This window comes from Hyaena hyaena, unplaced genomic scaffold, assembly GCF_003009895.1.
Source record: "Hyaena hyaena isolate Hyena2069 unplaced genomic scaffold, ASM300989v1 scaffold_1677, whole genome shotgun sequence".
NCBI classification, from domain to species: Eukaryota; Metazoa; Chordata; class Mammalia; order Carnivora; family Hyaenidae; genus Hyaena; species Hyaena hyaena.
This window is the reverse complement of record NW_024082310.1, coordinates 87,343-231,521: the sequence shown is the minus strand read 5'-3', so window position 1 is coordinate 231,521 and position 144,179 is coordinate 87,343. Positions and strand designations below refer to the sequence as shown.

Here is a 144,179-nt window from a genome sequence, read left to right as displayed (position 1 = left end):
GTGAGAAGTATAAGCTTTGGTGCTCTATTATTATTAAAGTAGGTGGCATTTTCCTTAAATCATTTCTTTAGCACCACAGGTTTACAGACCATGAGGTCTGAAGTGCAGAGAAAAAACAGTTTTTGAAGTCATGAGTGTAGCATGAAGACTATCATATGCAATTATTTTGTTTTGTCTCTAAAGCTATCAGATACATGTTGAATGATTTTTTTTTACCTGAGTGTATGACAGGAAAGCAACGTTTAAATCAATATGAGTCAAATTATCTCTATTAGCATTGTTTATCTAGAAGTATTGCATAGGCAACAATAAGAGCAAGGACGGTTAGTCCATACCTTCAAATGTGACTTGATCATCTAACTTATTTGCTGGAAGATATTTTACCAACTCTGTAGACATTACATGCTATTTAATAAAAAATAGAAACAATGAAGTTAATTGTTTTTTCCTCTTCAGTGTTTGCTTTAAGAGAAAAAAATCCTGAAATTGGTAGGGACTTCTTACCAGTCAGAGTGGTTTAGCTCATGGTACTCGGCATATGAACAATTATAATTTGCATTCCAGTTACTGAAGCTGAGAAAGCCTTGCTCAAGCTGAACATACAGTGAGTAGAAGATCTCTTTTTCTAAGAAATAAGATGGAGAGTGTCTTTGGAGATTGGCTTCACTGAATTGGTAAGTTAGCTTTCTCTGGATTTTGGTGATTTCCCTAGTTCTTCCATAATTCTTCAATGCTCTGGCCATTTTCTGGTAAGTCATGGTCTTCTGGTTGCTTTTTTTTTTCCCCAAAGTTGGGCAAATTTTTTTTTGACATAAACTGAAAGATGCCTTTGGTTTTATTTACCCACTGTATACAAGATGTCATCTCAGGATTACACAGGGATTCATGAAGGTATTCGAACAGTGGGAGCTTCTTCCTGCCTTTCCCTTCCTTTCAATGGAGAACAGCAGGTTGTACCAGTTGGTTTTCAGGGATGATGGACAGAGATTGATGAATATTTCCTTCACAATAGAGGACCACATCACTCCTTATTACTGTTCTCCAATTATAGACAGACTCCTCTGTAGGCAGCACACCATAGCAGTTGGAATTTCCTCTGACATGAGAGCAGTGGTTGATGAAAGCCAGGTAATTTTTGTAATCTGGGGAGTACTGAAGATCTCTGATTGGATGTTGCCTCAGGACCTCAAAAGCATCTTCAAAGGCTGGACCCAGCTTGTCTTGTTCAACACAGGCTTAGATACTTCGTTAATAATTTTACAATACTAAATCTAGTAGAGGCTCCAAAACAGTCAGAAACGGCTCATGGGTGGTAATCCAGGACACACTTAAAGCTGCTGATCTGCAGGGAGGTCCAGTTCTCTTATTTAGCTAGGAGTTATATTGGAAATGGATTTTGGTGGCTCTGATGGAAATCATGGGGTGCTCCCTCCACCCATAATGCTTCCTTCCCAGTCCATTCATATGTCCAGTTATCCATTCCATTTTACCTGTCTATCAGAGTCTCAAGATATTACTCATTTTTTAATTAAAAAATTTTAATGTTTATTTATCTTTGAGAGAGAGACAGAGAGATAGATTGTGAGTGGAAAAGAGGCAGAGAGAGAGGGAGACAGAATCCAAAGCAGGCTCCAGCCTCTGAGTTGTCATCCCACAGACCATTATGGGGCTGGAATTCACCAAATGCGAGATTATGACCTGAGCTGAAGTCAGATACTTAACTGAATGAGCCATCCAGGCGCCCCTAAATTTTCTTAAAGTTTATTTATTTTTGAGAGAGAGAGAGGGAGAGAGCACAAGCAGGGGAGGGGTAGAGAGAGAGGGAGACACAGAAGTTAAAGCAGGCTCCAGGCTCTGAGCTGTCATCACAGAGCTCAACATGGGGTTTGAACTCATGAGACTTGAGATCATGACCTGAGCCGAAATCGGACGATTAACCAACTGAACCACCCAGGCACCCCAAGATATTACTCTTTTTTTTATGGCTAATCCTCCATTATGTGTGTGTATCCATTCATATTTGCATGGGCACTTGAAGTACTTCCATTTCTGGGCTACTGTAATTAATGTCCCAATAAACGTAACAATTAACAATAAGCAATAAACAAAGAATAAACATTGTAAATAATGCTGCAAAAATATTTTGTTTTCTATTGGTAACTACCCACTAGTGGAATTACTAGATCGTATGATAATTCTATTTTTAATTTTTTGAGGAATCTCAATACTGTTTTCTACAGTATCTGCACCAATTTACCAACAATGACGAGAGTTACTTTTACTGCATATTCCTATCAACACTTGTTATTTCTTGTGGTTTTGATTTTAGCCATTTTGACAGGTGTAAAGTGATACCTCGTTGTGATTTTAATTTGCTTTTCCCTGATGATTAATAATGCTGAGTACCTTTTCATGTATTTGTTGGCCATCCATATATCCTTAAAATATCTATTCAGGTTCTCTGCCCATTTTTAATCGAAGTATTATTATTATTATTAGTGTTGAGTTGTATAAGTTCTTTATGTATTTTGGATATTAAACACTTATCTGACACATCATTTGCAAATATATTTTTCCATTCACTAGATTTCTTTTTCTTTGGTTTATGGTATCCTTCACTGTGCAAAAGCTTTTTATTTTGGTGTAGTCCCAATAATTTACTTTAATTTCTGTTACCCTTGCCAAAGAATACATTTCTAGAAAAAGATTTCTATGGTTGCTGCCAAAGAAATAGCTGCCCAAGTTTTCCTCTGGGATTTTTATGGTTTCAGATCTCATGTTTAGGCCTTTAACCCATTCTCAGGTGTTTTTTTTGTTTTTGTTTTGTTTTTGTTTTTTTTTTTGTATGGTGTAAGAAAGTGGTTCACTTTCATTCTTTTGAATGTAGCTGCCCAGTTTTCCCAGAACTATTTGTTGAAGAGATTGTCTTTTTCCCATTGTATATTCTTGTCTCTTTTGTCATAGATTAACTGACCATAAAAGCAAGGGTTTATTTATAGGCTATTTATTCTGTTCCAATGACCTGTTTGTCTATTTTATGCCAATATCATATTGTTTTTATTACTACAGCTTTGTGGTATATCTTGAAATCTGGGATTGGGGTACCTTTAGCTTTGTTCAACTTTCTCAAAATTACTTTGGCTTTGAGCTAATTTGTGGTTCTAAAAATTTTTAGAATCATTTTTTCTAGTTCTGTGAAGAATATTGTTGGTATTTTGACAGGAATTTCATTGAGCCTGCAGACTGCTTTGCTAAGGACATTTTAATAGTATTGGTTTTTTGAACACACAAACATGGGACATCTTTCTGTTTGTGTCATCTTCAATTCCATTCATCAGTGTGTTATACTTTTTGTAGAACAATTCATTCACCTCAATTCTTCTTTTTTAAGTTAATTTATTTATTTTGATGAATGGATAAAGATGTCACACACACACACACACACACACACACAATGGAATACAACTTGATGATCAAAAAGAATGAAATAATTGCCTTTTGCAACAACATGGATGAAACTAGAAGATATTATGATGAGTCAGAGAAAGACATGTCATATGATTTTATTCATATGTGGAATTTGAGAAACACAACAGATGAACACAGGGGAATGGAAGGAAAAATAAGATAAAAACAGAGAGGGAGGCAAACCATAAGAGACTCATAAATACAGAGACAAACTGAGGGTTGCTGGAGGGGAGTTGGATGGGGTAAATGGGTGGTAGGTATTAAAGAGGACACTTTTTGGGATGAACACTGAGTGTCATATGTAAGAGATGAATCACTCGGTTCTATTCCTGAAACCAAGATTACACTGTACGTTAACTAACTTAAATTAGGTACATACATACATACATACATTTTATTGGTTAAGCATTCGACTTTGGCTCAGGTCATGATCTTACGGTCCATAAGTTTGAGCCCTATGTTGGGCTCTGTACTCACAATTCAGAGCCTGGATCCTGCTTGGGATTCTGTGTTTCCCTCTCTCTCAGTCTCTCTACCATTCATGCTCTCTTTCTCTTTCAAAAATAAAATAAAAGTATTAAAAAAAAAGATAACACAGCTATTCTATAAAAATAACAGAGTCAGATGCTCAATCAAGCGAGTCACCAGGCTGCCCCACCTAAATTCTTAAGTTTATTCTTAGGTATTTGTTTATTTATTTGTTTGTTTATTAGTTGAAGATTTTATTTAATTCCACTTAGTTAACATAGAGTGTAAGTTTACTATGAGGTATACAATATAGAGATTCAACACTTCCATACATCACCTGGTCTTCATCACAAGTATACTACTTAATTCCAATTGCTTATTTAATACATCCCCCTGCCCCCATCCATGTCCTGTCTGTTAACCGTCAGTTAGTTCTCTATAGAGAACTGTTTATTGGTTTGCCTCTCTCTTTTTTACCTCTTTGGTCATTTTTTATGTTTCTGAGATTCCATGTATGAGTAAAATCATATGGTATTTGTCTTTCTCTGACTTATTTCGTTTAGCACAATATACTCTAGTTCTATCCATGTCATTGCAAATGGCAAGATTTCATTCTGTTTTATGTCTGAGTAATATTCTATGGTAATATTCTATATCACACCTTTTTTATCCATTCATCAGTCGATTGACACTTGAGCTGTTTTAATAAGTTGGCTATTGTAGTTAATGCTTCTATAAACACTTGAGTGCATGTATCCCTTTGAATTAGTATTTTTGTATTAATGAGTAAATATCTAGTAGTACAATTGTTGGATCAGAGGATAGTAATATGTCCAACATACTATTTTCTCTGCTGGCTGTACCAGTTTGCATTCCTACCAACAGTGCAAAAGGGTTACCCTTTTTGTCCATCCTCATCAACACCTGTTATTTCTTGTGTTGATTTTAGCCATTCTGACAGAAGTGAAGTGATATCTCATTGCAGTTTTGATTTTGCATTTCCCTGATGGTGATTGATGTTGAGCATCTTTTCGTGTGTCTGTTGGCCATCTGTATATCTTTGGAGAAATGTATATTTATGCTTTCTGTCATTTTTAAATTAAATTATTTGTTCTTGGAGCATTTGGTTTTACAAGTTATTTATATATTTTAGGTACTAACCCTTTATGCGGTTGTCATTTGCAAATAACTTCTCCCATTGCATATGTTGCTTTTAGATTTTTTGAATAATTTTCTTTGCTATACAGAAGCTTTTTACTTTGATGTTGTCCCAGGAATTACATATGCTGTTGTTTCCTAAGGAGACACATCTAGAAATAAGTTGCTACCGCCTGTGTCAGAGAAGATATTGCATGTGTTCTTTCTAATATTTTTATGGTTTCATGTCTCATATTTAAGTCTTTAATCCATTAAGAATTTATTTTTGTGTATAGTGTAAGAAAGTTGTACAGGGTCATTCTTTTGCATGTTGCTAGCCAGTTTTGTTGAAGAGATTGTCTTTTTTCCATTCAATATTCTTTTCTGCTTCATTGATTCGTTCATCATATAGTTGTGGGCTCATTTTTGAGAGTACTATTCTGTTCTATTGATCTGTTTGTCTAATTTTGTGCCAGTACCATACTGTTTTGATCAATACAGCTTTGTAATATAACTTGAAGTTCAGATTTGTGATGCCTCTTTTGCTTTCCATTTTCAAGGTTGCTTTGGCTATCTGGGGTCTTTTGTGGTTCCATACAAATTTTAAGGTTGTTTGTTCTAGTTCTGTGAAAAATGCTGGTAATATTTTGATAGAGATTGCATTGAATGTGTAGATTATTTTGGATAATATAGACACATTAACAATATTTTTTCTTGCAATCCATGAGCATGAAATGTCTTTCCATTTAGAGTCCTCTTCAATTTCCATCGTAAGTGTTGCATAGTTTTCAGAGTACAGGTCCTTTACCTCTTTGGTTAAGTTTATTTCTAGGTATCTTATGCTTTTCTTGTTGTTGTTTCTTTTTAATATTTTTAAATGTTTTTTTCTTTATTTCTGAAAGAGAGAGAGAGAGAGTCAGCATGAGCAGCGGAGGGTCAGAGAGAGAGGAAGATACAGAATCTGAAGCAGGCTCCAGGCTCTGAGCTAGTAGTCAGCACAGAGCCTGATGCGGGGCTCGAACCCACGAACCGTGTGATCATGACCTGAGCTGAAGTCGGACGCTTAACCGACTGAACCACCCAGGTGCCCCTGCTGTTGCTTCTTGAAACAAGAAAGTTCTTTTTAAAAAATTTTTAGTCTATATTTCTTTTCTTCTAGTTTTATTTAAATTCCAGTTAGTTACCATATGTGTAACATTAGTTTCAGGTGTAGAATCCAGTTATCACTTACATACAATACCCAGTGGTCATCACAAGAGCCCTACTTAATACCTATCACCCATTTAACCTATCCCTCCACCCACTTCCCCTCCAGTAACCCTCAGTTTGTTCTCTATAGTTAAGAGTATCTTTTGCTTTCTTTTCTCCCCAACTTCATCTCTTTTGTTTCTTAAATTCCACAGATGAGTGAAATCATATAGTATTTGTCTTTCTCTGACTTATTTAGCTGAGAATAATACTCTATAGCTCCATCTGCAGTGTTGCAAATGACAAAATTTCATTTTTATTTATGGCTGAAGAATATTCATTATGTATATAGATATAAAACATCTTGCTATCATATATTTGTCAAAGAGTTAGTATCAAAAACTTATAAAGAACTTATAAAACTCAACATCTAAAAAACATATAATCCAGTTTAAAAATTGGCAGAAGTACCTTGGTGATTATAGCTCCATTATTAACAATAGTCAAATTATGGAAAGAGTCCAAATGTCCAAAGATTGATAAGTGGATAAAGAAAAGGTGGTGTATATTTACATATACACAATGGAATGTTAGTCAGTCATCAGAAAAATGAAATCTTGCCATTTGCAATGATGTGGATGGAGCTAAGGAGTATCGTGTTAAGCAAAATAAGTCAGGCGACAAAAGACAAATATCCTATGATTTCACTCACATATGGAATTTGAGACACAAAATAGATTAACATGGAGAAAAATCAGAGAAGACCAAAAAACAGACTCTTATCTATGGAGAACAAACTGAGGGTTACTGGATGGGAAATGGGCAGTGGGGTGGGTTGATGAGTGATGGGTACTCAGGAGGGCATTTGTGATGAGCACTGAGTGTTGTCTGTAAGTAATGAATCACTAGATTCTACACCTGAAACTAATATTACACTTTATGTTAAGTAACTGGAATTTAAATAAAAAGTTGGAAAACATATGTAATGGGATAAAGCAGTACACTTGTGATGAGTACAGGGTGATGTATGGAAGTGCTGAATTGCTATATCGTCCACCTGAAACTAACATAACACAACGTTAACTAATAAGAATTAAAATAACCCCCTAAATATATCTTTTTGTTTCTTTGTGATAAAAAGCCAAAAGTAGATAAACATATATTTAATATTAATGTTTTAGTATTTTATGTTATTTGGAAATGATTTATATATTTAATAAATTTATTTAACTAATCATTTAAACTAACTCAGCAAAACTTTAAGGTTTTAAGTTATCAAAGTATGTTTGAGAAACTATTTATGTAAGCATAAATATTGTTGAAAATTTCATTTATAAACTTTTTAAATCTTATTTATATCTATTTAATTGGCTTGTTCTTAATAATTGTGTTTATATAACTTACAACAACTTTATTAACAGTGGACAAAGTCAGCCATTATCCTAATGATGTGGAGAACAAAGGCAAAAGAAATGTAAATAACATGAAATTTCCTCATAACCTGCATCCTACTGACAAATACTTAAGGCAGGCAGAATATAACATTCTTCCAGAACTCCCAACTTTCTTAATAATAATACTTTTCTAGAGGAAAAAAAAACCCTTAGCTGACAATAGCTAGGCCTCCAAGATCCTGTAAATCTTCTTTAGTATATGAAAATCCTTTTGGAAACTTCCCTTGTCTTTACCTCCCCCAGCTCCAAAGTATATAATCAATTGCTCTTCACAATCCCAGTGCAGCTCTTCCTGCCCCTGCAATCTGTCCCTGTGCTATAACAAAACCACCTTTTTGCACTAAAAATGTCTCCAGAATTCTTTTTTGGCTGTTAGCTCCACACCCCAACATGTTAAATAATTATTTTGGTGCTCAACGTGGGGCCTGAATCTTCTCATCAGAACTATGAGCCTCAGTACCAACTTGATGAGTAATTCCTCTCCTCTCCCTTTATTTTCATTTCAGAGGGTTTTCAAGGAATATGGTCTTATTGGAACACTTTCATGCCAATTGCTAAGGCTGCAATCCTCTAGCCCGTGGGCACTCTGTGGGAAAGTAAAGCGTGCCTTTTGTCTAGAAGTTAGTACTACAGCCACAATGGTAACACAATGCAGAAACTTGATGCCCTTTCTGCATTTCTGTCCTTATTCAATCTTATCTATATTAGGCACAGGACAGCTACCTAATTTGCTAGACTGGCTGCTGATCTTAAGACTCCCATCCATGTGAGGTTTCCTCCTCATTCATCTAATGTGATCCCTTCCATATCCTTGGTATAGCCACTCTGGCCATAAGACCTCCACTTGGAGCTGAAACTAGTACTTGATTGAATTCAAACCCAACTGAGGGCCATTTCCTAGGGAAGTTGGCTGTAAAATACTATATGTGTTGGAATGTTGCTTAGATCATGATGGATTTCTATCTTTACTGTTTTCTATCAATGTCCCCTACTCACTACTGAAATTACAAAAGCGGGTAGTTTCCTCTTGTAAAACATTTCTATTGTTTTCCATGGGTTAAAAATGGCAGGTTTGTGGACATATGGAGGAATCAAGATGGTGTAATAGCAGGGGGACTTCAGGCTTGTCTCGACCCTCGAACATAGCTAGATCAACATCAAATGATTTTGATCACCTAGGAAATCCATTTTAGGATTAAAAGAACAATCTGCTTAATTTGAGGGACAGAATGTGGCAGGTACATGTTGTAGAGAGGGTAATTGGGGGGGGGGAAGAAAAGCCGTGGTGCCAGAGAGTTGGGAGTCCTATTCACAGAGAGATAAAAGAGAGAGGGGGAGAGAGAGCAGTGCATCAGATTTTGCAATAAAAGCATCCTCCCTGAAAGTACCTAAAGAGAAAGAGACAGAAAAGGAGTAAAAAAAAAAAAAAAAAAAAAAAAAAAAAAGTGAAAACATGCACAGGGGACTGCGCAAGAAACTATTCCCCAAAACCTTTGATGGGAACAAGAGGAGGGTTTCAATCCTGCAAGTATTTTATAAACTGCAGAACACTGATTCTGAAGTTTCAGAGATCTGCGCCTGGCAGTACTCTGGCAAGGAGCAGAACAGAGACCTGGGAATGGGCAGTGTGGTCTAAGGATCCCCTGGGTTGCATGGAGAGAAGCAGTCCTCCTGGTTGGAGGAGGTAGATATGGTATGGCTTCTCCATGGAAAAAGATCTGGTGGGTGATGTAGAGCTGCCAGGAACAAAGATGCCAGCTGAGGGCAGCAAACCCTAGTGCCAGCTGTGTGTTGAGATTTACCATAGCTCTGAGCCACTACCACTGCACAGTCACTCGACTGTTTTTCTGGGACAAGCTGGTACTGGACACAACACAGTGAGACCCTTCCTCAGAGGATCAGTGTGGGTCCAAACTATGGGACTCTCTGAAGTTTCGGGTTTTGAAACACAGCTACATCTGAAATAAAGCACAGAGGGCAACACCGTCTGGCAGTCAGACAGCTCAGACACAGATGGGGTGAGGGGAGGGAGCTGACAGAAACCAGAGACACAGGAGGGGTAATTGATTGTGCATCTGTGTGGATGCAAACTGCCCATTCCAGAGACTAGTGAACGGGGTGAAGCCATTTCCACCCACCGGCACTGATTAACCCTAGTGAGCTAAATAGCTCCAGCAAGTGAAGAACAGAGCCATTACAACAAGCCCCACATCTCTGTGCCCTCCAAGCACATCTCAACTAGTGCAAGTCAGCTGAAGAATCAGAGCAGCAGACTCCTCCCCCAACCACAATAGGCCTGCAAAAACCCTTTCTACACATTAAGTCTACTGATCATAGAGTGCTCTAAAGCTTCAGCTCTAGGAGAAACTGGATTCAGGTTCCTTTGGGGCTTTTGTTTGTTTGTTTTGCTTTGCTGTTTTCTTCTTCTTTTTGGATACAGAAGAAGCAAATATTTTATTTTATGTTATTTTTTTAATTTTTAATTTTTTGTCTTTGTTTTTTTCTATCAAGCTTTTATTTTTTAAAAAAATGTTTAATGTTTATTTTATTTTCGAGAGAGACACAGAGTGCAAGTGGGGGAGTGGCAGAGGGAGGGAGACACAGAATCTGAAGCAGGTTCCAGGCTCTGAGCTGTCAGCACAGAACTTGACACAGAGCTCAAACCCATGAACGGGGAGATCATGACCTAAACCTAAGATGGATGCTCAACTGACTGAGTCACCCAGGAGACCCATCTATCAAGCTTTTCTTAACAAGCAGACCAAAACACAACTAGGACTTAGCTTCCTTTATTATTTTTTTAATTTTTAAAGTTTTATTTATTTTTAAAATTTATTTAAAATGTTTATTTATTTATTTTTGAAAGAGAGTGAGCAGAGGAGGGTCAGAGATAGAGGGAGACAGAAAATCTGAAGCAGGCTCCATGCCATTATTGCACAGTCCAACGTGAGGCTCAAATCCATGAACCATGAAATCATGACATGAGCCAAAATCAAGAGCTGGATGCTCAACTGACTGAGCCACCCAGATGCCCCTAAGGTTTTATTTTAATTTAATTTAATTTAATTTAATTTAATTTAATTTAATTTTATTTTATTTTATTTTATTTATTTCCTTCAAAATTACAAGACAGAGGAAATTAACAGAAAAGAAAGAATAGGAAGAAATGACTGCCAGGGATTTAATCACACAGATATAAGTAATATGTCTAAGCTAGAATTTAAAAAAAACAATTGTAAGGATTTAGCCAGGCTTGAAAAAGCTTGGAAGACAATAGAGAGTCCCTTACTGCAGAGATAATGGAGCTAAAATCTAGGCAGGTCAAAATTAAAAATGCTATAACTGAGATGCAAACCCAAATTGTGCATGACAGTGAAAATGGATGAAGCAGAGGAATGAGCTAGTGATTAAGAAGTTCAAATTATGAAAAACAATGAAGCTGAAAAGAAGGTGATGTAACACGAAGATAGACTCTGGGAACTCAGTGGCTTTTTTAAACAATAACATTCATATCATGGGAGTCCCAGAAGATGAAGAGAAAGTAAAAGAGGCAGAAGGTATTTGTGAGCAAATTATATCTGAAAAATTCCCTAATCTGGGTGAGGACACAGACATCATATTCAAAGAAGCACAGAGAACTCTCATTAAATTTAACAAAACCTGGCCATTGCCATGGCATATAATAGTCAAATCCATAAAATACACACACAGGGAAAGAATCCTGAAAGCAGGAAGGGAAAAAAGTCTTTAACCTACTAGGGAAAACAGATCAGGTTCACAGCAGATCTATACACAAAAACTTGGCCCACCAGAAGAGAGTGGCAGGATATTTACAATGTGCTGAATGGGAAAAGTATGCAGCAAAGAATGTTCTATCTAGCAAGGCTGTCATTCAGAATAGAAGGAGAGATAAAGAGTTTGCCAAACAGAAACTAAAGAAGTTAGTGAACACTAAACCAGCCTTGCAAGAAATATTAAGGGAGGAGCCTTCTGAATGGGGGGGGGGAGGAAAGATCAAAAGCAACAAAGACTAGAAGGGAACAGAAGACCTCATCAGAAACACCAATGCTACAGGTGGCACAATGGCACTGAACTTATAGCATTCAATTTCACCCTAAATGTAAATGGATTAAATGCCCTAATCAAAAGACATAGGGTATCAGGATGGATTAAAAAACAAGACTCATCTATATACTGCCCATTAGGAAACTCATTTTGGAACTAAAGCCACCCTCAGATTAAAAATAGGGATGGAAAACATTCTATCATGCTAATGGATGTCAAAGGAAAGCCGGAGTAGTCATATTTATATCAAACAAACCAGATTTTAAACCAAAGACTGTAACAAAAGATGAAGAAGCATATTATATCATAATTAAGGGGTGTATCCATCAAGAAGATCTAACAATTGTAAATATTTATGCCCCCAACTTGATAAACATCCAAATATATAAATCAGTTATTAAGAAACACAGAGAAATTCATTGAGAATAATACAATAATAGAAGGAGATTTTTTAAAACTTTTATTTATTTTTGAGAGAGAAATAGAGACAGTGTGAACAGGGGAGGGTCAGAGAGAGAGGGAGACACAGAATCCAAAACAGGCTACAGGCGCTAAGCTAGCTGTCAGCACAGAGCCCGATGCGGGGCTCGAACCTGAGCTGAAGTTGGACGCTTAACTGACTGAGCCACCCAGGTGCCCCAATAATAGAAGGAGATTTTAACAAACTACTTACATCAATGGACAGATCCTGTAAGCAGAAAATCAGCAAGGAAACAATGGCTTTGAATGACACACTGGACCAGATGGATTTAACACACATTAAGAATATTCCATTCTAAAGCAGCAGAATATACATTCTTTTCAACTGCACACAGAATATTCTCTAGAACACATACTGAGTGAAAATCGTGCCTCAGCATGTACAAAAAGATCGAGATCATGTAATGCATATTTCCAGATCACAAATGAGAGTTGAAGTCAACCACAAGAAAAAAATCTGGAAAGACTACAAATACTTAGAAGTTAAATAGCATCATATGAAAGAATGAATGGGTTAACCAAGAAATTAATGAGGAAATAAAAAATTTTATGGAAGTAAATAAAAATGAAAACACGAGAGACCAAAACCTTTGGGATGCAGCAAAGGCAGTCCTAAGAGAGAAGTATATTGCGATACAGGCTTACCTCAAGAAGCATGAAAGGTATAAAATATTCAACCTAACCTTACAGCTAAAGAGGCTAGAAAAGAAACAGCAAATAAAGCCTAAAGGCAAAAGAAGAGGGAAAAAATAAAGACTAGAGCAGAAATAAATTATATATAAGCAAACAAAAAACCCACAATAGAGCAGATCATGAAACTAAAAGCTGGTTCTTTGTAAGAGTTGATGAAATTGATAAACCCTCTAGCCAGACTTATCAAAAAGTAAAGAGAAAGGACCCACATAAATAAAATCATATATGGAAGAGATGGAATCACAAACAACACCACAGAAATACAAACAATTAAAGAATATTATGAAAAGTTATATGCAAACAAACTGGGCAATCTGGAAAATGAATGAATTCCTAGAAACATACAAACTACCGATACTAGAAGAGGAAGAAATAGAAAGTTTGAGCAGTTCATAACTAGCAAAGAAATTGAGCGAGTAATAAAAAATATCCCAACAAAGTCCAGGGTCAGATGGCTTCCCAGGGGAATTCTATCAGACATTTATTTACGTATTTACTTACTTACTTATTTATTTACTTTAAAAAATTATTTATTGTTTAATTTACCTTCAAGTTAGTTAGCATATGGTGCAACAATGATTTCAGGAGTAGATTCCTTAATGCCCCTTACCCATTTAGCCCATCCTCCCTCCCACAGCCCCTCCAGCAACCTTCTGTTTGTTCTCTATATTTAAGAGACTTTTATGTTTTGTCTTCCTCCATTTTATATTATTTTTGCTTCCCTTCCCTTATGTTCATCTGTTTTGTATCTTAAATTCCTCATATGAATGAAGTCATATGATATTTGTCTTTCTCTGACTAATTTCACATAGCATAATACTCTCCAGTTCTATCCACATAGTTGCAAATGGCAAGATTTCATTCTTTTTTGTTGCTAAGTAATACTCCATTGTATATACATACCACTTCTTCTTTATCCATTCAGTTGTTGATGGACATTTGGGCTCTTTCCATACTTTGGCTATTGTCAACAGTGCTACTATAAAAATCGGGGTACATGTGCCCCTTCAAAACAACACACCTGTATCCCTTGGATAAATAATACCTAGTAGTGCAATTGCTAGGTCGTAGGGTACTTCTATTCTTAATTTTTTGAGGAACCTCCATACTGTTTCCCAGAGTGGCTCCACCAGTTTGCATTCCCAGCAGCAGTGGAAAAGAGATAGTCTTTCTCCGCATCCTTGCCAACATCTGTTGTGGCCTGAGTTATTAAAGTTAGCCATTCTGGCTGGAGTAAGGTGGTTTCTCATTGTGATTTTAATTTATTTTTCCTTGATGAAGAGTGATGTTGAGCATTTTTTCATGCGTTGGTTGGCCATCTGGATGTCTTCTTTGGAGAAGTGTCTATTCATGTCTTTTGGCCATTTCTTCACTGGATTATTTGGGTTTTTTTGGATGTTGAGTTAGATAAGTTATTTATAGATTTTGGATACTAACCCTTTATCTGATATGTCATTTGCAAATATCTTATGCTATTTCATCAGTTGCCTTTTAGTTTTTCTGATTGTTTCCTTCGCTGTGCAGAAGCTTTTAATCTTGAAGAGGTCCCAATAGTTCATTTTTGCTTTTGTTTCCCTTGCCTCTGGAGACGTGTTAAGTAAGAAGTTGTTGCAGCCAACGTCAAAGAGGTTTTTGCCTGCTTTCCCCTCTAGGATTTTGATGGCTTCCTGTCTTACATTTAGGTTCTTAATCCATTTTGAGTTTACTTTTTTATATGGTGCAAGAAAGTGGTCTAGGTTCATTCTTCTGCATGTCTCTGTCCAGTTATCCCAACACCATTTACTGAAGACACTGTCTTTATTCCGTTGGATATTCTTTCCTGCTATGTCAAAGATTAGTTGGCCATCCGTTTGTGCGTTGATTTGTGGATTCTCTATTCTGTTCCATTGATCTGAGTGTGTCTTTGTTCCAAGCACCATACTGTCTTGATGATTACAGCTTTGTAATACATCTTGAAGTCTGGGGTTGTGACACCTCCAGCTTTGGTTTTCTTTGTCAAGTTTGTTCTGGCTATTCAGGGTCTTTTCTTGTTCCATACAAATTTTAGGATTGTTTGTTCTAGCTCTGTAAAGTATGCTGGTGTTATTTTGATAGGTATTGCATTGAATATGTGGATTGCTCTGGATAGTACTGACATTTTTTCCCCTAATGTTTATTTATTGAGGGAGAGAGAGATAGAATGTGAACGTGGAAGGGGCAGAGAGAGGGGGAGACACAGAATCTGAAGCAAGACCTGAGCTGTCAGCACAGAGCCCGGCATGGGACTTGAACTCATGAGCTGCAAGATTATGACCCAATCCGAAGTTGGACGCTCAAGGGACTGACCGACTCAGGTGCTCCTGGATAGTACTAACATTTTAACAATATTTGTTCTTCCAATCCAGGAGCATGGAATATTTCCCCAATTTTGTGTCTTCAATTTCTTTCATAAGCTTTCTGTAGTTTTCAGTGTATAGATTTTTCACCTCTTTGGTTATGTTTATTCCTAGATATTATATTGGTTTTGGTGCAACTGTAAATGTGATCGATTCCTTGATTTCTCTTTCTGCTGCTTCATTATTGGTGTATAGGAATGCAACCAATTTCTGTACGTTGATTTTATATCCTGTGACTTTGCTGAATTCATGGATCAGTTCTAGCAAGTCTTTTTTTTGGTGGAATCTTTTGGGTTTTCCGTATAGAGTATCATGTTATCTGCGAAGAATGAAAGTTTGAATTCCTCCTGGCCAATTTGGATGCCTCTTAATCCTTTGTGTTGTCTGATTGCTGACGCTAAGACATTCAATACTATGTTGTATAACAATGGTGAGAGTGGACATCCCTGTCTTATTCCTGATCTCAGAGGGAAAGCTCTCAGTTTTTCCCCATTAAGGATGATATTAGCAGTGGGTCTTTCATATATGGCTTTTATGTTCTTGAAGTATGATCCTCCTATCCCTACATTTGAGGGTTTTTATTAAGAAAAGAATCTGTATTTTGTCAAATGCTTTCTCTGCATCTATTGAGAAGATCATATAGTTCTTCTTTCTTTTATTGTTGTGATGTATCACATTGATTGTATTACAGATACTGAACCAGCCCTGCATCCCAGGAATAAAACGTGCTTTTTCATGGTGAATAACTCTTTTACTGTATTGTAGGATCTGGTTGGCTAGTATCTTGTTGACAATTTTTAAATTCATGTTCATCAGGGAAATTGGTCTGTAGTTCTCCTTTTAAGTGCCGTCTTTGTCTGGTTTTGCAATCAAGGGAATACTGGCTTCATAGAGAGAGTTTGGAAGTTTTCCTTCCATTTCTATTTTTTGAAACAATTTCAAGAGAATAGGTGAATAAGAGAATAAATTTAACTCTTTAAATGTTGGATAGGATTCCCCTGTAAAATCATCTGGCCCCGAACTCTTGTTTTTTGGGAGATTTTTGGTTACTAATTAGATTCCTTTACTGGTTATGGATATGCTCAAATTTTCTGTTTCTGCTTGTTTTAGTTTTGGTAGTTTATATGTTTCTAGGAATTTGTCCATTTCTTCCAGATTGCCCATTTTATTGGCGTATAATTGCTCATAATATTCTCCTATTATTGTTTGTATTTCTGCAATTTTGGTTGTGATCTTCCTTCTTTAATTCTTAATTTTATTTACTTGGGTCCTTTCCTTTTTGTTTTTGATCAAACTGGCTAGGGGTTTCTCAATTTTGTTAATTCTTTCAAAGAATCATCTCCTGGTTTCATTGATCTGTTCTACTGTTTTTGTTTGTTTCTTTGTTTGTTTTGTTTCAATAGCATTGATCTCTGCTCTAATCTTTATTGTTTCCTGTCTTCTGCTGATTTTGGGTTTATTTGCTCTTCTTTTTCCAGCTCTTTGAGGTGTAAGGTTATGTTGTGTATCTGAGATTTTTCTTCTTTATGAATGCCTGGACTGTTATATACTTCCTTCTTATGACTGCCTTTGTTGCGTCCCAGAGGTTTTGGGTTGTGGTGTTATCATTTTCATTGGCTTCCATGTACTTTTTAATTTCTTCTTTAACTTCTTGGTTAGCCCATTCATTCTTTAGTAGGATGGTCTTTAGTCTTGAAGTATTTATCTTTACACGTTTTTTCTTGTGTTTGATTTTGTGTTTCATAGCATTGTGTCTGAAAATATGTACGGTATGATCCCCATATTTTTGTACCTGTTGAGAGCTGATTTGTGTCACAGTATGTGATCTATTTTGAAGAATATTCCATGTGCACTCGAAAAGAATGTGTATTCTGCTGCTTTAAGATAAAATGTTCTGAATATATCTGTTAAGTCCATCCTGTCCAGTGTGTCATTCAAAGCCATTGTTTCCTTGTTGATTTTCTGTTTAGATGATCTGCCCATTGCTGTAACTGGGGTGTTGAAGTCCCCTACTATTACGGTATTATTATCAATGAGTTTCTTTATGTTTGTGATGAATTGATTTATATATTTGGGTGCACCACATTTGGAGCATAAATGTTTATAATTGTTAGATCTTCTTGGGGGATAGACCCCTTAATTAAGATATACTGTCCTTCTTCGTATCGTATTCCAGTCTTTATTTTAAAGTCTATATTGTCTGATATAAGTATGGCTCTTCTGGGTTTTGTTTTGTTTTGTTTTTTGGTGTCCTTTAGCATGATAGATGGTTCTCTATTGCCTTATTTTCAATCCGAAGGTGAGTCAGAAAACCATCAACATCCAAAGAACAATCCTGTTAAGAAATGGGCAAAAGACATGAATAAACAATTTTCTAAAGAAGCCATCTAGATGGCTAATAGAACATGAAAAGATGCTCAACATCACTCATAATTAGGGAAACTATAAATCTACAATGAGATACTACCTCACACCTGGCAGAATGGCTAAAATTACCAACATAAGAAACAATAGGTGTTGGTGAAGATGCCGAGAAAGGGGAACCCTCTTGCACTGTTAGTGGGAATGCAAACTGGTACAGCCACTCTGGAGAACACTATGGATGTTTCCTAAAAAGTTAAAAAATAGAACTACCTTGTGAGTCAGCAATAGAATTATTAGGTATTTACCCAAGAGACACAAAAATAGAGACTCAAAGGGATACATGCACCCCAATGTCTACAGCAGTATTATTAACAATAACCAAACTATAGAGAGAGCCCAAATGTCCATCGATTGATGAATGGATAAAGAAGATGTAGTGTGTGTGTATATATATATATATATATATATATATATATATATATAATGGAATATTTCTCAGCCACCAAGCAGAATGAAATATTGCCACTTGCATCGACATCATGGAGCTAGAGTGTATAATGCTAAGCAAAATTAGTCAGGCCGAGAAAGACAGATGGCATATGATTTCACTCGTATGTGGAATTTAAGAAACAAAACAGATGAACATTTGGGAGAGAGAAAAAAAGAGAGGTAAAGAAACTATAAGTCTCTTAAAGATGGAGAACAAATTGAGGGTTGATGGGAGTGGGAAAGGGATGTATTAAATCTGTGATGGGTATTAATGAGGGCAATTGTTATCATGAGCACTGGGTGTTGTGTGTAAGTGGTGAATCACTGAATTGTACGCCTGAAACCAGTATTGCACTGTATGTTAACTAACTAGAATTTACTTGAAAATTTGAAAGGAAAAAAAAATTAAAAAGAATAGGAGGAGGTTCTTAATGACCTTCATTGCATGGCCTTTGTGGCAAGGCAAGGCAAGGCACGGTATCTCATTCCATTCACAGGCACCAATTTATAGCCTAGGATATAATGGGTAAGTAAGGGGACATTAGAATATCTCTTAGAGAGCTTTTATGGTGGGACAGTAATCAACAGTTATTTTGTTCAAGGGAATCCTCTGTCTGCTTTTGACACCCAGAACCTCTGACATATCCTCCATGGAACAGCACCTGGGAGTTGTGGTGGATTTTTGGTAATGGATCTCCTCTAGGCTTCTTGTTCAGTTCCTAATGACTCTCCCTTGGAATGTCTTTTAACCCACTGGAAAAAATTCAGGTTACAAAATATAAGAAAGGACTGATCTCCTGTAACACTGCACAGCCTGAGTATGATTTATCAGTTAGATCTCTCCTATAAGAAACTGTGTACATTGATGGAGGTACCCTGGCTTCAGACCTTCATGGCCCTCAATCAGGACACTGATCTAAGAACCTCTTGCAGAATGAATTTGCCCTAATCTGTTTGGCTAGTAAACCCTCTCATGATATATTGGATGATAGTTGTCTAAACAGGCCTTCTCCAAATTTACCTAGGCTTCTAAAGGAAACACAGGACATTCCTGATGAAGGGGATACTGACTCTCTCTCACTATTTCTCCTAATTGACACTTATTCTATAAGTTATTTAGAAGACACAATGAATGATAAAAAAAGAAGAAATTGAGAAAAAGAGATAAACTAATCCAGGAACATAAAAGACTGACACAGGTTACTCTAGCCTAATGTGAGGGTTTCTCCCTTATCCATTTTCCAGGTTAATGGCTGTGATAATTGGAACCAACTGTCTCTGGTTAGTCTACCTTGGCATGGGGACTTTAAGAAAAATTCCCAAGCAGCTATGAAAACTCCCTTTGTTTTGGGGAAGCTCCCTGTCTTCTCAGGCCTGACATAGACTATTTCCACCTCAGTGGAAAGTAAACCTGTGTTTTAATCTGTCAACGTGGATGAGCTTTATGACCGTGAAACCCCTTTCTCTGCCCTCTGGACTTTTATCTGCCTCCAGCCTTCCTGGAAGCACCTCACATTTTCTGCTTCCCCATTCCGCTACTGTTTCTGCATGATCTTGGGTGCAGCTTGCATACTGGCTCCGCTACCATCTGGATGCTTCTGGCACCATTGGCTCTTCCTGCTCCCTTCACTGTCGAGGATCAAAGAGCACCCAGTGGACTTACACAACCCACTTCAGATTTCCCTACCAGTGTCCAGGTGAAAAGTAACAATGGAGAACAAATTGATTTTTATAAGAGGATCCAAATGGAACATATTTTGTTATTTAAACGAATTTAAGTTTGTTGGCTTAATTAAGATAGGCATGCCTTTAGAGTTATCAGCTGTAATGTGAAATTTTTGTTCTTTCTAGGTTTACTGAAGGACAAATAGGCTAATGCTATCTCTGTTGCAGTAGGTCAACAAAATATGACTTAAAATTATCGCTAAATATTTCTGTCTAAAGTTTTCATGGGTAATTTCAAAGTCTTTGGTAACCGGAAACTTTAATGTTTTCTTTGGATAATAAATGGGATTTATTTACTTTCTTAAATAGTTTATTGTCAAGGTGGTTCCAATATAACACCCAGTGCTCATCCTGACAGGTGTCCTCCTCAATGCCCATCATCCCCCCTTCCAATCCCCCCACCCCAATCAGCCCTCAGTTTATTCTCAGCATTCAAGAGTCTCTCATGGTTTACCTCCCCCTCTCCCCCACTAGTTTTACCCTTCTTCTCTCCACAGTCCTCCATTACATTCCTCCTAATCCTATACGTGTAAATATATGGTATCTGCCCTACTCTACCTGACTTATTTTGCTCAGCAAAACACCCTCTAGTTCCATCCATGTTGCTACAAATGGCCAGATTTCATTCTTTCTCATTGCCATGTATCGTATGGAATGGATCAAGAAGATGTGGTTTATCTATAGGATGGAATACTACATGGCAATGAGAAAGTGGGTTGTGTAAGTCCAATGGGTGCTCTTTGATCCTCGACAGTGAAGGGAGCAGGAAGAGCCAATGGTTCCAGAAGCATCCAGATGGTAGCGGAGCCAGTATGCAAGCTGCACCCAAGATCATGCAGAAACAGTAGCGGAATGGGGAAGCAGAAAATGTGAGGTGCTTCCAGGAAGGCTGGAGGCAGATAAAAGTCCAGAGGGCAGAGAAAGGGGTTTCACGGTCATAAAGCTCATCCGTTGATGGATACTTAGGCTCCTTCCATGTTTTCGCTATTGTGGAGAGTGCTGCTATGAACATTGGGGTACACGTGCCCATATGCATCAGCACTCCTGTATCCCTTGGATAAATTCCTAGCAGTATTGCTGGGTCATAGGGGAGTTCTATTGTTAATTTTTTGAGGAACCTCCACACCGTTTTCCAGAGGGGCTGCATTAATTTACATTCACACCAACAGTATAGGAGGGTGCCCATTTCTGCACATCCTCGCCAGCATCGAGAGTCCTCTGATTTGCTCATTTAAGCAACTCTGACCGGCGTGAGGTGGTATCTCAGTGTGGTTTTGATTTGTATTTCCCTGATGATGAGCGACTCTGAGCATCATTTCATGTGTCTGTTGGCCATCTAGATGTCCTCTTGGGAGAAGTGTCTGTTCATATCTTCTGCCCATTTCTTCACTGGATTGTTTGTTTTTCGGGTGTGGCGTTTGGTGAGTTTCTTATAGATTTTGGATACTAGCTCTTTATCTGATATGTCATTTTCAAGTACCTTTTCCCATTCCTTCTGTTGCCTATTAGTTTTATGGATTGTTTCCTTTGCTGTGAAGAAGCTTTTAATCTTGATGAGGTCCCAATAGTTCATTTTTGCTCTTGATTCCCTTGCCTTTGGGGGGGGGTGTCAAGTAAGAAGTTGCTGCGGTAGAGGTCAAGAAGGTTCTTTCCTGCTTTGTTCTCTGGGGTTTTGATGGTTTCCTGTCTCACATTCAGGTCCTTTATCCATTTTGAGTTTATTTTTGTGTATGGTGTGAGAAAATGATCTAGTTTCATTCTTCTGCATATTGCTGTCCATGTCTCCCAGCACCATCTATTAAAGAGGCTGTCTTTTATCCATTGGATACTCTTTCCTGCTTTGTCAAATATTAGTTGGCTGTACATTTTTGGGTCCAATTCTGAGTTCTCTATTCTATTCCATTGTTCTATGTGTCTGTTTTTTGTGCCAATACCATACTGTGTTGATGATGACAGCTTTGTAGTAGAGGCTAAAGTCTGGGATATGATGCCTCCCATTTTGGTTTTCTTCCTCAATATTACTTTGGCTGTTTGGGGTCTTTTCTGGTTCCATACAAATTTTAGGATAGTTTGTTCTAGTTCTGATAAGAATGCTGGTGCAATTTTGATTGGGATTGCATTGAATGTGTAGATTGTTGTGGATAGTAATGACATTTTAACAATCTTTATTCTTCAAATCCATGAGCATGGAATGTTTTTCCATTTTTTGTGTCTTCTTCAATTTCCTTTAGAAGTTTTCTATAGTTTTCCTCATACAGATCTCTTATATCCTCGGTTAGGTTTATTCCTGGGTACTTTATGGTTTTTTGTGCAGTTGTGAATGGGATCAGTTACTTGATTTCTCTTTCTGTTGCTTCATTGTTGGTGTATAAAAATGCAACCAATTTCTGTACATTGATTTTGTATCCTGCAAATTTGATGAATTCAAGAATCGGCTCTAGTAGGCTTCTGGTGGAGTCTGTCGGGTTTTCTATGTAGAGTACCCTGTCGTCTACGAAAAGTGAAAGTTTGACTTCTTCTTTGCCAATTCAGATGCCTTTTCTTTCCTTTTGTTGTCTGATGGCTGATGCTAGGACTTCCAGCACTATGTTAAACAACAGTGGTGAGAGTGGACATCCCTGTCGTGTTCCTGATCTCAGAGGAAAAGCTCTGTTTTTCCCCATTGAGGGTGATGTTAGCTGAGGGCTTCTCNTGGTGAGAGTGGACATCCCTGTCGTGTTCCTGATCTCAGAGGAAAAGCTCTGTTTTTCCCCATTGAGGGTGATGTTAGCTGAGGGCTTCTCATAGATGGCTTTTATGATGTTTAAGTAAGTTCTTTCTATCCCCACTTTCTCAAGGGTCTTTATAACCGAGGGATGCTGTATCTTATCAAATGCTTTTTCTGCATCTATCAATAGGATCATATGGTTTTTATCTTTTCTTTTGTTGATGTGATGTATCACATTGATTGATTTGTGAATATTGAACCAGCCCTGTCACCCAAGAATAAATCCCACTTGATCTGGGTGAATAATTCTTTCTATGTGTTCTTTCACCTCCATGTTTTTGGAGGTTTTCCAGACTTCTTCCTGTGATTGATTTCAATTTTCACAGCATTGTGATCTGAAAGCGCACATGATATGATCTCAATTCTTTTATATTTATTGAGGGCTGCTTTATGTCCCAGTATGTGGTCTATCTTGGAGAATGTGCCATGCGCACTTGAGAAGAAAGTGAATTCCATGGCCTCAGGATGTAGAGTTCTAAATATATCTGTCAATTCCATCTGGTCCAATGTGTCATTCAAGTCCATTGTTTCTTTAGTGATTTTCTGTCTAGTTGCTCTATTATTGCTCTAAGTGGAGTATTAAAGTCCCTTGCTGTTAGCAGATTCTTATTCATAAGATTGTATCTGTTTGTGATTAATTGTTTTATATAGGTGCTTCCATATTTGGTGCACAAATATTTATAATTGTTAATTCTGCCTGATGGATAGACCCTGTAATTATTCTATAATGTCCGTCTTCATCCCTTGTTACTGTTTTAGTTTAAAGTCCAGTTTGTCTGATATAAGTGTAGCTACTCCAGCTTTCTCATGATATATATTTCTCCATCCCCTTACTTTTAATCTGAAGGTAACTTCCAGTCTAAAATGCGTTTCTTCTAGACAGAAAATAGATGGATTTTGTTTTTTTATCCATTCTGCTACCGTATGTCTTTAGATTGGAGCATTCAGCCCATTTACATTCAGTGTTATTATTGAAATGTATGGGTTTAGAGTCATTGTGTCCTTCGTGGGATTCATACTTGTGGTGGTGTCTCTGGTATCTTGCATTCCTTGAAACATTTCCCTGAGAGAGTCCCCCTCTGGATTTACTGTAGGGGTAGTTTAGTGGTGATGAATTCTTTCAATGTTTGTTTATTTGGAAAGACTTTTATCTCTTCTATTCTGAATGATAGGCTTGCTGGATAGACGATTCTTGGCTGCATATTTTTTCTGTTCATCATATTGACGATTTCTTGCCCTTCCTTTCTGGCCTGCCACGTTTCAGTAGATAGGTCTGTCACCACTCTGATAGGTTTCCCTTTGTATGTTAGGGCCGTTTTCTCCCTACCTACTTTCAGAATTCTCTTTTTGTCCTTATATTTTGCCAGTTTCACTATGTTATGTCGTGCAGAAGATCAAATCAAGTTACGTCTGGGGAAGATCTCTGTGCCTCTTGTATTTCATCATCTACTTCCCTCCCAAGGTGGTGAAGTTCTCTGCTACAATTTGTTCTAGGACTCCTCCAGCACCTTTCTCTCTCTCTTCCTCTTCTGGGATTCCTATGTTATAGATATTGTTCTGTTTGACCATATCGCTGAACTCTGGAACTCTTCTTTCATGGTACTGAATAGGTTTATCTCTCTTTTTCTCAGCTTCCACTTTTTCTATAATTGTGTCTTCTAAATCACTCTTTCTCCTTTCTGTCTCTTCAATCCATACATTGGATGCCTCTATTTTATTATGTATTTTATTTATAGCATTTTTTAATTCATCATAACTATTTTTGAGTTCCATCATCTTGTAGCAATAGTTTCTCTGATGTCTTTCAAGCTTTTGTCAAGCCCAAAGATTAATTTTATGACTATTGTTCTAAATTCTTGTTCAGTTATGTTACTTATATCTGTTTTGAGCATTTCTTTAGGTGTCATTTCTTCTTGGAATTTCTTTGGAGGAGAGATCTTCCATTTCGTCATTTTGTTCTGTTTTGTTTTTTTTTCCGTTTCATCATTTTGGTTAGCTTTCTATCTCTTGTTAATTTTAAAAGCTTGCTGTACACTCTGCCCTTGCAAGTTCTGCTGTATTAACCATGGCTCTTTGACTTTTCAGGGCCTTTCCATTCAGGAAGTGTTCTTTCAATGGTATCTCTTTGTTTCTCTGGTTGAGACTTTGGTTATTTTGTTTCCCTCCTTGTAGTGGTATTTGGGACTCTCCAACATGTGTACTTTGGCTTGTTTCTTGAGGTAGCCCTGGAAAAAGAAAACAGACAACCACACAGGGAACAAAGTTACACAGATGCACAGACAAAACCAATAAATATGGAAACTGAAAGGGAAAAAGAAAAAGAAAAAAAAAAGGAGAGGACAAAATATAAAACAATATAAAAAAGAAAAAAAAGAGAATGGCTAGAATATAAATAATAAAAATTAAAATTAATAAAAAATTGAAAAAAGAAGAAAAGAAATAAAATAGAAAAAACCCAAAAGACAAAGGACTTTCTCAGGCATAAAACCAGAATTACAGCTACAAATAAAGAGCCAGGTGTATGCAGTGTTGATGGAAGAGCATATACAAAGAGAGAAATAACAGGGCAGGGAGGAAGTGAAATTGGAAATGAAATGACCAGGCAGAGAGACTAAGAATCACTCAGAGAAACTATGTAGTCTGATTACTCCAGAGAGAGAGAAAAAGGTCGTGGTAGAGGTGTAGAGTGTACATTTAGAGAATGGATTAAATGTGACTGTTTAAACCAACCAGTGACCAGAGTGCCCCAACCAGCAGAGTGGAGGGTTAAGAATGAGAAAAGGGAGATTGTATCAGAATCGAAAGGATTATCTAAGATTAATCATAGCAGTGCATCCATGTTGGTCTTGCCCCAGGCTCAGGTAATACAACAACAACTACAAAACAGCTCTATGGTGGGGATGGGCGTGGCTTGATGTAGACAGGTCTGGCCTCCACTTTCCAGCTGGTCTCTCCCTGAGGCCCAGCCTTGGTGGTTGTGGGGAGAAAAATGGCAGAGCCCAATTCCCTTCTCAACCAAGCGTTGCAAATCACTCCTTTGGGTCCAATCTCCCTGTGCTGAGGACTTGGCCTAGGTGGGCTGAGTTCTATGCCCCATGCCCTGCCTCGTTTCCAGGTCCCAGTCTGTGGTCTTTGTTTATACAGCCCGAAACAGTCAAGAAGGTCGCTGCTTCCCTGCTGCTGGGAGTTGAGTGGGGAGTGGGGGAAGTGTCTCAGCCTCAGATCTCTTGGGATCAAGCACTGATACAACCTGGGATCGGAGGCCTCTGTGCCTTGCGTGCGTGGAACACAGCAGCCTCAGGGCCACAGCATCTGAGCTGCTGCTGCACTGCTGCCACTGGGGATGGTGCTGGGAGTGTTGCAGAGAACTTTTTCCTGGCGCCTTCTGGGACCAGAGGCACCTAGTTCAAAGTCAGCACCCCAGCCAGAACTAAAAAACACTCTCTTTCCAAGCCGAGGTTTTTCTCTTCTCCAGTGATGGTTGTATGAGCAATCGCAGCTTCTCTTTCCTTTCTCCTCCACTCGCTGCAGCTCACCACCACTCGCTGTGGGTCATCACTCACCGCAGCTGTATGCAAGCTGGGTTCCCTCCCCACCCTCAGTATCTCTGGGTCCTGGCCGCTTTTATCTTCCCCAGTTCACACTCACACACTTATGAGGTTTCCTTTCCAGTGTATTCTGTCTCTTTCTCTTCCCAAACTCCTGTGGCTCAGTGTCTTATGACTTCAGGCCTGCTCTGTTTGAGAGATGGGTGTAAGCGAAATGCACGGAGTTCCCTATTTCTCCACCATCTTGCTGACTCCCCCAATAAATGGGATTTAATTCATTGGATATTTAGGATTTTCCCAAATGAGATAAAATACTAAAGCATTGATTACTGAATGTAGGTTTGCACTTTTGGTTTCTAATTGTAGAGAAGCTAAGGATACTGGGGTCTGATAGTAACCCTACTTTGTACATTATTAAAATATTATACTATGGAAAAAGATTTTTATATTATGAAATGTGTTCATAAATTTTCCATCTAAAGAATTCTTGTGTAACAGACAGTTCATAACTGATTGCTACTTAGTTTTCACTGGAGACGGGGCTTTCTAAGACTTAAAATTCTTCTACTAAATGTAATTAAGACTGATAGAAATAAGGGAAGCAACTCTGAATTTAAAAACATTGTAGAAGGTTTATGAATGGAAATCTTTGTAAAGGAACTTTATATGTGGTCAAGACTAAGGTTGAAATGAATGGATTTTAAAGGTACACTGGTATAAAATTGAAATTCTGCTTTTCTCTCTGTTTAAAAGACTAAGCTTTCTTGGATTCTTGGTCTGCTCCTGATAAGAAACTGTAAACAAAGTTTTTTTTTCTCTTTTGTCTGAGCCTCCCCCCTCCCAATAAAAAAACATATTCTGGGTTTTTAAAAAAATGTTTTGTCTTTATCAAGTCTCTAATTACTTAGTTAATACTTCTCAATATTAAAGGAGCTACGTTTTGGTAACAACTGTATAACCCTACATATTTACCTTTGGAATCTCTTATTGTCACTTTGGTTAAGTAATTTAAGTTTTAAGTTTTGTAATGATCTGTAATCCTAATTAGGCAATTGCTTTCAGAACTTTCCAAGATCTTTAAACAAACTTCCCAATGATTTAAATTGTAAAAGAAGTATTTTTGACCAATTAGACTTGTTTATTTGCTGTGTTAAGTTCCTTGGAAAGCACTGTCAAACAAATGATAAGCCTTAAGTTGTATTGGTTGAATAAATGCTTATATACACATAATTCCTGAAGTTTTAATATGTTTTGGTAATAAGGTTGTAACTTTAACATTCTAATTATCGAAGTATTATGTGTCACAGAAATAACTGAATTTCCTGTCAATTGCATTATAGTCTTTTGTCACTTGCAAAATAAGTTTCATCTTCAAAGAGATATATAAAAAGGGGCTTTTGACAAATACAGGCTTTTTATATCATTATAATCCTAACACTAAAGTTTATAAGAATTTCCAGAATTAACTTAAAAGCTGCAAACTGAACCAAGAATTAGTAACATGGGACTAAATGAACTAAGGAAGATGATATGGTTTTTGTGACTCTTGTTTGAAACATTGCTGGTTCTGTAATATTTGTTCTTCCAGATTAAGGAAATTTTCTCTTAAGATATCTGTAACTTACACAAATGTGATAAAATATTCATTTTTGAACAAATTAAAGAACTTAACTTTTCTATCTGAATCCTCTGAAATTCAAAAGTTCTTAGTGAATATTTTTCTTTCACGGGAATTATAGTTATTTACATAGTTCAATAATCTATTCTCCTTATAACAGGACACCTTTGGAAACATTGGTTATTTTACCAAGGTTTTGATTGGAATGTCCTATCTGAGAGACATACATTGGCTCAGATATGACCATTCAGGGATCAAGAAGATGTGGTTTATCTATACCATGGAATACTACATGGCAATGAGAAAGAATGAAATCTGGCCATGTGTAGCAACATGGATGGACCTTGAGGGTGTTATGCTGAGTGAAATAAGTCAGGCAGAGAAGGACAAATATCATATGTTTGCATGTATAGGAGGATTAGGAGGAACTTGACGGAGGAACAAGGGAGAGAAGAAGGGCGGAAAAGGTGGGGGAAAGGGAGAGAGGCAAACCATGAGAGACTCTTGAATGCTGACAAAAACTGAGGACTGATGGGTGGGGGGGGGAGGGGGGATGGGCATGGAGGAGGACACTTGTGGGGATGAGCACTGAGTGTTATGTGGAAACTAATTTGACAATAAACTATTTGTAAAAAAATAAATAAAATAAAATAAAATAAAATTCCCCCCAAAAAATAAAATAAAATAAAATAAAATAAAATATAAAAAAAAATGACCATTCAGATTTAAGAAACTAAGGTTAACTTCATGAAACATGAAGCCAATAGAGCCACTTGGAACTGTTGGCCTGATATCTTGCTTACAGAGTTCCCAGCAGCATTACCTGGTGAGTAAAGAATGTCACATCCTGGCAGGTGCAGGAACATCAAGATATTTGGGGGACCTCACAAAAGAGCAAATTGCCCAAATCTACAGGTATTTCAGGCATGTGTAATTGCAAGTACTTGGCTTGGCTTCTGGTCTAGAGAGGCTACTAAAGATTTAATTGAGATTCCTTATAAAAAATTCCAGCAAAACAAATTTTAAAAGATCTAAATGATCAATCACTATTCTTATTGAGCTTATATAATTAGGCCAAGTTTGTTCAAATTTACTTGTTTTACAAAGGAATTAGCCTTGATTTGGCTTTCAGTATTAATTATAGAGAAAATTTATGTCTTATAATTATAGAGAAAAAATATGTTTCAATCTTTGTAGTTATTGAATGTTTAATGCTATATACTATAAACTAGACTAGATCCTGAATTCTTCAGTTTTCCTCAAATATTTGACTATGGTTCTCCAATTAATGTTTCCAATCTTCCTCCATTCTGTTGACTTAGAGTCTTTAAAAACTAAAACTGCCTTTTTCCTAAAAGCCTTAAAAACTGATGCTGGACAACTTGAGGTAAACTTAAGAGAAATAGGTCATTATGGACAATTTTTTTGTTTGTAATTCTGTGGGTATAATAATAAGACCCCATGGTCATATGATTATTTGTACAACTGGAAAATAGGATGGATTACCCCAATAATTATATGTGAAAAGCTTTTCCTCACTGTACACTTACCAATAGATAAAGTCTCTAGTACCTTATTAAATTATTAACTTGAGGCCAGGCTAATTCATAAATCTCTAAATGAATATACAAACCATATCCTACCTAAGCCTGATCTGACAGTTACTAGCACCCCACCCCAAATAAGCCGAGGAGACATGGCTTATTTAAAGAATTGAAAGCATAATACAGGAGGGAATTTAACTTCAAAATGAAAAAGCTTCTACCGGGTTATATTATGTACTCCAACAGCCATAAAATTAAGACATTCCTCATGGACTCATATATCAAGAATTAAACCTGTACCTTCTTCACAGGGATCCAGTGTACCAGTTAACACACTTAATTCTTGTGAATCTGTGTAAAATCTCAAACTTATCTTCAAACAAAGATAATGGTTGTATCTTCCTTTTTTATTCTCCTTTCCCCAAATGATACTGGCAATTCCTTTTTACAATGGGCCATTCAAAAGGATCACCAGAGACATTTGAATTATAAACCGGAAAAACTCATCTGATTTATGCTGCCTCTTCCCACTCCATCTGAAGATGCTTCAAGCCTGACATCTACTCACTGACAGCACTTGAGACTCACATATTGGGTTCCTAATTTGTTCCAACCATTAACTTATATTCTTCTTTTGTTTCCATAAATGTACCTCTTATAAATTACCTGATTGCTTCCTAAACAAAACAGTATAAAATGGCTAACACTACTTGCTACACACTTAAAGCCATAAGTGACTCTCAAACTGGCATTAGATATTTTAACTTCTGCACAAGGTGGAACACATGCTATCATAACAGAATGTTGGCATATATTCCAGATATCATAAGAATGTGATTGCTAAAAGATATAAATACTCAAACTGGCACTTCAAATTATCTCTCTTTCCGTTAGTGATTGGTTAAACTCCTGGACTGGAGGAAAATTTTGGTCAACTGTTTTTATTGGACTTCTCCTTCTCATAATGATAATAACATTATTTTGTTGTCTTTTCCTGTGTCTCTCTGCCTGGTGCCATGAATTCTTCACTGCCGTAACTTCTAGCTGACAGGTGATCCTTTCAAGTCAAAGAGTAGAGAATTGCTCTTCACAAAACCAGTGCAGCTCTTTCTGCCTCCTGTGTTATATAAAGCCACTTTTTTGCACCAAAAACATCTTGAGAATTCTTTCTTGGCTATTGACTCCAAAACCCAATGATGTGGGAAATTGTTGGGTTCTGAAGCTGATGGCCAAGAAAGAATAATTGATATGTCTTTGTTATGCCCAGATCGCGATCTCCCCAAAATCCCAAGACCACCAAGGAGTCCGAGTCACATATGCAAAAGCAAAGGGCGTTTATTCGGGCTTAAGCTCTGGCTCCCAGACCTCACCAATGCAGTGGATCTGTGCTGAGAGCCCCGAGCAAAGGCAGAGTAGGGTTTTTATGGGGTTTGTGATGGGGGAGTTACAGAAGTTGTGGCAGGGGAACAGTGATCCAACCATAATTATTCAACATTATTGACAGTGGGTTTAACCATACACATTGTCTAGAGTATTCGTTACTTTTGGCGGGATCCAATTACAACATTTTAAATTCAACCAATTACAGAGCCAGCCTAGGGTCTTACTCGGTGACTAACGGGTTAACTTTAACAGTAGGTAACAGGGTCCTATCTATAGTTTCTATCTTTAGGCCTCTCATTCAGTAATGTGGAGGGTGGTGGCTGGCCTTTCCTGATTGGGTGTTCCAAGGGTAGGTTCTCCTGCCCTGGGCAATGTGTAACTGCCTGATAGTTTTGGGGAAGCTGGAACTTAGGCCTTCTAGTTTAGAGGGGAAACTTAAAGCCTGTCATGGAGTCAGTTTCGTTTAGACGTTTAGATTTGTGTCCTTACATCTTCAGTGCAAAAAGGTGCTTTTATTAAAGCATGGTGACAAGACCTGTGGGCAGAAAGAGCTGCCCCGGGATAGTGAGGAGTGGATGATCATATACTTGGGAGTTGCGGGGTGGGGGTGGGGTGGGGGTGGAGTAAAGGCAAGGGGAAATTTCCTAAATGATTTTCATATGCTAAACAAGACTTACAGGATCCTGGTGGCCTAGCTATTGTCAAGCTAATGTTTCTCCCTCTAGCAAAGCATTAACATTAAGACAGTAGGGAGTTCCTGGAGAATTGTTATACTCTGCCTGCCTCAAGTATTTGTCAATGGGCTGCAGGTTATAAGGAATTTAATTTTATCTATGATTTCCTTCTGCCTTTGTTTCCAACATCACTCAACACCAAACCACATCACTAAGCTAGTATGTTTCATTGATAGATCTTGAATTTACAAAATAATTTTTAAAAATTATGTGTAGCAAGTAATAACATAAGCAAAGTAAATAAAAAATAACAAATTTGAGACAATACTTAGAATATATGTTACAAAGAAATGGTTAATATATAAATAGGTTCCAGAAATTAAGTGAACAGAGTGGCAGTGCAATAGAGAAATGAGCAAAAACCAAGAACAGACAATTCTCAGAAATAGTAAAGCAATTTTAATCATGTGTAAAAATGACCAACATTATTGACAATAAGATAATTTAAAAGTAAAACTATTATGAAGATGGTGGAATGGTTAGGGGACCTTATGCTTGCCTTGACTTTGAACACAGCAAGATAATTATCAAATCCTTCTGAATACCTAGGAAATCAGTCTGAGAACTGGAAGAACAAACTGCACAACTAGAGGAAGAAAGGAGACCACACTGTGAAAAGTAAAAGGTGATGTGATTTGGGGTACAAAAGAATCACCAGTGCTGCAGAGAGGAGAGATCCCAGATCATGGAGAAAGGAGAGAGAGAGAAAGAGAGAGAGAAAGAGAAAGAGAGAGAGATAATGAAGCACACAGGAAGAGAGAGATAATGCAACACACAGGGGATTGCACAAGAAAAACTTTCCCAAAACCATTCTCTGGGAAAAAGAGAAAGGCTGATTATCCCAAGTTTTTACAAGCAGTGGAGATGAATGAATGTCTGAACTTAGAAGTCTGTGTCATCACCAGGTTCAACCCTGATGGGTGTTGTGGTGCTCCTCTGGTGAAGGGGGACAGAGACCTGGGAGCAGACAGTGTGCTCTGAGGATCCCCTGGGTTGCACGGGGAAAGACAGTTCCCCTCCTTGGAGTGCATTTGAAGAGGTATCACTGCCTCTCAAGGGATGAAAGTGTGGGCAGATGCCATTGAGCTGCCACATTCATTACATATGAGCATTCTTGCTGAAGGAAGCTACTGTGGATACTGGGTTTTTGATGTGCTTTATCATAAAATCCAAGCACCTGCATGTCATGCAACTGCTTTTCTGGGACAAACCACTACCAGTCACAGTGCGGCAAAACCGTCCTCCAGAGGATCAGTGTGCATCCTCACTGCACCGGATCCTAAAATTTGGACATTTAAAACCAAGCTCCATGGTGATATAAAACATATGAGCATTACACAGCCAAAGAGCAGATGACTCAGACACAGATGGGGTGAAAGCAGGAATCAGACAAGCCTGAGACACAACAAGGGAGATTGTTCACTCTTTTGCGAGGGCTTCATGAAGAGTGGTAGGCATGAACTCCCCTACCCATAGAATAGAGCAGATCGCTGCCAATTTTTTACCCCTACCATCAGCACATAGGGACTTCAGCAAATGGCACATTGGCCCTGGTGGTGGCTGGAGCCTCTTACACCAAGCCCCATCCCCTATGCTCGCAGGTGCCTTTTTCAATAGGGCAAGTGTGATGGAAAGCCAGAGCAAAAGCAGACCCCTATCCCAGAAGGCCAGCACAAATCCCCTGCACCAAGGGTACTGATCATCCAGTGTTTCAAAGCTTCAGCTCTACTGGAAATAAGACCAGGCACAGGGTCTATTAACACACATAAGACAGGGACCTAGACCAAATGACAAGATGGAGGAATTCACCCTAAAAGAAAGAATAAGAAGATGTCACAGCCAGGGACTTAATCAAAATGAATATAAGTAAAACGTCTGAAAAAATTTAAAAACAGCAATCATAAGGATACTACTTGGGCTTGAGAAAATCATAGAAGAAACCAGAGAGACCTTTACCTCAGACAAAAAAAAAAAAAAAAAAAAAAAAAAAAAAAAAAAAAAAAAAAAAAAAAAAAAAAAAAAAAAAAAAAAAAAAAAAAAAAAAAAAAAAAAAANAAAAAAAAAAAAAAAAAAAAAAAAAAAAAAAAAAAAAAAAAAAAAAAAAAAAAAAAAAAAAAAAAAAAAAAAAAAAAAAAAAAAAAAGACCTAAAAACTAGTTGGCCCAAAATAAAAGATGCTATAACTGGCACGTAAAATTGACTGGTTTTAATGACCACAGGAAGGAAGAAAAAGAGGACTGGATAAGTGATACAGAAGATAAAATTCTTGAAAATAAAGAAGCTGAAAAGAAGAGGGAAATAAAAATATTCGATCATGAATGTAGTCTCAGGGAACTCAGTGACTCCATAAAGTGTAATAATATTTGTACTATAGGACTCCTATATGAAATAAAGGAGTAGAAGGTATATATGTGAAAATTATAGCTGAACACTTCCCTAATTTGGGGGATTAAACAGATATCCAAATCAAAGAAGCACAGAGAGCTCCCACCGAAACAAAGCCTGCCAACACCAGGATATATTGTAATAAAATTGGGGAAAATACACAGATAAGGAAAAAGTCTTGAAAGCAATAAGAGAAAAGAAATCCTTTTCTTTTTCTAATTTTTAAAAAATGTTTTATTTATTTCTGAGAGACAGAGAGAGAGACAGCGTGAGCAGGGGAGGGTCAGAGAGAGAGAGGGAGATATAGAATCTGAAACAGGCTCCAGGCTCTGAGCTAGCTGTCAGCACAGAGCCCGACGCAGGGCTCGAACCCACAAACCCACATGAGATCATGACCTGAGCCAAAGTCGGCTGCCCCACTGACTGAGCTACCCAGGCTCCCCAAGAAATCTTTAACCTACAAGAGAAGACAAATAAGATTAACAACAGATATCTCCGCAGAAACCTGGTAGGCTAGAAGGGAGAGGCAGGATATGTTAAATGTGGTGAAAGAAAAATATGCAGCCAAGAATATTTGTCCAGCAAGGCTGTCATTCAGAATAAAAGGAGAGATAAAAGTTTTCTAGACAGGGGTGCCTGAGTGGCTCAGACAGTTAAGCGTTCGACTTTGACTCAGGTCATGAGGAAAAAAAAGTGAGGGGAAGAAGATGTGCCTGGGTGGTTAAGTTCGTTAGGTGTCTCAACAAGGAAACAATTGTTTTGAATGACACACTGGACCGGATGGACTTAACAGACATTTTGAGAACATGTCATCCTAAAGTACAGAATACACATTGTTTTCAAGTACATATGAAATATTCTCCAGGATAGATCACATACTGTTTTACAAATCAGCCCTCAAAATGTGCAAAAAGATTGAGATCATACCATGAATACTTTTAGATCACAATGTGATAAAACTTGAAATGAACCACAAGAAAAAATTTGGAAAGCCCTCAAATATATGGAGTTAAAGAACATTCTACTAAAGAATGGATGGGTTAAATAGGAAAATAATGAGGAAATTTAAAAATTTCTAACTAAAAAGGTAAAATATCTGTACTCTGAAAACTATACAACATTTATGAAAGAAATTCAAGAGGACAAAAAGAAATAGAAAAGTATTCTATGCTCATGGATTGAAAGAACAAACATTGTTAAAATATCTATACTACCCAATGCAATCCACACATTTAATGCAATCTTTATCAAAATACCACCAGCAATTTTCTCAGAGATAGAACATATAATCCTAAAATTTTTATGGAACCACAAAAGATCCCAAAAATCCAAAGAAATCCTGAGAAAGAAAAACAAAAACTGGAGGCATCATGATTCAGGATTTCAAGCGACATTGCAAAGGTGTAGTCATCAACAAAGTGCTCTATTGACACAAAAACAGACACATAGATCAATGGAACAAAAGAGAGAATACAGAAATGGACCTACAAATATATGGTCAACAAATATTTGACAAAGCAAGAAAAAATACACAGTGGAAAAAAGAGTCTCTTCAACAAATGGTGCTGAGAAAACAACAGCGATATGCAAAAGAAGGAAACTGGACCACTTTCACCACACACAAAAATAAATTGAAAATGCATGAAAGAGCTAAATGTGAGACAGGAAACCATCAAAATCCTAGAAGAGAACACAGGTATCATTCTCTTTGACCTTCGCTAGAGCAGCTTCTTTTTGTTAAGGTTTTTTCTTAAAGTTTACCTATCATTCTGAGAGAGAAAGAGGGAGAGCACGTGGGGGAGGGGAAGGGAAAGGGAGAGACAGAATTCCCAGCAGTTTCTGTGCTGTCAGTGCAAAGCCTGATGCAGGTTATGACCTGAGCAAAGATCAAGAGTCAGATGCTTAACCAAATGAGCCACCCATATGTCCAAGAGCAAGTTCTTTACACATGTTGCTGAAGGCAAGGGACACAAAAGCAAACATGAACTATTGGTACTACATGAAGATAAGAAGCTTCTGCACAGCGAAGTAAACAATCAACAAAACTAAAATGCAGCCTACAAAATGGGAGAAAATATTTGCAAATGACATGTGATAAAGGATTAGTATCCAAAGTATTTTAAAAACTTAACAATCTCAGCACCCAAAAAAACAAATAACCCAGTTTATAAATGGGCAGAAGAAATGAATAGACACTTTACCAAAGATGACCTTCAGAGGGCTAAAAGACACATGAAAAGATGACCAACATTCCTCATAATCAGGAGAATATAAATCAAAACTACTTCACACCTGTCACAATGGCTAAAATTAACAGCACAAGAAACAACAGGTTTTGGAAGGGATGTGGATAAAAGGGAACCCTCTTGCACTGTTGAAGGGAATGCAAACTGGTGCAGCCATTCAAAAGAACAGTATGGAGATTTCTCAAGAAACTAAAAATAGAACTATCCTAAAATCCAGTAATTGTACTATTAAGTATTTACCAAAGGAAAAAAAATACAGATTCAAAGGATATATATACTCAGCCATCAAAAAGAATGAAATCTTGCCATTGGCATGATGTGGATGGATCACTTATGCTAAGTGAAATAAGTCACTACTTACAAAAAGTAATGAAAAATTGATTGAAGACTGAAACATAGGAACTCCAACCATAAAATTCTTCGAAGAAAACATCAGGAAAATCCTATTTTACGTTGGTGTTGTCAATTATTTTTTTTTGTATATAGTAACAAAGACACAATCAACAAAAGCAAACCTTAAGTGAGACCACATCAAACTAAAAAAAAAAAAAAAGCTGCTGCACAGCAAAAGTAACTATTGACAAAAAGAACAGGTAACTTATAGAATCAGAGAAAATATTTGCCATTCATATGTGATAAGGTGTTAATATATAAATAACATACAATTTGTTACCGAGAAAGAAAAACCCAATTAAAATGGGCAAAGAAATAAAGTAGACATTTTTTTTGCAAAGAAGACGCACAAAAGAACAACATGAAAATGTGCTCTACGTCACTAATCATCACGAAAATCTAAATCAAACCCACAATGAGATAAACTAAATTCAAACACCACATTATACCTGTTACAACAGAAAAGACAAGCGATAACTAGTGTCAGTGAGATGTGAAGAAAAAAGAAACTTGTGTTCATAATTGATGGCAATATAAATTGGTAAACCAACTATGGAGACCAGTAAGAGGGTTCCTTTAAAAATTAAAAATATTACTTCCCTAGGATTCAGCAATTTCATTTCTGGACATATGTATAAAGGAAATGAAAACATAATCTCAAAGAAATATCTGGACTCCCATGTTAATTACACCATTGTTCACAATAGCCCAGATATGAAAACAACCTAAATGTCACAAATGAGTGGATAAAGATGTGTTATATATGTGTGTGTGTGTTTCCATATATATATATATATATATATATATATATATATATGGAAAATTTTTTTCAGCCATGTGTAAGGATGAAATTCTCCCATTTGCAACAACATGGATAGACTTGGATGATATTATGTTATGTGATATAAGTCGAAGAAAGACAAATACTGAATGATATTACTTACATGTGGGATCCAGAAAAGCCAAACTTATAGGAATAGAAAGTAGAGTGATGGTTACTAGGAAACATGTATTGGGGTAAACTGGGAGAATTTAGTCAAATGATACAAAATTCCAGTTTTAAGATGTATAAGTTCTGAGGAGGGGCAAGATGGTGGAGAAGTAGGGAGCTCCCTACATTGCACTCGCCCCCATATCTCACACGGAAAAGATCTGAAGTCATTCGAAACCTTACAGAACCCAAAAGATTGGGAGAAAAAGGACACAGAATCCACTGAGAAAGCCTTCTAAGGTGAGTAGGAACCGGGGAAGATAAAATCGGGCCAAGATTGGAGGCTCAGAGGGACAGGGGCAATTCCCCTCTGCTTGGAGTGAGAAGGGAAAGAGAGAGTCCGAAATGACTCACACATGGTCCCTGTCGCTGGAAAACAGAAAAACTCCACTCGGGGCACAGAAGGACCATGCGCACCAAATCCCTGCGCGCCAGGTCCCCGTGCACCAACTCGTCCTGGAGGGGCCGCCCGCCAAGGCTCCTTTGTGCTACTGACTGGCTGGATCCCTGGAGGAGCCACGCACGTAATGGGCCTCTGTGCTCCTGGCTTGACTGGACCCCTAGAGGGAAGGTGAAAGTCTTAAAACAGGGAGATTTGCGCACGAGTTCATGTTTCAGGTGGCAAGACACAGAGGGACCCGGTTTCCTGCTCTCTGGTGGACCCAGCGCACCCCCCAGGCAAACCCCCGTACTTGCTCACCAACCCGACCGGGAGGAGAAGGAAGCAGCGATTCTGGATCCATCCCCAGGGCTAGGCGAGAGGCATAGAATTGCCCTGAAGGGATCGCCTGCGAGATTGTGTCTACAGCAATTTCAGTAGGGCGCGCAGACTGGGACATGGAAACTAGGCCTGACCTGTGTTAAACAGCGCAACCCACTTTGGCTACGCCCCTGGCACAGGGAGTTTACACACCCAAAAAAGCGAGGTGCAGCGCTTGGTTCAAGAAGGGACTGGAGCACTGCCACTCTCCTCCCCACAACCGCCAAGGCAGAACTCCCACTGGATCACACCACACCCATCCCTTCTAGAGAGCTGCCCTAGTCCTTGTTTTTTGTTTTTGTTTTTTTTTCTGAACTCTGACCTGATTAACTCTGATCACTGGCTTGCTTAAACAGTCACATTTAGTCCATTCTGTACATGTAAATTCTACACCTACCTACTTTATCATCTCTTTCTCTCAGGAGTAATTAGACTACATAGTTTCTCTGGATAATACCAGCGTCCTTCTCTCATCTATCGAACCATATTCCACCGTTTAGCTCTTTGAAAAAAGCTTCTTATCACTTCTGCCTGTTCATTTTATTTCCAGTTTTGCAGCATCCCCGCCCTGTCTTCTCTCTCTTTCTCTATGCTCTTCAACCAACACTGCAAACACCCAGCTATTTAATTGTAGCTGGGAAATCCAGTTATATACTTTAAACCATTATTTGTCCATCGTTTTTCTCCTTTTTACCTTTTCTTTTCTTCTTTTGGATCTTATAATGTATTTTTTATTTTCTATTATTCGCCTTCCCTCCTCCATCTTTTCTCTTAACTTTTTGTTTTCCCTCTTGGTTTGCATGTTTGTTGGATTTGTCTGCGTTTGTGTGCCTCCCCTCCCTGTGTCTTTGTCTGTCTGTTTGCTTCTCCAGGGCTACCTCAAGAAACAAACCAAAGTACACATGGTGGAGAGTCCCAAATATCACTACGAGTAGGAAAATAAAATAACCAAGGTCTCAACAAGACAGACCAAGAGATACCATTCAAAAAACACTCTCTGAAAGGACACGCCATGGACAGTCAAAGAGTCTTCTTGGGTACAGCAGCGCTCATAGGTACAGAGAGCATAACAAGTCTTTAAAACTAACAAGAGCCAGAAAGCTAATTAAAATGATGAAACAAAAGAGCTCTCCTCCAAAGAAACTCCAAGAAGAAATGACAGCTAGTGAACTGCTCAAAACATATATAAGCAGCATAACTGAACAAGATTTTAGAACAATAATCATAAACTTAATAGCTAGGCTTGAAATAACCATAGGGGACAGCAAAGAAACTATGGCCACAGACAACATGGAGAATAAGAATAGGCATGATGAATTAAAAAATGCGATAAATGAGATACATAATAAATTGGAGGTGTCCAATGCACGGATTGAAGATGCAGAAAGGAGAATAAGTGATCTAGAAGACACCATTATATAAAAAGAGGAAACTGAGAAAAAAGAGACAATTTGATCCAGGAACATGAAAGAAGAGTTCGAGAGCTCAGCGATACGGTCAAATGCAACAATATCCATATCATAAGAATCCCAGAAGAGGAAGAGATAGGGAAAGATACTGAAGGAGTCCTGGAGCAAATTCTGGCAGAGAACTTCCCCTACTTGGGGAAGGAATTAAATTTTGAAATATAATAGTCTCAGAGGTCTCCCCTCAGACTTAATTTGAATCGATTTTCTGCACTACATATCATAGTAAAAATGGCTAAATATAAGGATAAAGAGAGAATTTTGAAAGCAGCTAGGGAGAAAAGGGCCCTAACATACAAAGGGAAACCTATCAGAGTGGTGACAGACCTATCTACTGAAACTTGGCAGGCCAGAAAGAAATGGGAGGAAATATTCAATGTGATGAACAGAAAAAAATATGCAACCAAGAATCCTCTATCCAGCAAGCCTATAATTCAAAATAGAAGGAGAGATAAAAGTTTTTTGAATAAACAGAATTTGAAAGAATTTGTCACCACTAAGCCAGCCCTACAAAAATCCTGAGTGGGATGATCTGAAGGAAATGTTGCAAGGAACAAAGACACCAGAGACACCACCACAAACATGAACTCACAAAGGACACAAAGACTCTATATACACATATTTCAATAATGACACTGAATGTAAGTGGGCTGAATGCTCCAATCAAAAGACATAAGGTAGCAGGATGGATAAGTAAACAAAATCCATCTATATGCTGTCTACAAGAAACTCATTTCAGACTGGAAGATACCTTCAGATTAAAAGTAAGAGGATGGAGAAATATATATCCTGCTACTTGAAATCTAAGGAAAACTGGAGTAGCTATACTTATATCAGACAAACTGGACTTTAAATTAAAAACAATAACAAGAAAGGAAGAAGGGCATTACATAATAATTACAGGGTCTATCCATCAGGAAGAACTAATAATCATTAATGTCTATGCACCGAACATGGGAGCACCTAAATATTTAAAATAATTAATCACAAACAGACACAATCTTATAGATAAGAATGTGCTAATATCAGGGGACTTTAATACTCCACTTACAGCAGTGGATAGGTCAACCAGACAGAAAATCACTAAAGAAATAATGGACTTGAAAGACACATTGGACCAGATGGATCTGATGGATATATTTGGAACTCTACATCCTGAGGCCAGGGAATTCACTCTATTCTCAAGTGCGCATGGCACATTCTCCAAGATGGATCACATACTGGGACATAGAGCAGCCCTCATTAAATATAAAAGCATTGAGATAATACCATGCACACTCTCAGGTCATAATGCTTTGAAATTTGAAATCAATCACAGGAAGAAGTCTGGAAAACCTCCAAAAACATGGAGGTTAAAGGACACCCTACTAAAGAATGAATGGGCCAATCAGGCAATTAGAGAGGAAATTAAAAAATATATGGAAACAAATGAAAATGAAAACACAACAATCCAAACTCTATGGGATGCGGCAAAGGCAGTCCTAAGAGGAAAGTACATTGCATACAGGCCTATTTCAAGAAATTAGAAAAAGCACACATCCAAAATCTAACAGCTCACCTAAAGGAACTAGAGGCAAGGCAATAAGAACCCTCTGAACTCAGTAGAAGAAGAAAAATAGTAAATATCAGAGCAGAAATAAAGAACATAGAGGCCAAAAAACAATTGAACAGATCCACGAAACCAAAAGTTGGTTTTTAGAAAAAAAAATTGACAAACCTCTAGCCAGGCTTCTCAAAAAGGCAAGAGAGAACACCCAAATAGACAAAATCATGAAAGAAAATGGACTTATTACAACCAAACCCTCATAAACACAAGCAATTACCAGGGAATACTATGAAAAATTATATGCCAACAAATTGGACAACTTAGAAGAAATGGACAAATTCCTAAACACACACTCACTACCAAAATTCACACGAGAAGAAATAGAAAACCTGAACAGACCCATAACTAGTGAATAAATGGAATCAGTATTCAAAAATCTCCCAACAAATAAGAGCCCTGGACCTGATGGCTTCCCGGGGGAATTCTACCAGACATTTAAAACAGAATTAATACCCATTCTTCTCAAACTATTCCAAAAAATAGAAATCAAAGGAAAACTCCTGGACTCATTTTATAAAGCCAACATCACACTGTTTCCCAGGCCAGACAGAGATCCAGCAAAAAAAGAGAACTACAGGCCAATATCCTTGATGAATACGGATGCAAAGATCCTCAACAATATCCTTGCAAATCAAATCCACCAACACATAAAAAGAATTATCCACCAAGATCAAGTGGGATTCATTCATGGGTTACAGGGCTGGTTCAACATTCGCAAATCAATCAATGTGATACATCACATCAACAAAAGAAAGATAAAACCATATGATTCTGTTGATAGATGCAGAAGAAGCATCAGACTAGATACAGCATCGTTTCTTAATAAAGACCCTCGATAAAGTAGGGATAAAAGGAACTTACTTAAACATCATAAAAGCCATCTGTGAGAAGCCCTCAGCTAACAGCATCCTCAACGGGGAAAAACTGAGAGCTTTCCCTGAGATCAGGAACACGACAGGGTTGTCCACTCTCACCACTGTTGTTTAACATAGTTTTGGAATTCCTAGTATCATCTATCAGACTACAAAAGGAAATTAAAGTCATCATAATTGGCAAAGATGAAGTCAAACTTTTTCTTTTCGCAGACGACATGATACTCTACATAGAAAACCCGACAGACTCCACCAGAACCCTACCAGAACTGATCCAAGAATTGAGCAAAGTTGCAGGGTACAAAATCAGCGTACAGAAATCGGTTGCATTTTTATACACCAATAACGAAGCAACATAAAGAGAAATCAAGAAACTGATCCCATTCACAATTGCACAAAAAACCATAAAATACCTCGGAATGAACCTAACCAAGGATACAAGTGATCTGCATAATGAAAACTACAGAAAACTTATGAAGGAAATTGAAGAAGACACAAAGAAATGGAAAACATTCCATGCTCCTGGATAGGAAGAATAAATATTGTTAAAATGTCATTACTACCCATAGTAATCTACACATTCAATGCAATTCCAATCAAAATGGCACCAGCGTACTTCTCAAAACTAGAACAAACTATCCTAAAATTTGTATGGAACCACAAAAGACTCCGAATAGCCAAAGTAATACTGAAAAATAATACCAAAACGGGAGGTCTCACCATCCCAGACTTTAGCCTCTACTACAAAGCTGTCATCATCAAGACAGTATGGTATTGGCACAAAAACAGACACATAGACAAATGGAATAGAATTGAGAACTCAGAGCTGGACTGAAAGGTACACAGCCAACTAATCTTTGGCAAAGCAGGAAAGAATATCCAATGGATAAAGCCTCTTTAACAGATGGTGTTGGGAGAACTGGACAGCAACATGCAGAAGAATGAAACTAGATCATTTTCTCATACCATGCACAAAAAGAAACTCAAAATGGATTAAAGACCTGAACTGAGACAGGATACAATCCAAACTCTAGAGGAGAAAGAAGGAAACAACCTCCTTGACCTCCACTGCAGCAACTTCTTACTTGACACATCCCCAAAAGCAAGGGAAACAAGAGCAAAAATAAATGATTGGGACCTCATAAAGATTAAAAGCTTCTGCACAGCAAAGGAAACAATCCACAAAACTAATAGGCAACCAACGGAATGGGAAAAGATAGCTGCAAATAACATATCAGATAAAGGGTTAATATCCAAAATCTATAAGGAGCTTACCACACTCCACACCCTAAAAACAAACAACCCTGTAAAGAAATGGGCAGAAGATATGAACAGACACTTCTCCAAAGAGGACATCCAGATGGCCAACAGACCCATAAAACGATGCTCAGTATCCCTCCTCATCAGGGAAATACACATCAAAACCACACTGAGATACCACCTCACGTCAGTCAGAGTGGCTAAAATGAACAAATCAGGAGATTATAGATGCTGGCGAGGATGTGGAGAAATGGGCACCCTCCTACACTGTTGGTGGGAATGTAAACTGGTGCAGCCCCTCTGGAAAACAGGGTAGAGGTTCCTCAGGAAACTAACAATAGAACTCCCCTATGACCCAGCAATTGCACTGCTAGAAATTTACCCAAGGGATATAGGAATGTTGATGCATAGGAGCACATGTACTCCAATGTTCATATCAGCACTCTCAACAATAGCCAAAATATGGAAAGAGCCTATGTGTCAATCAACGGACGAATGGATCAAGAAGATGTGGTTTATTTATACGATGGAATACTACACGGAAATGAGAAAGAATGAAATCTGGCCTTGTGTAGGAACATGGATGAAACTTGATTGTGTTATGCTGAACGAAATAAGTCAGGCAGAGAAGGACAAATATCATATGTTTGCACTTATAGGAGTATTAGGAGGAACTTAATGGAGGACCATGGGGGACAAGAAGGGGGAAAATGGTGGGGGAAAAGGAGAAAGGCAAATCATGAGAGACTCTTGAATGCTGAGAACTAACTGAGGACTGATGGGTGTGGGGGGGTAGGGGGGAGATGGGCATGGAGGAGGGCACTTGTGGGGATGAGCACTGGGTGTTATGTGGAAACTAATTTGACAATAAACTATTTGTAAAAAAAGTAAATAAAAATAAAAACATTCCAGTCTTTCAAAAAAAAAAAAAAAAGCAATGGTAATTGGGTGACATGATGAGGGTGTTAGTTCATAGTTTGTGGTAATAAGTTTGCAATAAGTAAGTGTATCAAATTAACATACTGTACTTCTTAAACTTATATGAGTTATGTATCATATATATCAATAAAGCAGTAATAAAAATCCAGTGTGGAAATCTATCATTTAATTCACTAAATTAACACAATAAAGTAGGAAAAATATCATCATTTAAGTAAAAATAGTTAATGGCATTTTATATTGTTCAATGCTCAACCTTGATTTAAAAATATCTTTCAACAAAATAAGGATAGTTGAGATTTTTCTGAAGGAAATAGAATATATCATAATTAATCAAGACCTATTAAAACCTTTCTCCTAATTTAAAGAACAAGACAAGGATATTGAAATTATTAATTGTATTTCATAATAAGCTAGAAGCCATGCTCAGTGTAATAATACAGGAAAATAAAATAAAATTTATAGATTGGAAATTGACGAAAACTGCGAATCCTCACAGATTTTTTATGTATGTAGATAATTTAAAAGACTCCACTAAAAAGTGAAATTAATGAGAAATCAAGGGTGTTGCATATGAAGTCAAATAAAAAATATATTAAATATCCATGTAATAGTAATATTTATAAATTTAAATTAGGATGTTTGTCTATATTATCATCAGACAATATAAATCACCTAGGAATTAATCTACGAGAACATTTAGAAGATATTTATGCTGTAAACTAAAATATATTCCCCAGAAAAATGAAAAGAATTTAAATAAAGGAATCTATGCACCTGCTTTTGGATTGAAAGACTTCATATCATTAAGATCCCAAATCTCCCCAAAATTGTCTTTTAATTTAATGTGATCATAGTCTAAATCCCAGCATATTATTTCGTGTAAAAGGAAAATCTCATTATAAAATATACATAAAATCTCAAATGACTTTGAATAGTTGTCATTTAAATAAGCCAAATATGGTGTCTCTATATTGACCTCTTGCTTGTTTACTTCCTCCTAAACCTATTAGCTCAAAAATCTGACCAGTGCAAAAGTCATATTTTTGCACAACCATTGTTATATTTATTTATTTAATTTAAATTTGATTTGTTTAACACACAGTTAACATACAGGAGCAGAATGCAGTGATTCATCACTTACATAAAACGCCCAGTGCTCATCACCCACCTAGTCCACTCCAAGTTGTCTCCCTCCACCAATTCTCAGTTCATTCTCTATCATTTAGAGACTCTTGTGGCTTTTTTCCTTCTCTCCTCTCCTCTCTCCCCCCTCCCCATACATTTATGTGTTTTGTTTCTTAAATTCCACATATGAATGAAATCATGTGGTATTTGTCTTCCTCTTATTGGCTAATTTCACTTAGAATAATACATTCTAGCTCCATCCACGGCATTGCAAATGGTCACGTTTCATTCTTTTTTATGGCTGAGTAATATTCCATCATATATATATATATATATATATATATATAGCACATGCCATGTTAATGGACATTTGGGCTTTCTCCATAGTTTGGCTATTGTTGATAATTATGCTATAAACATTGGGATACATGTACTCTTTTGAATCTGTATTTTTGTATCGTTTGGGTAAATACCTAACAGTGCAATTGCTAGATCATAGGATAGTTTTATTTTCATTTTTTGAGAAATCTCCATACTGTTCTCTAGAGTGGCTGCACCAGTTTGCATTCACACCAAGAATGCAGGAAGGTTCCCCTTTCTCCAGATCCTCACCAACACCTATTGTTTTTTGTGTTAATTTTAGCCATTGTGACAGGTGTGAAGTGGGGTCTCATCAAGATTTTGATTTGTATTTCCCTGATGATGAATGATGTAAAGCATTTTTTCATATGGCTTTTGGCCACGTGGATGTCGTCCTTGGAAAAATATCTACTCATGTCTTCTAACCATTTATGAAGTGAATTATTTATTTTTGGAGTGTTGAGTTTGATAAGTTCTCTGTAGATTTAAAGACTAACTTTTTACCAGATATGTCATTTGCAAATATCATCTCCCATTCTGTAGGTTTTATTGATTGTTTCCTTTCCCTATGCAGAAGTCTTTTTTTCATGAAGTCCAAGAGTTCATTATTGTTTTTGTTTCTCTTCCCTCTGGAGACATGTCTAGTAAAAAGTTGCTGTGGCCAAGGTCAAAGAGATTGTTTCTGCCTGTGTTCTTCTCTAGGATTTTGATGGTTTTTTGTCTCACATTTTAGCTGTTTCATCCATTTTGAATTTATTTTTGTGTATGAAGAAAGAAAATGGTCCAGTTTCCTTCTTGTGCATGTCACTGTCCAGTTTTTCCAATACCATTTGTTGAAGAGACTCTTTTTTCCACTGGATGTGTTTTCCTGCTTTCTCAAAGATTTGTTGACCATATATTTGTGGGTCCATATCTGAGTTCTCTATTTTGTTCCTTTTCTATGTGTCTGTTTTTGTGCCAGTACCAAACTGTCTTGATGACTACAGCTTTGCAATATAGCTTGAAATCTGATATCATGATGCTTCCAGTTTTTCTTCTTCTTTTTCAATATTGCTTTGGCTTTTTGGGCTCTTTTGTGCTTCCATACAAATTTTAGGATTATTTTTTTCTAGTTCTGGGAAAAATGGTGATATTTTGATAGAGATTGCATTAAATGTGATTGCTTTGTGTAATATAGACATTTTCACAATATTTGTTCTTTCAATTCATGAACATGTAGTATTTTTACATCCATTTTTTTTTGTCCTTTCAATTTCTTTCATCAGTGTTCTATCGTTTTCAGAATACAGATATTTTACTTCTTTGGTTAGGCTTATTTTAGGCATCTTATTGTTTTTGGTTCAGATTGCAAATAAGACTCGATTTCTGTTTCTGCTTCTTCAATACTGGTGTATGGAAATGCAACATATTTCTGTACATTGATATTATATCCTGTGATTTTGTTGAATTTCTGTAAAGATCTAGTAATTTTCTGGTGTACTCTTTTGAGTTTTCTACATAGTGTGTCATGTCATCTGTGATTAGTGAGAATTTGATTTCTTCCTTGCTGGTTTGGATGCTTTTATTTTGTTGTTGTTGTCTTATTGTTAACCAATACTATTTTAAATAACAGTGGTGAGAATGGACATCCCTATCTTGTTTCTGGCTGTAGAGGAAAATATCTGTTCCCCCCCACTGAGGATAATATTTGCTGTGGGTCTTTTGTATATGGCCTTTATGATGTAGAGGTAAGTTCCCTCTAAACCTACTTTGTTGAGGGTTTTCATTAAGAATGGAAGCTGTACTTTGTCAAATGCTTTTTCTGCCTCTATTGAGTGGATCATATGGTTATTATCCTTTCTTTAACTAATATGATGTATCATGTTGATTGATTTGTGAATGTTGGACCAGCCCTTCATCCCAGGAATAAATCCCACTTGATTGTGTTGGATAATTGCTTTAATGTATTGTTGGATTTAATTTGTGAATATCTTGTTGAAAAATGTTGCATTCATGTTCATCAGGGATTTTGGCTTCTGATTCTCCTTTTCAGGGGGGTCTTGTCTGATTTTGGAATCATGGTAATGCTGGCCTCATAGAATGACTGGAAATTTTCTTTCCGTTCATTTTTTTTTAAGTTTCAAAAAAATACATATTTATTCTCTTTTACATGTCTGGTAGAATTCCCCTGCAAGGCCATCTGACTCTGTACTCTGTTGGAAGATTTTTATTATTATTTCATTTTCTTTGTTAGTTATTGGTCTGTTCAAGTTTTTATTTTTTTCCTGTTTCAGTTTTGGTAATTTGTATGTTTCTAGGAACTTGTCCATTTCTTCCAGATTTCCCAGTTTGTTGGCATATAATTGTTCATAATAATCTCTCATAATTGTTTGTGTTACTGTAGTGTTGGTTGAGATCTCTCCTCTGGCATTTGTGATTTTATTTTATTTGGGCTCTTTCTCATTTGTTTTTGATAAGACTTTTTATGGGTTTCTCAATTTCATTAATTCTTTCAGAGAAGCAGCTCATCATTTCATTGATGTGTTTGTTCTACTGTGTTTTTTGTTTGGTGTTTCTTACACCATTTATTTCTGCTCAATTTTTTATTATATCCTTTCTTCTGCTGGCTTTATGGTCTTTTTGATGTTCCTTTTCTAGATCCTTTAGATGTATGATTAATATGTGTATTTGAGAGCTTTCTTTCTTACTGAGGTAAGCCTGTATTGCTATATATTTCACTCTTATGATCGCCTTTGCAGCATCCCAAAGTTTCTGGACACAGATAATGAAAAAAATCCTGAGAGCAACAAGGAAAAAAAAGTCCTTAACTTACAAGAAAAAACAAATAAGGCTCCCAGGAGATCTATCCACAGAAAATGTTTTCATTTTAATTTGTTCACATGTATTTTTTTATTTTTTCATTTTAATTTCCTGGTTAACCCATTCCTTCTTTAGTAGGGTATTCTTTTACCTCCATGTACTTGTAACATTTTCCAATTTTTTTCTTGTGATTGACTTTATTTTTTTTAATTTTAATATTTATTATTATTGAGACAGAGAGAAACACAGCATGAGTTGGGGAGGGGCAGAGAGAGAGAGAGGGAGACAGAATCCGAAACAGGCTCCAGGCTCTGACCTGTCAGCATAGAGCCTGATGCGGGGCTCAAACCCACAAACTGTAAGATCATGACCTGAGCCGAAGTCGGACGCTTAACCGACTGAGCCACCCAGGCGCCCCTCCTTGTTGATTTTCTACTTAGACGATCTGCCCATTGCTGTAAGTGGGATGTTAAATCCCCCTACTATTAATGTATTATTATCAATGAGTTTATGTTTGCTATGAATGAATTTACATAATTTGTATCCAAGTTGGGGGCATAAATATTTACAATTGTTAGAACTTGTTGGGTAATCTCCTTAATTATGATATAATGCCCTTCATCTTTTTTAAAGTCTTGGATTTAAAAATCTAGCTTGTCTGATATAAGTATGGCTACTCAGGCTTTCTTTTGACATCGAATTTGCGTGATAGATGGTTCTTCATTCTCTCACTTTCAATCTGTAGGTGTCTTGAAGTCTAAAATGAGTCTCTTTTAGGCAACATATAGATGGGTCTTTTTTTTTTTTTAATCCATTCTGACACCCTATGTCTTTTGATTGGAACATTTAGTCCATATATGTTCAGAATGACAATTGATAGATATAAATGTAGTGCCATTGCATTTCCTGTCAGGTTGTTGTTTCTGGAGATTTTCTCTTTCATTTTTAGACTTTGTTGCCTTTGACCTTTCTTTCCCACTCAAATATCCCCTTTAATATTTCTTTTAGGGCTGGTGTAGTGGTCACAAACTCATTTAGTTTTTGTTTGTCTGGGAAACTTTATCCCTCCTTCTATTCTGAATGATAACCCTGCTGGATAAAGTATACTTAGCTGCATGTTTTTTCCATATATAACATTGAATCTATCATGCCACTTTTTATGGCCTGTCATGTTTCTGTGGAGAGATCTCCTGGGAACCTTATTTGTTTTTTCTTGTAAGTTAAGAACTTTTTTCCCCTGCTACTTTCAGGATTCTTTGACTATATGTGTATTTTGAAAGTTTTACTACAATATGCTTTGGTGTTGGCCTGTTTTTATTGATTTTCATTGGAGTTCTGTATTCCTGTTGTCTACGATATCCATTTCCTTCCCCAGATTAGGGAAGTTTCTAGCTATAATATGCTCAAGTAAACCTGTGGCCTCTTGTCCCTCTTATTCTTCTGGGGCATCTATGATATGAATATTATGCTTTATGGAGTCACCGAGTTCTCTAAGTCTACCTTCATGATCCAAAATTTTTCTTTACCTCTTCTTTTCAGTGTAACTGTTTTCCATAATTTTACTTTCTATATAGTTTGTTCATTCCTTTGCTTCTTCCCTCTTTTTTGTCATTATAACCAGTTGAATTTGCATCTCAGTTATAGCATTTTTTGTTTTGACCTGACTATTTATTCGTTCTTTTTATCTCTGTAGTATGGGACCCTCTAATGTCTTCTATGCTTTTCTCAAGCCCAGCTAGTATTCTTACGATTATTGTTTTAAATTCTGGTTCAAGCATATTACTTATACCTGTTTTAATTAGATCCTTGGCTGTGGCCTCTTCTTGTTCTTTATTTTGGAACTAATTCCTCTGTCTTGTAATTTTATCTAGATCTCTGTCTTCTGTGTGTTAGGAAATCCTGTTACATTTCCTGCTCATGACAGTAATAGCTATATTAAGAAGATGTCATATACTGTCCTTCACTTCAAAACAAGTTTTTGTTTTTGTTTTCGGGGTTTTTTTTGGTGTATATTGTGTGTACTCTGCTGATGTGTTTTGGCTGTTCTTTCCTTCAGATCAGTCCTCTACAGAGTTTCTCCTTGCCTGCAGTGTGGAGTGTTTGGACCTTATTGACTGTGTGGTGAGGTTTATATATATATATATATATATATATATATTTTATTTCTAGGGGAGAGAGAGAGACAACATGAGCAAGGGAGGGCCAGAGAGAGAGGGAGATACAGACTCTGAAATAGGCTACAGGCTCTGAGCTGGCAGTCAGCACAGAGCTCGACGAGGGGCTCGAACCCACGAACCGCGAGATCATGACCCAAGCAAAAGTCGGACGCTTAACCGACTAAGCCACCCAGGCGCCAAGTCCTCAGCACAGGGAGATTGGACCCAAAGGAGTGATTTGCAACTCTTGGTTGAGAAGGGACTTGGGCTCCGCCATTTTTCTCCCCACAACCACCAAGGCGGGGCCTCAGGGAGCGGCCAGTGGGACACAGAGGAGGTGAGACATGCCTACACCAAACAACACCCATTCCCGCCAGAGAACTGAGTTGTTGTTGTTGTTGTTTTTACCTGAGCCAGGGTTTGCGTGTTTATTGGTTTTGTCTTGTGTTTGTGTAACTTTGTTCCCTGTGTGGTTGTCTGTTTTCTTTTTCCAGGGCTATCTCAAGAAAGAAGCCAAAGTACACAAGTTGGAGAGTCCCAAATACCATTTAGAGTAGGGAAACAAAATAACTAAACTCTGAACAAGGAAAACCAAGAGTCACCATTCAAAGAACACTTCCTGAACAGACAGGCCCTGGACAGTCTAAGAGCCCTCTTTAATACAGTAGAAATTGCAGGGAGAGAGTGTACAACAAGCTTTTAAATTAACAAGAGATAGCTAACCAAAATGGGGCGCCTGGGTGGCTTAGTCGGTTAAGCGTCCGGCTTTCGCTTAGGTCATGATCTCGCGGTTCGTGGGTTTGAGCCCCGCTTCGGGCTCTGTGCTGACTGCCAGCTCGGAGCCTGGAGCCTATTTCGGAGTCTGTATCTCCCTCTCTCTCTGACCCTCCCCTGCTCACGCTGTCTCTCTCTCTCTCTCTCCTAGAAATAAATAAAAATATTAAAAAAAAAAGAAAGCTAACCAAAATGACGAAACGGAAGAACTCTCCCCCGAATAAATTCCAGGAAGAAATGACAGCTAAAGAACTGCTTAAAACAGATATAAGCAAAATAACTGAAAAAGAATTTAGAACAACAGTCATAAAATTAATCGCTGGGCTTGAAAAAAAGCATGGAAGACATCAGATGGAGGTCAAAAATAGTTATGATGAATTTAAAAATGCTATAAATGAGATGCATAATAAAATGGAGGCATCCTATGCACGGATTGAAGAGGCAAAATTGGAATAAGTGATTTAGAAGACACAATTATAGTAAAAGAGGAAGCTGTGAAAAAGAGAGATAAACTGAACTAGGAACATGAAAGAAGAGTTCGAGAGCTCAGCGATACAATCAAACGGAACAATATCTATAGGAATCCCAAAAGAGGAAGAGAGAGGAAAAGGTGCTGAAGGAGTCCTTGAACAAATTATAGCAGACAACTTCTACAACCTGGGGAAGGAAGTAGATGCTGAAATTCAAAAGGCACAGAGAACTCCCCTCAGACATAACTTAAATTGGTCTTCTGCACGACATATCATAGTGAAACTGACAAAATATATGGACAAATAGAGAATTCTGAAAGCAGCTAGGTATAAAAGGGCTCTATCGAACAAACGGAAACCTATCAGAGTGGTGACAGACCTATGTGCTGAAATTTGGCAGGCCAGAAAGGAATGGCAGGAAATCGTCAATGTGATGAGCAGAAAAATATGCAGCCAAGAATCTTCTATCCAGCGAGCCTGTCATTCAGAACAGAAGGAGAGATTAAGGTCACCACTAAACCAGCCCTACAAGAAATCCTGAGGGGGTCTCTATGAGGGAAATTTTGCAAGGAACAAAAGGTACCAGTGACACCACAAAAAGCATGAATCCTGCAAACAACACAATGACTCTAAACCCATATTTTTCAATAATAACACTGAATGTAAATGGGCTGAATGCTCCATTCAAAAGATATAGGGTATCAGAATGGATAAAAAACAAAATCCATCTATTTGCTGTCTACAAGAAATGCATTTTAGACTGGAAGACACCTTCAGATTGAAAGTAAGGGATGGAGAAATGTATATCATGCTACTAGAAGTCAAAAGAGAGCTGGAGTAGCTACACTTATATCAGATAAACTGGACTTTAAATTAAAGACAGTAACAAGGGATGAAGAAGAGCATTTTATAATAATTACAGGGTCTATCCATCATGAAGAGTTAACAATTAGAAAAATCTATGCACACAATACAGAAGCACCTAAATACATAAAACAATTAACCACAAACATAAAAAATCTTATGGATAAGAATTTGCTAATAGCAGGGGACTTTAATACTCCACTTACAGCAATGGATAGATCAGCTAGAAAGAAAATCACTAAAAACACAATGGACTTGAATGACACATTGGACCAGATGGACTTGACTGATTTATTTAAAACTCTACATCCAGATGCCATGGAATTCACTTTCTTCTCAAGTGCGCATGACACATTCTCCAAGATAGATCCCCTACTGGGACATAAAGCAGCCCTCAATAAATATGAAAGAAGTGAGATCATACCATACACACTTTCAGATCACAATGGTATGAAACTTGAAATCAATCACAGAAAGAAGTCTGGAAAACCTTCAAAAACATGGAGGTTAAAAAACACCTTACTAAAGAACGTATGGGCCAATTAGGCAATTATAGAAGAAATGAAAAAAATATATGGAAACAAATGAAAATGAAAATACAACAATCCAAACTCTATGGGATGTGGCAAAGGCAGTCCTAAGAGGCAAGCACATTGTACTCCAGGCCTATTTCATGAAATTAGAAAAAATCCAAGTACAACATCTAAGAGCATACCTAAAGGAACTAGAAGGAGAGCAACAAGAGCACCCCAAACCCAGGAGGAGAAGAGAAATAATAAAAAGGAGACAAGAAATAACAATATAGAAACCAAAAAAACAGTTGAACAGATCAATGAAACCAAGAGTTGGTATTTTGAAAAAATAAAAAAAAAATTGAGAAACCTCTAGCCAGGTTTCTCAAAAATAAAAGAAAGAGCAGTCAAATAGACAAAATCATGAATGAAAATGGACTTATTGGGGCACCTGGGTGGCTCAGTCGGTTAAGTGTCCAACTTCAGCTCAGGTCATGATCCCACAGTTCATAGGTTCGAGTCCTGCATCAGACCCTGTGCTGACAGCTAACTCAGAGCCTGGATGCTGCTTCGAATTCTGTATCTCCCTTTCTCTCTGACCTTCCCTTGCTCATGCTCTCTCTCTCTCTATCTTCTCTCTCTCTCTCTCCGACTCTCTCCTAGAAATAAATAAAAACTCTTAAAAAGTAAAAGAAAAAAAAAGAAAGAAAAGAAAAGAAAATGGACTTATTATAACCAACTCCTCAGAAATACAAGCAATTACCAGGGAATACTATCAAAAATTATATGCCAACAAATTGGACAACTTAGAAGAAATGGATAAAATCGTAAACAAACACTCACTACCAAAATTCACACGGGAAAAGATAGAAAATCTGAACAGACCAATAACTAGTGAAGAAATTTAGTCAGTGATCAAAAATCTCCCAACAAATACGAGCCCTGGGCCAGATGGATTCCCTGGGGAATTCTACCAGACATTTAAAAGAGAATTAATACCCATTCTTCTCAAACTATTCAAAAAAACAGAAATCGAAGGAAAACTTCCAGACTCATTTTATGAAGCCAGAATCACTTTGATTCCCATGCCAGACAGAGACCCAGCAAAAATAGAGAACTACAGGCCAATATCCTTGATGAATACAGATGCAAAAATCCTCAACAAGATACTTGCAAATCGAATCCAGCAGCACATAAAAAGAATTATCCACCAAGATCAAGTGGGATTCATTCCTGGGTTACGGGGCTGGTTCAATATTCACAAATCAATCAATGTGATACATCAGGTAAACAAAAGAAAAGATAAAAAATATATGATCCTGTGGATAGATGCAGAAAAAGCATTTGACAAAATTAGCATCCCTTCTTATTAAAGACCCTTGAGAAAGTTGGGATAAAAGGAACTTACTTAAACATCATAAAAGCCATCTGTGAGAAGCCCTCAGCTAACATCATCCTCAATGGGGAAAAACTGAGAGCTTTCCCCGAGTCAGGAACACGACAGGGATGTCCACTCTCACCACTGTTGTTTAACATAGTGCTGGAAGTCCTAGCATCAGCCATCAGACAACAAAAGGAAAGAAAAGGCATCCGAATTGGCAAAGAAGTCAAACTTTCCTTTTTCGTAGACGACATGATACTCTACATGGAAAACTCGACAGACTCCACCAGAAGCCTACTAGAACTGATCCATGAATTCAGCCAAGGCAGGGTACAAAATCAGCGTACAGAAATCGGTTGCATTTTATACACCAACAATGAAGCAACAGAAAGAGAAATCAAGAAACTGATCCCATTCACAAGTGCACAAAAACAAAACAAAACAAAACAAAACAAAAACTAGGAATAAACCTAACCAAAGATATAGGAGATCTGTATGATGAAAACTATAGAAAACTTATGAAGGTAATTGAAGAAGACACATAAAAATGGAAAAACATTCCATGCTCATGGATTGGAAAAATATAGTTAAAATGTCATTACTACCCAAAACAATCTACACATTCAATGAAATCGAAATCAAAATTGCACCAGCATTCTTCTCAAAGCTAGAACAACCTATCCTAAACTTTGTATGGAACCACAAAAGACCCTGAATAGCCCAAGTAGTATTGAAGAAGAAAACCAAAACGGGAGGTATCACCATCCCAGACTTTAGCTTCTACTACAAAGCTGTCATCATCAAGACAGTATGGTATGGGCACGAAAACAGACACATAGACCAATGGAATAGAATAGAGAACTCAGAATTGTACCCACTAACGTATGGACAAGTAATTTTTGACAAAGCAGGGAAGAGTATCCAATGGAAAAAAGACAGCCCCTTTAACAGATAGTGCTCGGAGACCTGGACAGCAACATGCAGAAGAATGAAACTAGATCACTTTCTGATCCCATACACAAAAATAAACTTAAAATGGATGAAGGACCTGAATGTGAGACCGGAAACCATCAAAACCCTAGAGGAGAAAGCAGGAAACAACCTCCTTGACCTCATCTTCAGCAATTTCTTACTCGACACATCTCCAAAGGCAAGGGAATCAAGAGCAAAAATGAACTATTGGGACCTCATCAAGATAAAAAGCTTCTGCATGGCAAGGGAAACAATAAAACTAACAGGCAACTGACAAAATGGGAAAAGATAATTGCAAATGACATATCAAATAAAGGGCTAGTGTCCAAAATCTATAAGGAACTCACCAAACTACACACCCAAAAAACAAACAATCCAATGAAGAAATGCGCAGAAGATATGAACAGACACTTCTCCAAAGAGGACATCCAGATGGCCAACAGACACATGAAACGATGCTCACCATCCCTCCTCATCAGGGAAATACAAATCAAAACCACACTGAAATATCTCCTCATGCCGGTCAGAGTGGCTAAAATGAGCAAATCAGAGGACTCTAGATGCTGGCGAGGATGTGTAGAAATGGGCACCCTCCAAAACTTTTGGGGCGAATATAAACTAGTGCAGCCCCTCTGGAAAACAGTGTGGAGGGTCCTCAAAAAATTAACACTAGAAGTCCCCTATGACCCAGCAATAGCACTGCTAGGAATTTACCCAAGGGATATAGGAGTGCTGATGCATATGGGCACGTACCCCCAATGGTTATAGCAGCAATTTCTTTTTTTTTTTTCTTTTTTCTAATAGTTTGTTGTCAAATTAGTTTCCACATAACACTCGGTGCTCATCCCCACATGTGCCCTCTTCCATGCCCATCCCTCCTCCCCCCCACATCCATCAGTCCTCAGTTTTTGTCATCATTCAAGAGTCTCTCATGGTTTTATAGCAGCACTTTCAACAATAGCCAAAACATAGAAAGAGCCTAAGTGTCCATCAACTGATGAATGCATCAAGAAGATGTGGTTTATGTATACAATGGAATACTACATGGCAAACAGAAAGAATAAAATCTGGCCATTTGTAACAATGTGGATGGAACTTGAGGATGTTTTATTGAGCGAAGTAAGTCAGGCCGAGAAAGACAGATACCATATGTTTTCACTCATATGTGGATCAGGAGAAACTTAACAGAAGACTATGGGGTAGGAGAAGGGGAAAAAATACTTGGGGAGAGGGAGGGAGGCAAACCATGAACCCTCTTGAATACTGAGAACAAACTGAGGGTTCATGGGGGTGGGAAGGGGGACGGGGGATGATGGGTATGGAGGAGGGCCGTTGTTGCGATGAGCACTGGGTGTTATATGGAAACCAACTTGACAATAACCTATAATAAAAATTAATAAGTAAAAATTTTAAAAATGACTCAGAAATTAAAATGAAACATACCTAACTTTTAAAAAGGTCCAAGAATTACACAAGAGCATGTAACAACACTTAAATGATTTGTACTATTTCTTACTAAAAGAAGTTAATTTATACATTACACCTGTCTGAACTCCGAATGATAGAGTAGATGTATGTGATTTCTCCACATTTATTTGCCTAGAATTCTTAAGGAACTGAGAAGTGACTGTTTAGGAATCATGGCCTTTTAATTCAAGTGCTAGGTTTCCTAACCGAAATCTTGAAAACTGGAGATACTAGAATTGGATTCTCCACAATGCACACATGGAAGTTTTATTCTCTAGAACTGGATCATCTATGATCACAATCCTGATTCAATACTTTTGACATTTCCAGACTCTTCCCTCACTTGCAACAGTGTCTTTTTGTCTTTTGGTACTACAAACAGCAATAAATAACCCTTAGAATTATTTTTTTCATTTTATCATTGTGAATGCAGAGTGGTATCATTTTAGGAAATAAGGGAAATATGACACAAAAAAACAGAAGGAATTAAAAACTTATTCTTCAGGAAAATGGATTTTTTCCCCTCTTTGCAAACTATCAGGATTACAATTTACATATCCCTTCTACAGAGGTATTCCCCTTGACATAAGTAAACATTGAATTTAATATAAATCTACTTATAGAATATTTAATATAGTCCTCTCCATTTATAAAACACAAAACCTCCTGGCATGGTTTCCATTTCAGGACATACATTGTGTATGTAGAAGATGATGATGACTTTCCCTGTAAATATATATTTAGATGCTTTTAAAAGTAGAGTTTTAACCTTAAAAACTAAATTAAAAGTTTATATTTTTTACCTGCTCACATGATCTGAAAGCATTTCACCTGATAATAAATCTGAAGGAGTTACAGTAAGACAGAAGTTATGTCACTGCCTGAGATACCATTGCTTTTTGAAGGCATTTCTTTTTTATTTTGAGAGAGAGAAAGAACACATGACCAATGAAGGGCAGAGAGGGAGAGAATCCCAAGCAGCCTCACACTGCCAGTGCAGTGCCTTACATGAGACTCAAACTCACGAAGAGTGAGATTGTGACATGATCTGAAGTCAAGAGCCAGATGCTTAACCAACTGAGCCACCCAGGTGCCCCTTGAAGGCATTTAATGCTACGTATCCCCAAGTTACTCTATAAAATGTCTCAAAACCTTAAAGAAAATGATTTATGTTAAAATCATTTTGTTCAAGGAGGTCACATGTGAGGCTTAAAGAAAACTATTTCCAATCCTCTTTATTCAAATATCCACTAATATATGTTTGGGTTGAATAATTTTATCGGGGGAAGTGAACATTTGTTAAACCTTTAAAAAACACATTTTAAATGTAAATGACTCTGTAATACCGGTTTTTATTTAAAAACAAAATTTTATTAGTGACTACTACAAATATACTGTAATTCCTTTTTAAACTGATTTTACAACGTAAAGATATTACAATAACTTTATTATTTTTCCATTTGGTATTGAAGCCACATTTCATACAGAACTGTTTTTTATGTTTTCTTTCTATAATATAAATGAAATTTATGAATAAGATGTGAGTGTGAACTCTCATATCACTCTCTACGGCCATTTTAATGGAGACCAATCTTTCCCACTGATTATCTCCAGCATTGTACCAATGCTAAAACAATAATTCAATCTTAGGATTCTGGGTTCTCTAGTTTAGTCAAAGGACCAAGTATGACTTGGTCACATTTTACTTATAATGTAAAGTGGACTACTCACTAGAATTTTAGAGGGCAGTTCAAATTCTACCACCAGTCTACAATTTATAACAAGTAAATTTTCATAAATCATGAAACCACTTAAATTGGATTTAACAGGGTTAATTCAATCCATCACTTTTAGTTTGGAATCATAAGAGACAATTCTGCAAAGAGGGCCCTCTTAGGACACTTATGCATTTACAGGGGTTAATTTCTTCCCCCAAGGACTAATTTCTTACTCTTTCAAAGACCACATCTAAACAAAAAGGGGTTTCTATTGTTTTGAACACTAATGCAATTCATGTAGCACTATCTTTAACATAACAATTTTGTGAAAAATAACTTCACCTCTCCCATATTAAAGAAAAACAAAAGTAAAAGTGTAATGTGTTGAGCTTAAAGATCACCTGTTTCAAGTTAAATTTATTTGCAGACACCATATACTCTAAATGGTATGTTTTTGCTCAAACTGACAAAATTCAAGGAAAGCTGTTTCCTTAAGTGCCTAAGAGCAGTACACTGACATTTTAACAAATTAGCTGCTTCCAATTATACATGCTGAAAAAGTGTTTAAAAGGGAGCAGTGGATCAGCAGTAGAATTTCCAATACTTATTACATAACTTTTAACATTCTAATATATAGAAATGACTACAAAAAAACAGAAGTGTAAACAAAACATCATTAAAAGTATTTTCTTTTACAATAATAAAGCAAATAACTCCTAAAGCACTTTAAAACATTGGGTTTTCGGCCTTGCCAAAATGGTCTTTATAAGAATGCTTATCAAATGTAGTCCCTCAAACCTCCCAATCATGTTTTAATTGTAAGTTACAGAGCCAATTATTTTTTTTAAATCCTCTATAAATGGAACTGCCATATTCATAGATCAATACAATTTTGATAAGCATTACAAACTTTAAAACTTCAAATTTTTTCTCGATTATAAATTTTAACTCCCTATATTTTCAAAGTTGGATGAATACTTCCAGATATAGATAATAGATCCATTGAATGAAAAGAGTTTTAATCATATCTCAGACATTTTGCATATTGATATCTGTATCAATATCTAAAACTAAAATATGGTTAAGGGCAAATTTTAAAAATTGTTTATTTTGCATGCATTTTATTAGAACATTTCTGAGATGATATTAAAAAATTGAATTCAGGCCTAGGATATTTTCCAAATATTTTGAAGAAGTTCATAACTGTTCCATCTCTGTTATTTTGTCTTTAATTTAGTTTAAAACAATTTGTCTTCTACTTTCCTTGAAAAACTGGACATCAGTTACTATCAGAATATCTCTGAATTTAAAAGTTACAAATAGTCTATTAGTAGCAGTTTGATAATAATGTGAAAATATCTGTGAAATGCAAGAATATATTGGTTTAAAAAACATGTACCTATAACTGATACCAACTGTGTCCCACTGATATGAATACTAGAACTATGTCAAAAGATTTTTTTTTGTTGTTTTTGGTTAGGTTTCTGAGGAGAAAACACAATGTCCAAACTAAGATAACTAAGATTCAGTCTTGAATTTGTATAAAATAAAACAGGAAAAGACAACACCATTTCTCTCTTATAATGAGATGATGAAAGTTCTAGAGTCAAATTTAACTAACATTATTAACTCCTTTAGGAAAAGAAGTTGGAGCTTTTTTTTTAATAGGAAAACTTTCCCACTTATTATCTTAATGAACAGAATGAGGTAATACTGTGTCTTAAGAAAACTAGCCTAATCGAGGAGAGATACTCATATGCTATTAAAGATAAATAATTTTCTGTTTGGTTGGCAGCAAAGGACAGTCTAGCTTAGAAAGAAAGCCATGAGAGGTGAAATTATAGCTTTCTATTTTAGTGATACCATTTCCGTTCAACGGGTTTGGATTCTCTTTCTTGAGAAAATCTTATATACCAATTCTGGGCTTTTATACTACAAAGAAAACACATACTTGAAATGTTAGGAGGAAGACAGTAGCTTTCAGGCCATTCTTTCAGCAGTATTTAAGGCTTTAGGAGGACACTATAGAGAATTTCCTTTTTAGGGAAAAAGGAGTTCAAATTCTCAATTTCAAAGGAAACTAAGGGAGCACATTAGGGATGTTTCCAAACAGCTTCAGAATTCTATTCAGCATAAAATGCTATGGATATCCTGAACATTTACCCATGACTCATAGCTACTATAGTTCTTTTATTCCTAAATACTTTTGCTGTATCTTTTGGAATTTTTTTGGTACTTTAATATAGCATATACTATTTCAGTTTTATGTGCAAGCACTCCCACTAACTGAAAAATAAAGATTATACTTTAGCGCAGAAAGATCATTTTTTAGCCAATACATTATGTTAACAGATTACCAAATTTTCTCTTTAATGTAGTATTTATAAATTCTTTATTTGCCACAGCAAAGAGATGAACCCATATAATGTTTAAAAGCCTTGGGGTTGTATGATAGACAAATATGCATGTGCATATGTGTAAATACACATAAATACATTTTAAATATAATTCTTTAAAGATATACTGATGGTTAGTGGTGTGGTAGTATAAAACATCTTGGAAATGTTTGTTATTTGAAAATGCCATCTTTTATGTACTTCTTGTGTCCAGTACTGTAATACAGAGAAGACAGATTAAGCACAGTTTATATGTGACAAATTCTCAGAATATGCCTTTTGGATCATGCTGTGATGAAAAAACTTGTGATGGTCAATGAAAATTGAGATGGAAAAACAAAAAATCAGAAGCAAGTTAAAATGGTGAAGTTGTCTGATGGTCTTCTCTATATTCATTCAGGATAGTTCATTTTCACTCAACTCTGTTAATATTGGTTATGGATTATTTTCTTCATTATGGGAAAATATTGTTTTAATTCAACTGGTAGATTTGCTAGCAGCATATCTGATGTAGTAGGTAAATAGATACCTGATGAACATATGCAATTGTTGGATAAATTATAGTATTAAGCAAAAACTTACATAAGAGGCACTTGAGTAGCATGTTAGAAACTGATCTTTGATAAAAGCAAAATGAAAAACAAAATGCATTTCAATGAATAATAATGAAAATATTTTAACTTGCTGAGTATCTCTAGATATATTAAGACGTTAAACAAATAGGTCATAAAAATAGTAAATAGCATCCATAGCTAAAAAAAAAAAACAACAAAAAAAAACAGTGTATGTTTTTTACTATCTGCCATTTAGAGTCTCTAACAGATAATGATAAAAAATTTTCACATTCAGAGTTGGTCATTTTATTTTTTTTCAACTTATTTAGGGCAAAAAATGAAGACACTTATATAATTTTGATTGCTGTATTGATTTTATAGCTGATTGGTATCATTCTTCAGATTAACAACATTAACTATTTGACAATTGACAAACTGCTAATGTCCAGTGTTTTTCAGAACTACTTTCAGTGTTCCTTCAAATCATAATAGGATTTTTATCTAACCCAATTCAATCGAAAAACAAAATAAGTGCTTTAAAGTCCAGAGTTTTAAACTCTTCTGAATCTATTGTCTTTGAAATTAGGCATTTTTGTAAAGTATTGAAAACTCAGTAATGGTAATATTCACTAGAAAAAAAAATGATGAAGTGAATGAAACATAGGAATTGATTGAATACAAAAATGTTGGCACTTGTCCTTACTGTACCTTTGAATTCGAAACTATCCGTCTCTTTTAATCAAAGATGCAGACATCTGTTATGTACTTGTCAGAGCAAATTTGAGTCTTACCTAAGACTTAGTAAGATTTGAAAATCATTTTAAGTGGTCCATAGCATTTGAAAGTTAATATAGCTAATTAGTAACACTTAAAAATCATTTAAAGTGGTCAATTTATAGATGATATTGTATTTACTATCATGGTTTAAGTTATAGTTGGTGGAAAATAGTAGATAAATGCACAAAAATAAAAATAGATTTTAATTTTATGGATTTTGGAAACTTTCTTTTAAGAGGTGTTTAATTAAAGTTTCTGGTGTGTGTGTGTGTGTGTGTGTGTGTGTATGTGTGTGTGTGTGTGTGTGTGTTTTAGACCATACCATTTGGCACGTGAAAGTGCAGTGGTTGGTATGGTTGAAAGAAAATAAGTGGTGGTCCATATGCTACATAATAATTAGGGTACCCTCCCTCAGCAGCAAAGTATGGAGCGGGCTGATAAAAGCAAGTTACATTGTCTGTATTGGGTAGGATATTCTGTTCTCCAAGTACTTTTAAAGCCATAAGGGTGATCATATTGAGTGTCTGCCTTCTTTCATAACCCATGAGGCAAACAGTGCTTTCATTCACAACTCCACGCAAGGTCATAAGGTAGTCATATTTGCTATTTTCTTCACCTATGAAATGGTTACGGAGGTACGATTCAATCTTCTTTTGCTGTTCTACTACATTAGGAAAATCAATGAAGAATCTAGAACACATGTAACGTTCCAGTGTCTTGATTTCTGCTTCACAAGCTGGCTTAAAATCACGAACCAGCAAGTTGCTGTACTTCAGAAGGCCACCACCTCTAATCTCTTCAGGTTTTCTAGTAGATATAAGCTTGTATTGCAAATGTGTTATTGCTTCTTGGAAGTCTCCATACATGCTTTCAGCTACCACAACAGGATAACATTCTTTGGTTAGCCTAGCATTTTTGTCACTGTAGAATTCTAACATGGGATCCAAAATAATTTGAAAGGAATCAACACTAAATTCAAACTGTCGTCTGAGTGAACTCACAAATTTTAGCTCTACATTTTTTCCAGTGTTGTTTGAAAGAGAAATGAGACTCCAACGATCATGCATATTGCAAACTTTGACCATCTTCTGCACATAAGCCTCTTTCATGGTCTTTAGGGTGATCTTTTCCTTTTTCACACCTTTTGGTAAAAAGTCAAGTAGACAACCTAGAACTGCATCCTTAACAACTTGAAATTCCTGATCACTTGGTAATTCAACACCAAAAATAACATCTAGATCCTTATAGCTGATTCCACTGTGGCTTGCAAGTATATAACTTGCTGTGGAACCATTCAATCGGGAATCTTTAACAATAATTCCTTGTTCTATCAATTGATCTTTCACAACATGAATGATATCTTTTGGTTTCACCTCCAATGTGGGAAAATTTCCTCTTCCATGAATTGGAATTACTTCATCTAACACTTGATCCAGTATTATAACTTGATCCCAAGTGAGATTGCTAAATCTGATTTCAGACATTGTAAGGTCAGTAGATCAACTAGAAAGCAAGCAAATATTGAGAGGAAATGTTAGCATCGCAAAATCAGTGTTATACCTAAAGCATGCGAAAAAGTTAAAAATAGACTTACTCCTCATAAACAAAACTAATACTAGGAAGTAAATTGTCACTGTACCCAATTGTGTTTAAATCTATTTTTAAAGGTTTTATTTAAATCCAGTTAGTTAACATACAGTGTAATATTAATTTCAGGTGTACAATATTATTTTGTTATGTAAGATGGTGGCCTTTCTCAATCTTTCTTCATGTAAATACTATAATGATTGTATTTGGTATAACTTTTTTCATGAAATAACCAAAGTACATCACTGACATTAGTTGTCATTAATTTCAAGTGAGATCAAAGAGCATATCAGTGTGTGTTAGACCCAGCCGACTGAAGGCATGATGTTTAGAGGCAATACATAGAATCCTTAATACAAAAGACATAAGGAATTATATATATATATGATTTCATATATATCACTCCTCTCATTTTAAAGATTACTGAAGTCCATTAAGTTATGAATTCCTTGAATTGCCTGAAGATAAGTATAGTACCTATCTTATCATCTCTTCTATGTGCCCAGTAACCCTTTAAGAAATGTTGAAGGAGGAGCACCTGGGTGGCTCCGTTGGTTAAGTGTCTGACTCTTGATTTTGGCTTAGGTCAGGATCTTAAGGTTTCTGAGATCAAGCCCCACGTTGGGCTTTGCACTGACAGCACAGAGCCTGCTTGGGATTCTCTCACTCTCCTTCTCTCTCTGCCCCTCCCCTGCTCGTGCATTCTCTTTCTCTCAAAATTAATAAATAATCTTAAAAAAATGAAATGTTGAAAGAAATAATAAGTGTCACTTTAAAGTGAAGAACAGGGAAAAATGAATACCAGGAGTGTCTGAGTGGTTCAGTAGGTTGAGCGTCCAAATTTGGTTCAGGTCACTATCTCACGGTTCGTGGCTTCTAGCCCCGCATTGGGCTCTGTGCTAACAGCTTAGAGCCTGGAGCCTGCTTTGGATTCTGTGTCTCCCTCTTTCACTGCCCCTCCCCTCTCTTTCTCAAAAATAATAAATATTTTAAAAATTTAAATAAATAAAATGAAAAACAAATGAGACTACATATTTGTCTCCAAAATGAGAGCAAGGTTATGGAAAACCATAAGATTCCTGAGCTTTAAAAAATGTTTTCTGCAGATGAACAGTATGATATGCTCAGGAAACTTTACAGTTTGGTGTTGTTAAGAAATTTAAAGTTATATGGGTGCTTGGGTGGCTCAGTCAGCTAGGCGTCCAACTTCGGCTCAGGTCATGATCTCACAGTTCATGGGTTCGAGCCTCATATCAGGCTCTGTGCTGACAGCTCAGAGCCTGTTTAGGATTCTTTGTCTCCCTCTCTCTCTCTGCCCCTCCCCTGCTCATGCTCTGTCTCTTTCTGTCTAAAAAATAAATATTAAAATTTTTTTAAAAAGAAATTTAAAGGTATAAATACTATATATGTAATTGTTAAATATAATTCTATTATGTAATTAGGTATAATTACAGTTATTAAATGGATCTTCAAATACTCTACTAAGCTGTCTAAGCAAATAAATCTAGGAAAATAAGCAAAGCTAATTATGGATGTAGCTTTGGGTTTAAGCTTCTTTTCTGAATTGCAGAAATTAAAAACATATGAAAGTTTAAGGCAGATTTGTAAAGATAGTATTCATATTTTTCCCATGTAAGGAGCTATTAGAATAGAATCTCAATATTTAGAATTTAGTGTTGTATATTTCCCTAGTAGAACTAGAGCAAATATTATCATCTTATTTGACATCTGTAGAATCTTTTTTTTCTTTTCCTGTTTATTTATTTGCTTGTTTGTTTCCAGTATAATTAATATACAGTGTCTGTTAGCTTCAGATGTACAATATAGTGATTCAACAATTCTATATATTACTCAGTACTCATCACTCATCATGATAAGTGTACTCTTTTTTTTTTTTGAGAGACAGAGAAAGAGAAGGGACAAGTGAGTGAGGGGCAGAGAAAGAGAGAGAGAGAGAGAAGCAAGGCTCACCCAAAGTGGGACTCGTGTTTTATACCTGAAGTAGGGCTTGTGCTCACCTGAAGCAGGGCTTGAGTTCACCTGGTGAGGGACTCAAACTCATGAACCATGAGATCATGACTGGAGCTGAAGTCCGATGCATAACAACTGAGCTACCCAGGAGCCCACAATAAGTGTACTCTTCATCTCCTTCCCCTATTTTACCGATCCCTCCACTCACTTCTCAGGTAACCACCAGTTTGTTCTCTGTGTTCTCTCAGTTTAAGAGTCTGTGTTTTGGGGAGGAGAGGCAAGATGGTGGAGAAGTAGGGAGCTCCATACCTCACTTGCCCCATCTCTCAAACGGAGAAGGCCTGAAGCCATAGGAACCCTTACAGAATCCAGGAATTTGGGAGGAAAAGGAGACAGAGTCCGCTGAGAAAATGTTATAGCATGAGTGTGAACTGGGAAAGATAAAATGGGGCCGGGACCGAAGACACAGAGGGAGGGGGGATCCCCTTTGCTGGGAGCCGTGGTGAGTGCAGGGGAAAAAAGAAAGTGGGCAAAACTGCTTAAGTCACTGTCCCTGTCGCTGGAGAGAGAAAAATTTCCACTCCGGACACAGAGGGATCCGGTTTCCTCCTCTCTAGCTGACCCTAGGTGGGACGCACTCGTCCCAGGAGACCCGTCCCAGGCGACTGCTCACCAGCTTGACTTGGAGGGGATGCGGCAGCCACGCCTTTGTGCTTCTGGCTCTGCTGGATCCCCAGGGGGGAGGTGAGAAGCTTGAAACTGTTCTGAGGGACTCATCCGCGAGTTTATATTTCAGTCGATGGGACACAGAGGGACCTAGTTTCCTACTGTCCAGCTGACCCTAGGAGAGACACACTGGTCCCGGGTGACCACGGGTGACACTGCTCCTCATTTGCCAGCCTGACCTGGAGGGGACGCAGTGGATTCTGAAGCTGCGCCCTTGTGCATCAACTGGGCTCGATCACCAGGGAAGAGGCAAAAGGTTTGAAACGGCTTTCAGGGACTCACCTGCGAGTTTATATTTCCGGCAATTTCAATGGAGCACATGGACTGAGATCTGGAAATGAGGCCTGGCTTGCGCTATAGAGCACAGCCCACATTGGCTACACCCTGGGCACAGGGAGATCACACCCAAAAGAGTGAGTTGCAATGCTTGGTTCGAGAAGGGACTGGGGTGCCGCCACTTTTCTCCCCACAACCACCAAGGCAGGACACCCGCAGGATGCCTGGACCAAACCAAGCCCATCCCCACTAGAGAGCTGCCCTCTTCTTCTTTCTTCTTTCTTCTTTCTTCTTCTTCTTCTTCTTCTTCTTCTTCTTCTTCTTCTTCTTCTTCTTCTTCAGCTGCTGCTGCTCCTGCTGCTTCCTTTTTACTGAAGCTGGGGTAAGACCAGCATGGATGTACTTCCCTGATTAATTCTGGTCACTGGCTTGCTTAAACAATCACATTTAAACAATACTCTAGATGTAAATCCTACACCTCCACTGCTACCTTTTAATCTCTTTCTCTCTTGAGTAATCAGACTATATAGTTTCTCTGAGTAGCATCATCATCATTTCTTTCGTCTACTCTCCAACCATATTCCACTCTTTCCTTCTTTGAAATAAGCCTCTTACTCCTTCTACCTGATCATTTCATTTCCAATTTTGCTTACTCCCCGACTTGTGATTACTCTCTTTCGCTATGCTCTTCCACCAGCACGGTATACACTCAGTGATTTATTTCTAGCTAGGAAATCTCGTTATATGCTTTAGACTGTCCTTGGTCTATTGGGCTTTTTCTGTTTCCTTTTCTTTTCTTCTTTTTTCTTTTTTATGTATTTTTATTTTTATTATTCACCTTCCCTCCTTCCTTTTTTCTTTTTTTCTTGTATGTGTCCCTTTTTTCTTTTTTGTTTTCCCTTTTGATTTGCGTGTTTGTTGGATTTGTCTGTGCATCTGTGTGCCTTTGTTCCCTGTGTGTTTGTCTGTCTGTTTCCTTTTCCAGGGCTACCACAAGTAACAAGCCAAATAACACAGGATGGAAAGTCCCAAATACCACTACGAGTAGGAAAATAAAATAACCAAGGTCCCAACAAGAGAGACCAAAAGACACCATTCAAAGAACACTTTCTGAATGGACAGGCCCTGGAAAATCAAAGAGCCTTCTTAGGTACAGCAGCACTCACAGGTGAAGAGTGCATAAGAAGCTTTTAAAACTAACAAGAGATAGAAAGCTAACCAAAATGATGAAACGGAAGAGCTCCCCTCCAAAGAAATTCCAGGAAGAATTGGCAGCTAAAGAATTGCTCAAAACAGATAACAACAACATAACTGAACAAGAATTTAGAACAATAGTCATAAAATTAATTGCTGGGCTTGAAAAAGGCATGGAAGACATCAGAAAAACTATTGCTACAAAGACTATGGAGCATACAAATAGTTATGATGAATTAAAAAATGCTATAAATGAGGTGCAAAATAAAATGGAGACGTCCAATGCACGGATTGAAGAGGCAGAAAGGAGAATAAGTGATTTGGAAGACACAATTATAGAAAAATAGGAAGCTGAGAAAAAGAGAGATAAACTGATCCAGGAACCTGAAAGGAGAGTTCAAGAACTCAGCGATACAATCAAAAAGAATACTATCCATATCATAGGAATTCCAGAATTGGAAGAGAGAAGGAAAGGCACTGAAGGAGTCCTGGAACATATTATAGCAGAGAACTTCCCCAATTTGGGAAGGGAATTAGACGTTGAAATCCAAGAGGCACAGAGAACTCCCCTCAGATGTAACTTGAATCTATCTTCTGCATGACATATCATAGTGAAATTGGCTAAATATATGGACAAAGAGAGAATTCTGAAAGCAGCCAGGGAGAAAAGGGCCCTAACATACAAAGGGAAACCTATCAGAGTGATAACAGACTTATCTACTGAAACTTGGCAGCCCAGAAAGGAATGGCAGGAGATCTTCAATGTGATGAACAGAAAAAATATGCAGCCAAGAACCTTCTATCCAGCAAGCCTGTCATTCAAAATAGAAGGAGAGATAAAAACCTTTTCAAATAAACAAAATTTGAAAGAATTTGTCACCACTACACCAGCCCTACAAGAAATCCTGAGGGGGACTCTCTGAGGGAAATGTTGCAAGGGATGCAAGATACCAGAGACACCACAAGAAGCATAAATCCCACAAAAGACATGATGATTCTAAACCCACATATTTCAGGGTGCCTGGGTGGCTTAGTCGGTTAAGTGTCCGACTTTCGCTTAGGTCATGATCTCGCAGTTCATGGATTCGAGCCCCGCGCCGGGCTCTCTGCTGACTGCCGGCTCAGAGCCTGGAGCCTGTTTCAGAGTCTGTGTCTCCCTCTCTCTCTGATCCTCCCCTGCTCATGCTGTCTCTCTCTCTCTCTCCTAGAAAAATAAAACATTTAAAAAATTAAAAAAAAATAAACCCACATATTTCAATAATAACACTGAATGTAAATGGACTAAATGTTCCAATCAAAAGACATAGGGTAGCAGAATGGATAAAAAAACAAACTCCATCTATTTGCTGTCTACAAGAAACTCATTTTAGACCTGAAAACACCTTCAGATTGAAAGTAAGGGGATGGAGAAATATCTATCATGCTACAGGAAGTCAAAAGAAAGCTGGAGTAGCTATACTTATATCAGACAAACTGGACATTAAAGTAAAGACAGAAACAAGGGATGAAGAAGCGCATTATAGAATAATTACAGGGTCTATCCATCAAGAAGAATTAACAATTATAAATATCTACACATCGAATATGGAAGCACCTAAATATATAAAACAATTAATCACAAACAGAAACACTCTTATGGATAAGAAGGTGCTAATAGCAGAGACTATAATACTCCACTTACAGCAATGGATAGATCAACTAGTCAGAAAATCAATAAAGACACAATGGACTTGAATGACACATTGAACCAGATGGATTTGACTAATATATTTAGAACTCCACATTCTGAGGCCATGGAATTCACTTTCTTCCAAGTGCGCATGGCACATTCCCCAAGACAGATCACATACTGGGACATAAAGCAGCCTTCAATAAATATAAAAGAAGTGAGATCATACCATGCACACGTTCAGATCACAATCATATAAAAGTTGAAATCAATCACAGGAAGAAGTCTAGAAAACCTCCAAAAACATGGAGGTTAAAGAACAGTCTACTAAAGAATGAATGGGCCAATCAGGCAATTAGAGAAGAAATTTAAAAATATATGGGAAAAAATGAAACTGAAAATAGAACAATCGAAATGCTATGGGATGCGGCAAAGGCAGCACTAAGAGGAAAGTACAGAACACCCCAAACCCAGTAGAAGAAGGGAAGTAATAAAAATCAGGGCAGAAATAAACAATATAGAAACCAAAGAAACAGTTGAACAGATGAATGAAACCAAGAGTTCATTTTTTGAAAAAATAAACAAAATTGACAAACCTCTAGCAAGGCTTCTCAAAAAGAAAAGAAAGAGCATTCAAATCGACAAAATCATGAAGAAAATGGACTTATTACAACCAACCCCTCAGGAATACAAACAAATATCAGGGAATACTATGAAAAACTTGTATGACAAAAAATGGACAACTTAGAAGAAATGGACAAATTCCTACACACACACACACACACACACACACACACACACCAAAATTCACACGGGAAGAGATAGAACACCTGAACAGACCCATAACTAGTGAAGAAATCAAATCAGTTATCAAAAATCTCCCAACAAATAAAATACCTGGGCCAGATGGCTTCACTGGGGAATTCATCCACACATTTAAAACAGTGTTAATACCCATTCTTCTCAAGGTATTCCAAAAAATAGAAATCGAAGGAAAACTTCCGAACTTCATTTTATTAAGTCAGCATCACTTTGATTCCCAAGCCAGAGACCCAGCAAAAATAGAGAACTACAGGCCAATATCCTTGATGAATACAGATGCAAAAATCCTCAACAAGATACTTGCAAATTGAATCCAGCAGCACATAAAAGAATCATCCACCAAGATCAAGTGGGATTCATTCATGGGTTACAGGGTTGGTTCAATATTTGCAAATCAATCAAAGTGATACATCACATCAACAAAAGAAAAGATAAAACCATATGATTCTGTTGATAGATGCAGAAGAAGCATTAGACTAGATACAGCATCGTTTCTTAAGAAAGACCCTCGAGAAAGTAGGGATAAAAGGAACTTACTTAAACATCATAAAAGCCATCTTTGAGAAGCCTTCAGCTAACATCATCCTCAACGGGGAAAAACTGAGAGCTTTCCCCGAGATCAGGAACACGACAGGGATGTCCACTCTCACCACTGTTGTTTAATATAGTCATGAAAGTCCTAGCATCAGCCATCAGACAACAAAAGGAAGGAAAAGGCATCAGAATTAGCAAAGAAGAAGTCAAACTTTCACTTTTCGCAGATGACATGATAGTCTACATAGAAAATCTGACAGACTCCACCAGAAGCCTACTAGAACTGATCCAAGAATTTAGCTAAGTTGCAGGGTACAAAATCAACTTATAGAAATCTTTTGCATTTTTATACACCAACAATGAAGCAACAGAAAGAGAAATCAAGAAACTGATCCCATTCACAATTGCACAAAAAACCATAAAATACCTAGGAATAAACCTAACCAAGGATACAAGAGATCTGTATGATGAAAACTATAGAAAACTTATGAAGGAAATTGAAGAAGACACAAAGAAATGGAAAAACATTCCATGCTCATGGATTGGAAGAATAAATATAGTTAAAATGTCATTACTACCCAAAGCAATCTACACATTCAAGGCAATCTCAATCAAAATTGCACCCGCATTTTTCTCAAAACTAGAAGAAACTATCCTAAAATTTGTATAGAACCACAAAAGACCCTGAATAGCCAAAGTAATATTGAAGAAGAAAACCAAAATGGGAGACATCACCATCCCAGACCTTAGCCTCTACTACAAAGCTGTCATCATGAAGATAGTATGGTATTGGCACAAAAACAGACTCATAGATCAATGGAATAGAATTGAGAACTCAGCGTTGGGCCCAAAAGTATACAGCCAATGAATCTTTGACAAAGCAGGAACGAGTATCCAATGGAAAAAAGACAGCCTCTTTAACAGACGGTGTTGGGAGACCTGGACAGCAACATGCAGAAGAATGAAACTAGATCGTTTTCTCACACCATACACAAAAATAAACTCAAAATGGATAAAGGACCTGAATGTGAGACAGGAAACAAAGGCTCACAAATGCACCGACAAATCCAACACGCAAACCGAAAGAGAAAACGAAAAAGTAAAGAGAAAAGATGGAAGAGGGAAGGCGAATAATGAAAAATAAAAATACAGGGGCGCCTGGGTGGCTTAGTCGGTTAAGCGTCCGACTTTCGCTTAGGTCATGATCTCGCGGTTCGTGGGTTCGAGCCCCGCGTCAGGCTCTGTGCTGACTGCCAGCTCAGAGCCTGGAGCCTATTTCAGTCTGTGACTCCCTTTCTTTCTGACCCTCCCCTGCTCACGCTGTCTCTCTCTCTCTCTCTCTCCTAGAAATAAATAAAACATTAAAATTTTTTTAAAAAAAAGAAAAAAAGAAAAAAGAAAAATACATAAAAAAAGAAAAAAAAGAAGAAAAGGAAAAAAGACGAAACCCAATAGACAAAGAACAGTTAAATCATATAAAGAGATTCCCAGCTACAATTAAATAGCCGGGTGTATGCAGTGCTGGTGGAAGAGCATAAAGAAAGAGAGAAATGACAGGGCTGGGATGAGCCGAAATTGGAAATGAAATGAGCAGGCAGTAGGACTAAGAAGCTGTTTTCAAGGAGCGAAAGAGTGGAATATGGTTGAAGAGGCGAAAGAAATGACGATGGTGTTATCCAGAGAAACTATATACTCTGATTACTCCAGAGATAAAGAGATGAAAATTTAGGTAGGTGTAGAATTTACACCTGGAGAATGGATTAAACGTGACTGTTTAAGCAAGCCAGTGACCAGAATTGGTCTTGCATGGGCTCAGGTAGGAAAAAAAAAAAAAAAAAAAGGAAAGGAAGACTGCTGTTCTCTAGCAGGGATGGGCGTGGTTTGATCCAATGCGTCCAGAGGGAGTCCTACTTGGCGGTTGTGGGGAGAAGAGTGGCGGTGCTCCAGTCCTTTCTTGAACCAATCGCTGCAACTCAATTTTTTAGGTCTTTATACTCCCTGTGCCAGGGGCGCAGCCAAGGTGGGCCATGCTTTATATCCCAGGCCAAGCCTCATTTCCAGATCCCAGTCCTCACGCCCCACTGAAACTGCCAGAAACACAAACTCGCAGGAGATCCCCTCAGGGCAGTCCCAAGCCTTTTGCCTTCCCCCTGGGGGTTGAGTCAGAAGCTGCTGCTCCCTTCTCCTCCAGGTCGGATTGGCGAGCGAGGAGCAGTTTCATCCTAGGGTCAGCTGGAGAGCAGGAAACCGGGTCCCTCTGTGTCCTGAGCAGAGGGTTTTCTGATCCTTAGCGACAGGGACAGTGTCTTGAGCAGTTTCTGCCACTCTCTTTCCTCTCTAAACTCCCCGCAGATGGGAATAGCCCCCGTCCCTCTGTGTCTTTGGTCCAGGCCTGATTTTATCTTCCCCAGTTCGCATTCACGCTAGAAGGTTTTCTCAACGGACTCTTGTCTCCTTTTCCTCCCAAACTCCTGGATTCTGTAAGGGTTCCTATGGCTTTAGGCCTTCTCCGTGCGAGATATGGGGGCGAGTGCAATGTACAGAGTTCCCTACTTCTCTGCCATGTTGCCCCCTGTCCCCGAGAGTCTAATTTTAGATGCAAAGTATTTTAAAGTAACTTTGTTCTCTTTTTATTTATTTTTATTCTTTTAATTCCAGTATAGTTTATATAAAGTGTTATATTAGTTTCAGGTGTACAATATTGTGATTCAACAGTTCCATACATTACTCAGAGCTCATCAAGACAAGAACACTCCCTAATCCCCATCAGCTATTTCACTCATTCCTCCACAACCTCCTCTCTAGGAACCATCAGTTTGTTCTCAATAGTTAAGAGTCTGTTTCTTGGTTGTCTCTCTCTTTTTTTTCTTTGCTCTTTTTTTCCTTAAATTCCACATAAGTAAAATCAGATGGTATTATGTTTCTATGACTGACTTATTTCACTTAGCATTATAGTCTCTAGCTCCATCCATGTCATTCCATGTGGGAAGATTTCATTCTTTTTATCGCTGGATAATATTCCATTGCCCTCTTAATAATGAGTACTAACATTAAGCTCTGTGGACAACCCATACAATTCTTTTTTTAAACATCATAATCACAATATATTTATCTATCTAAATAGGCAGCTATTTTATAATCTGTTAAAAATAAATATCTTGACTAAAATTCATTGATTATAATAAAATATTTGCCTGTTCATCTTTGTGAACTTTTCTGTGAGCCCATTACATTCAAAAGATTTAATTACAAAGAAATCTTAAAACATATTTCAGGTGAAATCTAGCAAAGGATGAATGTTTTAAAAGAAAAAGTATAAACATTTAAAAGGGAAGCTGTGCTGGGGTGCCTGGGTGGCTCAGTCGGTTAAACGTCCGACTTCAGCTCAGGCCATGATCTCATGGTTCGTGGGTTTGAGACCAGAGTTGGGCTCTGTGCTGACAGCTACCTCAGAGCCTAGAGTCTGCTTTAGATTCTGTATCTCCCTCCCTCTCTGACCCTCCCCTGCTCACCCTGTCTCTCTCAGAAATAAATAAAATTTTAAAAAATAAAATAAAAGGGAAGCTGTGTATTCACAAAGTTTTTAATATAGATAAAATTCTAATATTTGTTTATAATCTAATTTAGAATCCTTATATGAAGCTTCCATTATTGTGTGTATGCAATTTTTGTATGATCGACCACAATGTTTAAGTCTTAGAGCAAATCTTATATTGCAAAACACTATATTATTTATGCCATAATGCACTGTTGATGTTACTAGTCTATCGCATTTAAAGATTCAGAAGAGACTTCTTACTATCAGTTCACTTTTAGCATTAGTCATTTTCAAATTTAGTTCTGAAGAATAAATCTCATCACACTGATGTTACAACAGTTCCAATTTACATTACTTCACAAAACTATTTCTTTTGCCCAGAATTCTATTAATGAAACAAATGAATTCATTTTCCAAATTTATAGCCTCTTACAAATGTACCTCAGATAATGATGAAACTTAAGAAACAGGTGTTTATTTTAAAATTTTATTAAATTAAAAAAATGTTTTTAATTATGTTAAAAATGTGTGATAACTTCATTTTCAACTATTAGAAGTAGCAAAGTGTTCAGAGCTGTCATTGGACTTAAAATTATGCTTGGGGGTGTACCTGGGTGGATCAGTTGGTTGAGAGTCTGACTCTTGGTCATGATCTTATAGTTTGTGAGTTTGAGCCCCACATCGGGCTCTGTTGTGACAGTTCAGAGCCTGCTTGGTATTCTCTCCCTCTCTCTCAAAAATAAACAATAACAAAAAAAATGGGCTTGGGACATGGACGAAGAGGTAGAAAAATGTCAATTTCTCCTGTACCAAAAGATGATAGCAAGTGTTCAAGGTTTCTAGTTTCTATTCATATCCACAAAAAGGCAGGTAGGTAGATTCTATTTTAGTGTTATTCATATCCCAGTCTGTTATTCTCTTCACTTTATGACTCTCTCTTTTCTTTTCTTTTCTTTTTTTTTTACAAATAGTTTATTGTCAAATTAGTTTCCACATAACACCCAGTGCTCATCCCCACAAGTGCCCTCCTCCATGCCCATCCCCCCTCCCCCCCACATCCATCAGTCCTCAGTTTTTGTCAGCATTCAAGAGTCTCTCATGGTTTGCCTCTCTCCCTTTCCCCCACCATTTCCCCCCTTCTTCTCCCGATTGGTCCTCTGTTAAGTTCCTCCTAGTCCTCCTATACGTGCTATGACTCTCTCTTTTCAAACACTATGCTTAGCTCCAATTTTCATTCTAGTACTGTTCTTACTGAAAATTTACAAGAATTCCTGGTTTTCTGTCACTGATGAATAGGGAAATAACTTGTTCTTGAAATTCTTACATATGGATAGAACCATACTAAAAGAGGGTTTTTGATTAAAAAAGCTCAGAGAAAAGGTGCATTTGAATAATTAATATAAACATGCCAGAGGTGCCTGGGTGGTTCAGTCAGTTAAGCGTCCAACTTCAGCTCAGGTCACAATCTCGTGGTTCATAGGTTTGAGTCCCATGTTGGGCTCTGTGCTGACAACTCAGAGCCTGGAACCTGTTTTGGATTCTATATTTCTCTCTCTCTCCTCTCTTCCCCCACTCACGCTCTGTCTCTTTATCTCAAAAATAAACATTAAAAAATTATTAAAAAGATCAACATGTCAGACACCTAGAGAAAACAATACAAAAGCCTCAGTGAGAAATAGCTCTGGATTTAAAAGCATGATGCTCAGCTTACAAAGGAGCTACCTTCTCCCAGGTTAAACCTTTGCCTCTAATTCCAGAGAAATTTTATCATTTCCTTCCCACTCTACCTCAATCCATAAATACACTTTCTTGTGTTTGTTTATATTTTTTATGTTGCTGTGGATGTTACTTGTTTCTTCAAAGTGTTAAAAGTGTGCAGTCTTCTAAGGAAATTATCTCCCAAATCCTTTCAGGCTTAGTGCCAATCCCTTACAGTGGGAAGTGAGAGAGCTCTCAGTAACATTTTTCTTTCTTTCTCTTTCCCTCTGCTCCTTATATAAGTGGCTGATAAAGGCTGATAGCTATGCAAATTCAACCAAGTCAGGCTTCTTTTGCTTCTAATGTACCTGGTACACAGAGTTGCTGCATCTCCAAACTGTCATTAACCTCAAAGAGGGGAGGTGGCCAGAGAGAACTTTGTTTCCCATTGGAGGGAATGACAGGGTGGAGAGATTACAGAGAAGACTCTGAAGTACAACAGGCTTCTGGGCAAACTGTGAGCTAGAGCTACCTAGTGAGATCAAAGCTCCATCCCCTTTACACTGACCCTGTTCAGCTCACCATGACTCTCACAATAAACCCAGTAACCAGGTAAGCATTCTACAAGTCATTCCAGATCTGTTGCCTCTTTGTGGTTAACTTTGTCAACACACATGGATCAAAGATTCTCTGGAGACTAAAGCGGCCTCCATAATTATAGCCAACAACATATATACCATCTACATGACTCAGGAACACTATATGAAGAAGGAGGAAAGCAGGAACTCGCTAAAATGCTTGAGGAAAAAGCCTCAGTATTAAAAAAAAAAATCTGTTAATCTGTTTCCCCTTCTCCCTTCACAGATCTTTCTTGGCCATAAGAACTCACTTCACCAAGTGTTGGTCTCTTCAAATCTCCCCAGACAACTGGAGGGGGGCAGGGATATCATGCTAGAATGAGTCTTGGGAGGGGGCCTACTGATAAGCACAAAGAAGGAGAAGGGTGGCCAAAGAGAAAGAAAGAGAAATGTAGAAATTAAAACAAAAGGAAAGGAATAAAGGGAGAAGGAAAGAAAGAAATTAAGGAAATGCACAGAAAGCAAGCACTTGTATCAGCTGCCAGGACCTCTAAGCTGCTGCTGTCCAAGGGCAAGTGGGTACTGACAGTATTTCCCCAACAGACCCCTCTAGTCCCACTCACCCACTCTACAAACTTCCCTTCCTCCCAGGTTCATCCCCCTTGTAGTGTAAGACCATTTCTATGGCAACCTATAGGCACACAATTTAAGGTGACCCATAGTGTTAAGTCATATGGGTTCTACCTGCCCCACGCCAGTGATCTTTTCATTACTTTCCTTTTTCCTTTAGTGCTGAACTTTGTCCAGTGAAATACTACTACTACTTTTTCTCCCTCCCCACATGGAAAATTAATTTCCTATTATCTCCGCAAATACTGTCTGACATCTTTTCCCAACATACACACCTACCAATACCTTCCTACTTCCTATACCTCTTCAATCATTGCCAACATAAACACACTCTCAGAGGGTAGTTTTTCTGAAACAAGTGGATTTTCCCCCTAGTGTCTTTTTTTCCTTAACTTTCTCCATCATGAGGACTTCCCTCTCACTTAATACCTTCTGACCCTGGAGGCACCTGGGTGACTCAGTCGGTTAAGCATCTGACTTCAGCTGAGGTCATGATCTCACTGTTTGTGAGTTTAAGCCTTGCATTGGGCTCACTGTTCATGAGGTAGAGCACTACATTGGGCTTGCTGCTGTCAGTGCAGGGCCCACTTCAGATCCTATGTCCCCCTCTTTCTGCTCCTCCACCACGCATGCTCGCTCTCTCAAAAAGAAACAAACATTTTAAAAAATACCTTCATCTCTTGGTTTGGTTAGAAATATAGGTCATTTTCTCCCATATCTATAGCTACTTCTAACAAGAGAAAACAGCAAATGGTATTTTTAAAACTTCTTTTTTTAAACATTTATTTATTTTTGAGGGATAGAGAATAAGCAGGGTAGGGGCAGAGAGAGAGGGAGACACAGAATCCGAAGCAGGCTCCAGGCTCTGAGTGGTCAGCACAGAGCCCAACCTGGGACTCAAACTCATTAGCCATGAGATCATGACCTGAGCCAAAGTCTGAGGCTTAACTAACTGAGCAACCCAGGCTCCCCTGGGTGGCATTTTTTTTAGAGACAATTTAAAAATGCAGTCTTTGATAATTTAAAGTAGAATTGCCTTAATGAAATCCACTAGGTTTATAATCCGTAATATTAAATGTATTAATCTGATTATTAATTTTAATTCCAGTATATTTAACATACAGTGAAAATATAATGATGCAACAATTCCATACATCACCCAGTGTTCATCACAAGTACACCCCTTAATCTCCATCACCTAATTCACACATTCCCCAACCCACCTCCTCTCTGGTAATCAGCAGTTTGTTCTCTAGTTAAGAGTCTGTTTAAAAAAAAAAAGAGTCTGTTTCTTGATTTATAACCCTCTCTTTCTCCTTTTTTCCCTTTACCCATTTGTCTTATTTCTTTTTTAAAAAATAGAATTTCCTTAATGAAATCCATTGTTTATCATTAGTAATATTAAATGTATTAATCTGATTATTTTTTCCACACTTTATTTCCATTAAATTTTTCTACTAGCATAAAACAAAGTTCACTTTTAAGATACCTCAAGACTATATAAAAGAGATAACTAATGGGTGGTTTATAGAAGGAAAAATAAATCTTGAAAGGAAAAATAAATCCTATATCAGGATTATAGATAAAAAATATATATATAAATATACTTGATTACCTGGCTGTAATATTCTTTCACTGGTATGTAGTAAACACACTTGATATCTAAAAAAGAAAGTGAGGCACAGACTTTAATACTTCACTTTAGAAATGTGTGAAGTTAAATTTTTCAAATTCATTCACTATCTGGCTATTTATTGAAATGTAAATTGTTAGTCAATTAATCTGGAGACAGGTGTAATTCCCTTACCCTGGAGTTGTGAATAAACACAATCTTAATACTACAACAACATATCAGTTATATTTTGTCTCTTATCTATTATCATTGACATAAGAACAGAGAACAAATATAAAAATAATTACTGATACCTTTTTCATCACATTAACTGAGTTCTATTTTACCACAGCTATAATTATAGACACAATTAGTAATAAAATGGCTAATTTTCTAAGAAATTCAGTGCCTATTTTAGTTGAGTAAAGTAAGTTTTCACATGAAATGTAATCCCAATGTCAATTTCAATGTCTACTGATAACAGAAACTAAAAGGAAAAATAACAAAACTCCCATTTTATGAGATTTCTCACCGTGTGTTTTGGTAGCACACTTTTTTGAATTTAACAACACTACTACTCTGAAGATTAACTTTCTTCTCCAGAGTTCCCCATCAAATGATCTCTCCACATTCTCAGCAACTCACTTGCCACAACACAATGGATACTGTTGCCAGGAGACCAAGAATATTACTGTTGCATCATTAATGCTTTTATAAAAATATTTTTAAATGAGAAATTTATATAATGTGTGGGGAAAAAGCTTAGGAATTCCCTGAGCTTGCACCAATGGGTTAACAAGGCATAAAGAATTAGAAAGTTAGAGGATGTACACACCCAAGTTTGGGTAAAAAAAATGAGGTAAATTATATTGGGTAAATGGGGCAAAGGCCTCCAGTAGAGGACAAAGGTATAAGAATAGGGAATCTCAGGATGAAAACATCCAAGATGAGGTAAACAAGATTAGGTAATTAGGGCGGAAATGCCCTCCCAATTTAGTACAATAGCAGAAAGCTGCTTTCACAGGAAGAAAGAACCAAATTAGGTAAACAGGTAAATAGGGCTATAGACCATAGCAAGGAGAAGTTGCCCAGAGTGGAGCTAATTAGCAAAAGAAAGGTACCTTGCTGATCCAGAGGTAGCATGCTCTTTCTTGTCCCCTAGGCCAGTTTAGGTAAACAGAGGTGGCACCTCACATCTGGTGTAAACAACCTTCCACCACCAGGATTTTGTTTTGTATTGACCCAAACCTCTAACACCACATATCTTTAAAACCTTCTTTCCCTCTTGCCTATGAGTTAATGTTCATGATTTCATTATCTCTTTGTACACGTCTATCATCACATTTGTAAGCCTTCTGATCCTAATAAAAACAGAGCAAGGACCCTTACTCTGGGCTCTTGTCTCCTCCCAGACATTACCCTCTCTTGCATTTTTAATCCTGCATCCCACTTTTTTGCTGGACAAGAGAGAACTCCAGACCCAGAGTCTATGACAATCAGGAAATTCTAATTCTGAAATCTCAAAAGAATCCAATGCTACACAAGATATTTTAAACATTAAAAATGCATTGGGGTGCCTGGGTGGCTTAGTCGGTTAAGCGTCCGACTTTCGCTTAGGTCATGATCTTGTGGTTCGTGGGTTCGAGCCCAGTGTCGGGCTCTGTGCTGACTGCCAGCTCAGAGCCTGGAGCCTATTTCAGAGTCTGTATCTCCCTCTCTCTCTGACCCTCCCCTGCTCACGCTCTCTCTCTCTCTCCTAGAAATAAAATAAATAAATAAATAAAAATAAAAATGCATTCCTAAGTTACTTTAACTTTAATAAAAATAATAAAGACAAATTGATAACTCATACAGAGATATACATACACACACACAGCCAAATATTTTTATTTTATTGTAACTATCTATATGTGAAGTCAAAATTAAGTTGTAATTTCTGAAATACATACTTTGAGGATATATTGTCTACTTAATTTTTATCTCCCAAATGAACATTATTTTAAAAATCCTTGAACAGTTACAAAGTATTGTAGTTGATTAGCAAATGCTCTCTTTCTCTCAAAAATAAACATTAAGGAGGGGCGCCTGGGTGGCTTAGTCGGTTAAACGTCCGACTTTTGCTTAGGTCATGATCTTGCGGTTCGTGGGTTCCACCCCACGTCGGGCTCTGTGCTGACTGCCAGCTCAGAGCCTGGAGCCTGTTTCAGAGTCTGTCACTCCCTCGCTCTCTGACCCTCCCCTGCTCATGCTGTCTCTCTCTCTCTCTCCTAGAAATAAATAAAACATTAAAAAATTAAAAAAAAATAAACATTAAGGAAATTTATGAAAAAAGATCAACATGCCGGACACCTAGAGAAAACAATACAAAAGCCTCAATGAGAAATAGCTCTGGATTTAAAAGCATGATACACGGAAGGTTCCTTCCCCCAGGTTAAACCTCTGCGTATAATTCCAGAGAAATCTTATCATTTCCTTCCCACTCTGCCCCAATCCATAAATACACTTTCTTGTGCTTGTTTATATTTTTGTTTGTTTATATTTTTAATTGTCCTGAAAGCCAAAAATTAAAACCATTTTAAAAGACAGAGATTCTAACATAATGTCTTATTATAGTATGACCAGCTTATAGAAATCATCCCATAACTTTTTAAATAAATTTTAATTTTATTTTTAATAAAAATATCAAAATTGAGAAGATAGGCAAACAGATTATGGATAGGAAATATCTGTCAAAGCCAATGATCCAAAGGAGATGTTTTGTATAGTCCATGTAGTCATTTTGCGTGAAATGCAGAAGGGAATAAGTTCACTTTGGAAGGGCCAAAGATGAAACAAGATACTTGCAATTTTTTCCTGGCACTAAAATATATATCAAAGGAAGAAGAAAAAAATTTTAATAGCATGTAACAATATACATCATGTACATGAAAGAGATACTGTTAAATCAGAGCTTAATTTGAATAGGAAAATATATCTGTTCTAAAGGAAAAATACATAAATTGCATGACATTTCATATGTAATACTGAATACAAATTTTAAGATTTTAACTTTTTGAGTGTAGAATATTTAAACACGTAATTAAATGGTAATAATAAATAAAACTATATAATGCTCATAATGTGTCAGTGCTTTAATTAAATCATGTAATTCTCACTCAGAAAAAAAAAAAATGTAAAGAATATCAGAAGGCCTAAGATCCAGGTGATAAAAACAGGGAAAAAAATATACAAATAAATTAATGAGTAGAGTAATAGATAAAATAACCCAGAATTAACTAAGAAATCAACGGTGACAAGTCTGGGGAGGCAGTTTTAAGTAGAATTTTAAAAATTAAAACAATGTAGTAATAAAACAAAACAGTACATGTAACAGTGAATAAGGTGATGGAAGGAGTCTTGGGGAAAATAAAAAGACAAAACAAAAGTCAATCACTAATAGCTGTTTAGGGATCCAAATATCTGATTTAAGTCTCATTCACTCCAAAGGTTACAATTCCCAATTTGGTTACTAGCAGCTTATTTTCAGAAACCCATTTAAGAATGCTTTTTCACTGTCTATACCATATTCAGTGTTCATTATCCCAATTTCTACAAATTGTTTTTCAGATAAAAAACAATATCTGAAGGTGGATACAACCTTGACCACTGACATCTATCCTGAATAAAAGCTGTCATTAGCTTAAGCTACTTAGATAAAAAGCACTAACATCTCCTTCCTGGTGGGCTTATCAGGATGAAGGACAGTTTCCCTAGGATTTTTCACTTTACCTTCTTTTACCAGTAAAATATTGGTATATTTTAAAAGCTACACTATATTTTAGAGTGGCAAGTTCAGCCTGACTTCCCTATGATTTTTCACTTCACCTTCTTTTAACAGTAAAATGTTGCTGTATTTTAAAAGCTACTCTATATTTTAGAGTGGCCATTTCAGTCCGATTTTAATATATATTTTTGTCTTTTTGTTTCACTTACTCAGGTTGACTGGCCCTTAAAAACAAATACTCACTGGAGTAAGCTCAAAGATTACATTTGGTCAACAATTTTAATATCAAAAATCCAGATGCCAATATCCATTTAGTATCACTTTGGCAAAGGAAATGAGTAAGAACAAACTGAATGTATCAAAAGATCTTTGGTAAGAAGTTAGAATATTTTAAACAACATAAAGTTATTGTGACACAGTATAAAGCTCTGCTCTTCTAATATTTCTTTGTATATCAAGTAGTCTCTACTGATTTTTAAAACAGCTAGATGTGCACTGGGAGTGCAACTAAAGATGGGACTATGCAAATGCTACCACAATACCTTAAGAGAAATGCTTGAGTGGTAGCAGGGCATCTTTTCAATTTCAGAATTTTTTCAGATATTAGAAAGGCAATATGGGAGTATAAAACAAATATCATATAATACTTCCATTGGGATCTGGAGTAGCAACCTCTAATCAAATACATTATGAAACATGCAATGAAACATGATTATTCACACCTAATGGATAAATAAATAATACCTCACATTTCTAGGGTTTGCTGCCAAGCCAGTTCATGTTAGGTCAGGGTTTGACACCAAGGTTAATTATGAAACATTTTAGATTTTCAAAAAAATTTTAAAAAATCTAAATTGTGAATAAGGGACTGTGGATCTGTATACAAAGTCTGACTTTGCATTGGGAATGTCCCTAGCCAAGAAAAACAAGAAAGTCAATAATACCAATTTCTATTTATACATCCAAAGCCAGAGCTTTGTTTACAATCTCTGTGACAAATATTTGTTTAAATTTTTATAATTACATTTGAATTTCACTGATAGAACCCATGCACACAGTCAACACTTTTATATTGAAATTTTACCTGAGACTACAATCACTCAAATAAACTTATCATAATTATAATTCACTGTATTTCAAAAACTCTCTAGTGTTTACAAACTATGATTATATACATTATCTCATAAGTTTGAAAGGTAAGGTAGCTGTTAAATATCATTTCATGGATGAGAAAATACATTCATAAAGATAAATGGTTGCTATTTATCTACTGTCCAGTGTTGTTTTATCAGGGTCTTTTTGTGACTAATATAAATGATCAGTGCTGAATACATGTATAGAAAAAAAAAACATTGTAGGTAGGTCAAGAAGTTATAAAGCTATGACAGAATGGCTAAGGAATGCTCACCCGAGTGCTTAGTGCCTTAAGATCCAATGCAAGGGCTCTCAGAGATGCCTTCCTCTAGTTAAAGATACAGATTTGTACCTGGCTTTTGAGACATACTTCATTATACTCACAGCAAAAAATGTAACCAGAACCCTGATTCATTAATTTGTTAATCAGTCTTTCCAGTATAGACATATTTAAGTGGTACTATTTGAAACACCTAGTATCTATTAGTAAAGAATACAAGGATATTCATCATGCTTTGCTTTTGCCACAAGTCATGTCCTGCAGCTGAATTTCATCTCATAAAAAAATCACACTCAGAAATAAAAATGAAAGGTTATTAAGCATAAGATCTAAGAGTTATAAAAGATCTAAAAGGCCATCTGGTGCAATCATCCAACCAATTCCTGAATTCTCCATGCAATATAGGCCTGCCTAACATGCATACAAATCCAACCCTAAATATTTTCCATTGACAAGTAACAAACTCTAAAGCAACCCATTCCAGCTTGGGATAGTTCTGTCAGAAAGTTCTTATGCTGAACTGAAATATGTCTTTCTGTTACTTTTTTTTAAAAGGTTATGTTTATTTATTATTTGAGACAGAGAGAAACAGAGCATGAGTAGGGGAGGGGCAGAGAGAGAGAGGGAGACACAGAATCAGAAGCAGGCTCCAGGCTCTGAGCTACTAGCACAGAGCCCGACACGGGGCTCGAACCCACGAACCGCGAAATAATAACCTGAGCTGACTGAGCCACCCAAGCGCCCCCTTTTCTGTTACTTTTACCTACTAGTTCTAGTTCTACTGCTTACGTGGACAAACAAGAAGTTATCCTTCATTACTACGAACATTCTTCAACTATATGAAGACTGTTTAGTTCTCCATTGGGGTATCTTTCCTCTAGGCAAATAAATAACCTAATTCTACAACTTGCTTTATATTGTATGGTTTTGAATCTCCTTAACATACTGATTATAATATCCTAAACATGCTCCAGTTCTCCTGTTTTCTGGTATGTATTCAAAAGGTTTTACTAAGGTACTCTCATATGTCTAGAGACCTCTTTAAAAGTACAGCATACATTACTGAGATTCTTGTTTTTTTTTCTTTTTTCTTTTATAATTTTTAATGTTTTTATTTATTTCTGAGAGAGAGACAGTGTAAACAGGGGAGGGTCAGAGAGAGAGGGAGACACAGAATCCAAAACAAGCTCCAGGCTCTGAGACAGCACAGAGCCCGACGCAAGGCTCGAACCCACAAGCCATGAGATCATGACCTGAGCCGAAGTCGGTCGCTTAACCAACTGAGCCACCCAGGAGCCTCCAGAGATTCTTGTTTTAAATTATGCATTTTACTATACATTATTACCTTATTGTTAACCACTGTATTCTTTTTAAAAAAATTTTTAAATGTCTTATTTATTTCTGAGAGAGAGAGCGTGAGCAGGGAAGGGTCAGAGAGAGAGGGAGATACAGAATGTGAAGCAGGCTCTAGACTCTGAGCTAGCTGTCAGCACAGAGCCCGATGCGGGGCTCGAACCCATGAACCATGAGATCATGACCTGAGCTGAAGTTGGACGCTTAACTGACTGAGCCACCCAGGTGCCCCTCACTGTCTTCTATTATTAAGAGAGGAAGTGTTTCACTGGTCAAAAGGTATTTAAGAAAAAGCTGCTGGTAGGAAATTTAAACAAACAAAATAAAATGTTTTAAGTGGTAATTTGTAATGTAAAACAAGTTAAGTCTTTGGGTGTTATACCTTAATTCAATTTTATAACTTAAAAGTTCTAATTGCCAAAAAGTTCAACTGTGTAACAGTTAGTGAGGTTTTTAGACAATGTGACTTATTGATAAAGATATTAAAATTCTATTAGGTAAGCCTAAAATGTCTTAGTAAGCATAAGTGTGAAAGAAATTTAAGTGTTTATGTTGTAAAGAGGGAGAAAAGGAAAATCAAGTTGTCTCTGATATGAGAGGTATATTTTAAGAGAGGGAAAAACATAGAAAGAATATAGACTGGGACCTGTAAGTCTACAAATACAGCTAAGCTGGCTGAGTTGTACTTAATTCCCAATTTAGAATTAATCTCAATGAAAGAAGGTAAGTGGAACATAAATAACAAATAATTATAAAAGAAAATTAATTGACCTTTTCACTACGAGATGTCTTATAAGGTAGGTAGTATAGTAGGCCACCAATACTCAAACATGTATGGCCTCAGGACATCATTATACTCTTAAGAGTTGAGAAATCCAAGAGAGTTTGTTTATGTGGATTATATTTATCCAGATTTACCCATCAGAATTGAAAACCGATAAATGAAAAAAAAAATTCCGATTTTCACTTGCAAGTTTACATTTGTTCTTTGGCAATGAATACTGACACTTACCTTGCCTGAAGTGAGAGACTCACTTTCTTCACTTTTGAAAAACTGTCTGCCAAATATGCAAGACAGAATAACCAAAATTTGTCAGTAGTTCTTTCAAGTAAAAATGGTGTTCCATGTAAAAAAGTGGCTAGGAAAGTCTCACAATTCAAATGATCTTATAAGTCCTTTTGCTGGAGACAGCCATCATACTTGGTATGAGGAAGAAGCACTTTCTGCCCACTTTCTATTCTGTTTTATAGATTATTAAAGAGATATATACTCAAGGGTCTAGATCTAATAAAGTTAGTAATTTTAGTGATTCATCAAGGACATTAAATAAAGTTGGCTTTTACCCCTCTGAGTGTGGTGTGGTAAAGAATATAAATGATGGCTATGATAGCTTTGTACCAGTGCTTTGATTCATGCTAAAGTGTTAGTACTTTCACTCATCATTGCTTTTGCATCATTGTGCAAATGTCAACATAGTGTATAATGAAAATAATGTCTTAGTCTTATGAAAACAGTTTTGATCTCATGGATTCACAGAAAGGTCTCAGGGACTCCTAGGATCCTTGGACTACACACTGAGAACTGCTATGAAAGACTACACCTAAGAGCATTAAATTTCTCATTCATATTTATTTGAAGCCATAGCTTAATTGAGGTTACTATATATTGTCTTAAATTTTTAATGTTTATTTTTGAGAGAGAGAGAAAGAGAGAGAGAGAAATGAGTGGGAGAGGGGCAGAGAGAGAGGGAGACACAGAATCTGAAGCAGGTTCCAGGCTCTGAAATGTTAGCACAGAGCCTGACACAGGGCTTGAACTCATGAACCACAACATCATGACCTGAGCTGAAGTCAAATGCTTTAATCAACTGAGCCACCCAGGTACCCCTTACTGTATGTTTTCTTAATGAAATTGTAAATAATTTTATTTGAATGAAACATTTTTGCTGTTGTTCCTATGAGAAAAGGGGAACTACAATCTAGTGACTATTTTCTATTCTCAAATTCATCAATACTTGAGGACCATATAACTCTCTACTGCCACTTGGATACAGAAAACTCACATACAAGAGAGGGCAAAAATAAATGGAAAATATTTAGTAAATATAAAATAGTTCACGGTGTATTGTGATAATTTAAAATGAAACAATTAGAAAACTCTATAATACTCAAATAATAATTTTAAATAAGTTTTGTTTTTATAAGATAAAAAAATGCTGCAGAGGAGCTAAGATGGCAGAGTAGTAGGAGGAGTAGGAGGACCCCAGGCTTCTTGTCTCCTCAAACACAGCTAGATAAATATCAAACCATTTTGAATACCCAAGAAATCAATCTTAAGACTGGCAGAACAAACTACACAACTAGAGGGAGAGAGGGGGCCACATCGTGGAAGGTAGGAAGTGCAGAGATGTAATTTGGGGCCTGCAGAGCCCTGGTTGCAGAGAGAGAGGGAGAGAGCCCAATCAAGAAACAGACTCAATTATATAGAACAAACTGATGGCTACTGGCGGGGAGATGGTGGAGGTATGGGTTAAATAGGTGATGGGGATTAAGGGGTATACTTGTAGTGATGAGTACTGAGTGATGTATAAACTTACTGAATCATATTATACACATGAAACTAATATAACACTCTATGTTACCTGACTGGAATTAAGATAAAATCTTAAATTTTTGACTTAAGAGGTTGGTTAAGTGGCCAACTCTTGATCTTGGCTCAGGTTATGATCTCAAGGTTCGTGAGTTTGAGCCCGTCATCGGGCTCTGTGCTGACAGTGGAGAGCATGCTTGGAATTCTGTCTCTCTTTCTCTCTGCCCCTCCTCTGATTGCGTGCACTTTCTCTGTCTCAAAATAAATAAACTTAAAAAATAGAAATAAAATAAAAACTTAAAAAGCCCCCCTATATATATATATATATAAATATATATAAAATATATAAAATATATTTTATTTAAGTAAAAATATAAAGAGAGGAAAAAAGTGAATTTTAGGAAACTAAAATTGAGAAAGGCAATTAAATTTACCAAGACCTTAGGGCTCAGTGGCAAATGATAGAGCCAAGCTACAACTCAATTCTTCGGTCTCATAGTTGCTCTTTTTCTACAAGACATAAATTTGATAATAAAACTGGTTTGGTAAGTATACTTATTCTTATATTGATTATCAGTATACATATATGCATGTATAAGCACAACAAACATATAGAAACCTTTACATACAAGTTCTTTATCACTGATGATTTAATATCTACTTTAATGATCCTTCTACCAATATCCTCGCCTCTCAGTATCTGGCCCTCTTCACAAAAGATCTTGTTTTCTTTCTGGTGAAGGACATTTATTTTCACAGTCATACCCTAGACATAACTGCAACCCTCTACTATCTCAGTGTCAAAAATTCTATTCTCTGATCATCTTGTTTGTCCAACTAATATTTTTTAGTACTCTGACTCCAACAGTGCTACGCATGCCGCCCCGCCCCCACTGGACCTACAATTGATCCTACCACATTTTCACTGTCTTCCCGTTGCTCATATCCTCTTTTCTCTGGTTACCCATCTTAAGTATAATTGTCAGTCATAATCAGTACTTTATATATACCCTCAGTTACCCTACCTCTCCCTCACTGCCTCATACTTACTTGGTAAACAACACTGTTTTAAAGGCAGCTCTCTGCCTATTCCTTGCCTGAACTTATGCAAGTGAGCATATATTGAAAAAGACACAAAACTGTTCTGACAAGTCTCATCTTAAAATTAATTAACCACGAATTTGAGTAAAATTATAATGTTGCCAGCCAATAATACTGAACTTCCTTAGTTAATTCTCTCTTCCACTTTCCTAGACAACTTTCTTCTTTCTTAAATCTTTAACACCTTCTCCCCAGTTGTCATGCTTATCAGAACACCTTGTTTGCCATCACAATGAGAAAACAGAAACAAAAAATAAATTTATAAGCATCTACAACTGACTTTTATACTCATTTATACTCATTTTTATACTCATTTATATCTGTATCTGTGCCTATGTATGCTACCTTTTCTCCTGTTAAGAATGAATGATTGGGCACACATTGGGCAAACCCCACCACCTCAGTATCATATCCCATCCTTTCCAATACTCCAATCCTCCTTCATGGAACATCACTCTTTCCCACTTGACTATAATCATTCTCATCAACACAACATCTTCCTTAGTGTTAATATGCCTAATTTCCATGAAGTAAACCTATTACTATTTTTAACCCCCCCCAAAATATTACTGTTATTTCTTGCAGGGTAAATAAAACTTCTCATGACTCTTCTCTCTGTAGTTATCATCCCATTTCTCTTCTTCCCTTTACAGAAATACATTTTTTAAAGTAAGTTGTATGGGGACGCCTGGGTGGCTCAGTTGGTTAAACATCTGGCTACAGCTCAGGTCATGATCTCATGGTTCATGAGTTCGAGCCCCATGTCAGGCTCTGTGCTGACAGCCAGCTCAGAGTCTGCAGCCTGTTTCGGATTCTGTGTCTCCCTCTCTCTCTGACCATCCTCTGCTCACACTGTATCTCTCTCACTCTCAGAAATAAATTAAAAAAAAAAACATACACACAAAAATTAAAAAAAAATAAAGTAAGTTGTATATGTGTCTTATCTCCACGTAATTTCCTCACACCACTCCACTAAAACATTCTCCAATGATGTTGAAGTTGTTAAATACAATACTCATTTTGTAAGGCCACATCTTACTGAACCTACCTAGCAGCATTTGGTACACTTGATCCCTTTGTCTTTTTAATTAATTAATTAATTTATTTATTTATTTATTTATTTATTTTTGAGCGAGAGACAGTGCAAGCTGGGGAGGGGCAGAAAGAGATGGAGACACAGAATGTGAAGCAGGCTCCAGGCTCTTATCTGTCAGGACAGAGCCTGATGCAGGGCTTGAACTCACAGACCACAAGATCATGACTTGTACTGAAGTTGGAGGCTCAACCAACTGAGCCACCCAGGTGCCCTGATCCCTCTGTATTTTTAAAACATTGAGGAGGGCACTTGGCGGGATGAGCATTGGGTGTTGTATGTAAGTGATGAATCATGGGACTCTATCCCCTAAACCAAGAACACACTGTATACACTGTATGTTAGCCAATTTGACAATAAATTATATTTAAGAAAAAAACAACAACACTTTTTGCTTGTTTTCCACAATCCCACACTTATCTGGTTTTCCATTGTCTCTTTGGCCACTCCTTTTCATTCTTTTGTTCTTTTTCATTTCTTTAAATTTGGATTGAGTTAATCTCTAGGAATTTTTTAAAGATACATTTATTACTTGAGCAATCTTATCAGTTTCATCATTTTATATATTATCTATATGATTATGGCTCCTCAATGTAAATCTCCAGGCTGAAACTCTACCTTGAATTCTAGATTTATATATCTAACTGCTTACTTGGCTTATTCAATCTGACGTTGAACACACTTCTTAAATTAATGTTTCCAATATTGAATTCATGACAGTATTCAAAACCACAAACATATCCCCATGCAAGGTTTCACACATCTCACTAACTGTGACATCATGGGCTCATTGCTTTTAGCACACCTAAATCTAACGTGTCAACAAGAGCTATGAGCTCCACCTTCGAAATATAACCAGATGTCAAACCAACTCTTAACACCCCACTGTCCCCAATCTGGTCTAAGCAAATCATTATTTCTTGCCTGAATTATTGCAAGAGCCTTCTAACTGGTCTCCCTCCTTCTACCCTTACTTTCTTGCAATTTTTTTCAATATAGAACCCAGAATAAAACATTAACAATAGAGGTCTGATTATGTCCCTTTTCTACTCAAAACCCTCTAATGATTTCCTGTTTCACTCAGCATAAACCATAAACTCTTATATAAAAAAGAAAGGTCTATAACTCTTTCAAGTGGTAAGAGACCTACTGGAATTCTCAGTTTGGAAGGGGTTATAAACACAGTCTACACTCGTCCTTCACCTTGAAATCACAGACTAGTGTTCAGGCACCCTAACCAGCATGCCAACTCAGTGAGCTCTAGGCTCTTAACCCACACCAGTACCAGCTATTCTACCATGGCAGCTACAGGTTGTGCACACCAGGGCGCCCCTGGTTAGTGCTCACTACAGCTCCAGCCTTTGTGCCAAGGTGACACAAGTACAAGGTGCCCTGGAACACTCCAGGCCCATACCATTTTGGTTTCAGATAGCTTATTAGGGCACCACTGCTGCAAAATGGTCCAGTATCTCCCAGCTGACGTCTGCTTCAGATCCAGCCAACCCACCACGGTGCTCCCTGTGTAAAGCACCCAGGAACACCCCCACCCATGCCAACTCTGGATCCAGTTGCCCAGGCATAACACCTCCTCCACTGACCACCCTGGTTTGCACTCACTTTGTTTCAGCTGTCCCACCAGGGTGCCCTCAGTGTGGAGAGCTTTATGACACTCCAGCTTGCAACCACTTCAGTTTCAGCTATTCTGCCAGGGCACATTGCATGGAGAGCTCAGGAACCACAATGGCCCATCCTCACTTTCCCTGTCCTTCCAGGGTGCCCCTTGTGCAGAACACCCCAGGAACTCCCAGCCCATATCCCGCTTCAGCTACACTGGCACTCTAGGGCACACTCTATATGGAGAGTCCTAGAATAATCTAGTTTACACCCATTTCAGCTTTGGCTTCCTGCCAAGGTGCTTTCTGAACATAGAATCCTACGACCCCTCACCCTCACCCAGCTTGTATCCATTTTAGCTTTACCTAACCTGCAAGAAAGCCTTCTATACAAAGATCCCAGAGGATGCCCCCCAGCCGCATACTGTTTCAGCTCCAGCTGCCCCCCCTCTCCCAGGGAACCCCCACTGTGAGCACCACAGGATCCTCTGACTTATACCCACATCAGCTTCAGCTGTCCTGCCAGGGTACCCCCGATATGTAGAACACCAAGACCCTTGGCCTCCACCCACTACAGCTTTAGCTGTCCTGTCAAAGTGTTCAATATGCTGAAAGCCCCAGGAACTACTGGCCCACACTGATCTCAATTCCAGCTTACCTGCTAGGGCACCCTCTGCACACAAAGCCCCAGGATGTCCCATATAACCTCCACTTTGGCTCCAGCTATCTTGACAAGGTGCATTCTATGTGTAGAGCCTCAGGACACACTGGCTTGCATCCACATCAGCTTCAGCTGTCCTGCCAGGACATCCACTGCATGCAGAGGCCAGGAACTGCACTGATTTGCACCCACTTCAGCTTTATCTCTCCTGCAGGAGGCCCATTATGTGGAGAGCCCTGGGAATCTCAGCCCATACCAGACACAGATCTAGCCAGCCAGAAAATGTCACCAAGCACACAAAGTCTACATAGGGGACAACCATAACAAAGACAATTCCTTTAAGTTTAGATAAGTAGCTGTTTTAGCTAATATGTAATAATTTAAAAAACAGAAAGTCAAGCAAAATGGGGAGGAAACAGGAAAGCATTCCCCAAAAAAAAATGAGATGAACTTCAGAAAAAAAAAATAAAAAACACTAAATGAAATGGAAATACACAATACGTCTGATAAAGAATTTAAAGTAGAATTAATGATTATTTTCCTCAAACTATTCTAAAATAAAATAGAAGAGGAACAAAGCTTCCAAATATATTCTACAAGGCCAGCATTACCCTGATACCAAAACCATACAACGATACCACAGAAAAAGAAAACTACAGGCCAATGTCCCTGATGAGCATAGATGCATAAACTTCTCAGTTAAATACTACACACATACAAACCACATACAACATCAGTAAAATACAAACCACATACAACATCGAAAAGACAATTCAGCAAGATTAGGTGGGATCACCTGGGATGCAAAGGTGGTTCAAAATTTGCAAATCGAACAATGTGATACACCACATTATTAAAAATCATAAAATCATCTCAATAGATACAGAAATAGGTAAGATTCAACATCCATACATGTGAAAACTCAACAAAATGGGGTTAGAGGGAACATACCTCAACATAATAAAGTCCATATATGGAAAACAGAGCTAACATCATACTCAATGGTGAAAAACTGAAAGCTTTCCCTCTAAGGTCAGGAATAAGACAAGGATGTCCACTTAGCATTTTTATTCAATAAAGTACCAGAAGCCTAGCCACAGCAATCAGACAAGAAAGGAAATAAGAGGCATCTATATTGGTAAAAAATAAATTAAAATATCTCTATCTGCAGAAGCCATGATATTATACATTCAGAATTCTAAAGATTCCACCAACAACTACTGGAAACAAATTCAATAAAATAGCAGGATTTATACTCAGTAATAAGTAGTATTTCTATACACTAAAAAATGAAGTCAGAAAAAAAAGAAATTTAGAAACATTTACAACTGCAACAAAAAGAATTAAATATCTAGGAATAAACTTAACTAAGGAACTGAAAGACATGTACTCTGAAAACTATAAAACATTCATGAAAAAAACTGAAGATCACACAAAAGAAAATATATTCCATGCTCATGGATTGGAAGAATTAATATTGTCAAAATGTCCATATTACCCACAGGAATCTTGAGATTCAGTGTGATCCCTATCAAAATACCAACATCATTTTTCACAAAACTAGAACAAATAATACCAAAATTTGTATGGAACTATAGAAGGCCCTGGATAGCCAGGGCAATCCCGAGAAAGAACAAAGTTGGAGGTATCACAATCCCAGATTTCAAGATATACTACAAAGCTATGGTAATCAAAACAGTATGGTGCTGACACAAAAATAGACCCATATATCAAAGGAACAGAATAGAGAGTCCATAAGTAAACCCACATTTCATTTATATGGTCAGTCAAACTATGACAAAGGAGGCAAGAATATATAATGAAGAAAAAACAATCTTTTAAATAAATTGTACTGGGAAAAGTGGATAATAAACACAAAATAAACACAAAATGGATTAAAGACCTAAATGTGAGGCCTGAAGAAACAGAAATCCTAGAAGACAACATAATCAATGTCTCTAACATTAGCCATAACAACATTCTATATATGTCTCCTAAGGGAAAGGAAATAAAAGCAAAAATAAAATATTGGAACAATATCAAAATAAAAATCTTTTGCATGGCAAATGAAATGATCAACAAAATTTCAAAAGCCTAGTGCATAGAAGATGATTTTAAATGATCAATCCAATAAGAGGTTGATATCCATAATATATTTTAAAAAGGTATACAACTCAACACACACAAACGCAAAACAACAGCAACAACAACAACAACAACAACAAAATCTGATTAAAAAATGGGCAGAAGCCCCTGGCTGGCTTAGTAAGAAGAGTGTGCAACTCTTGATCTTGGAGTTGTGGGTTTGAGCCCCATGTTGGATGTAGAGATTACTTAAAAATAAAATTTTAAAAAAATGGGGGGAGGACCTGAATAGACATTTGTCCAAAGAAGGCATAGATGGCCAACAGACACATAAAGAATTGCTCAACATCACATATCATCAGGGAAATGAAATTCAAAACCACAATGAGATATCACCACACTTGTTAGAATGGCTAAAATCAAGAAGAAATAAATAATGTTGGCAAAGGTGTGTGTGTGGGGGGGGGGGAGAAGGAACCCTTGTAAACTGTTGGTGGGAATGTAAATTGATACAGCCACTGTTGAAAACAGTATGGAAGTTCCTCCAAAAATTAAAAAGAGAAATACTATATGATCCAAAAATTCCATTATTGGACATTTACCAAAAGAACACAAAGACACTAACTTGCAAAGATATATGCACCCCTATGTTTATTACAGCATTATTTACAATAACTAAGTCATAGAAACAACCTATGTATCCATAAATAGACAAATGGATAAAGAAAATGTAATACACATGTACACACTAAAATATTAGCCATAAAAATGTATGAGATCAGTCCATTTGAGATGACATGGATAGACTTAGAGGGTATTATGCTAAGTGAAATAAGTAAGACTGAGAAAGGCAAGGGGCTCAGTCAGTCAAACATCTGACTCTTTTTTTTTAATATTTTTATTTATTTCTAGGAGAGAGAGAGAGAGAGACAGCGTGAGAAGGGGAGGGTCAGAGAGAGAGGGAGATACAGACTCTGAAACAGGCTCCAGACTCTGAGCTGGCAGTCAGCACAGAGCCCGACGCAGGGTTCGAACCCATGAACCGCAAGATCATGACGTAAGCGCAAGTCGGACGCTTAACCGACTAAGCCACCCAGGCGCCCCTCAAACTTCTGACTCTTGATTTCAGCTCAGGTCATGATCTCATGGTCATGAGATCAAGCCCCATGTTGGGTTCCATGCTGAGTTGGAGTCTGGTTGGTATTCTCTCTTTCCCTCTCTCACTGCCCCTCTCTTGTTCACACACAAAAACATACACTCCCCCCCTCTCTTTCTCTCAAAATAAGTAAATAAACATTTAAAAAATTAGAAAAAAGACTAAAACAAATACTATATGATTCCATTCATAAATGGAGTCTGAAAATGAATAAACAAAGAAAAAGCAGAATCAGACTTAAAATACAAAAAACTGATGGTTGCCAGAGAGGAGGGGGAACTGTGAGGATGAGCAAAATGGGTGAAGGGGAATGGGAGCTACAGGCCTCCAGTTATTGAATAACTCATGGGAATATAAAGTAGAGCATAAACAATATAGTTAATAATATTGCAGTTGTAATGTAATGGAATATACGGTAGCCATATTTGTGGTGAACACAGCATAATATATAAACCCATAAATCACCAGGTTGTACACCTGTAATTAACGTAAATTTGGGTGTCAAGTATTATCAAATAAAATAAAGGGAGACAAAAAAAGAACACACTTATCTTGATGAGCACTGACTAATGAATTGTAGAATCATTATATTGTACAACTGATACTAATATAACACTGCATTTTAATTATACTTGAATGAATGAACAAAGTAATTATTATAAACATGCTCACTAGGCTGCAGAGAAGAGTGGAAGGATTTAGTGAGACCTTCAATAAAAAGATAGAAAACATAAAAAAGACACAGAGTTGAATACAAGAACTAAAATAAAAAAAATACACTAGAGGGAATCAACAGTAATTTAGTAGACACAGAAAATCATATCAGTGATTTGAAAGAGGAGTTAATATAAAGCACCCATTTTGAACAGCAAAATAAGTAAAGAAATTTTTAAAAATGAAGGTAGGTGAAGGGATATCTTGCACAACATCATGCAAACAAACATTTGCATTATAAAGATCTCAAAAGAAGAAGACAGTGAAAGGGGTGGAAAACTTATCTGAAGAAATAATAGCTGAAAACTTTCCTAACCTATGGAAGGGAATAGACATTGAAGAAGCACAGAGAGTTCCAAACAAGATGAACCCAAGAAGGTCTACACTATGACACACAATAATTAAAATGACAAAGTTTAAAGATGAAGAGTTTTAAAAGCAGAAAGAGAGAAGTAAAAAGTTACATACAAAGGAAACCGTCTAAAGTTATCAGCTGATTTTTAAGCTGAAATTGTGCAGGCCAGAAGGAAGTGGCACAATATATTCAAAATGCTGAAAGGAGGAAAAAAAAACCCACAACAACCAAGAATACTCTATCCATCAAAGTTACCACTTCTATTTTCAAAATTTTAACGTTTATTTATTATTGACAGACAGAGAGAGACAGAGCATGAGCATGGGAGAGGCAAAGAGAAAGACAGACACAGAATCAGAAACAGGTTCCAGGCTCTGAGCTGTCAGTACAGAGCCCAATGCAGGGCTTGAACTCACAAACCATGAGATCATGACCTGAGCCGAAGTTGGATGCTTAACCGATTGAGCGACCCAGGCCCCCCTAAAGGACTTCCTTAATTGGAAAAGAAATGACCATAATCAGACACAGGAAAGTTATGAATAAAAAGATATAAAATATGACAGTATATACATAAAGTGTGGAAGAGGGGTTTAAAACGAAATTTTAAAAAGAATATGTTTGAATTTAAATAAATATCAACTTAATATAGTCTGATGTACTAAGAATGTTATCTATGAATCTCGTAGTAACCACAAACCCCAAACCACTAATATGTATACAAAAACCAAAGCCAAACAAAGCCAAACATAACGCTACAGAAACTCATCAATCACAAAGAAGGAAAGAGAAGAAATAGAGAACTACAAAAACAACCAGGAAACAATTAACAAAATGGCATTAAATATAGACCTATCAGTAATTTCTTAAAATGTAAAAGGTCTGTGTGGGGCCTGGGTGGCTCAGTCGGTTGAGTGTCTGACTTCGGCTCAGGTCATGATCTCATGGTTCGTGGGTTCGAGCCCTACATCGGGCTTTCTGCTGACAGCTAGCTCAAAGCCTGGATCCTGCTTTGGATTCTGTGTCCCCCTCTCTCTCTGACCCTCCCCTGCTCATGCCGTCTCTCTCTCTCTCTCTCTCTCTCAGAAATAAATAAAACATTTAAAATTTTTTTTAAATATATAAATGGTCTAAATTCTGCAATCAAAGTGGAGGAATAAGTTGCAAAAAAAAAAAAAAAAGACCCATCTATATACTGCGTATAGGAGATTCACTTCGTACCAACAGACATATACAGACTAAAAGTGAAGGGATGGAAAAATATTTACCATGAAAAAGGAAGCAAAAAAGGAACCAAGTTACCAATATTTACATCAGATGAAACAGACTTTAAAACAAAGATGTGATAAGAAAGGTATTGATTAGTGATGAAGGGATCAATCAATCCAAAAAGAGGATATAACAATTGTAAATATCTACCCACCTAACATAGGGGCACCTAAATACATAAAGCAAATATTAATGGATATAAAGAGAAAAATTGATGGTAATGTAATAATAAAGGATTTAAATTCATACAATGCATCTTTTCTGACCATAACAGTATGAAACTACGAATTTTTCATAAGGGAAAGACTGGGAAAAAACCCACCCAACTGGGCAATAAAGCAATTAAAAAATCTAAAAATACATGAAGAGAAATTAAAATGAAGAAAACATTGGTCCAAAATCTTCAGACAGAGTGAAATAAATTCTAACAGGAAAATATAATTACCAATATAGACTTAATTCAAGAAAGAAGAAAAAACTCAAATAAACAATCTAATTTGACACGTAATGGAACTAGGAAAAGAAGAACAAATAAAGTCCAACATAAGTAGAAGGAAGGAAATGATAAAGATCAGAGTGAAAATAAATGACAGAGACTAAAAAACAATAGGAAAAACTTCAGTAAAACCAAGAATAGGCTCTTTGAAATGATTAACAATACTGACCAACCTTTATCCAGCCCCAAAAAGAAAAAAAAAAAGATTAAAAAACTCAATAAATAAAATCAGAAATGAAAGAGGACTAGAAAAAACTGACACTACAGCAATAAAGGGACTTTAAGAATACAATAAAACACCCCTGTCGTGTTCCTGATGTCAGAGGGAAAGCTCTCAGTATTTCCCCACTGAGGATGATGCTGGCTGAGGGCTTCTCATAGATGGCATTTATGTTGCTTAAGTTCCTTCTATCCCGACTTTCTCGAGGGTCTTTATTATGAAGGAATGCTGTATTTTTTCAAATGTTTTTTCTGCATCTATCGACAGGATCATGTTTTTTATCTCTTCTTTTATTAATGTGATGTATCACAGTGATTGATTTGCAAATATTGAACCAGCCCTATAACCCAGGAATGAAACCCACTTGATCATATTGGATAATTCTTTTTATGTGCTGTTGAATTCGATTTGCAAGTATCTTGTTGAGGATTGTTGCATCCTTATTCATCAAGGATATTGGCCTGTAGTTCTCTTTTTTTGCTGAGTCTCTGTCTGGCTTGGGAATCCAAGTGATGCTGGCTTCATAAAAGGAGTCCAGAAGTTTTCCTTCAATTTCTATTTTTTGGAATAGCTTGAGAAGAATGGGTATTAATTCTGTTTTAAATGTCTTGTAGAATTCCCTGGGGAAGCCATTTGGCCCAGGGCTCTTATTTGTTGGGAGATTTTTGATAACTGATTCTATTTCCTCACTAGTTATGGGTCTGTTCAGATTTTCTATCTCTTCCCATGTGAATTTTGGTAGTGAGTGTGTGCTTAGGATTTGTCCATTTCTTCTAAGTTGTCTAGTTTGTTGGCATAAAATTTTTCATAGTATTCCCTGATAATTGCTTGTATTTCTGAAGGGTTGGTTGAAATAAGTCCTTTTTCATTCATGATTTTGTCTATTTGAGTGCTCTCTCTTTGTTTTTTGAGAAGCCTAGATAGAGGTTTGAAACACAACAGGGATGTCCACTCTCACTACTGTTGTTTAACATAGGGCTGGAAGTCCTAGCATCAGCCATCAGACAACAAAAGGAAATTAAAAGCATCAGAATTGGCAAAGAAGACGTCAAATTTTCACTTTTCTCAGATGACATGATACTCTACATAGAAAACCCGACAGACTCCACCAGAAGCCTACTAGAAACGATCCATGAATTTAGCAAAGTTGCAGGATACAAAATCAACGTACAAAAATCAGTTGCATTTTTATACACCAATAATGAAGCAACAGAAAGAGAAATTAAGAAACTGATCCCATTCACAATTGCACATAAAACCATAAAATACCAAGGAATAAACCTAAACAAAGATATAAGAGATCTGTATGATGAAAACTATAGACATCTTATGAAGGAAATTGAAGAAGACACAAAGAAATGGAAAAACATTCCATGCTAAAATATCATTACTCCCCAAAGCAATCTACACATTCAATGCAATCTCAATCCAAATTGCACCAGCATTCTTATCAAAACTAGAACAAACTATCCTAAAATTTGTATGGAACCACAAAAGACCCCGAGTATCCAAACTAATATTGAAGAAGAAAACCAAAACGGGAGGCATTACCATCCCAGACTTTAACCTCTACTACAAAGCTGTCATCATCAAGACAGTATGGTATTGGCACAAAAACAGACACAAAGACCAATGGAATAGAATAGAGAACTCAGAACTGTACCCACAAATGTACAGCCTACTAATCTTTGACAAAGCAGGAAAGAGTATTCAATGGAAAAAATACAGCCTCTTTAACAGATGGTGCTGGGAGAACTGGACAGCAACATGCAGAAGAATGAAACTAGATCATTTTCTCACACCATACACAAAAATAAACTCAAAATGGATAAAGGACCTGAACGTGAGACAGGAAACAATCCAAGTCCTAGAGGAGAAAGCAGGAAACAGCCTCCTTGACCTCAAACGCAGCAATTTTTTACTTGACACATCCCCAAAGGCAAGGGAATCAAGAGCAAAAATGAACTCTTGGGACTTCATCAAGATTAAAAGCTTCTGCACAAAGGAAATAATGCATAAAACTAATAGGCAACCAATGGAATGGGAAAAGATAGTTACAAATGTCATATCAGATAAAGGGCTAGTATCCAAAATCTATAAGGAACTCACCAAACTCCACACCTGAAAAACAAACAATCCAGTGAAGAAATGGGCAGAAGACATGAAGAGACACTTCTCCAAAGAGGACATCCAGATGGCCAACAGACATGTGAAATGATGCTCAGCGTCCCTCCTCATCAGGGACTTACAAATCAAAACCACACTGAGATACCACCTCACGCTGCCGGTCAGAGTGGCTAAAATGAGCAAATCAGAGGACTCTAGACGCTGGCGAGGATGTGGAGAAACGGGCACCTTCCTACACTGTTGGTGGGAATGTAAACTGCTGCAGTCCCTTTGGAAAACAGTGTGGAGTTCCTCAAAAAATTAACACTAGAACTCCCCTATGACCTAGCAATAGCACTGCTAGGAATTTACCCAAGGAATGCAGGAATGCTGATGCATAGGGGCACATATACCCCAATGTTCATAGCATCACTCTCCACAATAGCCAAAACATGGAAAGAGCCTAAGTGTCCATCAGCGGACGAATGGATCAAGAAGATGTGGTTTATCTATACCATGGAATACTACATGGCAATGAGAAAGAATGAAATCTGGCCATGTGTAGCAACATGGATGGAACATGAGGGTGTTATGCTGAGCGAAATAAGTCAGGCAGAGAAGGACAGATACCATATATTTGCACGTATAGGAGGATTAGGAGGAATTTGACAGAAGACCGTGGAGGAGAAGAAGGGGAAAAATAGTTGGGGAGAGGGAGGCAGGGAAACAATGAAAGACTCTTGAATGCTGAGAACAAACTGAGGGTAGATGGGGAGGGGGGAAGGGGGGTGATGGGTATGGAGAAGGGCACTTTTGGGGATGAGCACTGGGTGTTATATGGAATCCAACTTGACAATAAACTATTAAAAATAAAGAAAATAAAGAAATTTAAAAAATAAAAACTTTTCAAGCCTCCCCCCCAAAAAAGCTGACAATTTTAATCTCTATTCATCTCTGCATACAAATAAATATACATCTAAGTATTCACCTTTATATTCATGGCTGTTATATGTTTACTTTCCTGATTTATAGTTTCATAGTTCCTTGTAAATTAGCCTATTTAACTGGCACTGGATTAGCCTATTTAAGTCACACTTGCATATATGTCTTTCTAAGTTTAGCAACTGTAGAAGGAGAAGACTACAACTTCTTTCCATGTTAAATCTGATTCTGGTCACTTCCCTATTCAGAATATTGAGTACAGGACCCAGATTGTGCCAAGTTTTAGTGGTGGAGGGCCAATAAACCAGAAAATAATCAGTTTTGCAAATGTCTACATAGGCTATATATTGCTTAACTATAAGGGATACCATTCACACAAACTAGGATGTAAATGAATGTTATCCTCTAAAGGTAACACAATACAGAAGCCCTGAATGTGGGACCTCTATGTCACATTCTTCCTGCTTCAAATCTAGATTAGGTTGACTTCCTAAAATAGGCTGACCAGATCTTTTTTCTTTCTTCCTTTTTATTGCCCTTATACTAAATCAATTACACTTTTCTCATTTTTGCTTCTGCTGAAGCCTGGCCATGGGGTGCTGGTCCAAATTTTTCCTATTTCAAGGGTAAAAGGGATCCACTCTCCCAGAAAGAAAGTGCAATATAAGTAAAATAAGATGAATAATAGAACATATATTTAAGAAGAGAAAAGGCAATAAATTCTACGTAACCCTGGTTCAATGAGAGTATTTAAAAGCAACTAAAATTATTATGTTTTGTATCTTCTTTTTCAAAGAAGGCTAAAGAAGAAAAGGCAATTTAATATGAGGAACTTATTAAGAAAAGTAACCATCTGTCATATGGTTAGTTATGGTTAGTATAGCTTCAGCTATTTTTTTTATTTTTGAGTGAGAGAGAGAGAGAGAGGAAGAGGGAGGGAGAGGGAAGAAGAGGGATATATATATATATATGGAGAGACAGAGAGAGAGAGAGAATAAGTGAGGGGCAGAGAGAGAGGAAGACAGAGGATTCAAAGCAGGTTCCTAGCTATCAGTGCAGAGCCCAATGCAGGGCTTGAACTCATGAACCGTGAGATCATGACCTGAGCTGAAGTTGGATGCTTAATTGACTGAGCCACCCAGGCACTCCATCAGCTAAATATTTTATACCTTGTACATCCATGTTATCATATATAGTAGTTAACATTTTTTTAGTAATTAGCATTTTAATGATAATTCTGAGATTCTGTGAAATCTTCAAATGTCTTCTGAATTATAGAAGATTAAGTTTAGAACAGTTATAGTGCTAAATATATTTTTCCATAACTAATTACCCCTTGAAATGATAAGCCATAAGTGGTATCTGTGGCAAGTTAAAGTTAACCATAATATTTCATTAAAGAAAACATCTCACTGCCCAGTATTCTAACTATATGAGATTTACTGCATAAAGATTAAATATAGCCAGTATTCAGGTTTCAAACTTCAGCTTACAATACATTTGGTCATGACTAAAATATATATTTTTCCCACTCACTTATGTGATCTGTGGCATTTTTGACGTGGTCACTGTCATGTCAACATTAGAGAAGGAAGGGAATCCAGAACTCAGACCCACTTGTTAGAAAATATATCATACTAAATAGAAAAGTTGCGGTTCTAGCTAATTTGATCAGAGAACAAATATAGGCCAATATATCTGACACGTGTGTCATTCTGTTGCTTTCTCTGCTTTTGTAGTTCACATGCTTGTCCTTGCTCATAAAGAGCTTATGAGTCAGTTGTATAATCCAAGAACACAGTAGATTCCACTCTAATAAACAGAATAAATACACGGTAGTTAACAAGCCCAATGGGCTCTTTTTACAAAAAGCCTAGTTTTTTAAAAATAAATGTTTGCAGGTATCTCAATATCTTTGGGGAAAAATTAAGTTCTCACAAAATAAATGTTACGTGTGGATTTTTCTAGGTTTTCTGTTTGTTTTCCAGGGCTCTATAGATTCTCTAGCTTAAAATGAAAATACTGAAATAATAATATATAGCCCCAGCAAATACTGAAAACACATAAACATCAAGACCTACTTTTATAAAATGTCAAAAAACTGCCTTGTATTTAATACTTTAAAAAGTATTTCTACTTTTTAAAACAGCAGTGAATTTAGATTGGGTATAAAAGATTATATGTTGGCAAATATATATTGTCTTTATAAAAATATATTGTCTTTATAAAAATTTTTTTGTTAACATTTATTTATTATTGAGAAACAGAGAGAGACAGAGCATGAGCATGGGAGGGTCAGAGAGAGGGGGAGACACAACATCTGAAGCAGGCTCCAGGCTCTGAGCTGTCATGAGCAGTGAGATCATGACCTGAGCCGAAGTTGGACACTCAACCGACTGAGCCACCCAGGCACCCCTATATTGGCAAATATTTAAAATAAAATCATTCATTAACCAAATGATTACAATATGGTAATTCAATGATTACTATGATTCAACAATGACCATGGGGGAATCATGTCTTTAGATTACTCCCAGCTTATTTTGTAACACATTTTTGTAACACATATTTTGTAACATAAAAATTGATATTGATGGCAGTATTGTGACAGCACCAACCTCATTTTTATCATGAGATAAACATGTATTAATTAAGGGAAACCTAGTATTGAGCAACTATTATTCCCAGGCATCATTCCAAGAACAAGTAGAGATGTTTTTCATATATTGTATCATTTATCCAAGAGAAACTCTATGAGATAGATATTATTACTTCCATTTTACAAGGTATCAAGGAAGACTCAGAAAGAAAAACTTGCACTAAAATAACAGTTAATGAGAGATCAGGGATTTAACCCAAGTTCATGGGAACACAAGTACCGATACTCTTCATTATGATCATGTGTTCTTTTCACCCAAGTTATCCTTATTAGTAGCTTTCTCTGAGCACCTGCTGCAACAAGCACCTGAGGAGCTTTAAAATATACTTAAGCTTAGGTCCCTTAGAAATGATTCTGATGGAATTGGCCTGGTCACAAACAAATTTCTAAAGGTTCCCAGCTGATTCTAATGTGCAGACAAGAGTGTGAATCACTAGTCTATGTGCTTATCTCATTTTCTAGACCCTATGTTTTGTGAGAAATAGATCTTTCCTTTCATTCAAAAAGGATATTATACAATGGGTGATTGGGTGGCTCAGGGGGTTAAGTGTCCGACTCTTGATTTCAGCTCAGGTCATGTTTTCACAGTTGTGAGATTGAACCCCATATCAGGATCTGTGCTGGGCATGAAGCCTGCTGAAGATTCTCTCTCTCTCTCTCTCTCTCTCTCTCTCTCTCTCCCTCTGCCCCCTCGCCACTCTTGTTTTCTCTCTCTCTCTTTTTCTCTTTCCCTCTTTCTCTCTCTCCCTTCCCAAAAAAAGATATTATACAAGAAATCCAACTAAACGCACAACATGTTATAGAAAAAATTTCATAGATTAAATCCAAATACTGTTTATTTATCTGCACAAAACATGGTACTAATGAATATACAGTTTGACTTCTCTTTAAGCAAACAAAATACCTATAAAATAGATGAAACACTGGTTGATTATATTAGAGATAGTTCCCCTACTGTGTTTCTTTAGTGAATTCCCCTATGAACTTAAGTTATAATTTAATTATATTTTTCACATTTCTGAAAGCAAAGTACATGAATTGCAAAAAGAAAATGCACATGGCAATGATGTAAATCTAATTTATAAGCAACCAAAAAATGAATTAAGAAATAAAGTACTAAACTAGTATATAAATATTCAGAAAGCAGTGTTTAGGTGATGTTTATCAGGGAATACTCCTTAGAAAATGGGAATTTTGAACCAGTTCTGTATGGACTGTGAAACCCTCTCAAAGGAGAAGAAAGGGGATGACATTACTAACACAAGACAAAAGAAAAATCTTGGTCTGTGGAGGAGAAGGGAGTGGTGGAGAAAGAACAGTGGAAAGAGAAAGGTAGAGGGGAGGGAAAGGGAAGTAAAAATACATAGCAAATGGAGTGTTAAAAATAAGGAGTTAACAAATTTGAAGAGACAGTATAACATGGTGATAGAAGTGGTTGTGAGATGAGGAGAGAGAAGATGGTGGCAGAGTAGGAGGACCTCAGGTTTGTCTAGTCCTAAGAACACAACTAGATAACTATGAAATCATCCTAAATACCCCAAAAATAGACCCAAAGACTGACAGAACAAATTCCACAACTAAAGGGAGAGAAGAGGCCATACTGAAGAAGGTAGGAAGTGTAGAAACATGGTTTAGGGGAGAAATATGTGGTGCAGAGGGTAAGGCGCATGGTCATGGAGAAGGGCAAGAAAGAGGGAGGAGCACACAGTGGAATGCACAAAGAGAACATTTTCCTAAAGTTATTGGCTTGGAAAATAAGAGGGGCTGAATTGCAGTCAGCAGGGCTTTAAGCCTGGCATTTAAAGGACAGTGAGTTTGGCTGGGATACAGCCCTGAGGGCACTGCCCTGTACCTGGACAGAAGATAGGCAAATGACCCAAGGGCAGAGTGTGGAAATAGCAATCTGAAGAATCCCAGGGGAATACGGGGGTGGAATGGGAGGGATTATTCCCTCTTCCCAGAGCAAGTCCCTGAGAGTTAGCATCTCCAGAGGTGTCTCGGAGACACCTCTCCAAGAACAAAGGAGCTGACTGGAACCTTTTTCCTCCCTTGCCCCTCAGCATAAACACAGAACCACCTGCTGGAAACAGCATAGCAGCAATACTGGCTGCTTAACTTGCTTACACCAAGCCTCACACCCCTTCCCTTTGGTGGGCATGCTCTTCACAATTAAGCTTGCCTAACACAGCTGGACCTTCCCACAGAAGAGTAGAACAAACAATCCTAAATTTTATATGGAACCACAAAAGACTCTGAATAGCAAAAGCAATCTTGAAAAATACAAACAAAGATAGAGGCATCACAATTATGGACTTCAAGTTATAATACAAAGTTGTAGTGATTAAGACAGTATGGTACTGGCACAAAAACAAACATATAGATCAATGGAACTGAAGACTCAACCCAGAAATGTACTGAGAAATCAGGAAACAACCTCCTTGACCTCAACTGCAGCAACTTCTTACTCGACACATCTCCAAAGGCAATGGAATCAAAAGCAAAAATTAACTACTGGGACCTCATCAAAATAAAGAGCTTCTGCACAGCAAAGGAAACAATCAAGAAAACTAAAAGGCAACCTAGAGAATTATGATATTTTGAAACACTCATACCTGATAAAGGGTTAGTATCCTAAATATATAAAGAGCTTTTTAAAACTCAACAGCCCAAAAATAATCCATTTAAACAATGGGCAGAAGACATGAATAGACATTTTTCCAAAGAAGGCATACAGATAGCTAACAAACACACGAAAAGATGTTCAATATCCCTGATTATCAGGAAAGTAGAAATCAAAACTACAATGAGATATGGCCTCTCTCACCTGTTAGAACAGCATTTCTACATTTTGAACAGTTTTTCCTGTTCAAAAACACAGGAAAGAAAGGGTGTTGGTGAAGATTTGGAGAAAGGGAAACTCTTTTGCACTGTTGGTGGGAATGCAAACTGGTGTAGCCACTATGGAAAACAGTATGGAGGTTCCTCAAAGTTAAAAATACAGCTGCCCTACAATCTAGCAGTTACTACTATGTATTTACCCAAAGAATACAAAAATATGTATTCATAGGGATACATTCACCCTGATTTTATTACAGTATTATCTACAATAGCCAAATTATGGAAACAACACAAGTTTCCACTGAATAATGAATGGGAAAAGAAGTGGTATATATACACAATGGAATATTACTCAGCCATAAAAAACAATGAATCTTGCCATTTTCAATGACATGGACGGTGCTAGAGAGTACATTATGCTATACTTACCTGACAGGGTCCATACCATGATCACGAGAGCACATTATGCTAAACAAAATAAGTCAGTTAGAGAAAGACAAATACCATATGATTTCTCTCATATGTAGAATTTAAGAAACAAATGAGCAAAGGGAAAAAAAAGAGAGAGAGAGGGCCAAACCAAGAAATAGGATATTAACTGCAGAGAACAAACTCATGGTTACCAGAGGGGAGATGGTGGGGGGATACACTAAGTATAGATGGGGATTAAGGAGTGCACTTGTGATGATCACCGGGTATTTAATGGAAGTATTGAATCACTGTATTGTACACCAAAAACTAATATTACACCATTAATTAGCTCGAATTTAAATAAAAACTCAAAAATAAAAGTAGGTGTGAGGCTCTGGAGTTCCACTAACTGGGTTTACTTCCTGGTTCTAGCACTTAGTAGTTCTGGCCTTAAGGTAGGTAGTTTGCACCCCTGTGAATAGGTTTCAATGATTGTAAAAAGGAGTATATGAGTTATATATAAAGTCTTTAGGACAGTACCTGGAACATCGTGTTAGCTCTTTGCTTGTGTGTGAGTGTGCATGCATGCATGTGGGTATGTTCGTGTAAGTAGGCAAGTATATGTACAAAAACAGGCAATCCTTTCAACTTACATCAGAAAAATGGAGTTCAGAAAGGTTAAATGAGTTAAAGTCAAACTTGTTATAAGCTTTATAAAGCTTACAAATATGTAAATATTTGTTCTTAGAGAAGAAGCAGCTAAAGAGCAAAATGTTTTAGATGTTTAGAGACATAAGTAAAAGACTGCAGAGAAAGTTAGTCTCTACTAGATATTAAAACAAACTGGATTACTTATAAGAAACAGTTTTGTGGTTATGATGGACAAGGGAGGGTTAATTTATTATCTTTAATATCTAAGATATTCTTCTTAATATTTTTTAAATGCTTATTCTTGACCCTTGTAGAAACAGGGGAAATAGGCAGAATGGCCCTAAAGCCATTATTAAAGTATTCAGCACTACTGATGGTGCCTTCTCCTTGACTTCAGTTGTTCATTTTATTCTTGGCATGTCTTGAATTTCCCATTATAATTTACTATGTGTCTTGATCTAAAAAGTTAACCACTTACTATTGATTATTAGTGCTAGAGTTGGAGTGAAAAGACCGATAATTAAAAACAATGGACAATCTCAATAACTACTAAGTTCTTTAAAATGTATTACAGATTTCTGATAGCCAATTTACTTTTTTAAGTAAGTTTCTGATTGTGGATAATAATAAGATTGAATTATATTCCCTGAATAAACATACATGGGCTGCCCAGCAAATAAAACCTACATGATAACATGATGGCAGATAGGGAAAGCTAAGATGTAGAAAGAAGTTCACCCACAAAATAACCAACACATAAAAATTTAATACCTGAGTACAATGTTAATAGCCAATTTCAAAATAGGTTTTATTTTTTAATGTTTTTTATTATCATTTCTGAGAGAGAGAGAGAGACAGAGCATGAGTAGGGGAAGGTCAGAGAGAGAGGGAGACACAGAATCTGAAACAGGCTTCAGGCTCTGAGCTAGCTGTCAGCCCAGAGCCCGACGTGGGGCTCGAACCCATGAACCGTGAGATCATGATCTGAGCCGAAGTCGGATGCTTAACCGACTGAGCCACCCACCCAGGCATCCCTCAAAATGGGTTTTTAAAGACACATAACTGGAGCGCCTGGGTGGCTCAGTTGGTTAGAGTCATGATCTCATGGTTCATGGGTTTGAGCCCTGCACATAGGGCTCTGTTCTGACAGCTCAGAGCCTGGAGCCTGCTTCAGATTCTGTCTCTCTCTGTCTCTGCTCCTCCCCCACTCATGTTCTGTCTCTCTTTCTCTCAAAAATAAATAAACAGTAAAAAAAAAATTTAAAGACACATAACCAATGTATATTCTGCTAAGTCTGAAAAGAATGGCTCAGAGATAAGTGAGACAGGAAGAATTTGAAAGAGAGAATGAGGAATTAATAAAATATAAAAAAAGAGTTATCTATTGAACAAAAAGATAAATTTCATCCATCGATGTTTAAATACAATAATTCTCTGTACCCGTTCCTAGCAGATATATTTTTGTTGTGTAGTGTATTTTCTAATTGTGATAGAAAACTGCAACACTATAAGATACAAGAAACATTTCAGCACTTCATTGACTTTGTGAATGGAGATTAACAAAGAAAAAAATAAAATTTATAATGCAGTGAGTAGATTATTTACCTCTTGTTCCTTTAACAGAGAAAAATTAAAATACAATGGAATAAGCAATTAGGCCATAAACTTTAATAATTATAGGTAGCAAAATACCAAAATGTCTTAGAGATCTATCCTATAGCACCTTCAAAGAATCAGCATTGAAATTCCTTATTTAGCCCAACAGTGTGAATGTTTCAGAAAACTGTTGTGATATACAGTTTACCATCTAGAAACATAAAAACCTATTTATAGCAAATAAGTAAACAACATCTGGCACACATTTATTGCCTTATTTATTACAATCAAGTATTCCATTTTACCAGAAACATCATTAAACACAAAACTAAACTCTTGAGAATAAAAATATCAGTACCCTAAAAACAGGGCTATGTATTTTTCATAACTCTGAAAGCTAGAAATTTGAGTTTTAACATTGTTATTAAAGGTTTCTAGAGGTTTTTTTTTTTTTCAGAAATACTATGCTTAAACTACCATGTAAGGATTCACTAAAAATTAGCAAGAGATGTATTGACATCATTAGAAACACTATTTTTCATAAAGAGTTTTCTTGTCTTCCAGAAATTTGCACAAAAAGGAGACAGAAAACAAATAGAAAGGAGGTAGAAAAAATATAATCATAAAACAAATGAGTGAAAAGGTCACTTGAATTAAACTGACCGAAAATATACATATAGAAATTGTACAAAACATAGTTATAAACTGGTACACAATTATAAATGTTTCACTGCTGCAAAACATAAAGGTGTCAAGTTATTTTTGCAATGTTACAGATTACAGCTTATTCAGCATTGATTACAATAAGGCACTTTAGGGAACACAAGAAAACATAAGGTACTCTCCTTGCCTACAAAAATTTACAACTTAGCTCGGAAAATGAGATTATATATATGTGTGTGTGCATATATCATGATTGACTTTGTGTATATACACACACATATATACACCCATATACTTGAAAAATCAACTAGCAATGCAAGCAGTATATATAATTAAGTACACAATGAATTGCACATAAAAAGAGAATATGAGTTCAGAGAAGGGAGAGACTGGATGTGATGAGAAAAGGCTTTTAGGTATGGACTTTCAGTTTTATTTTGAAACAGGTAGAATTCTTTTTTTTTTTTTTTTTTTTTTACAAATAGTTTATTGTCAAATTAGTTTCCACATAACACTCAGTGCTCATCCCCACAAGTGTCCTCCTCCATGCCCATCCCCCCTCCCCCCCACATCCATCAGTCCTCAGTTTTTGTCAGCATTCAAGAGTCTCTCATGGTTTGCCTCTCTCCCTTTCCCCCACCATTTCCGCCCTTCTTCTCCCCCTTGTTCCTCCGTCAAGTTCCTCCTAATCCTCCTATACGTGCAAACATATGATATTTGTCCTTCTCTGCCTGACTTATTTCGCTCAGCATAACACCCTCAAGGTCCATCCATGTTGCTACACATGGCCAGATTTCATTGTTTCTCATTGCCATGTAGTATTCCATGGTATAGATAAACCACATCTTCTTGATCCATTCATCTGTTGATGGACACTTAGGCTCTTTCCATGTTTTAGCTATTGTGGAGAGTGCTGCTATGAACATTGGGGTCCATGTGCTCCTATGCCTCAGCATTTCTGTATCCCTTGGGTAAATTCCTAGCAGTGCTATTGCTGGGTCATAGGGGAGTTCTAGTGTTAGTTTCTTGAGGAACCTCCACACTGTTTTCCAGAGGGGCTGTACCAGTTTACATTCCCACCAACAGTGTAGGAGGGTGCCCGTGAAACAGGTAGAATTCTGACAAATAGGTAAAAGGGATAGAGTAAATATTCCAGGATGAGAAAAATAAAAAATTAGAAGGGGGCACCTTGGTGTCTCAGTCACTTGAGCGTCCGACTTCAGCTCAGGTCCTGATCATGTGGTTTGTGAGTTTGAGCCCCATATTGGGCTTGCAGCTCTCAACCTGTCAGCATAGAGCCCACTGTGGATCCTCTATCCCCCTGTCTCTGTCCCTCCCCTGCTTGCACTCTCCCCCAAATAAATAAATATTAAAAAATACAAGTTGATACAGAATGTAAAAAATAACACTAACAAAGGGAATGAATTGGATGACACAAGGCATACACATGGGAGTCAATGAGTAAATCAGACTGGCTTTTACAAATTAGAAAAATATAAGAGGTAAGTTTAAAATACAATTGATGGACCTTAGGGAGAGACTAGAGCTTCTGAGTATGAAAGTGACTTGTCAAAAATGGTGCCTTTTGTGAAGATTAATCTAGAAATAGTAAATACAGTGAATTAGACTAAAGGGCAAAAGCCAGGGAGTATGATAATAAGAATGAGAAAACAGAAGAATGGGGAGATGCCTAACATTACAATTTTAGAATCAATCACATTTGGTGATCAATATGTATAGGAAATCAGGAGAAAATGATTAACCAAGAGCAGTAGATACATGGCTTTGTTCAAATTATTTAACCTTCTGTGCCTTAGTTTCCTTATCTACTATAATGAGAAGATTCTCTGGAGTTTATTCCAAATCTAAAATGATTCCATAATTCAATAGCTTCAAGATTTCAAACTTGGGTAACTGACTAGGAGAATGATATACTGATGGCAGAAATTGTTTTATTTAGAACAGTTCTCAAACTTTAGCCTACATTAAGATCACCTGGAAGGTTTCTTAAACACAGACTGCTGACCCAACCAACAGAATATCTGATTGGAAAGGTTGGAGTAGTGGCAAAGAATGTGCATTTCCAACTTGCAGGTGATTCCAATACTGCTGGTCCAAAGACCCTGCCTTGAAAATTCCTGCTCTAGGAATGGGGGGAAAAATCTGTTGAAATGGAATGTGTGTCCACTACAACTTGGAATGGTTCTCACAAAAGCACCCTCAAGTATTCAAGAAATTATTGTCTTTATCCCTGGTTCATACTTAATAACTACATTTTGCAAAATTTTACATGAGAAAATGAAGTCACAGAATTATAGTTTCATATAGAATTATAGTTGTTTTTTCTGGTTTCCATAGCACTTTCTACATATATGTATTACTTAATATTGTTCATATCTCCTATTTTATTATCACATCATTTGCTTTCATGTCTGTCTCTTTCAATGGACCCTCAAATCCTAGAGGTAGAAGACCATCTTATTACATTCCCAATATCTAATAATTCCTGAAACATATCAAGAAAAAAATAAGATAGCATTTTTCTTAAAGTAGTAATTTAAAAATCAGATGGAAACAAGGATTTATCCACAAAGATATTCAATGAAAATCAAACATTCAATAAAGGAAAGGTTAAAAACACTATGGATAACAGACTGTAAAGCAGACATTTAAAATCATTTTAAGACTGCCTTTGCTGCATCCCAAAGGGCTTGGATTGTTGTCTTTTCATTTTCATTTGTTTCCATAGATTTTTAAATTTCTTCTTTAACTGCCTGGTTGATCCATTCATTCTTTAGTAGGATGTTCTTTAAGCTCCATGCATTGAGAGTTTTCCAAACTTTTTCCCGTGGTTGATTTCAATTTTCATAGCATTATGATCTGAAAGTGTGCATGGTATGATCTCAGTTCTTTTATATTTATTGAGGCCTGTTTTGTGACCCAGTATGTGATGTATCTTGGAGAATGTTCCATGAAAAAAATAAAATAAAATCATTTTAAAAGAGTACTTAATAGTATTGGAAAATGTTCAATATGTTAAATTAGATATAAAATGAAATGTTATATATACTATGTTCCAAATTATGAAAAATATGATATGCATAATATACATATAGGTAGAAAAATAATAAAATATAATTTGGATTATCTTTTGGTGATATTTCAGCTTAACATTTTTTGGCATTTCTGAAATTTTCTACATAAACATGCCTTTTATAATCTGAAAAGTATTTTAATTCAATAAGAAGTATATAATAATTTCATCATCAACTTGAGGTTTAGTTGTGGTATATCACATCAAAGTTGAATGCAAAAATGTTTGCACTGTTTTTGTTTGCTTCTTATGATCAATAAATGTTTATGGAGAAACTAGGTAACCATAATGCTAGATGATAAGGATGAACAGTATCCCAAAATCATTTTCTTTAGAATTTATTAACTGGTATGTAAGGTTTCTTTTTAAATGCTAGATAATATTATGTTAAATAGAAAACTCTATCATATTTCTGTCTTGAGCTTTTGTTGATATATTTTCTTTAAAAATCTTTTTTAAGGTTTATTTATTTTGAGAGAGAGAGAACAAGTAGTGTAGGGACAGAGGGAGAGGGGAGAGAGAATCCCAAGCAGACTCCACACTGTCAACACAGAGTCCAATGCGGGACTCAAACTCACGAACTGTAAGATTATGACTTGAGCTGAAATCAGGAGTTAGTTAGCTGACTGAGCCACCCAGGTGTCCCCGCGTGTATTGATGTATTTTCAAAATCCCCTTCATTTCAGACATTCAGAACGGAATATTTCTTCAGAACAAAGGTAAAATCTAAGTACAATTCTTAGTATGATTCTCCTTACATTTGGATTTTTTAAATAATTTATGTTTGAGAACATTTGTGTTTACTATGAAACATCTCTTTCCTTTTAATCAGGATAAAGAATGAACAATATTCATGGCCATGAAAACCTTCCTTTTTAATCTTCTTGATTAAGATGTTTCTAATAGAAAGAGAAATAGCATTCAAATAAAATAAATAGAAAGAGAAACAGCATTCAAATAAAATAGGATATTAGTTGAGTAATCCAAGCCCCCAAAATCACTTGTACCTGATATTATCAGATAACTGAAGCAAAAATCTATATTGTATATATACAAGTACATATCTCTGAGTTCCCTTAATAGCACCAAGTGAAAGAAAGTTCTGGCAAAAAATAAGAGCCTAATTAACATTGAGTAAAATAACATAAGCATCATATTTAATTATTACCATTCACTAGTGCCAGTAAATGGTGTTCTGAGGAAAAACTAATGAGACTAATAGAAGAAATAAGTTCCTGCTTTCCATAAGTTACAGTACAAGGTAATGGTCCTCAAGCTTTTTAAGTATAAAGACTTTCTCTTAATATCAAAAAGATTCCATGAACCCCACATAATAGTAGTTGTCAAGTTCAGTGTTGCTGACTGAGGAACTATATAAAAATAATAACTTTCATAAATTTAGTACCACTTTTAAGTAAATGAGGACTTTTATTAAACTACAGTCAATTCTTGTTGCAAATAAAAACGTGGATCCCCTACAATGATTTGGAGCTCTTGATTCCTAAGGGAATCACCAGTCAAAAGTGTATAGCTTTGGCAAAGATATACATACAATGTAATTCAATTGACTATAATAATTTTGAAGTTCCTTCTAGGTGCCAGGCACTATGACAGGCCCAGGTGATAAAAGATAGAGTCCTTACCTTCAAAAAGTTTAATATAATAGAACATTAACCATAAATTATAAATACAATCTGTCAGTACAAAGAATGATATAATTAGACATGGGGATAGGGAAGTGGCCAAGAAAAGGTGTCTATGGATGACAACTGGGCCAAGTCTTAAAGGATGAATTGGAATTACTAGGATTTAGGAGAAGATAGAATACAAGGCTGAATGAAAGCCCAAAGCAAATCTACAGAAGTGACAGACAGTATCATGTGGACTTGGAAAAAAAGCTCTGAATTGGTTCTATAAAATAATATATAAAGCAATTGTAGAATATAAGGCTAAAAAAGATAGGAAGAGGACTAATCATAAAGGACCTTATGTGATTATGTTAAGGAGCCTGAATCTTATGCTGCAAGTTATGAGGAACCATTAAAAAGCTTTAAGCTGAGTTGTGGCATAATGAGACTTTTACTTTAGATAGAATTTTCAGGTAGCTGTACAGTAGATGAACTTGAAAAGGATAAGGAGAGAGGTAAGGAAAATATTTATTGAATGAAATGATTGAATGGATGGGTAATACTTTAATAGTCCCAAAAAGAGAGTAGCAGTAGGAACAGAAAATAAGGAACAGTTCAATAAATATTTACATCAACTCAGCAGGATCTAGTGTCCAATTGAATGTAAAATATAAAGGAGAAGAAGTAAAAGATAAATCCTGGTTTGAGTAACTGGGCAGAAAATGGTGCCTCCAAGTGAGACTGAAAATACTGAATAAAGAAGTCTTTTGAGGGGAAAAACTGAGGTCAATTTTAAATATGTTGAAATGCCTGTGAGACAGGGCTATCTAGCAAGAGTTGGATGATGAGCAAGAGGTGAGTGTGAAGCTCACTGTCATACAGATTAATCAAAGATAAAGTATAAATTAGTTCATACAAAGAAAGAGTGCAAAATCATTAAAAAATGTTGTATAAGAGAATCCTGGGAACACCTACATTGAGAGAGTGGAGAGAAGTCTATGAAATGCATAGAGAAAGTACAGTTAAATATATACAAGGAGAGGGGCGCCTGGGTGGCTTAGTCGGTTAAGCGTCCGACTTTCGCTTAGGTCATGATCTTGTGGTTCGTGGGTTCGAGCCCCGCGTCGGGCTCTGTNCACATAGCTTTCAACTCTTAAAGCTACATTTTGATAATACAGCACTAAAATGTTTGGGGGCAGGAAAAAATCCATGGAAAGCAAATTAAAATCAAAGGAAATCTCTGAAAAGGGCCATAAAAATTATTAGACCCATCAAGAGTTTAAAATCTATCCAATTGTTTTCTAAAATTACTAATACTTCCCAGAAAACAGCCATGGCTTGTTCCTGCCCACTATAGTCAGCAAATTTTTATGTTGACTAACTTAAGTAACTTGGAGCCTCTCTCACCCTCCAGAAAGCAGAAAGCATCTTTTTCTCTGAACAAAGAAACGAAAGGTGAAATAAGAGCCTGAATAAACAGGGCGCCTGGGTGGCTTAGTTGGTTAAGCGTCCGACTTTCGCTTAGGTCATGATCTTGTGGTTCGTGGGTTCGAGCCCCGCGTCGGGCTCTGTGCTGACTGTCATCTCAGAGCCTGGAGCCTGTTTCGGTCTGTGACTCCCTCTCTCTCTGATCCTCCCCTGCTCACACTGTCTCTCTCTCTCTCTCCTAGAAATAAATAAAACATTAAAAAAATATATATATACAAGGAGAGCCAAAAAATGTTAAAGAGTGCTATGAAGTAGAAATTTTCAAAGAGAAAAATTTGATCAATATTGTGGAATGAAGCTGTGTTATCTAGTAAGATCATCAGACTTAGAAATTAGATAAATATCAATAGTGATAAATAACAATAAGCAGTTTCTGTGGAATGGAAAAGAAAATTAGATTACAGTGGACCATAAATTCCTTTATTTCTTCAACAGTGATTTATTAAGTACCTTTTATTTGCCAAGCATGATACTATGTACTGAGCAAAGAGTGGTGGACAAAATAACATGATTGTCTTTCCTTATGTAGCTTTTACCATGTGGGTAGGTGCCTATCTCACTAATGCTGTAGATAATGGAGAAAAATAATTTTAATAGGGAATATTAAAAATTAAGAAAATAATTTGCATCCATTTTCCTGGTTAGGGAGAAGAAATATATTCTCAATTATGAGGAAGAGACACGATTACATATTTATATATATACACATACACATGCAAAACGCCATAATCCTGAATCAGCTGAGCTCTAGGAAAACCAAAAACAACCTATATATTTTTTTACCTTCTTTATTTTTCCCCATCTTAACGAATGACGAGAAGAAAGGAAATAGATTTAAAATGAAGCTGTACTGGATAGACAGGTTGGAAGACGGTGGCAGTGTAGGAGGACCCTAGTCTCCCTTGGTCCCACAAATACAACTAGATAACTACAATTATCCTAAATACCACAGAAATTGATCTGAAGACTGGCAGAACAAACTTTACAACTAAAAGTAGAGAAGAGGCCATATAGAAGAAGGTAGGAAATATGAAGACATGGTTTAGGAGAGAATTAGATCTTGGCCACTGTGGTGGCGAGGGAGCTGCAGTCATGGCGAGGGGCAAGAGAAAGACTAACATACAGAGGTGCTCAGGGGTGGGGAATAAATCCCTATAGAAACTGGCTTGGAAAGGGAGAGGGGTCAAACTTCATGAATTCTGGCAACCACCTGGACTTAAAGTCTAGGATAGGGGCCAGAGGGCACTATGCCACTCCTGGAGTGAAGGCAGGCAAACAACACATGGACATACAGTGTAGAATCAGTGATCTGAAGAGTGCTGAGACACACAGTGGGGAGGTTATTTTCTCATTTCAGAGTGTGTCCCGGAGAGGCAGCATTCATGGAGAGAAACCTCTGGGAACAAAAGAACTGGCAGGTGCCATTTCCCTCCTCTGTCCCTCAGTATAAGTACAGAGACACCTGGGGGAATAAGTGCAGCTCCAAAACTTGCTATCTAACTTGCTTACACCAAGCCCTGACCCCTTATATTCTGGGGAACTACCCTTCTCAACCTCCTTCACTTCAGCCCCAGTGTGGTAGGTCTTCACCCCAGGGAATTGTCCCAAACCCCTGCTCATACTGCATCTCCTGACTTGGGAATTTTGCAGAGTCTCGGTTCCAGTGGTGGTAGCAACAGGTCTCATTTCAGAAGCAGACCAGACCATGTCTAGTTAAAACACTACATTCAGGCCAGGCATCAAATACTGCCCACAAAAGGCAAAGAGTGCCTGTGCAGACAACTGCTCTGAAGGACAAAGCAAATAGCAGAACATATGCAGCACACATTGAAGACACTCCCAGAAGCACCAGGACCTGGAGAACAAGGGACACTACAAGACCTCTTCTTCATAAAGCGATTACCCTTAAAGATACCTCATTTTCTTATCTCCTCACTTTGGAAATATGATTTCCTGGGCCTATATAGTAAAGCAAATCTCAGATTCAGCAGATTATATGCATCTATATCCCTATAACTTTTGGACTTTTTCACCAAAAATCCTAGGTTTTCCATATTCTTAAGTTAAAGACTTTCCACATTTTCCAGTATTATTTTTGTTTTTCAGCCCGAGTTTTTACATTTTAATATCTATCATGTTCTTTATGGGTAAAAATCTCCTAGCTACTTCTGAATACTGTTTTGTTTTTCTATTGATACCTCTTGTTGTTGTTATTCTAATAAGTGGATTCTTTTATTTCAATTTGATATTTTTAAATCTTTGGATCTCTCTAGATATTACCAATCTTTATTATCATTCTTTGCTACTTTGAAAATAGTTAGGTGCCTATCTTGCCACAAAATGTGAATATTTCCTCCTCTCATTACATTTTTATTTTTTATTTTTTTATTTTTTTTTAAATTTTTTTAAATGTTTTATTTATTTCTAGGAGAGAGAGAGAGAGACAGCGTGAGCAGGGGAGGGTCAGAGAGAGAGGGAGTCACAGACTGAAACAGGCTCCAGGCTCTGAGCTGGCAGTCAGCACAGAGCCCGACGCGGGGCTCGAACCCACGAACTGCGAGATCATGACCTAAGCGAAAGTCGGACGCTTAACCGACTAAGCCACCCAGGCGCCCCATTACATTTTTATTTTTTAAGGGCAGTCTTATTTTAGCAAGTGTATCCTTCAAATCCTTGCTATCCTAAACATTTTACTGTCACTCTCTAAAAACAATCCACAGTAAGAGATAATTATAGCCAACAAAAATACTGTTATAGAAGCTTACACTTAGTCTGGGAATCCCTTTTGAGCTGACATTATTATTAGCTATTATAATTATGTTTGTAATTGAGTATATTGTACTCTGAAGCAAAAAAAATTATCTTAGAAAATACAGCATACCAGGTTATTAGCATATGCCTTAGTGACTATCTACTACTTGATAAAACTACTTGGGCAGTTGTTTTATACCTCAAAACTAAATTACTAGGTGAGGAAATAGTGCAATGTAACAATAGCAAATATATTAGAAAGTCAGGAAGCATGACGGTCTATATATATATTATAAACTTAAAAAAAATTTTTTTTTTGAGAGAGAGAGAGTGTAAGCAGGGAAGGAGCAGAGAGAGAGGGGGAGACAGGAGACGGAGAATCCTAAGCAGGCTCCATGCTGTCAGTGTAGAGCCTGATGTGGGGCTTGAACTCATGAACCCCGAGATCATGACCTGATCTGAAATCAAGTGTCTGACGCTTAACCGACTGAGGCACCCAGACACCCCAAGCACTACATACATTTTAGCATTTAGACGGGTTGTCTAGAAATTCTTATTGACATTTAAAATCCTCAGTAATCTAGGGGTGCCTGGTTGGCTCAGTTGGTTGAGCAACTGACTTCAGCTCAGGTCATGATCTCATGTTTCATGAGTTTTAACCCTGTGTCAGGCTCTGTGCTGACAGCTCAGAGCCTGGAGCCTACTTTGGATTCTGTATCTGTGTGTCTCTCTCTCTGCTCCCTGCCCCCATCCCTTGATCGTGCTTTCTCTCTCTCTCAAAATAAATAAACATTAACAAAGTTCTTTAAAAAATCCTCAGTAATCTAAAAAAAAAAATGTTAAAAGAGTTTATATTTATCTTAGATGTTCTTTTAGTCTTTTTATTTCATGTCTTGGAAGGATAAATGCTATTAGAAATTCTCTCTCGCACTTTTTAAATACATTTTTGTAGTTTGATGCTGGATTTGCTTAACGGGTGTTTCATCATCATTTGTGCACAAAGAAGTTTAAACTACTATGAATAACACATTTAACAACATTGGAAAACACTTTGAAATAATCAATAAAATATTTTGTAAATCAAAAAAACCTCTTGGTATATTTGAGAATCCTTCTGGAACTATACTTTCTTAAGGTATTATTAATCTATGTACTATGTCAAAACGAACTAAATGTAAAATCAGATTTCTAATCAGAATTGAACTGTTAATATGAGACAAATGTTAAAATTCACCACAAAAGGGATCAGCTTATTATTATTAGCATCACATAAGTAATTACTAGATTGTGGTTATTTCACATTAGCTATCTGGGTGCAAAGGTATGACAGGTTTTAGGTTTGGGAATTATTAGACTGATAGAGATTCAAATGCCAGCTCTGCCACTCAATAACTAATGAGTCATGGATAAATGACTCAAATTCATAAAATCTCACATCTTTTATTTATAAAATGTATCTAATTTTAGTATACATGGATGCTATGAAAATTAATATGAGAGAATGTACTATGTAAAGTGCCCATACTGGTATCTTAAACATTACAGAGTCTTCAATAAATATTGAAAGCAGCATGATCTAGTAGAAAAAGAATACGATAGTCTTGAAATTCTAATATACCAGGGCTTGAATCTGAATATTTATAATTTATCAACCATGTTACCATGAATAAGTTATCTAATCTTTGTATCTTTGTTTTCTCTTCTCTAAAAAGAGGGCAACAATGATAATATACTTTATATGGCTATTCAATGATTAAATAAGAATACACAGTGAGCATCCAATAAAGCATTTATTGTCTTACTTTTTCCTAAAAATCAAATAGAATATACAGCTATCTCTTAAAAAAATAGAATGGAATATTAATCAGCCACAAAAAAAAAGAATGAAATCTTGCCATTTGCTGTGATGTGGATGGAGCTAGAGATTATTATGCTAAATGATATGTTAGTCAGAGAAAGACAAATACCATATGATTTCACTCATATGTGGAATTTAAGAAACAAAACAGATGAACATAGGGGGAAAAAGAAAGGCAAATCAGGAAATGAGACTCTTAACTATAGAGAACAAACTGAGGGATACTGGAGGGGATATGGGTGGGGAGATGGTTTTAATAGGTGATGGCAATTAAGGACTGTCTGTGCTTGTTGAGGACTGAGTGCTATATGTAAGGCTTGAATCACTAAATTGTACACCTGTAACTACTATTACACTGAATGTAAACTAATTGGAATTTAAATAAAAATTTGGAGAAAGAAAAAACTGCATATCTGGTATGTCACTATAAAAACACTTAGCTCTAGGTGAAGGGGATTAAGAAATGCACTTGGTGTGATGAGCAGAGTGTTTTATTGAAGTGCTGAATCACTATATTGTAAACCTGAGACTAATATTACACTGTATATTAACTGGAATTTATTTTTTAAAATCTTTAATGTTTATTTAATTTTGAGAGAGAGTGACAGAGCAGGAGTGAGGGAAGAGCAGAGAGGGAAGGAGATACAGAATCTGAAGCAAGCTCCAGGCTCTGAGCTGTCAGCACAGAGCTGGATGCAGGGCTTGAACCCACGGACTGTGAGATCATGACCTGAGCCGAAGTCAGCAGCATAATTGACTGAGTCACCCAGGTGCCCCTAACTAACTGGAATTTAAGTAAAAACTAAAAAAAAAAAAAAAAAAAAGACATTTAGCTCTTATCTCTTCTGTGATACAAAAGGATCACTGAGAAAGTCCTTATCAAAAAAAATGAGATAATAAGCTATAGCCAAAAATGCTGTTTATAACTTTGTTTTCTAAAGTACTACTACTTTAAGTGAATTTTACTAAAAGGACAAAATTTGGGACATCTGGGTGGCTCAATCGGTTAAGCGTCTGACTTCAGCTCAGGTCATGATCTCGTGGTCTGTGAGTTCGAGCCCCACATTGGGCTCTGTGCGGACAGCTCAGAGCCTTGAGCCTGCTTCAGATTCTGTGTCTCCTTCTCTCTCTGCCTCTTCCCCGCTCATGCTCATGCTCTGTCTCTCTCTCTCTCTCTCTCTCTCTCTCTCAAAAATAAAAAATAAACATTAAAAATTATTAAGAAACCTAAAAGGACAAAATTCTAAAGTTATTTTATATAATAAACAATATTAAAATCTATATTAAAGCCAAATAAGACAGTTTAGTATTTTCTCGATAAAAACACTGACTCCATTATTAAGGTTTCATAATACATTTGTGGAATAAATTCCATAAGGAAAACACTCATATTCTCTCTCTCTCAGCCTCTCTCCCTCTCCCACCACTGGATCGATCTATTTAGTATTATAAATAATGGCACTGACAATACTTTCAACTTTTTCTTAACATACCTTGAGAAACTATTAAACAGTGCAAGTGAAACTTGTGAAATAATCAGTGAACCCAATACCTGCCTGAAGAGATTTCACATCAGCTATGGTATAACATATTGCTATGACAAAACAGATGGTGACAAGAGCAACAAATACTATTACAATTATTCTACTGCTGCTGCTGCTCTTAACAATAAAATACTGACTCTTATCTTTTATGGAATATTAGTTGGGTTTCTTGTAGTCTGCTAAATACCTTTAACTACTTTGTCTCAGTTAATTCTTACAACAATTGTATGAAGAATGTATAACCACCTTTGTTTTATAGTTAAAGAAACCAACTTGCCAAAAGGCACAGGTGTCAAGAGTCAGGATATAAAAGCCAGGTCTGACTCATAGTGCTCATGTGGCTCAATTGGTTAAGTGTCTGACTCTTGATTTTGGCTCAGATCATGATAGCCTAGTTTGTGGATTTGAGACCCTTGTCCAGCTCTGTGTTGACAGCTTTTGCAGAGCCCACTTGGGATTCTGGGTCTCCCTTTCTCTTTGCCCTTCCCCCACTTGTGTGTGTGTGCATGCAGTTTCTCTCTCTCTCTCAAAACTAAATATTAAAAAAAACAGGTCTAGCTCTAAAGTCCATGCTTTTTTAAAACTGCCATTAACTGCCTCCTAATTTCTCTAGGAACATTTGTCTTAGACTTCTAGCAATAAATATATAAAACACCATAAATTTTGCTCCTTTTACAAATTTTTAAAATAAAAACCAAGACATGGAAATGTATGCAGTAGATGATTCTGATGTTTCTTACATAAAAAATGAAAATATTTATTCTGTATCAGGAATGTTTCCTTAATATTAAGAACACCTCTAATTATACCATTAACAAACAAACATAAAAGGTAGTTTGAAAACTTGAAACCATAATTCCTGGTAATTCTTTTTTGATCCTACAAAAACAATTTTAAATGTTTACTTATTTTTGAGAGAGAGAGAGAGAGAGTAAGGGAGGGTCAGAGGGAGAGGGAGACACAGAATCTGAAGCAGGCTCCAGGCTCTGAGCTGTCAGCCCAAAGCCTGATGTGGGGCCCGAACTCACAAACTGTGAAATCATGACCTGAGCCGAAGTTGGTCGCTCAAACCACTGACCCTCACAGGTGCCCTTGAGCCTACAAAATGTGTACGTTAATAAAATATACTATACAATGTCTTCGTAAGTCAAATTTTGAGTATCAACATCTAAGTTCCATACTCCCAAATTCCCATGAAAGTAGCCAAAGAAATATATGGAAAGGAAACAAACCCTGTGGCATCACTAGAAACTATGGAGTGATATCTACCTACCAGAAAGCAATTTGAATGATTTCTGTTCAATATAGAGTAAGTGAGGACAGGCTGATGGAAGGCACCAAAGACTTACTGATAAAGAAAAGCGGCATCAAGAAGTGAGGACCGTGCCATGGACTTCACATACCGAATTTACCATCTTGGAAAAAAAGACAGAAACCTATCTTGGAGATAAAGTATAACTAAATATTTATATTTGCAAACAGAATCTCTAGAGTGATATTTAAAAGTAATGTAAGGAGGGACGCCTGGGTGGCTCAGTCAGTTAAGCGTCCAACTTTGGCTCAGGTCTTGATCTCATGGTTTATGGGTTCGAGCCCCATGTCAGCCTCTGTGCTGACAGCTCAGAGCCTGGAGACTGTTTCAGATTCTGTGTCTCCCTCTCTCTCTGTCCCTCCCCTTTTCACACTGTTTCCCTCGCTCTCTCTCAGAAATAAATATTTTAAAAATTTAAAAAGTAAAAGTAATGTAAGTAATAGTTTACCTATTTGTGAATTAAGAAACAAGATTGGGCAGTAAGGGACAGGGATGGTAGAAAAACCTCAGTGTTTTAATTAGATAGATAGATATATGGTATGCATGTTTAGACTTTGAGCTTATCTATTTAAACTAAATAAAACAAAAATAAACAAAAGCCTTCCTGTATTGAAACTTACCTGTGCAACATGTCTTCTAGAGTTTGAAGCTTTTAGCCTTTAATACACTAATTCATGCTAAAATAATTGTCTACAATGTGTTGTTCCCTTTAGGGGATATTAAAACAGGATTACATAAGAATTACTAATATTAGGAATTTCTGGTATATAAGAGGATAATGATAAGATTTACCGGGGCTAGCATGTTTTTAACAACAACATTCAAATCATACTTTTTCTCATATAGGCAATATGTTAAGTAAAGACTAGATTTGGAAAGGAGGATATCTAGATTTTAATATTGACTCTAATAGTGTGCATGGGGCTTGCCAAGTCACCTCACCACTTTGAAACTTCAGTCTCCTCTGTTAAAGGGTTGGATTAGGTTATTAAGAATCTTAGCATCTCTGGGGCACCTGTGTGGTTCAGTTGGTTAAGCATCCAACTCTTGATTTCAGCTCAGGTCATGATCTCTCAGTTCATGGGTTTGAATCCCACATTGGGCTCTGTGCTCGCTGACAGTGCAGAGCCTACTTGGGATTCTCTCTCCCTCTCTCTGACCCTCCCCTGCTCTCCCTCTCTCAAAATAAATAAATAACCTTAAAAAAAAGACACTTATTATCCCTAAATTTATATGAGTCTATTCTACAAAAACAGAAGGTCAGCTATATTAAGGACACTGTACAAACCTACTTTGCTCAATTTGGAACTGTTTTCATTATCTTTTTCAGTTTTATTTCAATATATATAGCTATTAGTGAAGAGTTCCCTTGGTTCTCCTAATGTGTATGCCTTTATCACAAATATCCAAATAAGCTGAACAATTGCTCTATAATCTCCCTGAACATACAGTATCAAATATCTCACACCATTTCTCCCATAGCATGGGCAACCAACAATATACATTCCTCCTAATAACTTCCCTAGCCTAAGAACTTGAATTGAATGTTATTTTGTACTTTAAGAAAAAAAGTCATAATTTATTGAAACATATTTTCTAGTTCTAGTTTATATCAAATTCAAAATTCAATTTATATCAAAATTCATCTTTAAATCACATACAGTTAATCAGTGAAAACAAGAACCAACACTATCAAATTCTAAAATTAATGATTCAAACTATCAAAATATTCTCCAAATCTACCTGAATCAAAATAGCATTTCTTTTGGTTCAAATGCCTTATTGGGGCTCTTTTTCATGCATCTATTAGAACTGTATGGTAACTGATACCCATCCTAGAAGATAATATTAGCCTAAAATTCATTTAAAAAAAAGGGACACATCTTTCAATACCAAAATACAAAATTTTATTCACAACTTATAAATTATCTCATTAGTAATCTGCCCATTGAGTTATTTAGCAATAAGATCTTACTGCAGTATCATTGCTATTGTATCGTATTAAGTGCAAAGTAAAAAAAAAATGGTGTCACTACAGGTAGTACAGTAAAAGCTGTACTTTTGTGTTTGCTTATATGCAGGATAGTTTAATGATGCCATAAATATCAACCACGAAACGAGGGACAACTGATTTCTCAGTCTCACTCATCTGGTTTTGGACCTTGTAAAATTATTTTAATATCATACAGCTCTAAACTATCTTTTAAAGACTGGTATCTCCAGTATATACTACACAGGACAGAGTTAACTAGGAAAATGGTACTAAGATATTACCCTTGATATGCTTATTTGATTGGTAGCATTTTAAGTCAGTTAATATTTGCAATGGAATAAACAAGAAATACATAACTACATAAACACTAGAGTTTCATAGTCTCCCAGTTAGGATTTAAAGTGGGGTTACTGATTATACCAACACAAGCATACCCCTGGAGTGTAAATAAGTATTAATCCTTACCCCTGTGTCTTTGGTCATGTCATTCTATCTATCTGGAATTACTTTCGTTTCCCCCATGGCCTATCCTAATCTTTTAAGTATGACGTCTTCCATGAAACCTTGTACATTATAGTCAATATTGATATCTTCCACATCAAGCCAGTGTTGCAAAGTTAACACTTAGTGTTTTCTAATTATTTAATATATGCTAGTTTGATTTCCACAACTGAGTTATAACTTCCTTGAGGGCAAATCCATGTCTTACATTTCTTTTTCATCTAGAGTTGTGGGGAAAAAGAAGGTATCCAAAAATGTTCATTAATTAATTAGATTCAACAAAAATATCCCCTATTACTACATTAGTACAAAGACATTAGGAGAAACTTTATTTAAAAAAAATACCAACGAGTAATTAAAACCACAAGTCTGGTTCATGAAGAAAACTACTGATTTAATAAAATCAGTGTATTCTTTGTGTATAGTTTGTGATGTCAATTTGTCCTATGATTATAAGCTTGAAGATAGTTCTTTGCCTATTCCATTTTAGAGAGGACCAAAATACTTCATATGCAGTTAAAAATAATAAAAAAATAAAAAAACCAGGACGTGCTTCCTGTAACTCTTAACTACATGGTATTTTGACAAGGTCTTCTTTTTTAGTCATTCATAATGAAAATCATTTTTTGTGATGGGGGGTGGATATATTTCTCTTGAAAGGTATTCTAACCAGAAGGACACTTCAATATATGATATTTAATAACTGTAAAATTACAGGACCATCAATCAACTAACTTACACCATTTATAAAGATATCAGAATCATAAAATCAGGAACAACTTTGTGAGCACCAAAATTAGTTAATTTTTATTTTTATTATCAGAACAGAGCCACTTGAGATTCATAAGAGTATTTTCCACTGCTAATTCTGTTGGAAGCTCATTCATGCTCAGTTACTGACTGGTATCAAAAGCATCTAATATGTTTAAATATAAGTAATCTGCTATTTGTATTGAACAGGTAGTTTCAATTTCAGATATATTCACTTAGGGAGAGATTATTTTAACAGAAATTTTTGCCTGCTAAAAATAAGAGTTTTTTGTCTTCTCTTTTCAGCTAATTAATCTTTTCCAAATTTCTTACTCCTCAAATATTTGCATATGTCTCCCAATCACAGACATGAAACTGGTTATGAAGGCAGTTCTCTGAATAAAAGAAATAGCTCTAATTTAAAAAGTAATAATGAAACCTTATCAATATTAAAAATGTACTAAGTCTCAACTATATGCAAGGAAATCAGTTGGTTCCAGGGGTCAGAAGTCATAAGGAATAAAATAAACTGGTCCTAAAGAAGATTATAAACTGAATGAAAAGATAAGGCACACATAAAAAGATAAAAACAATTTATATAGTAACCAAAGTTATTTATGACAGTGATTACCATAAGGGGTTGTATCACTCTGGTTATTTGACACTAAATTTTTAAATGGCACTTTTAAAAAAAATTATGGGCTTCTAGTATATATTAAGAAACATGAGGTATTGGAACATTTATACACTAATGCACCTCGTGTGGCCCCTCTTTGCTTAATATAAGGTTATTAACTAAATCTTCACCTTAATTGCACTGTATCCTATGAACTCCAGTAAACCCTTCTAAGTACAGAAATCTCAGTTGAGCCTGAGATTACTTGGTAAGGCATGACTTTAAAAGTATCTGAAATGGTTAGTACTAATGATGAATATGAGAATTAGTAAAAAGAAAAAAATTTAAGGAGGGGCACTTGGGTGGCTCAGTTGGTTGAGCTTCTGACCTAACTTCAGCTCAGGTCATGATCTCATGGTTCATGAATTTGAGCCCTACATTGGGCTCTGTCCTGACAGGTCAGAGCCTGGAGCCTGCTTCAGATTCTTTATCTCCCTTTCTCTCTGCTCCTCCCCTGCTCACATTCTCTCTCTCACTCTCAAAAATAAATAAGCATTAAAAATTTTTTAAAAATTTAGGGAAAGGGTTATAAGAAAAGAGAAAGGAACACTAAGAAATACTACTGCTTTAAATAAAATAATAAGAAATATAAAATAATAATATAATGGAAAATATGCTTATTAAATATATGACCATAATCTTTCTTTCCCTCCCTCTATCCAAAGTTGAACTGCTTACTAAAACCATTCTTTATTTATTAATGTAACTGTCAAAGGGAATTTTCAAGATGATCCTTTCTACCCTGTTCATAAATACATAATAAATGAGTTATTTGCAAGGTGAAATAAGAAATAAAAGGCTTAATTCACACCAACCTAATGTATGGTCTTTAGCAAGTTCCACAACCTCTCTTTTTAACTCCACGGCATATATTTGTGTCTCTCCAAACTTTGTATCTTACCTCCAGTTAGGGTAACTCCAGTTAGAGAGATGTGAAATGTTGGATGATTCCTTTTACAAAGAATTAAATCTGAAAAAAGAAACAGGCTATTAATTTTTCTGTAGTCTGGATCATTGCCCTGGTCTGATTAAGCTTCAGCTTAGGACCTAACTTAGAAATAGATCAACTGAATATAGTTACTATATAAATTCACTGTTTTTATTTCAGGCAACTGAGATACACAAAGCCAGGAATAATTTGTGAAATGAGATTTTAAGTCTTTTTTGGTCAAATATGGAATTTGAAACTTCTTGTGGTGAAAGAAGTTTTCTCAAGGAAAAGTTCTATGAAAAATCTAACAAATACCATAATACCATTTCAATAAATTCCTCTCAAGAGGGCCCATAGGATTAGTTTCTCATAGTTCTACTTTTTTTTCATAAATTCTTATTTTTCTTTACATTCTTGTCAGAATTTGCCTTTTAAATGATTGCCTCTTTTATTCTAGCTTTATGATATATCAAGAGATACCTAAGTATATTTCCCCTCTCTACCTTCACATATCTTATGCAATACCTATTTTAGGAAAGAATAATATACATGAAAATGTTAACTTTCAGTACATCTCAGGTACAACTGATCAATAATGGTCTTATAATTGTGAGGTTCAGAGAGAAGGAAAGCATGTGACAAACCTTCTTGACCAGAGCTATGCAAATCAAACAGGCAATGACCCTGATATACTCACACTTTGAATGTTTTTGCCTGGTACATTGATCTTGTCCTGTAGTCTTTCCTTTCGACTGAATAAGAGCATAATAAAAGCCACCCTAGATTAGTTCATCAAGCTCAGTATTCTGTTTCTCATAATATCAGTTGCACAGTTCTGAGCACATAGTAGGCAATCAGTATTTCGTTGAACTGTTTTAGAAATAAGCAGGCATATCTGACTTCTAAAGCATCTCAAAAAAAGCCATAAGATGCTTCCATTAAATGCATGCAAATTTAACTCCTTTTCAGACCTTCATTTCCAGTATACAAAACTTTTTAAACTACTTTTCCATTTATCATAAAATAGCTATTTTTACCCTATGTCTCAGTAATTCTACTTTCAGTTATATACCTTAGAGAACTCTTGCAAATGTGTACAGCATTATACACTTAGTCACTGCAGCATTTCTTGTAATTGGGAAAAAATGAAAGGAACCTATAAATGTCCATCAAGAGGGAATAGATAAATAAAATGAGCCAAATTTGTATAATAAATTATTACATACATAAATGTAGATACATCGACATGGGTAGATCTCAAAAGTAATGTTTAATAAAAGGTACAGAACCTAGACATATACTAACTGTAATATTTATGTCAATTAAAAAATTGTATATCTTATTTTATTTAAATGTTTATTTATTTTTGAGAGATAGAGCATGAGCAGGGGAAGGGCACAGACAGAGAGAGACACTGAATCTGAAGACTCCAGGCCTCCAGCTATAAGCACAGAGCCTGACGCAGGGCTTGGACTCACAAACTGTGAGATCATGACCTGAGCTGAAGTTGGACACTCAACCAACTGTGCCACCCAGATGCCCCCAAAATATTGTATATTTTACATGAGTGCATATACATACATGGAAAAGGATACACATAGTACCTCATGAAAGTAGTTTTCTCCAGGAGGGAGAACAGATAAAAATACTAGTGAGTGTGGTCAAAGAAGATTTCAACTTCACTATGTTTTAATTATTTGGTTTTAAAAAGAACTGGAAACAAATGTGACAAAATATGACTGTTATAAACTCTTGGAGGTGGAAACATGGATGTTTAATATATAATTATTTATATCCTCTATATGTTAAAATTTTCTCATAAAAATAAATTTTCTTGGGGCAACTGGGTGGCTCAGTTAGTTAAGCATCTGACTTTGGCTCAGGTCATGATCTCGCGGTTTGTTAGTTAACGCCCTATGATGGGATCTGTACTGACAGCTCAGAGCCTGCACCGTGCTTCAGATTCTGTGTCTCCTCTCTGCCCCTCCCCTGCTCGCACTCTGTCTCTCTCAAAAATAAATGAACATTAAATTTTTTAAAAAAAATTATTATAAAACTACAAAGATAGCCATGTAATATTGAGAGAATATACTATAAAGTTATTAAAAACAAACAAAAAAACGAATACCTTACTCTATCATTGAGTAGGCTGAGTCACAGGAAGATCACCTACTCTGTTGCTCAAGATCCTAGAAACAAATTCATATTTACTCTATCCATACACTCCATCATCTTATGCTGATTCAATTAACATGTGCCCATTCTTTCTAGATAGAAGAATATTAAATAGTCCATCCTGATCAAAGCCCTTCTGACACTTTTTATAACTTCTTCTCTGACCCCTTTCTTTTCTTTTTTAAAATGTTTGTTTGTTTGTTTATTGAGAGAGAGAGAGAGAATGGAGGAGGGGCAGAGAGGGGGACACAGAATCTGAAGCAGGCTCCAGGCTCTCAGCTGTGAGCACAGAACCCGACTTGGGGCTTGAACTCACAAACTGGGAGATCATGACCTGAGCCGAAGTAGGAATCTTAACCAACTGAGCCACCCAGGCAACCTTATGACCCCTTTTTGACATTAATTCTTTCTCAAGAAGTGGTGAATAGAAATGCCAAAATTTTTCCAAGCACCAAGGTACCATGCTTTGATATCGGTATGATTTTCTCTTTTGTTTCAAATACCTTTCTTGACGGTTACCTCTTTATTTAGGGTGTTTTGGCTAAGGAAGACATTACTAAGCTATCATTTCTGAGAGCCTCTATTCTAAGTATTCTAACATTCAGAATAATCTCATTTAATCCTCATAATAAACCTAGGAAATAAATATTATTATCCTTGTTTGTGCAAACGAGGAAACTGAAACACAGAGATTAAATAACTTGTCTTAAATAATCAGCTATTAAATATAGGAGCCAGAAATTCAAACCTAGCTCTGAATGATTGTAAATGTCCTGCTCTTTCCAAAGCCTCCAAAGAGAAAAATTTACAATGACTTCAAAACCCCTGTCCTGGACCCAATTTTGGCAATTTTAGTGAAACAGTTCAAAATCTAGAGATGTTGGGGCGCCTGGGTGGCTTAGTCGGTTAAGCGTCCGACTTTCGCTTAGGTCATGATTTCGTGGTTCGTGGGTTCGAGCCCCGCATCGGGCTCTGTGCTGACTGCCAGCTCAGAGCCTGGAGCCTATTTCAGAGTCTGTATCTCCCTCTCTCTCTGACCCTCTCCTGCTCACGCTGTCTTTCTCCTAGAAAAAAAAATCTAGAGATGTTATTGTTGCATTACTTTTGCCACAGTTATTCCTAAAAAGAGTAAGTTGAAAGATGTTTTGCTGTTATTGCTGTTATATGTCTGTTGGTTTAATACATAAGGCATCACTAGCTGATAGTAGAGCTAGAGTAGTCGTTCTTTTTTTTTTTTAAATTTTTTTGTTTTATGTTTTATTTATTTCTAGGAGAGAGAAACAGCGTGAGCAGGGGAGGGTCAGAGAGAGAGGGAGGCACAGACTCCGAAACAGGCTCCAGGCTCTGAGCTGGCTGTTAGCACATAGCCCGACGCGGGGCTCGAACCCACGAACCGCGAGGTCGTGACCTAAGCGAAAGCCGGACGCTTAACCGACTAAGCCACTCAGGCGCCCTAGAGTAGTCGTTCTTAATTAGAGACGGTTTTATCCTCCAGAAGATATTTGGCAATCTCTGGAAACACTTTTGGTTGTCACAACTTTGTAGGAGGGAAGAAGCTACTGGCATCTAGAGGCCAGGGATACTGCTAAAAGTCTTACAATGTGCAGGACATCCCTCCAAAACAAATTAACTAACCAGCCCAAAATGTCTATCGTGCTGGTTGAGAAACTCTGACCCAGATGTAAGAATTATGGGCTACATTATAGCTGATTCTGGGAAAACATAATATTAAAAAAATGTTAATTACATTAGAATTTAACTAAAAAAAAAACTTTAAAAGATAGAATGTGTGTAATAAAATATAGAGAACTCAAAGGATTTATAAAGCATGCTCTGTTCTAACCAGTTACCAGGTAAATTTCTAAAATCATGGGAATGACTGACAGAATTTTGATTTGAAATTCCACAACCAGTCTATGGTGAAAAAGTAATAGTAAATAAAAGCAGTGTCTAGAACTAAGTGCTGTGGTCAGTAAAATGGGATACAGGAGTACAGTGAGCATTTTGTTTTTACCTTGCCTTCACCTGTCCTTCTGATAAAATTCTCTTATTTTTGCTTTTTATTCTCAAATTTTCTTCAATCAGCTCCTGGATGGTAAAATAACAGAGATAAGAAAAAGGCTTATTAAAAATGAGTTTCTTTATAAGCATTTATATCTATATTAAAGAATTTCTGGGGCGCCTGGGTGGCTCAGTCGGTTGGGTGTCCGACTTCGGCTCAGGTCATGATCTTGTAGCTTGTGGGTTCAAGCTCCGCATCAGGCTCTGTGCTGACAGCTAGCTCAGAGCCTGGAGCCTGCTTCTGATTCTGTGTCTCTCTTTCTCTCTGACTCTCCCCTGCTCACATTGTCTCTAACTCTAAAAAATAAATGAAAACATTAAAAAAATTAAAAAAAAAAGAATTTCTGAATTATACAACTCTCAAAACTAATTTGGACTCATCCTAAAGTGGGAAAGCATCTCTAATAATAATGGCAAATGCTTTATTCTTTCCCATGTCCCTCTTTAAGAATCAATCAACTCATCTAATAAGATATAATTGTATTGATTATTCAAGTTTTAAAAAGGTTTCCTGGCAAAAGCAAATTTTGATGTCTTGAGTGCTCTGTTAAAAGCATTCAAAGCTTTTCATAGAAATTCTCTTTCTGATAAGTATATATTACAATCACCAAATATCACCATTTGTTATTAAAATAACAATGAAATCTTAAGAATGATCACTTGCAAAAATGATAAATATATGGATGTATTTTTCCTAATTATCCAAGACTTTTTTTCTGTTTCTATTCAGTTGACTCTTACACTCGGCTTGTCTCCTTATGCTCATCTCTCACTTGCTAATTATAAACTGGATATTTTTCCGGTCACCTACTGCGGTTATTGTCTTTAAATTTCTCTTCCTACCTCACCTTCTATTTGTCTCAGCTAATAGAGCTTTACCTCTTCTGTAGCTCTAATCTCTTTCTCCTGTCACTTGAAGAGTTCTAGACTAGGAAAACCAGGAGACAAATTAAACCAGCCAGGTGCTTGTTGCCTGCCTAGGGAAAAACTTTTTCCATTGTGAGCAAAGAAAAACCTTATGAAATGGATGGAGCCAAAGAGTATTATGCTACGTGAATTAAGTCAGTCAGAGAAAGACAAATATCATATGATTTCACTCACATGTGGAATTTAAGAAACAAAAGAAATAATCATAGAGGGAAAAAAAAGAGAGAGGAAAACTGAGAAACAGACTCTTAACTATGTAGAAACAATGGATGGTTACCAGAGGGGAGGTGGGGGGGAGGGATTAAATCGGTGAGAGGGATTAGGGAGTATACTAATGAGCACTGGGTGTTGTATGTAAGTGTTGAATCACTAAATTGCACACCTGAAACTAATATTAAACTGCATGCTAACTGGAATTTAAATCAAATCAAAACAAAACAAAACAAAACAAAAGACCCTTAAATTCTACCTCTTCTAGAATTTCTAAAAAACTGAATCTTCTTATAAGAAACCAGAAAGCCTGCTGACCAACTGGAATAACTATTCATTTTACTCCTATACCAAATGGGCATATACACTATGTAAAGCAAGAAACAGGAGTGGTCTGATGATTCTTTCTTGCCAATCTGCTATACGGATTCAAAAGTACTGGATTAGAAATCAAGGTCCTGAATTGAATATAGACTCCAATTACTCAAAACTTGTTTGGGCTGGGACATCTGGCTGGCTCAGTTGATCAAACATGCCAATCTAGACCTTGGGGCTGTGAGTTCACACCCTTCTTGGGTGTAGAGCTTACTTAAAAACTACAACAACAACAACAAAAAAAACAAACAAAAAACAAAAAAACCCAAACAAAACATGCTTGGGTAAATTGTATGATCTCTTTGAGCTGTGGTTTTTAACTTTTTCTTTTAATTGGTAAAAAGAGGATCATAATGCCTGATGAGATTGCCTCACATTAAGTATCAAATGAAATGATGTATAAGAAGCATTTTGTAAACTATGAAGTTGCATCCACATTGAGCTATTGTAGGCAATGCAGGGTATATACTACTCCAAATTAAAATGTTCATTTCAATTACACAAACAGAGGCAAAATATAGACTTCTGGGACCTATTTCAAATTTATCCTATCAGAATCTATAGAGGTGAGTCCCAGCCATCTGTATTTTTAACAAGAACACCAAAGTTTGAGAAATACTACATATACTACACCATTCTCATTCATGGTGTACTTTCTTTTTACTTCAATGAAAGTATAACTGTATTTACCATTTGATTTTCTGATCATCTTGAAACCATTTGGCAAAATATAGCAAATATGCTGTGTTGTCACAAAACAACTGAAATTAAATTTTAAAAATTAAATAATTTAGGTTTTAACTGAGATTCTTTTTTCATTTTAATTTTAAAAAAATTTAATGTCTTTTTTTTTTTTGAGAGACAGAGACAGAGAATGAGTGGGGAGGGTCAGAGAGACAGGGAGACACAGAATATGAAGCAGGCAACAGGCTCTGAGCTGTCAGCACAGAGCCTGACACGGGGCTAGAACCCACGGACTGTGAGATCATGACCTGAGCTGAAGTCAGACGCTTAACCTACTGAGCCACCCAGGTGCCCCTAAAAACACTTTTTAAAAAAAGGCTTATTTTATAGGCTATCCATATATAATCAAAAATAACACAAAACATGGAAATTTGGAAGCTTTAGTGATTTGTTCTGGTCTAAACGTGGATTTACTGAAAGAGCTGTGTTAATATATATTAAGCATATAGGAAAGAACTTATTTAAAAATAATTTTTATTTTCATACCAAAAAAAGTTCGCAAACAGTGAAACGCAATTGTTTATCTAGCATGGAAAGTGATGTAACAACGATGAAATGTGCCAAGTTTTTTTCTGTCTCTATAAAGGTAAATGTTGCATCTGAAACCTATAGAAACAGGGCAGAATCAAAAACTAGGTATAATCTTTATACAGTTTCATTTACGTAAGTGGTTTCCAAATTGTGCTTTCCCTGAAACCTTATATTCCCCCAAAAAGTGTTTTTCCAGGGTCAAGCATTTATAATTAGGCAACAATCTGAAGCCTTCTAGTCTTAAAAAAAATCAACGAAGTGTAAAACAGTACCTTTTAGAACCATTTTCGTGCACTAGGAAACAATCCTGAAGATAAAAAGACCATCATGTATTCAGTATTTTCCCACATATTGAAATTTTAAAGATGAGAAAAAAATTAAAGCCAAACTTATAAAATTCCTCAGAAAGAGAAAATTATTCTAGCTATTTTTTTTTTTCCAAAGCAGATCTCTGAATTTCCAAGAGGTTTGAATAGAAACGCAGCGATACTGGTAAAGATCCCTCCCTTCCTTCCCGCAAATCTAGAGATGGCGTCTAATAAATTACCCTTGGATATTTTAATATCACATATATAACGCCGACCACTTTGTGTTTCAGTTAACCCACCACCGATTATACTTCGGAGAGGCTTCATAGTAATTTTCGTATTTTACACCATCTACTGTGAAAAATAAGAATAATCTATTTTGTACGAATTTATATTTCACAGCAACTTCACCTCTTAAGCCTGCGCTTACTTTTTTTTGTCCTCTCCTTCTAACTTAAAACTTTAAGGATCATGATCCTTTTTAAAAGTTCAACTGAACCTCACAGATCAAAATTACCAACCCCGCTAATCCCGCAGCCCGTCATTTCATATGGTTTTACATATTTTTAAAGTATTTTAAAAGCCCTATACCTTTTCCTTCCTCCGTAAGACTTAAACTCTGACAACAGAAGTGAGGGGCCAAGGATAGTGTGAAATCTGAGGAAAAAGTTGGGGTGGCAGATTAGAGTTCGGAGTACGACAAAAGACCGTTAAAGTGATGACGAAATCCGTTAGGCGCTGGGTTAAGAACACGAGGGGGAGGGGCATAGACTCTAGAGCCCGCCGACGCCCCCAGGCGACTGCAGCCCACCCTAACAGCCTCTCTTGGAGGCAGCCATTTTGGCGTTACACCAGCCCCGCCCCTCCGTCGCAGAGGGCTCCAGCCTTGGCAGGTTTTGCGCAGTAATAGGAAGTGCGATTGCAAGCCTGAAAGCCTGAAGGCAGCAGGTCGGAACCAGTGCGGTACTCTGTGAACGCTTTTTTTTTTTTTTTTAATCAAACTCGTGTCACTGCTCTGCGCTGTCGCCTCACGAGAAAAGTTGTAGGACCGTGTCGAATGTGGAGAGTATCCTTTCCCGTCTGAAAATTGCTGCCAGGGTTTAGGGAATGGGAGAAAGGCAGGGGCTGGTGACCTTTTAGGTCTAGTTGTGGAAGGGTTAGGACACTGATGCTGATTGATAGGCGCCTGTAATTTTTGTTTTGCTTGTCGTTGCTTGTTGTTTTCGTGGTAGCCGCCCCTACCCGGGAAGCGGGACTGCTTTGGCGAGAGTCAGAGGAGTTGGGGGACTGGTTTGAAAGATTCTTGAGCGTGGACCCTTCGTCGTTCAGGGCTGCTGTCGCCTGCCCTTTCAGTTACTTTAGCCACTTCTCAGAAATTGAGGGAGAGTTGTATGGAAAAAAGGCAACAGGAGTTTGCCAGAGGTTTAGAGCAGAGGTATAGGTCTTGAATGCAATACGAAGGCAAGTAGTTTTTGTGGAATTTCTTTGTTTTTCTGGGGTGTAGGTGACAGGTAATGAGTTGAAGTCCTGAATATCAACCCTCCAAACTAAATCTGATGAGTGCTTGCTTGTTAATAATCTGATTTAGCACATGAGGAAACTCATAGTTCCCCAAAGCACTAAAAATTCATTAGTTGCACCTGTGTACCCACTTAAGCACTAAGGTTAGGTCAGGGTTAGGAACCAAGCTGTGTGACACCCTGAATTGCAGAATGAAATCATTTTTCACAACTGAAATACCACCACAGGATTTCCATTTCTCTAATCCCACCTTCTTCCAGGAGTTGGCATTGTAGAAAATGGAGTAGCTTGGTATTTTGCCACTGAATGAAACTTGGCAAAATTACAAAATGTGGGTAATTGTTATTGTTTGATAGCTCGTTATAGCTCTTTTGTCTTCATTACTTTGTAAGTCTGAAAAATAGGAAGACTTCTGGTAGGAGGATAAAATCATATAAGCCATATTGAGATTATTGTCCAGTTATCACTGCGGTCTAAAGGATGTGAGTTATGGAAGTGTAATTGTGTTAGATGATTTTTTTTTAAAGCATCATCATAAAGGAAAGAGCAATGGACTGAGTCAGAAGAATTTCTAATTCCAGTTCTGCCTCTTAAGAAGTGAGTTACGGCAAGACATAAAGCTTCTGTCAGACAACCTTTATTCATTTGTAAACATACTAACTGACCTGCCAACCTTATAAAGGTACTGTGAATGTAAAATGAAATGGAAGGGCTTACTAAATTGTAAAGTTCTGAACATACTGTCAAGTATTATGAAATAGAGTACAAATTGCTGTCTCTTTCCCCAGAACTTTGGGAAGTATTTGCGATAATAGCTCCAAAATTGCTTTTGTTTCCTATTCAAATAATGTAAGTTATTGTTGCTCTTCCTAAGCCCACTTTATGTGATTTCCAATAACAAGATAATTAGTTACTGATTTTCTTTACTGAAAACCATGTATGCCTGACTATAGTTAAAACAATAAACTATTTAAGAAAAAAAAAGAATAATGCTGAAACATATTACACTGGGGAAAAAAAGAGTAGTACTGTTATCAATAGTTTTATACCTAAAATGAACTATTAATTATCCTTCATTCTATCAAAAAAAGTGTAGAATCCAGACCTTTTCTTTATAGAGGAGTAAAATGACATGGACTCAGGCCTGTCTTCCATAAATAAATGACTTGAGCTGAAACTTGAGTAACATTTGTCACCTATATAAAATGCAAAAATGTCATTGTTACAGTATGTAAGAAGACCAAATGTGCTAACAGTTGAATCAGTATGGTAATTGTGACTTCTGTCTTCTGTTAAACACACTGAATTTATTGTGGTGGGCTTGATTAAATTTCACTTAAAGAACTTGATGGAATGGCCAAATATATTTGTTGTAACGTGTTTGTAGGTGTTTTACAAGTGTATAACTAAGAGCAATATGTCTGTAATATTAATACAGGTGTTTCAGTAGTGCTTGATTAACTTACAGGAATGAAACAATAGAAGGGAAATTAAGGGACACTTCCCTACTCCAGGCTCCCCCATTTTTTCCCTTCCTTCTCTATGTTTCTAACCCTTTTCTGGCATTTTTGTTGTTTTTGTTGGACTTGGCTCAGGCATGCTTCATATCCAGGAAGCTTTTGATGTCATCTTCTCAATTTCCTAACTCACCATCCTCAACAAACCTAAAAATCTGTGAGCACCAGTTCTTCTCTGCTCTTTTTCCAATCTGTTTTCCCCTCCACTTTAGCATTTTTCCCACTATTGTCATTATAATTTTACTTCTTTATCTCTTACATTAGACTGTGAGTTCCTTGAGGATTGGATCCTTGTCTTTCATCTTTGAATCCTCATTTTCTTGCACAGCATTTAGCTCATAATGGACACAAAATGGGTAAAGACCTTTGGTTAAGAATTAATTATTAACATATTGAGTCTCTACTATGTGCTGAGGAATGTGCCCAGGCTTTTGATACAGAGGGTTATAAGACTCATTCCTAACTTCTAGCACCTCTTTTAAATCTTTACTTATTTATTTTGAGAGAGACAGAGTGAGTGGGGGAGAGGAAGAAAGAGAAGGGGAGAGAGAGAATCCCTAGCAGGCTCTGTGCGATCAGTGCAGAGCCCAACTCGGGGCTCGAACTCATGAGCCATATCGGGATCTGAGCTGAAATGAAGAGTCTGATGCGTAATCTTAAGACAGAGCCATGCAGGAGCCCCTCTAGCACCTTTTGCTGAGTCAGGACATACATGAGTGGGGATAAATAACAATACAAGGTAACCCATGCTAACTGATGTGAATGCCTGAACAGTGATTCTTGATCATGTGTGCTAAACTTGAAATTGTATGTTAAGATTTTCTCTGTTAGTATGTGCCTTTTCCAAGTGGTTCTAACTTGGAAAAGGTTGATAAGTAATGAAGTAGATAATATACTATAGACATTCTGAGAGTAGAGAAAAGGATGTTGCGAACTGGCCTGGGATCATTGTCTCCTTTTGTAGTCACCCAGACAGATGAGACTGTTATAGGCAAAGAATACCAGCTGCCTTAAGAATGTGTGTTTGCCGTTATGAATAGCTTTATATCCTAAAGCAGAACGAATTACATATAAGAGTCTCTGAGGCTATTATAGTATTGACAAATGTGATATTTTCTGTACTAAATATTAATAATACCTCACATGTGCTTTGTAAATATCGTTACCTGACATTGGTATTATAATTTATGGCCTGGCTTGCTAATAGAATATTGTGTCTTAGAAGAAGCATTGCATGGAAGGATTACTATCGCTCATCATTTGAGGCCATTTAAGGACCAATTCTGAGCAATTAACTCTGAAAGCTAAAATGCAAAGAGGGAAATAATGAATTGTGCTGGATTTGAGTTCCTTACTGTTCTTTTATTCAGCAATCACTGCTCAATTATCTAGCTTTAGGCTTTAGTCTTCACATCTATAACATGAGGGAAGTTGACAAGTGATTTTTAGGATCCCTTTCAATTCTGATGATCTCCCTGTATTTCTGAGATCCCAAACTCTACCTACCAGAAATACACAAGGGATGATCAAGGTGCTAGGAGCTGAAAAAGAGGAAAATTAGATTCATAATGCCATGTCTTCTCATCAAATGTATGAATAAACAATCTATGGTATTGGTATTACTGCTTTATTCTAGAGCAGGCAGGTGCTGGTGGAACATTTTTATTTCCTTCCTCTTATCTCCATTTTTCCCCATCCTTTACTTCTGTGTGCTCAAAGAAATGCATAATCTTACTGTTAGCACTTCGAATAAAATAGCTTTCTGCCTTATTGTTTTTGGATAATTTACTTGGTGTTGCTCTGCCACTTCAGAGAGGCAGGCAGGACGTGAGATTTCTACTAAGAAATTCTTCTAGTAAACTGACTATAACAATTTTTCTTGAGGTAGCAGACTAACATCTTAAAGCAAGACTTCATTATGTATGCATAATGAATATATTAAACCCTAATAATTCTTATTTATTGAAATTTTAAAGCAGTAATATGTTAAGGCATAGATGATTTTCATTCCTCACCTGTCAGCAGTGTAATTGCAAATATATTAACTCACATAGAATGGGGTTTTTTTAAATATTTTTTTAAAATTTATTTCTAGGAGAGAGAGAGAGAGAGAGACAGCGTGAGCAGAGGAGGGCCAGAGAGAGAGGGAGACACAGACTCTGAAATAGGCTCCAGGCTCTGAGCTGGCAGTCAGCACAGAGCCNCAGAGAGAGAGGGAGACACAGACTCTGAAATAGGCTCCAGGCTCTGAGCTGGCAGTCAGCACAGAGCCCGATGTGGGGCTCGAACCCACGAACCGCAAGATCATGACTCAAGTGAAAGTCAGATGCTTAACCGACTAAGCCACCCAGGCGCCCCACTCACATAGAATGTTTTAAAGAGACAATGGAACTTTTTATTCCCTGAATAATCATATTGTCCAATTAAGATTATGTGACTTAGTGAGGTGGTCATGAAAATTTGTTGAACTTATAATGCGCTAAATTTTGTGCTAGGGGTTTTGTATATATTATGTTAGACTTTCAAAACAACACTGGAAGACAGGTGGTAGTATCATTTTATAGAAGACAAAATTAAAGCTAAGAAAGCCACTTTGCTTATAAGCCCAGCACAGTGTAAAGGATCTGGGCTGGGCTCGTGTCTCTGTTGCGTGCACTTTAATATGGTATCTCCATATACAGCACAATTGAGTTATGTTTAATGGAATCCTAGAGTTATGCAGAGATACTTTTTCTATATAATGACATTCCACTTGAGATTTTGCTTTAAAAATAGTTTGAGAAACCATGAATCTATACAGTTGCTTTAGGTAAGCCTAGCATACGTTGGTCTTGACATTTCCTAATAAAAGGTACACCTAGATGAGGTAATGTTTTTACATTTTAATTTGTAGAATTGGAAGGTGGGGAATTACTGCCTTCTGAAATTTTGAAATAATTGAAATGTTGAGATGATTCATTGATTTCCTTATTTATCAATCCCAAGGGCCACAAGAATTTGTTTTTTATTTTACAGGGTTTGGTGGGAGGAGGGAAATCTATTGCCATTAATGAAGTTCTTTGAGAACAGTTTCTCAGAGTCAGTGTTATTATTTATGTTAACCGAAAAGCAAGCATGGTGGTGTGTCTTAAAACTCACAGGAGTTAAGAGGAACAGGGTAGAAAGGGGAGGAAGAAGGGTAAACTAGGCAAAGGAATTGTATGTAAAGGCAGAGTCAGGTAACTGGTAGAGGCCAACATCCTTGAAGCACAGGTGCTGGAGCCTGGGATTACACAACATCTAGTTTAGGACCTTCTGCATCATTCTTTACATGTTAATAAACATTACTGTTCAATCTTTTTAAACTTTCAGTCCATTAAAAATAGAGTATTTCAGGGGCGCCTGAGTGGCTCAGTCAGTTAAGCGTCTGACTTCGTCTCAGGTCATGATTTCACAGTTCGTGGGTTTGAGCCCCATGTCAGGCTCTGTGCTGACACCTAGCTCAGAGCCTGGAGCCTGTTTCAGATTCTGTGTCTCCCTCTCTCTCTGACACTCCCCTGTTCATGCTCACTCACTCGTTCTCTCTTTCTCTCTCTCTGTCTCAGAAATAAATAAAAAACATAAAAAAATAGAGTATTTCAGCCATTGTCTTTCCAGTGGGCAAAGAAAAACAAATGCTCTCTTAATAGCAACCACTTTGCCAAATTGAATTTATGATTAGTCAGTGAAGGAGATTATTCTGCCAATGTTGTATTTCCAAATAGAAAAATACTCTAGAGATTTAGAGTCAAATAAAATATCCAGAGTATTTCACAATATGTCAACTCTGGTTTGTAGCTCAATTTAGTAGTTGAGTTGACAGTTATTTTCCATATTAGCAATCAGTTTCCCCCACTTCAGTATAGAGGATATTCACTTATTGTAGTACACACAGACAGTGACTATTTGAATTTCAGACACTGAATTTAAGGATCTGATT

The 144,179-nt window shown here is 36.8% G+C and overlaps 2 protein-coding genes across 3 annotated transcripts; both read right to left on the bottom strand.

The window, feature by feature from the left end:
* Positions 1–500: 500 nt before the first annotated feature.
* LOC120226402 (transcription factor Spi-C-like) lies at positions 501–1,236 on the bottom strand (the record flags this gene model as incomplete). The annotated part of the gene is given in 2 exon segments (XM_039224593.1): positions 501–804; positions 806–1,236. Coding segments are annotated over 2 exon segments (735 nt in total), but the record flags the coding sequence as incomplete, so codon positions are not given.
* Positions 1,237–63,056: 61,820 nt separating this feature from the next.
* TENT5D (terminal nucleotidyltransferase 5D) lies at positions 63,057–130,984 on the bottom strand. Of its 2 annotated transcripts, XM_039224594.1 has the most exons (4): positions 130,925–130,984; positions 129,823–129,891; positions 79,584–79,630; positions 63,057–64,248 (listed from the first exon to the last, which is right to left on the bottom strand). In XM_039224594.1, exon 4 carries the CDS (start codon positions 64,227–64,229, stop codon positions 63,057–63,059), a length of 1,173 nt encoding a protein of 390 aa, XP_039080525.1. In that variant the 5' UTR covers positions 64,230–64,248; positions 79,584–79,630; positions 129,823–129,891; positions 130,925–130,984. The 2 variants fall into 2 exon arrangements, with proteins under 2 accessions (XP_039080525.1, XP_039080526.1); XM_039224595.1 differs by lacking the exons at positions 129,823–129,891; positions 130,925–130,984 and adding an exon at positions 80,113–80,165.
* Between the last annotated feature and the right edge of the window lie 13,195 nt (positions 130,985–144,179).

Coding starts and splice junctions, on each gene's coding strand:
- TENT5D (XM_039224594.1), bottom strand. CDS start 64,229: ATGTCTGAAATCAGATTTAGCAATCTCACTTGGGATCAAGTTATAATA.